This window comes from Mya arenaria, chromosome 16, assembly GCF_026914265.1.
Source record: "Mya arenaria isolate MELC-2E11 chromosome 16, ASM2691426v1".
Taxonomy (NCBI): domain Eukaryota; kingdom Metazoa; phylum Mollusca; class Bivalvia; order Myida; family Myidae; genus Mya; species Mya arenaria.
In genome coordinates this window covers 528,214-663,286 of record NC_069137.1, presented here as the reverse complement: position 1 = coordinate 663,286, position 135,073 = coordinate 528,214, and the positions used below count along the sequence as shown (strand labels likewise).

At 33.9% G+C, this 135,073-nt stretch overlaps 6 protein-coding genes and 1 long non-coding RNA gene across 7 annotated transcripts; 3 read left to right on the top strand and 4 right to left on the bottom strand.

Annotated features, from left to right (window-relative positions):
- Positions 1–4,472: 4,472 nt before the first annotated feature.
- LOC128221361 (zinc finger protein 782-like) lies at positions 4,473–19,266 on the bottom strand. The gene is made up of 2 exons (XM_052929961.1): positions 19,209–19,266; positions 4,473–8,836 (listed from the first exon to the last, which is right to left on the bottom strand). Exon 2 carries the CDS (start codon positions 7,954–7,956, stop codon positions 7,006–7,008), a length of 951 nt encoding a protein of 316 aa, XP_052785921.1. The 5' UTR covers positions 7,957–8,836; positions 19,209–19,266; the 3' UTR covers positions 4,473–7,005.
- A 2,057-nt stretch (positions 19,267–21,323) lies between these two features.
- Positions 21,324–25,578, bottom strand: LOC128221365 (uncharacterized). Its single transcript, XR_008258981.1, has 4 exons — positions 25,242–25,578; positions 23,835–23,913; positions 23,382–23,422; positions 21,324–22,992 (listed from the first exon to the last, which is right to left on the bottom strand). It is a non-coding gene; the product is annotated as an uncharacterized LOC128221365 (long non-coding RNA).
- A 267-nt stretch (positions 25,579–25,845) lies between these two features.
- LOC128221363 (zinc finger protein 83-like) lies at positions 25,846–31,579 on the top strand. The gene is made up of 2 exons (XM_052929962.1): positions 25,846–25,929; positions 28,240–31,579. Exon 2 carries the CDS (start codon positions 28,638–28,640, stop codon positions 29,454–29,456), a length of 819 nt encoding a protein of 272 aa, XP_052785922.1. The 5' UTR covers positions 25,846–25,929; positions 28,240–28,637; the 3' UTR covers positions 29,457–31,579.
- Positions 31,580–58,838: 27,259 nt separating this feature from the next.
- Positions 58,839–64,336, bottom strand: LOC128221223 (fibrinogen-like protein 1). The gene is made up of 4 exons (XM_052929738.1): positions 64,193–64,336; positions 63,293–63,392; positions 60,986–61,150; positions 58,839–59,627 (listed from the first exon to the last, which is right to left on the bottom strand). Exons 1-4 carry the CDS (start codon positions 64,217–64,219, stop codon positions 59,380–59,382), a joined length of 540 nt encoding a protein of 179 aa, XP_052785698.1. The 5' UTR covers positions 64,220–64,336; the 3' UTR covers positions 58,839–59,379.
- Positions 64,337–64,434: 98 nt separating this feature from the next.
- LOC128221224 (uncharacterized) lies at positions 64,435–74,339 on the bottom strand. The gene is made up of 4 exons (XM_052929739.1): positions 74,188–74,339; positions 68,459–68,590; positions 67,628–68,213; positions 64,435–65,102 (listed from the first exon to the last, which is right to left on the bottom strand). The coding sequence occupies exons 2-4, from the start codon at positions 68,588–68,590 to the stop codon at positions 64,924–64,926; spliced, it is 897 nt and encodes a 298-aa protein (XP_052785699.1). The 5' UTR covers positions 74,188–74,339; the 3' UTR covers positions 64,435–64,923.
- Positions 74,340–79,134: 4,795 nt separating this feature from the next.
- On the top strand, positions 79,135–128,088 carry LOC128222254 (fibroleukin-like). The gene is made up of 8 exons (XM_052931212.1): positions 79,135–79,194; positions 118,169–118,300; positions 118,546–119,128; positions 119,773–119,943; positions 120,959–121,083; positions 121,578–121,677; positions 122,757–122,921; positions 125,187–128,088. The coding sequence occupies exons 2-8, from the start codon at positions 118,169–118,171 to the stop codon at positions 125,417–125,419; spliced, it is 1,509 nt and encodes a 502-aa protein (XP_052787172.1). The 5' UTR covers positions 79,135–79,194; the 3' UTR covers positions 125,420–128,088.
- LOC128222253 (uncharacterized) lies at positions 80,436–96,598 on the top strand. The gene is made up of 9 exons (XM_052931211.1): positions 80,436–80,599; positions 87,285–87,395; positions 87,944–88,529; positions 89,302–89,463; positions 90,342–90,503; positions 91,196–91,320; positions 92,178–92,274; positions 94,908–95,078; positions 95,601–96,598. The coding sequence occupies exons 2-9, from the start codon at positions 87,285–87,287 to the stop codon at positions 95,936–95,938; spliced, it is 1,752 nt and encodes a 583-aa protein (XP_052787171.1). The 5' UTR covers positions 80,436–80,599; the 3' UTR covers positions 95,939–96,598.
- Positions 128,089–135,073: the final 6,985 nt, after the last annotated feature.

Here is a 135,073-nt window from a genome sequence, read left to right as displayed (position 1 = left end):
TATCTTTTAAGTTTGGCCGTGGTTCCTGCATTGCCATATCGCCTTTGTGTACCGAACACATGTGACAATTTCTTTAAAATCCCTTATTGCATGACAAGATTATAGCAAAGACACGACCAATTATACTTTATCTATGCATATAATTATAGCATTTCAGATCAAAATGGCATGAAATCATTTAAAACATGTAATTTACGCATTTTTTGACAGAAACAAAAAATATCGGGAAATTGTGATTGAGGGTATAATATTGTTTTAAACAAATATGTGACAGGACAAGGGAATTCTCGTGCACTTGCTGCAAATAAAGCAACTTGAGTTGAACAAAAATGAAGATTTTATCAGATTTTCAATCGAAAAGCATTCCTCGGAAATGTGAGACAAAATTATCGGAACTGCCCAAACTTTAAGAGCTAAGCTTAAACGGCATATAGGGGGCATTACATTCCCTTAATAACTGGACGTAAACGGCATATAGGGGGCATTACATTCCCTTAATAACTGGACGTAAACGGCATATAGGGGGCATTACATTCCCTTAATAACTGGACGTAAACGGCATATAGGGGACATTACATTCCCTTAATAACTGGACGTAAACGGCATATAGGGGGCATTATATTTCCTTAATAACTGGACGTAAACGGCATATAGGGGGCATTACATTTCCTTAATAACTGGACGTAAACGGCATATAGGGGACATTACATTCCCTTAATAACTGGACGTAAACGGCATATAGGGGACATTACATTCCCTTAATAACTGGACGTAAACGGCATATAGGGGGCATTGCATTTCCTTAATAACTGGACGTAAACGGCATATAGGGGGCATTACATTTCCTTAATAACTGGACGTAAACGGCATATAGGGGACTTACATTCCCTTAATAACTGGACGTAAACGGCATATAGGGGGCATTACATTCCCTTAATAACTGGACGTAAACGGCATAAAAGAGGCACTGCATTCCATGATTAAAGCCTTATGGATTGCACTTAAACGGCATTAAAGAGGTATTACATTCCAGAGTTAGTGTCCTGAGGGTCGCACTCAAATGGCATAAAAGAGGCATTACATTCAATGGTTATAGCCCTGAGGGCCGCACTTCAAGGCGTAAAAGAGGCATTACATTCAATGGTTATAGCCCTGAGGGCCGCACTTCAAGGCGTAAAAGGGGCATTAAATTTCAGGGTTATAGCCTCGAGGGCCGCACTTAACGGCATAAATGAGGCATTACATTCAAGGGTTATAGCCCTGAGGGCCGCACTCAAATGGCATAAAAGAGGCATTACATTCAAGGGTTATAGGCCTGAGGGCCGCACTCAAATGGCATAAAAGAGGCATTACATTCAAGGGTTATAGCCCTGAGGGCCGCACTCAAATGGCATAAAAGAGGCATTACATTCAAGGGTTATAGGCCTGAGGGCCGCACTCAAATGCCATTAAAGAGGCATTATATTCAAGGGTAATAGCCCTGAGGGCCGCACTCAAATGGCATAAAAGAGGCATTACATTCACGGGTTATAGCCTTGAGGGCCGCACTCAAATGGCATAAAAGAGGCATTACATTCACGGGTTATAGCCCTGAGGGCCGCACTCAAATGGCATAAAAGAGGCATTACATTCACGGGTTATAGGCCTGAGGGCCGCACTCAAATGGCATATAAGAGGCATTACATTCAAGGGCTATAGCCCTGAGGGCCGCACTCAAATGGCATAAAAGAGGCATTACATTCAAGGGTTATAGCCCTGAGTGCCGCACTCAAATGGCATAAAAGAGGCATTATATTCAAGGGTTATAGCCCTGAGGGCCGCACTCAAATGGCATAAAAGAGGCATTACATTCAAGGGTTATAGCCCTGAGGGCCGCACTCAAATGGCATAAAAGAGGCATTACATTCAAGGGTTATAGCCCTGAGGGCTGCACTTCAATGGCATAAAAGAGGCATTACATTCAAGGGTTATAGCCCTGAGGGCTGCACTTCAATGGCATAAAAGAGGCATTACATTCAAGGGTTATAGCCCTGAGGGCCGCACTCAAATGGCATAAAAGAGGCATTACATTCAAGGGTTATAGCCCTGAGGGCCGCACTCAAATGGCATAAAAGAGGCATTACATTCAAGGGTTATAGCCCTGAGGGCCGCACTCAAATGGCATAAAAGAGGCATTACATTCAAGGGTTATAGCCCTGAGGGCCGCACTCAAATGGCATAAAAGAGGCATTACATTCAAGGGTTATAGCCCTGAGGGCTGCACTTCAATGGCATAAAAGAGGCATTACATTCAAGGGTTATAGCCCTGAGGGCCGCACTCAAATGGCATAAAAGAGGCATTACATTCAAGGGTTATAGCCCTGAAGGCTGCACTTCAATGGCATAAAAGAGGCATTACATTGAAGGCTTATAGCTCTGAGGGCCGCACTTAAATGGCATAAAAGAGGCATTAGATTCCGGGGTTATAGCCTCGAGGGCCACAAATCATTCCGTTACATAGTAGAGCTGATGTCGATAGCATGCTTACGTGATTTGTAATAAGGTTTCCTAATATCATTTTAACTTTAAAACCAACAAGAGGGCCAAATGGCCCTGAATCGCTCACCTGTCATATATTGCACATTGGTTTGATAAGAAATCTGGATGGTTCAAAGTAGTTAAGGTTTTTTAGAAGTCTGGGTCATTTTTTACCCCAATGCCAAAGTTTGGACAATAAAGGTAGAGGTCCACTTAATGATGTATTATGCCAAATAGCTCTAGTCCTTGTGAATTCGGAGATATATTTTTTTTTATGCTTCTATTATATACAAATATTGAAAACCTAAGCCTATGAACACGGGGCGTGGCCAATTTTGACCCCAGGGCTAAAGTTTGAACAATCTAAATAGTGGTCCAATAAACGATGCTTCATACCAAATATCTAAGGCCTTCGCCTTTTGGTTTCGGAGAAGAAGATTTTTTAAGTTTTCATCATATACATATATAAGGAAACCCATGACCGCCCGGGTGGGGCCATTTTTTGACCCCAGGGCCAAAGATTGAACAATATTGGTACAAGTCAACTAGATGATATATCATGCCAAATATCTAAGCTCTTGTCACTACTTGATTTTACGTGTGTATCTATATAGGTATATTTGTTATTAATTGTTGTATGTGGCCCATATTGAAAATTGATATGTGTACTAAATATGTTATCCAGTTTAAATTAAGACGTTACTTGTCTTTGTGAGTTCGGAGAAGATTTTTTAAGTTTTCACTATAACACATATAGAGAAAACCCATCAGCCCCGGGGTGGGGCCAATTTTGACCCCAGGGCCATAATTTGAACAAATTTTGTAGAGGTCCACTAGACGATGAATCATGCCAAATATCTAAGCTCTAAGCCACGTAAGTTCAGAGGAGATGATTTTTGAGGTTTTCACTATAAACATATAGAGAAAACCCATGACCCCCCAAGGGGGCGGGGCCAATTTAGACCCCAAGGCCATAATTTGAACAATCTTTGTAGAGGTCCACTAGACGATGAATCATGCCAAATATCTAAGCTCTAGTCCAAGTAAGTTCAAAGGAGAAGATTTTTGAAGTTTTCACTATAAACATATAGAGAAAACCCATGACCCCCCGGGGCGGGGCCAATTTAGACCCCAAGGCCATAATTTGAACAATCTTTGTAAAGGTCCACTAGACGATGAATCATGCCAAATATATAAGCTCTAGTCTAAGTAAGTTCAGAGGAGAAGATTTTTGAAGTTTTAACTATAAACATATAGAGAATACCCATGACCCCCCGGGGCGGGCCAATTTTGACCCCAGGGCTATAATTTGAACAAACTTTGTAGAGGTCCACTAGACGATGAATCATGCCAAATATCTAAGCTCTAGGCCAAGTAAGTTCAGAGGAGAAGATTTTTTAAGTTTTCACTATAAACATATAGAGAAAACCCATGACCCCCCGGGACGGGGCCAATTTTGACCCAAGGGCCATAATTTGAACAAACTTTGTAGAGGTCCACTAGACGATGAATCATGCCAAATATCTAAGCTCTAGGCCAAGTAAGTTCAGAGGAGAAGATTTTTTGAGGTTTTCACTATAAACATATAGGGGCGTTGCCAATTTTGACCCCAGGGCCATAATTTGAACAATCTTGGTAGAGGACCATTTGGTGATCCTACCTACCATATATCAACGGCCTATTCCTTGTGGTTTGGGAAAAGAAGATTTTTAAAGTTTTTCCTTTTGGTTGCCATGGCAACCAGAGTTCTGCATGGAATTGAATTCTTTGAACAACTTTGATAGAAGACCACCCAAGGAACATCCCTATGAAGTTTTATTAATATTGGCCCAGCGGTTAAGGAGGAGATGTCTTTTAAGTAAATTGTTGACGCACGACGCACGACGGACAAAAGGCGATCACAAAAGCTCACCTTGTCACAAAGTGACAGGTGAGCTAAAAAGTAGAAATACATGAATATCTAAACTAATTTATTAAATTTGCTATGAACTATTTCCGACATAACATAGATTAACCAGTAACAAACAAACAAAATGTATAAAAAAAAAAGAAATAAATGAATTAAAACATGATATGTGACACAGAAGTGCAAGACACATGTGACACAGAAGTGCAAGACACTATCAATGTTCTATAATATACTGATCTTAAGATACGTATGCATGTTTGTAAAATACAAAAGAAAGGGTATACATATCACACAAAGAGTAACCTTATATATAAATGTGCTGCAAACTAAACGGAATGCACACAAATTAACTATTCTAAGCATTCATATCACACATAAACTTAATTAAACTGAAATTAAATGACATTCATAAAGAATATCAAAAAGCTAAGACAAACAAAACTTGTTTACAAATACGAACTATGATAAACAGAACTAACATTTTAAAATCTAAACTATACTAGTAACTAGGCATGCAGATCACAAAGGAAAGACATACACAAGCTAATATAACTACATGCAATTGTAATAAGTCAAACTAAGGGAATAACAGAAACAATGAACAAGGCAAGGAATAAAAATAGGGTGATACGAAACAGAGGTTGAAACTATACACACATAGAACATCTGCATGTGTAGCCACTGCAGGTATTGAACTCTTTGAAATCCGTCGACGTTTTTCGCATCAGTTTTTCACTTCCTTGCACTGTCCGTTCTTTTCGGAAGCCATGAAGTGTGTATATTTAGCATGGGAACGTCATGTGATGACGTCGATAAATATATCGACGCTATTTTAAAGCATACCAAGTAAATTTCGAAATGGGAAAATATGCAATAACTTTGAAAGATAAATGTTTCGTAAGCTTTGAAGTACATCGATGATGGGTACGATTCAATACGTTATACACAACGACGCATTTGATCTCACTTACCGATTTTTCCACGTAAATCAAAGTAAGTTTAAAATAAGCGTCGGTATATTTATCTGTACACACAGAATATGATATAAACTAATAAACCATAAGCAGTATTTCAAAATTGCGGAGAAACACAGATGAGACAGTAACATAATTGTTGTGTGTATTATTTTATGGTAAAAATGTATTATTGGCATCCTTCTAGCTCGCAGTGCCATTCTAGGCTTGCTTTGAGGAATACGGTAATTGACGATTTGGGGCGATCTTACGTTTCGTCCCTTTAAAGTGTGTGTACTACGTGAGCACATGTTCCCGAGTTACATATATTTCATTTACATTCAGTACTGTCTTTTCGAAACTTCGACTTTACGATCTACTCGGTGGATTTTTGGCATCGCAGACATGAAATGTAATGAGTTGACACTCTCTCAGCCTCTTTGGTCGATCAGTTAAATATGATAACTTTGCATGTAATTATTCAATATGAACAGTAGCAATAGTAGCAATGCATAAAACGAGCACTTCCGATTCAAAGTAAATAAATCAATACAATCCGTCAACCACCGACGCCACCATAGTAAAAAAACCTCCGCGGAAAAGGAACAACTCGATGGAACTCGTTTATTCAAGTACTTGTTTAACATGACATTTTAAGGCAAATTCACTCGTTTACCCTTCTGATTGCGGTTATCCTTTCAGCGGGCGTTTGGAAACACTTTGTTACAGAACATCAGCAACTAACTCAACAGTTTTTGGTATCCTTCCTGTTTGAATACCTACGTATATTTACACCTCAACTTCCATTCCCTTAATGAACCACCTTTCAGCAATTGCGTTTATCAATCGATAAATGCAACATCTTCGGATCACAATTTATCGTATAACAATATACATAAATCTGATTATTGTTTGTATTCTATCAGCAGGTGCAGTAAAATATAAATAAATATTTTAAAAAGTGTTAAATTATGTTATGTTAAATGTATCGTTGCCATAAGTGTTTTAATTATACGTTTAAAAGTGATTTCAAGTGGTTGAACTTTCCCGCGTTATCGTGACGTCATTTGATAAAACGTTTCCAATTACTGTCGGTCGTTCTTTTTACAGAATGGGTAAGAAAGGATTACTGAAAGTACTTTTTATCTAATCAAATAAGTATTTTTAATAATTCTTGAATGAAATAATGCACTATTGGTGTAAATATAAGTAATGAATCGCGCTATTGATGTCATTACCGGGGATATGAACGCAAAGTCCGGTTTGTCAAAGTTCACCGGACTCCATACACTTTGACCAGCCCAATTGCGTTCATACCCCGATAATGACATCAATCCTGCAATACATTCCTAAAATAAATCATTATTTCGTAAGAAACGGCATTGCTTGTACCACGTTTGAAAGGTTTCTCGTCGAATGTGGCAAATTATTTTGATGTGTTTAGGGAATTCAATACCACGTCACTCACACTTCTACGCCCCCCCGCCCCCCGAGAATAAATCCGCATGTGTCTTCTAGGACTACGTTTTATGAGAAAAAAGCAGCATCACATGTGTCATGTTCTTACGGTTACTCCGAACGTGTGTCCTAAACTTCGGTTAATTTGAAAATGAAGCCTTACACATTTTACACTTCTGGGTGGTGAATTCGCACGTGTATCTTAACCCGATGTTTATGTGAAAAAGCAGCATCACATATGTCACACTTATATGGTTTCTCTCCTGTGTGAACCCGCATGTGTGTCTTAAGATTATATTTTTGGACAAAAGCAGCGTCACATATATCACACTTGTATGGTTTCTCTCCTGTGTGAATTAGCATATGTTTCCTTAGAGGATTTTTGCATGAAAAAGGCATGCCGCATATGTCACACTTGTAAGGCATATTCTCTAAGTGAATTCGCATGTGTTTCGTTAAAAGAGATTGTCTTGAAAAGCCAGCATCACATTTGTCACACTTGTACTGTTTATTTTCTGAGTGAATTCGCATGTGTACCCTAAGAAGATATCTACGTGAGAAAGCATTTCCGCATATGTCACACGTATACGGTTTCTCTCCTGTGTGAATTCTTAAGTGTGTCGTAAGAGAAGGTTTCTGAGAAAAGTTAGCGGCACAGATTTCACATTTATAGGGTTTTTCTCCTGTGTGGATACGCAAGTGTGCTTTAAGGGTAGGTTGAAGAGGAAACGCAGCATTACATATATCACACTTGTACGGCTTCTCTCCTGTGTGAATTACCAAGTGTCTCCTTAGAGTAGATCTTTGAGAAAAAGTAGCATCACATATGTCACACTTGCACGGTCTTTCCCCTGTGTGAGTACGCATATGGGTTTTAAGATTGGTTTCCTGTGAAAAAGTAGCATCGCAACTTTCACACTTGTACGATTTCTCTCCTGTGTGAATCCGCATGTGCGTTCTAAGATTAGGTTTATGTAAAAAGGCAGCATCACATATTGCACATACAAACGGTTTCTCTCCTGTGTGAGTTCGCATGTGAGCCTTTAGATTTGTTTTTTGTGAAAACCCAGTCTGACATATTCCACAAATATACGGCTTTTCACTTGTATTAATTTGCATGTTGGTATTAACATTAAATTTCAGGGATGAGTGGATGAGCGTGTGGCTCTTTACACAATGCTTTAGTAAAAATAGTTACATTTAAATGGTTATTCTCCAGTGTGTGTTGGCATGCGACTCTTTAAAGTGAATCTACTTAATAGAGCAGCACCTCATATCTCATTTAAATGGTTTCTCTCCCTTTATTGAAAAGTATATCACGCTTTGTTTTGTTTCTCTCCCTTAATTTGAGAGTTTATCACACTTTGTACTGTTTCTCTCCCTTTATTGAAAAATATATCACACTTTGTATCGTTTCTCTCCCTTGTGAATTAGAACGTGTTTTGTTGGATTAGAAGTGTATGAAAATGCTGCTTTACACGACTTGTAAGACTTCCCGTCCGTGTGAATCAGAAAGCGACTATTCAATGACAACTTTGTGAAAACCAAGCTTCTCGTCCATGTGCATCAGAAAGCGACTATTAAATGATACCTTTGTGAAAACGCTTGATAAGTCTTACACATGTGCGGCTTGTCATCGATATTAAACAGCAAGCCAGTATTATGTTGACAACAGGTTAAAAGCAGGTTGATAAGTCTGACACTTGTACGGCTTCTTGTCCGTGTGATGCAAAAAGAGACACTAAAATTGGCAACTTTTTGATTGAAGCAACTTGACAAGTCTCAACACTTAAACGGCCACTCGTCCGTGTGAATCAGAAAACCACTTTTTAATGGACACCTGTTGGAAACACAGGTAGGTAAGTATAACACGTATACGCTTCATTCTCTCATCAGAACAGGACGCTACTCCCACTGTTTTAAGCGGCCCTTTGTGCAAGCAGCGGTGTTCAATCTTTGCTCTTCATATGTTTTGTTGTATGTGCTGGACATTGTATCACTGAAACAATTATGCAATTATGAATATATACGAGTATAGGTGATTCATCAATAAACAAACTTTAAACAAATTTAGCATATCATATCTCCGTTGGATTTTCATAGTCGAGGTAAGGAATTAAACAGTTCAAGGCTCAATATAAAACACTATTTATATGAAAAACTACATTAACAAGCACAGTAGCCTATTAAACAGTTTAAACATTAAAAACCCCGCCGGTTTTATGGCGCAGGGTAAACGCCAAGGACATTAAAGCAAAACTCACCAAGGCGTAATTTCAAATTGAAATCTCAAAAATACAGTTTTGACATGTTTTTTCTTGAATTGGGCCAATGTTTGCGTAATTAATTGTCTTGAAACCAATGATACAAACTTGCTGACAAGAATCAGATCGAATTTTTCATATTCAAAATTGTTTTATGGTTACTAACGCGTTGAAGAAAAATGAAATTATCGATAGTTTTCCATACAATTGAAACCTGTATTGACGGCATTAATACCAAAATCAGCAGATTCTGAGATAACAAGAGGCCCAAAAGGGCCTATGCTCTACTGGCTGAGTTTGTGTGGTCAACATCACTATTTTCGATAAGAACCAACCTCTTATGGATATCTGAATACTGTACAAGTTTCATCGAGATACACTCAAAACTGAAGACTGTATCATGTTCGCAAGCATTTTTTTTACACAATAGCATTTTTTTATACCATCAAGGCCAATAATCTAATCATTTCAAGGCCCATGATCTAGGCATGCATGGGCAGATCTGGCTGTTTTTCGAAAGGAACCAAGCTCTAATGGATATCTAGATACTATACAAGTTTCATCGAGATACAATAACAAGAGGCCCAAAAGGGCCTATGCTCTACTGGCTGGGTTTGTGTGGTACTGACACACGGATTTTTTTATACCATCAAGGCCCATAATCTAGGCATACATGGGCGGATCTGGCTGGTTTTCTAAAGGAACCGAGCTCTTATGGATATGTAGATATTGTACAAGTTTCATCAAGAAACAATCAAAACTGAAGGCTGTATCGTGTTAACGAGCAATTGTTTACATGATTTTTTATACTATCAAGGCCCATAATCTAGGCATGCATGGGCGGATCTGGCTGGTTTTCGAAAGGAACCGAGCTCTAATGAATATGTAGATACTGTACAGGTTTCATCAAAATACAATCAAAACTGAAGGCTGTTTCGTGTTAAAGAGGATTGTTTACAGATGCACAGACGCACATACTACGTACACATTACAATCGCATAAGCTCTTCTGGCATTTGGCCAGTAGAGCTAAAAACTAAAAAAGTGAGTATAAACAGGGTACAACTATCAGGTTTAAGTACAAGACCTGTGGTGAGTTAAAAAAATTGACTTTGAATCGATAATCGCTTTATAAAGTTAAATTATGCATTGTTTTCGCTTCAAAAAGAAAAATAATTCAAGTAAAAAGAGCGTCGCGTTCCCCTTGCCTCCATTTTAAACGATGTGCATAATTTCCATATTATTCCCTGATCATCTGTACACAAAGTGCCATAAACCTCGCTTGCATAAATCTTGATATATCGTTTGACCCATTTCTTCATGATGAATGTTAAATTATTTACACTTTATCTTTTGTCACAGCAGCCTCATGTTTTGTCGACCAATAAAGTTAAATGGCATGCATCATCATAAAATAATCTCCTAACTACAGACTACTTTCAATTAACTTCACGAGCTATTGCAGGCTCCAGTCAAAATGTAATATTTTTATCACCATTTTGACCACCATTTTTGATCGAAAATAGTATATAATTGCACACTATCAAACATACTTCCTTTCATAAATATATTCGTTTATATTCCTATGTTAGGCCAAATTAAGTAAAAACATGAGGGCCAATATGGCCCTATATCGCTCACCTCAGAAAAACCTTTTCCCCATTCACATTCTCACCAAATTTGTGATGGACAAATGCTTAAAAAGTTATTGATAGGACAAGAGCAATTTTAGGTAATTTCTATGATTAGGGCGCAATAACTCTCGGGTGCAATTTTGCTAATTATCAAACATGTTTATAGACATTCAGACCAAATTTGGTCATGATTGGACAAAGGGTTAAACAGTAATTGATCGGACTACATACTGGATGGTACCTGTCTGCCCTTCCATACACCATAGGTGGAACTATTTTAAACATGACAAATATGTATCTGTTTAAAAAGATACAAAGTGCAATAACTCTAATAATATTTTGGTTGGATTTTATATAACTCGTCAAAAATCTCACAATTTACTGTGAATAAGCTCATGAAGTTTGACGTTGAAACTTTCAATGAGTTTAAAACAATAAATAATAATAGGAAACAGATGACCCATATTCGAACTTGACTTGAAAGATTATCAAAACAACCGTTCTGTGACCTAGTTTTTGACCCAAAATGACCCATATTCCAATTTGAGCTAGAAATCATCGACACATTTCTGACAAATGTAAAGACAGCGTGCTCGGCTACGTCGCTTTGTCTGAGAAGCTTATTCAATAATGATCTAATATGTGCCTGGCAAAAGCAATAAAAAATTTAATTGATCAGTTAAACAAGAACCATGATGAGATAAAGCCAGGTTATCAATGGCAGAAGAGATTCAGTTTCATATGCTTTCTTCATTTTTTTGTAACAGTGACCTTGATCCTAGGAGCCCCAATCCCATGGAAGTCCTCCATAAACACTTCCTATATATCAAGTTTGGTAACAGTATGTCAGCCATAATTAAATTTTCAGGACCAAACGGTGAATAATCTATTTTTAGTAACAGTGACCTTGACCCGACACTCGTCCTATATAACAAGTTGGTCACACTATGTCAACCCTTTCTTAAGTTAGTCAGTACAAACTATTTTTTCCTATTTTTAGAAACAGTGACAATGACCTTGACCACTAAAAATCATTTATGACTGTGGTGTTGTGTGATTGGTTGATTGACATCATCACATTATGTTATCAATAACAGGTCAACATATCCACCACTTTTGTTAAAATCTGTTTGATTTCTAGTTTGTTCTTGACGTTACCGGTATTGGTTTGAACCCCTCTAAAACCAAAATGCTATAACTGTACTTTTTTATGCAATATCGATATCATACAGTAAAGTAATGATAAAATAAGTGTTTTCAGATGCATTACCGGAAAAATAATTTTTGGGTCAAAAACATGAGCGAGTCCCTTTAAAGATGTTTCAATTTATTTCATATATTATGATAAAACCAAACTGACACCTATAAATTACAAATTATTTTTGTAGTTTATATATGTATAATTATTCGTTCTTTTGATTTATTTAATTGTAAGCTGCATTCTCACATATATACCATTTATACAACAAACGGTTTAACGGTTTAAGAAAAATGCATAAAACATAAAAAATTAACTTAAATATTAAAATCTGCAATCTGCTTTTTTGTCAGCACAGTCTTATAAAACTGGTTTCCGTTGATTTTCGCAAAAATTGGCTCGTTTCAAGACAAAAAATTACAAGAAACGCCGCAATGCGACGAAACCAGGTTTTTAATGATTGACAGAAGAACTTCAGCCTGTGTCTGTTTTTCTATTTTAGTAACAGTGACCTTGACCCTAGTGACCCCAAATGCAATCGATTGAAAGGTATCCATAAACTCTTTCTTTATACCAAGTTGGGTCAGGATATGTCGACCCTAACTTTAGTTATTCATTTTCAACCATTTTTTTATTTTTAGTAACAGTGACCTTGACCTTGAATCTAGGGACCCCAAACGCAATCCCATGAAAGGTATCCATAAACTCTTCCTTTATACCTGGTTTGGTCAAGATATGTCAACCCTTACTAAAGTTTTTCAGTTTCAACTGTTTTTCTATTTTTAGTAACAGTGACCTTGACCTTGAACCTAGGGACCCCAAATGCAATCCCATGAAAGTATCCATAAACTCTTCATATAGACCAAGTTTGGTCAAGATATTTCAACCCTAACTAAAGATATTCAGTTCCAACCCTTTTTCTATTTTTAATAACAGTGACCTTGACCCTAGGGACCCCAAACGCAATCGCATGAAAGGTACACATTAACTCTTTCTATAGACCAAGTTTGGTCAAGATATGTCAACCCATACTAAAGTTATTCAGTTTCAACTGTTTTTCTATTTTTAGTAACAGTGACCTTGACCTTGAACCTAAGGACCCCAAACGCAATCCCATGAAAGGTCTCCATAAACTCTTCCTATAGACCAAGTTTAGTCAAGATATGTCATCCCTAACTAAAGTTATTCAGCTTCAACCGTTTATCTATTTTTAGTAACAGTGACCTCGACCCTAGGTACCCCAAACGCAATCCCATGAAAGGTCTCCATAAACTCTTCCTATAGACCAAGTTTAGTCAAGATATGTCATCCCCAACTAAAGTTATTCAGTTTCAACTGTTTTTTCTATTTTTAGTAACATGACCTTGATCTTGACCCTAGGGACCCCAAACGCAATCCCATGAAAGGTACCCATAAACTCTTTCTATAGACCAAGTTTGATCAAGATATGTCAACCCTTACTACAGTTATTCAGTTTCATAGGTGATTTTGACGCCGGCTGGACGCCCACCCGCCCAAACAACGACGTTTGTCATTCTAATAACCAGGTTTCACTATGTGAAAACCTGGTTAAAAAAGTTGTCAAAACATTCAATCTGTGAAAGTGCAGCTTTAAGATTAACATAATGTTTGTAACGCATTAAATTTGGAATCCAATGATTTAAGTTTTATGTGAACGAAAGTTTGTAACGCATTAAATTTGGAATCCAATGATTTTTAAGTTTTATGTGAACGGAAAATAAAACAATAACAAACATTCAAATCAATGGAAAAATGTTTTGTTTAAAGGGGCTGTACTCCGTAGGATAAAATAGCGAAAAACAAGAACTGTCACAATATGTGACGAATGCCCCCAAGACATTGACCTATGAACAAGGTCAGTACATGAAAAGTTGATCTTGCCTTTACGTGTCAAATACATATGGCAAGTTATCTTAAATTTCCTCTGAACATAAGAAAATACCATCCATACTTGACAACCTACACTGTTATGTCATTATATTCAGCATTCCATTGTGAATAAACACTAAGTGTATCTTTCAGCTTAAAGGTATGGACATGGGTCTTGTACACGACAAATCGTCTTAGTATGTGGAACAAATGTGGCAAGTTATTTTAAAATCTGTTCATACAAGAGAAAGTTACAGCCCGGACACGACAAACTATACTCTGTGTCCTTATAATGCAGCATTCCATTGTGAATAAACACTAAGAGTGACCTTGAACTAAGAGGTAGGGACATGGGTCTTGTACACGACACCTAGTCTCTGTATGTCAAGTCATTTTAAAATCTGTTCATAGGGGAAAGTTACAGCCCGGACACGACAACCTATACTCTATGTCGTTATATATGGATGCCATTGTGAATAAACACGTAAGTGTGACCTTGGCATATGAGGTAAAGACACAGGTTTTGCACGCGACACATCGTCTTGGTATGTCGAACACATGTGGCAAGTTATTTTAAAATCTGTCTATGTAAGAGAAAGTCCCATACAATGGAAAGTTACAGCCTGGACACGACAACCTATACTCTATGCCATTATATGCAGCACACCATTGTGAATAAAGACCTAAATGTGACCTTGACCTTAGAGGTAGGGACACCGGTCTCTCAAGTGACACGTCATCTTGGTATGTGGAACACATATGGCAAGTTATTTTAAAATCTGTCCACACAAGGGAAAGTTACAGCCCGGACACGACAACCTATACTCTATGTCCTTATATGCAGCACTCCATTGTGAATAAACAATAAGTGTGACCTTGACCTTAGAGGTAGGGACATGGGTCTTGCATGCGACACATCGTCTTGGTATGTCGAACACATGTGGCAAGTTATTTTAAAATCTCTCCATACAAGGGAAACGAGTTATTGAGCCGGACACACGGACGGACGGGCAGATGGTACGATTTTAATATGCCCACCTTTGGGGGCATAAAAAGAAAATTGTCGAAAAATGACTAAACTTGACATCGTTGTGTACAATGCATTGAAACTTAATAACTGAAGTACCACATACTTTACAATTTACAAAGTTTAGCAGTTATTTTGTATTTTTCCATTAAAAAAGATTACTGGGTATGTCTACCAGGTAGAATTCATTCCTTGTGTGTGATTGGCTAGTAGGTGTTATCACGTAATATTACCGAGGTAGGTATATCGCTAAATTATGTCACCCACTTAGAATAAGCCGTCGTAGCTCAGTTGATAAGATGCTGGACTACAATTTTGGTGACACGGGATTGAACCCGGTCTAAGACACATTATTTTTTTTACATTTTGGTACTTTTTTTACATTTTTTATATCAAAGTATAACACATTCTATTAGGTAATTGTCCTGAGATAATTTACAAAAAAAAATATTTTTGGTGCCAATCTGGTGTACAGTCCCTTTAAAGTAAAACCACAATTTCATTTGGTAAATAAAAATTTAAAATTATTCAACTCATAAGTCAACTATGCACATATTAAGTTGTTTTTTTAAATGAATAAAGTTCAATCCAGGCGTGGATAAATCCACTGACCTGCTTGCATTTGCCAGTGAATATCGTGGTCAGACCGGTAAAAATTCAATCAAACTCATCTGCCAAGGGTGAGTGACCCCCAAATATTTTTTCATGGCCTGTCAATCTTTCTTAAATCTAAAAAAAAAGAAATGCTGGGTCAGCTTTTGGCTTACTCTTTATTTGGGTACTGATAAATCGATTTAATGAACACCTTATTCTAGATATGTCCTCAACAAAGCTAGACAACTTTGATTCCTTAGAATAGCCATCAAAATGACATGGCATAATCAGTTAAGATAAATTCAAGAATTGTCAATAAAAGCAGAAATCAAGGTCTAAAATGCATTGGCAAATACAACTGCAATCCATTGTAATTCCTGAGATTGAGAAAACATGTTTTTGAACAGCCGTAAAAATTGGTCAAGTACCCTTTATGTACAATATTATTATAATCTGAGTATTCAAAATAAACAAACCCAGCTATGGCAAGGCCTACAAAAAAAAACATTTGGTTCGGGTAACCTGACCCTACCTACGGAAAAGGCGCCGACCCTACCGTTTTTATAGTCCAAAAAAAAAAATTGCTTTTCAATATGTAGTTTAAAACCTTAAATGCATAAACAGAAGATAACTTTAACAACTTTTCCAATGATGAAAATTACATTCTAATATAAAGCCTTATAAAAAAAAAAAAAAAAAGCCTCCCTACCCTACCTATTTTTGAAAAGGATTTTACCCTAACCAAACAATTTATTTTTTTAGGCCTAAACAGACAAAGCAGCACACTTTTATTGCCGATAAACATTCAATTTTGTTTAAACAAACATGTAAGTGACAATTGATGTGTGTTAATATACTAGCCAGAATCTGTTGAACACATTGAAAATCAGTCATTTTGACACATTTCTGAACCATAACCTGTGACGCCATGGGTGTGTGAAATATTTATATGATATCTATATCTATATCTATAAGCCTTGTTACTGGCTTTCGCGCGTGCCCTCGTGTCGGATTTTTCTATCCGAACCGGAAACACATGATAGATACTTATATTCTACACCTCTGTTATCAGTAGTTTGAATTTATAACTAGTGTGTTGACCCATGTCACTTTCAGTCAAGATTTTCCCAAAATCTTTAAATTATGGTAACAAATTGTCAATTTTTGTGAGAAATATATTCATTGATGTTTATACTTCATAAAAATGAATTTCTTGCAAAGAAAAGGGCAGCAGATAATTATATGTCAATAAATGAACCTTTAAGACAATTGAGAATTTTGGTGCAATCATGCATTGGAAAATAGATAAAGGCTAATTATTGCACAGTTATTCTTTTAACCCTTTAGCACATAGACAAGCGGCCAGATTACACCTCCCAGTCAATAGCCATCTTACTGATAAGCAGTCCTTATCTGCATAGGTACTTTTCTGGATATTTGAAAATGAGAAAATGAATACAGCAGTATGACCTTAAAATCAATGTTACTCCAAATAATTGTGTCCAAATCTTTTTTATGTGAATTCATTTTTTATAGATAATTAAATTATCTAATAAATGGTGTCAATGATGAAATATTAAATTATTTTATTTCAGCTGTGAATGTATTTTCAAGATGGATTTGTAACATTTCTTTGAAATGTCATAATTGCATTAAATCAAAGGGTAATAAAATGCTGGGATCGATCTAATTTTTATTACCCCTATCATAAAAAAGACCCATCTGGATTAAAAAGCCGACAATTTATGTTCTTGTGTATTAATATACAGAAATATGTCAGGAATATCCGGTGTCATCCAGCTGAGAGATCCAGTCCAAGGTGTCTGTTTAACTTTATTACCCCCTCATAAAATTGTTTACAAAAAAAGAAAGCCGATAAATGATTTTCCGGTATGAATAAAAAGATCTAGATCAAACAAAACGCTTGCACATGACCTATTTTACAGCCAAAACTATGATGGACATTATATAAGCTTCACAGAAAATTTACCCATCATTTTCTCATTTACTAATTGTTTCTTTTGTTTGTAAACAAAATATTACCTTTAAGTAAATATAATCTCAATTGATTTTAATGGTAAACTGAACTGACGTAATATATTTAATGATTTACGCATCAATGAATTTGGGGGAAATTCCATACAGTACTTAGCTCGTGGTCTTATTACGTCACAATGGGATATCACACCTTCTCAATTTAGCAGACGATATTTTCAAGGGAAAATCAATACACAAAAGGTTAAACTTTAATTTTATAAACATCCGGGATATTGTTTACAAAAAGAAAGATGCAAAATTGAAATATTGAAATGACCCTATTGAAATATGCGGGCCATGCGTTTACATCCAGTAATGGATACGGTCGGCCAAATGCGTATACATCTGGTAATGAGCTATGTCGGCCTATCTCGTATACATGCGGTAAAGGGTTAAGGGGCTGTACACTGTATGATGAAATAGCGAAAAAAAAATAAAAAAATGACATAAAATTGGTATCGATGTGTACAATGCATTGCAATTTACCGTACTAACTGAAGTACCACATAGTTTACAATTAATTTATTTATCGCATTTTTTAAGTGTTTTTCCATTAAAAAAGATTACTAGGTATGTCTACCTAATAGATTTCATTCCTTATGCGTGATTGGCTAGTGGATGTAATCATGTTGTATAACCAAGTTAGATATATAGCTGAAATATTCCAACTGTTGAAGGCAAGCCTTCGTAGTACAATGGATACGACAGTGAATTGCTATTTTTGCGACCCTCGTTCGAACCTGGTCTCAGACCTGATTTTTTTTTTTAATTTTCGTCTTTTTTTTTTACCTTTATGTTTTCAAAGAGTAAAACTTTTTATTAAACAATTGTCCTTGGATTCGTTACAGAATATTTTTTGGGGTGCCAATCTGGTGTACAGTGAAAAGAAAGATATTTGAATTTTTGAAACCAGGAAGTAAATTAATCCCCTTTTTATTATTTTATTGAATAACTTTGAAAAAAACATATCATCAAGAACGCACAAGACATTGTTGATTAGGTTGTCTGGGGCATTTTGATACAAAAACATTTTATTGTCAACATACTTTTCAAAAAAAATGCAAATGCTTTTTTTATCCAAAATGTGATTAAATCTACTTTCGTTAAATTTGGGCAACTCTTTATTACTCCCAAAACATGATGCTTAGTATTTTTGTTTTACTCCCAAAATAGATTGTTTCTCAAACTAAATAACACATGAACTTTTAAAACATTTCCATTTTTGGCCATCCTCTGCCACTTTTTCACTGTGTGAGACCCTTTAACATGATTTAGATATAAGTCTAAATGCTATTTTGAAATTTGAAACAGACTGAAAGCACAGGGACAGGGTGCGCATTGTTATGTTACACCCCTATTGTAAAGCCCAGCCCCCTTTAAAATTACCAAATAGGAACCAGATGTTTTAGCATCCTTTGTAATGACACCAGCTTACATGGGTCTCATGTGATGCTACATACAAAACAAGAATTATAAACCATTGGCGTCTCAAAACTGACAAATATTAAATATCAAAAATCGCATATTCTTTTTAAATGCAAATAAAGTACTGCACCTTTACAAACTATTAGATATTTTTTCTAGTGAAATATGATATGTCTTTTAAACAATTTAATTGCTTCAAACATTTACCCCATTTAATATCGTAATATTATGCACGTATACGCATAAGTAATTTATTGTATACATTTTAACTATAATTTAGATTTTGAAGGACCTTAGGCTTACCTTACAACAATATTTGTTTTGAACTTTTCTTGACTACCATTTAAAGGGAACAGACAACAGTGCAAAAAAGGCAGACAACATTTAACGACGGAACATTCCGAACTCCACGCAGCAATAGCTTCCCCTTACAGAGTAGTGCTGTCTGGGAAGACATTAAGAAATTTATTTATTTCGAATCGTTTGTTATTTTAATCCAAATGACAAAGTATATTTTTTGCATTTAAAGACTGCTCTTATAGATGTGTAAGGACTTTAAATATGAATGAAATATTTTATTCTCTGAATATCCCAGAGTTTCTGTCAAGTTCGAGGGACTTGTAAATACCATGATCAAATACGGTTTTTAAGAAGAGTTTATACATTTATTTTTTTTAAATATGAAGTGGCAATATATTAAAATACTTAAAGACTTTTAGAACTTCGTTCAGACGTCATCGGTCATCGATAATATATAGATCATTCGGTTCACACAGTGATAAACGTATTGTACCAAATTGATTGCATATTTTATCATTAGTAATTTTGTTAGGTACGTTGTTTGCAAACTGACTACAACCTGCTAAATTATTATTTCGTCCAAAGTGTATTTCCGGAATAAAGTCCGAGCGCTCATTCGTGCGCAAATTTAGGTAACCCTTATTCGGAACCACTCGACCATTTTGCATCGAAAACCTCTGATATGTATATGGACGGTTTAAAATATCAGAAATCTGTACATTTTAACTACGTATACGCGGCAAGCAGCTCGCGTAGTAATTTCAATTAAGTAGTTAAATAGATTAATGATTTTACTATGGAAATCTTTATTATTAATGCAATGATTCACTGGAAATCATTTTAAACTTAGATCTAAAAAATACACGTTAAAGCTGCACTCTCACAGATATACCGTTTTTACAACTTTTTCATTTTTTTGTCTTGGAAAGAGCGATTTTTTTGCGTAAATATCTGCAAACCAATGATAAAAGATTGCTGACAAAAGATCAGATCGAAGATTTCCATATTTCCATTCGAAAACGGTTTAAGAAAAAACGCATAACACATCAATTTTTGAACTTAAAACTCAAAATCTGTGATCTATTTTTTTGTCAGCAGTCTAATATAACTGGTTTCCATGCATTTTCAATGCACTTTGTAGGGACCTACGGAAAAAGTCGAGATAACGCACATTCGACACATCCGAATTACAAAAAATATCACCAATCCCAACTCATTTGAGTTTGATTTATGTTCGATGTCCGACTTCTGCTTATTGAACAGTCTTGTTACATTATCGGTCGTGAAACCAGCACACGTATAAATGAAAAATTGATTTATTTGTGTCAAATTTATTTAATTTAACTCAATTAAATGGTTTAAAAAAGTTTGCTTTCTGCATGCAGTGTAGAGAAATTTCTTCGTCACGTTGTCGAATTTTCCCATGATATCACCGGCGTCCCCGTTCGTTTCAAAAAGGATATTTCCCAAAATATAACGGTTTTAGATACTGATTGTAAATTAGTACTTTGGTTTTCTATAGGTTTTCTTTAGGTAAGGATCTGGTAAAGACATATTCTGACATTTTATGTGGTGTTGTCTACATTGCACCTGAAAATTCGTAATATTCAAATGAAGGTCCCTTCTCGGATATTCAGTGTGATATTGATAAATTTTCTAATCAATATAAATATGTATGCATCTTTGGTGATTTTAATGTACGAACAAAATGTATTGATGATATTATTTTTGTTGATAACGAATTTTCCGAAAGGCAACATTTTGAAACTGTTTACGAAGAGTTCCACTGTGAACTAAATATGTTTGAACAATCCAAGAATGTTTATATTAAAAGAACTTATAGTGACCAATCAAGCAATAATTATGGAAGTAGACTTACCGATTTTCTATTGTTAAATAATATTTATATAACTGAAATAGGAGGTCGACATAGCGAAAAAAATGAGATAGAAAAATCGACACAAGCAGATTTATTTTATATAAAATAAGAAGGAATAAATTCGGGACCGGAGAAAAAAGTCGACACAACCGGAAAGTCGAGATATCCGAGGTCGACATAGCGAGTCTAGACTGCACATAAATATACTTTCACTGAAGCAATAACAACGTAAAAAATTAATTTAATGCGGTATATTAAAGTGATATATCATTTTAAAGGTTACGTCATTACAAACTCAAATATGCACATTTTTTCAAAATCCATCAATTTTTGACAGAATTATGGCCCTTTTAATTTTACATTTTTATCAATTTTTCTGCCAAAATAGGTTAAATTCAAAACTTCGGAATTTAAATGAAATAAATAATGTCAAACAACACATTTTGTTTATTTTCTATAAATTTAATACACATTCCTAAATATCAGAACCTAAACAAAGTTTTAAGCAAATTAATTATACTTTAAAAAAATGATGAAAAAACGTCCATTTTTAAGAAATTTTAAAATTCCTTTATATTTTGAAGAATGAGCTTGAAAAAGGTAAAAGACAAAGAACATTTACATTCTTCCATTCACTGCTTGACTGTTGCATTTTTACAATTAATAGTATTATAAATAGGAAGATTAAAGGCAAACAAAAATTAGTTGCCATGGTAACCATTCAATAAAAATACAAAAAATGCTTTAAACATCGCTTTTTGTTAAAAAGGAGAATTATGTACATCTTGCCATGATTTGCCTGACAGTTGTAATAAAGGTGAACTTCAACCCATCTAGCAATTCTGAATATTTCAATATAAGTATGAGATTGTCAGCAATTTTCAAGGTTAAATTATAAATATAATTGTATACAAAGTATGACCTAATGATTAACAAATAACAGAAATATTTCAATGACTGAAGCGGACATGCTAAAAAGTATCACATTGAAAATACAAAGGTTTTTAGACAACAATTACAGTTCCTTAAGAAAACTAGACTCTATAGTTACCATGGCAACTGTTTAAAGTGACACTCTTATTCAATATCAATGCATACACATGTATAACAAACATATACTTTGACTGTTAACCCTTTAACAACTTATTTATTTTTGGAAAATATTAAGTATTGATAAAAATAAAGTAACCGTGTATTTAAGCTGAAAAAGCAAAGATATTAAATGATTGGTGAATGCATAAAGATTTACTGTGATCTACTATGATCTCAAATGGTAGAAATACTGTCTTTTATGCACATTTCCTTCAAGTAGAAGTAGGCATCCTTCATTAGAACCATTGTTTTCAACATTTATTCATCCTATTTAATAATAAAACAAAAGTATTAATTGTGGTAAATCTTTTGTGGGAGTAAGAGTGCATCTTTAAAAGAACGGACTTTTTTTTAAATTGACATGGAAACTATAAACACGAATAATACCAGATAATGTTTAGAAACAAACATAAGGACAATATTTCTGTTTCAAACCAAATTTAAAATACTTTAATTATTGGAATCAAAATGTGCATAGATTTGGAATCATAATGTCCATGCATGTATTTGTAACCATTCATGACAAATTTTACACATAAAAAGAAAACATTTTATATGGAAACATTTTCACTCTATAATCACTCTATAATCAAATGAAGGAACTGTTCATGCTGTACAGGGGAAGTGCAGATACTTCTTATTGCAAGAAAATTAATCCTCTTTGCACTACACTGTAATCTTGGATATTGCAGGAATTGAGAGAGAATCTGTGAGACACTTCATGGTATGACTGTTGCATGATAGAACCACTGTCAAATACTGAAAAATACTGTCAAATTACACCAAGCTGTTTTGTTCTCAGAAACCATCATGAGCCTGAAAATATAACAAAGGAATGTGTTGATTTCAATTAATACACATGTTCACAAAAGAAACTACATGCATTCAGTTTATATGGCAACATACATATACAGATGTATACATACAGTGTAAAAAGGTTTTATCACATTTAATTAAGAGAATACATTATATTACCAGATATTGTCTTAATATTGTCTTAATAAAGTTGACATACATACAGAGAGAAATAAGGATTTTCTAATTTAAAACTTCATACTGTTCAACATTTTTGTCCACTTTTTGTACATAACAAATTACCTTTTCTCTATAATAATTTATTTTTCCTTTCAAAATTATTCCTCAAAAAAGTCAACATTAAATTTTTAATAGAGCAAATAAATACAATTTGACAAAAAAGTACATACAATTAGGTTACTGAATCTGCATCAGTCAGGTGAGAGTGAAACTGAAAGTAAACAGAAACATAGATAATTATGTATTATTCAGAGAGGGACAACTATGTATATATATATATATATATATATATATATATATATATATATATATATATATATATATATATATATATATATATATATATATATATATATATATATATATATATATATATGTAATGAGGTTTGATGTCTATACACAGTTTGGTATTTACCAGAATCAATTTAAGAATCAATTCAACTTTACAGCTCAAAAAAATGTCAAAAGCATTTATTTTACAAATAATAAAATATGTCATCATACAAAATGTCAAAGTTTATAAAGAGTTCTCAATAACTTCAGGTATGATTTCAAAGAAAATTAAGCAAATGGCATGTTTATGAGATATTCTCTGGTAAATATGCATCATAGTTCTAAGTTACCTCAGTTCTGCAATCCTTCCCATCATTCTGACTGGATGAATTTGAGTGGTATGAATGTATTCTATGGCTTTATTTCTCACTGAAAGGAAGAAAAGATTAAATAAAAAAGGGAAAAAAGACTAATAAATGACAAAACTGACCACCAATGAATTGGCAGACATACTAATGTGTAAAAATACTCAAAATATTTAGTCAAAAAGGAAGAACAGCCATTTATGGAATTTGAAGTTTAAAATAATTTCAAATGAATAATCAAAACATTGAGTTGAAAATTAATGACAGCAACTGAAATCCTATCATAACAGGAATTCCAATAAATCTGAAGACAAATAATGTTTGAAAAGTTGAATAATTTTTACAGAGAGTGATTTTATAATCCAAGTAACTATACAGAACATAAAAATGTTTCCTAAAATTTACACATTAAAACATTGATATGTTGAAATTTGAAACTTTCCAATTATTATTTAAGTATTAGTTACTTGGTGATAATGTATGATCTATAAACAATTAAAATTGGTAGGCATCCAATTAACTGTTTAGAAGATTAAAAAAATGCTTACTTTCTTAGTTTCAATTGTGAAATGCCTATATAAGCCAGCCTGCATTTTTCTTATTAACCAATAAAACACTAAATGGAAACTTGGCGTTGTAATTTGATTAATTGGGTTTTGGTTGTCGAGCTCTTTTAAGTTATTTAATATGAATTTGTCAGTCAATGCCCGTTGCAGAAACATGCGCATAAACAATAACAAACTTCAGCTTGACAGATTCTTAATTAATAATATAGAATGGCTTAATAAAGAATAACTGCCAATTCTCCAATAGTTTATTTACATTCTTTAAAACCGAAAGTGCCCAGATCCTTAAAGAACCCGGTCTGTTTATTCCATTAAAACCAATCACAATATTGCAAATGTCTTATTTATTCAAATTATAAAACATTTGACCAATGTTCATGCAAAAAATTGGCAACCCCTTATAAATAGCATTCTAAATATAATAAAACAATGATATGCATAAACCTACCTCAATGTTTACTCAAAATAAATTACTATTTACAGAGGTTGGCATTTAAAAAGTAAACAAAAATCACTTCCTGGTTAATTCGGATACTCTCGGCTTTTAAGGTTGCATGCCTTATGAGTCATCAAATTGTTCTTGTTTTTGGCCACTCTCAGAAACGATGTGTTTATAAATAGCCCTTGCGGAAAAATGCGACAGATTACTGAATCAAATGGATAGTATCACTGTGTAGATAAATGAATGAATTTTCAGAAATTCGATGATGCATTGTTGTTCTCTTTCGATTTGGACCTATAATTCAGCATGTTTTATCCCCTGTTTCAGTTTTTGTCAAAATAAAAGCAGAAAATATACATAATAATTCATTAAAGTTATACTCACCGATGCAGGAGACGTCAATGTATCCTTGTAAAGTCATTGACAATCAAAACAATTCTTAAAATATCCGAAATCGAAAGTATAAAATGACAGTCAAAACGTCCCAAGACCGGCAGAAAAACGACATATTACAAAAAATGCTTGTGAAACTTTTTGCTCGTTTTATTTTGTTTCACATAATTAGATAAAACCCGTACTACAGTTGATAGATAATTTATTCATGATTATTTTGGTACCATTTTCGGCAGTAAGTATAAATGTTTGCAGGAGTAATATCCATTGGAGTGAGGAGTGGTATTAGCATTGTGCAGAATAGGGAAGTGTAAAAAACGACGTTACGTTGTTATTGCTACTTTCAGAGTAATTGTTTTTTTCTTTATAAACATAATTAACAATTTGAAATGTATGAATTGCTTACAGGTTTCCCAAGGCAAGACTGTAAGTTTACCTCAGTATTGCGCGCTAAAGGAACTTTTTTAACATTAGAACATTCATTTTGCACCCCTAAACATAGAGTCGCCAAAACAAAAATCAATGGACTACATTGTAACTGTAAGGGGAAGTTACTGCGGAGTGGAGTTCGGTATGAGCCGACATGAAATGTTGACTGCTTTATGCGCTAAACATTGTCTGCTACTTATAAATGGTTGACAGTGACGTTTGGAACATTTTCAATCAAAGATATTTAAAGGTAATGTCTATTATATTTAAACAGGTTATTGTTCAATACTTCCTTACGCAGAACATGTTTGACCCAACGAATTTTTTAAAACACACGAACAAAGAGATCTTCATATACAGAACATACGATTTATAGAAGTTCACTTGCTAGCCAAAAAAAATTCTACTCCTAGGTCTAGGAGTTAGTTATTTACATGTTGAACTTTTAATGTTCTCGCTATCATTAAATTTGTCTCTGAGCCATTGTGAGGCGCCAATTATTTTTAATTTTCTTTGCGTCTGAAGCATGATCTATAATCTGGTGTCACAATGTAGGACGCTGACGCATCTGGTTCCACTAGTCTAAAATAATAGACGGGCTATACAGGATTCTTCCAATCCCTAACGTCTAAACTGATTCTTCCAATCCCTAACGTCTAAACGGGTTTGTGCAAAAACCAGGTTGGTTTGAAAAATATTGAAGTTGTATTAAGTGAAGAATTTTATATTTGAAATGGATAATAAAAGTTTAAATTCATATTTTACCATTTAAGTGCAAAGGTATTTTGCACAAAACAAGCATTAAATGCATTGAAAAACATGATTTACCTTTCCAATAAAACAAAACTTGACTGACAAAGACAACAATTATGCCAAGCGGAACAACTCGACCCAATCGTAATAACTTGGCCACCTCCGACAAGCTTCGAGATTGAACTCGTAAATATAATCGTAACAACTCAGCCATGGCCGAAGTTTGCCCATTGTTGTAAAACTGCAAACTGTATCCATGCAGGTGCCCTTCATGTATATAATGTTATGTTTTGACAAAATGAAATGAAGAAAACCCATCAAACTCATAATTAATTGTTGGATATTTATTTTCTTGTGAACGGAACTAATATAAAATAACGTTATCTGATAATATTTCGTGTTCTTATGATATTTTATGGATGCAATATGCTTTTACCCCGAATCCTGGTCGTGAAGGATTTGCCATATCAAAAATTATAAGAAAATCCTTCAAGGTACAATTATTTGGACTACTGGTTTCACTTGCCTTCTTGGCAATTGATAAGGTGGTGGGGGCAGGCTTAAATATGCCAGGGCTATTTCTGCCCATTTTGGGAAAAAGACCGTGGACAATTTGGGAAAATTTGCGATGAGAATTAGTCCAAATAATTGTATGTTGACAATTTTTTTCAGGATTTTTGATAAAGCACACTCCTTCGAATTGTTAAGTATCAAAAGAGGGTTGTGATTCCAATAGGCATCTGGGTAGAAGAATATTGCGTCTATAAAATATCTTAAAAACAAGAAATATTACCAGATAATGTTATTTTATATTAGTTCCATACACATAAAAAAATATCCTACAAATTTTTATCAGTTTGATATGGTTTTTTTTTTCATTTGATTCTTCCAAAACATAACAATATATATATATTAGGGGCACCTGCAAGGCTGGGGTTCACATTTTTACAACAATTCGGACGTTATTAAAACGTTCAATTTCGGAGAGTGCAGCATGAAGTGCGTGTGTTTAACCTAGGGCGGATACAAGTGTTATTGCCCTTTAAAGCTACACTCTCACATATCAGAGGTTTTTTGCCAACTTTTTTTATTTTTTGTCTTGGAACATGCCAATTTTTGCGAAATTCAATGGAAACCTGTTATATAAGATTGCTGACAAAACATTAGATAGCAGATTTCATATTTAAGTTAAAAAATAATGATTTATTCATTTTTCTTAAACCGTTAATAACGGTTTAAATCATAAAATATTTATTTTCAAACAGAAATATGCAAATCTGCTATCTGATCTTTTGTCAGCAGTCTTTTACGGTATCATTGGTTTGCAGATGTTTACGTAAAATGTGCTCTTTCCAAGACATAAGATAAAACAAGTTGTAAAAATGGTATACCTGTGAGAGTGCAGCTTTAATTAAGGAATAAGCTAAGTGGGGTCCATACATAGCCATTCATAAATGACCTTAATGACCTAAATAAATGAAACCTAGGCAAAAAGTGTATTACTGTAGTCAGGCAGTGCAATCGCAAGATTCGACAGTATTGGGTCGATTATTTGCTGCATATCACTTTATAAAGCATATAACAATAAATAATCAATATTTAAGCTCACAACAGCAACTTTTTTATATTGAATTATACATATAATAATTACCTTTTGTTAATTTTGATTTTTTTGGCTATAAATTGTGTCTTCATTTGTTTATTTCTTTGATAATGAAAAACATATTGCATGAAATGTCAGTTGTATAATTTTCTTGTTTGTTATTAATAAAATTAATAAATAAATTTATGTCTGCTTCTTTTTCAGGAAAACGGGTTAAAAAGCAGACTTCAGAGATGACAAGAGGAGTAAAGATTGAACACTGTTACATAAGGCTGCTTTAAATAACCGGGTATCTTGATGGTTGTTAAGGAGAAAAACTGCATATGCCTAAGATTTATCAAGCTGCGTTTTCATCAAATTGACATTTGAGAGTCGCTTGCTGATGTGTGCGTCTGCGTTTTCGTATACGTCTGATCATATAAAACAAATGCTTATACACATGAGGGTAGTAACAATACAAGTGTGACATACATTTAAATTAAATGACTTGACACCATTTAAATGTGACCTATAAGCTAAGTTTCACTTACCCATTTTCTAAAGAGCGACTGGCTAATTAAAACTCAAGAACATTTCTGAGATATGTCATTCTGCCTTTGAACATGGAACATAATTTAACGACGAACACGCTAATTCACACAGGTGAAAAGCCATACATTTGTGGAATATGTAATGCTGTTTTTTCACTTGAATCGTATCTTCAGACCCACATGCGAATTCACACTGGAGAGAAACCGTACAAGTGTGAAATATGTGACGCTAGCTTTTCCCATAAACCTCATCTTAGAACACACGTCCGAATTCATACAGGAGATGAGCCGTACAAGTGTGGCATATGTGTTGCTACTTTTTCTAACAAATTTGCACTTAGGAAACACATGCGGATTCACACAGGAGAAAAACCATTCAAGTGTGAAATATGTAATGATGCTTTTTCACAAAAACCTCATCTAAAGACTCACATGCGAATTCACACAGGAGAGAAGCCATACAACTGTGACATATGTGATGAGGCTTTTTCACAAAGTTCTTATCTGAAGAGACACATCCGAATTCACACAGGAGAGAAGCCATTCAAGTGTGACATATGTGATGATGCTTTTTCAGAAAAATCTTATCTTAGGACACACCTGCGAATTCACACAGGAGAGAAGCCATTCAAGTGTGAAATCTGTGACGCTACTTTTTCACAAAAACCTCATCTAACGACACACATCCGGATTCATACAGGAGAGAAGCCGTTCAAGTGCGAGATCTGTTATGTTGCGTTTTCAATGCAAAGCAACTTAAAAGCCCACATTCGAACTCACACTGGAGAGAAACCGTACAAGTGTGACATATGTGATGATGCTTTTTCACAAAGTTTTAATCTCAAGAGACACATGCGTATTCATACAAGAGAAAGAAACGGACTTGTGTGACATGTGTTGAATTTTTCTCTCACTGAAACCTTGTCCGAGGACATGTTGATACACACACGAGTGGACAATACATGTACAAAAAATGTGACAATTCTTTTTTTTTTTTACAAATAACTTACTTTTTACACATGTACATGTATGTAAGAAATTGCACAGAAAAAAACGTATGCATAATTGTGATATATATGCATTTAATTAGCCAAGGGAGACAATTGTTGTGTGCTTTTTGTCCATTTTACAAAAGCCTTTGACTATGCTGTGGAATACAATTTATGGTGTAAACGTGTAATAAACTTTAACAATCTTCATCACACTTTATATAATATAAAATAAAACCAAGATCTATATGCTTTTACTTAATTATTCTTCAAGTAAAAAGTTGTCTGTAGCTAGGTATTTTTAAATCCATGTTTTCTTCAGTTAATTCAAGAGTAATTTATTGTGCACTAGGTGTTAGACAGAGTGAATGTTTATCGTCTTTCTTGTTTTCAATGTATCTACAGTTTTTTTCTGTGAAAATGGAATGATATGGTGTGAAACGGCTGTAATTGTAAGCAGCATGAAACAACGGATGACCTGCTTAGCTTTTATAAAAGGACATACGTATAGAAGGTATATCTAAAGTACTTACACTGATGATCTATGTATAAAAACTCATTTTACCCTGTAAGCAATAATTAACATGTGTTTGTTATTGTTCTATTCATGTTGTTGCATATCTTGTTACTTGAATTAGTAATATTAAAGCAGAATTTTGAATGTCTACTGAGAACTCCATTTACTTATATATACAATGGACTTTACTAAATAGGTGCTCTGAATTGTTTCCTCCGTCTGCAGATAGAGTTGGGATCTCTAATCATAGAAGTACTTAGGGTTTACCTTTACGTTTATCATTATTTGTTTTATTGATAAGTTTCCTCAAGTGAATGCATACATTTTGATAAGATTTACCTTTTGCTTTTTATCTTTATTAAGGATTGTTGGGATAAGCGTGAGGTTTGTGCACATAAACTGGTTTAAACCCCCAGTAAATGTACATTTTACTGACCGTTCCAAGGCGGTACCTAACAATTCTTGATAAACATACCAATTATCAGTGTTTTTAAACGGAGAATTATTGATTGTTTCAACCAAAACTGGCACGATTCTATTAACAGTTCCAGTCGGTGTTTTCATTATAAAGAATTCAAAACTTTGCTTAATGTGGAACGTTATTTATCTTTAGACATATCTTACAAACACTTACGCTTTTAGCAAATTTAGATGTTCAAATCATAAATTGTTAATTGAATTTGGTAGGCATAATAATATCCCAATAGAAGAACGCGTTTGTCGGTTTTGTCTAGATAATATTAACATTTTTGTTTTAGACTGTGAATACCATGCATTCTTTATATGTTGTAAATATAATGACATACGAACGCAATATTTATTTAGGGTATTCTAATGGTACTGAATTAGAAGAATTTTTATAGGTTAATAAACACAAATCAATCTGAAGATTTACGAAAACTAGCTTATTATGTATACCATCTCCTTCTAAACATAATGTAATAATAATGTTACATTAATGGTTAAGGGAAAATAATCATGATTTTTATTTACAGTTTGCTTGTATCGATTAATTACCCTGACACAACTCATGCCTTTCTTGTATGTTATGTATTTTGGGCCAGTGGCCCTTAATTACTCAATAAACTGTTGACTTGACTTGAAAAAAAAATAAATATATATATATATATTTTAGTATGTATGCACTGTGCTGTTTGTAGATTTTGTGTTCTATGTCTTTGGCGTTTGCCCAGTGCCACTAAACCGGGTTTATGTTTAAACGTTCTGCTACTGAGCTTGTTTCTGTAGCTTTTTGCATAAATATTGATGAGGGTATGATTTGTTTGTGGTGTTTGTATTTGTTTATTCGATGTTTAAATATATGTGTCTAAAGTTCTTTGTCATTTGGACTGTTGCCTTGTGCCCCTAAACAGGGTTTATTTTATTTTTAATTTCCGACTACTGGGCTTGTCCATGTAATTTTGCAAATAATGGTGTAGATGTTAATTGAATGTGCATTTTGGAAATAAGTTGTTTATATTGATAAAACAAAATAATGATGTCATAGACTTTCAACGAATATTTTTTTTAACTTGGACAGTTGTGAAATATTTGGGACATAACATTTATTTTTATTTTAACGGTTGTTAAAAAAGCATTGTTAAAAAGTTGAATTCTCTTATATTTCACACATCGTGGGTCTTTTTCACAAATACAGTTGAAGGTCAAGCCTTTAAGGCAATTTTTAAAATGAATCGGTATAAATTTACCGAAATTACTGTAAAAATTGTTTGATAAGCTTATTTTCCCAATTATACAGAACAGAACAGAACAGAAAATTTATTTTGACTTAAGCATATAAACAGCTCATCGTCACATCACACAACATACACAATACGCATACACATACAAATAAACAATAAATTGATGAATAAATGCATGAATCATTATTCAATTTCTATATATTGTGATAGAGAAAAAACAAAACAAAAAACAACAACAGCTTTCATCTCGCCTATAAATACCTGTGAGATTGTTCACTCTCTACTCTCCATAGAGAAACGTTTAGGCAAATGTTAGGCAATGGTACTTTAAAAGAATACAGTGGTTTGATAACGGTGCTAGATAGTTATACGTGCAAAGTACAAATATAACTAATCTTAAGACATATACAAAACACATGGAATAACATCCAGTACAAGGATATAAATATTTCTAGAAAAAGCATATATGTATTCAAACATAATCATTTCTTTCTTTGAAAGCTTTAAAACAATAAATCGCTAGTTTAACCAGAAGAGATTTATCATTTGTTTGCAGTCGAGTAATAAATTTTTCCATACTAGGGTGTCTTAAATAGTAATTTGGCAAATACCTTTAACAAATATCAGCATATAGTGGACATCTTAAAACAAACTGGTACTCGTCTTCTATATCATTAAGGTTGCAATAGGTACATTTTCTATCATGTCTTGCAATACCATTATGTCGGCCAACTTCAATATTTAACCTATGGGAAGATTATAAATCAAGGCAGTTAAGTATATAAGGATTTGATAAAGGAATTTCTATACATATGCACGATTACAGGGCGTTAAAGAAGTACGAATTTATTGTAGTGAGCTTGGACGTGTTAACTACCAAGCAATTATAGAGCATGAAATTGTTAAAGCCCCAGTACGTGCCACTTAAGATTGAATATAATAAGAGAAAAAAAGTGAGTTTATAATTTTGATTGATGTCTGCTAAAATCCCGGGGTCCACACGATGCTTATGCACCAGTCAATTTTAACCACGCCCCCCGGTCCGGGGAATAGCCGGGACTTTGACTTTCGGTCCAGCTAACCCCGGGTAAAATCCCCGCCCTGCGGGGACGAACTGATGGTTAAACCCCGACCAATACACCCGCAACACAGAGACTCTATATAAGGCCCAATCTCCGCTAAATTTGGCGCTATGACAAACGCACCGTGGTCACCTGGCCCTGCGGGGGCACCTGGAAAGTAAAAACACGGCCCTTTTCCCCGGCTATCCCCGGTATACCCCGGACCTGGGAGGGGGGCGTGGTTACAATTGACTGGTGCATTAACTACAAATAAATTAATGTAAAAACCCAACGAATTCCCGAATTGGATCACTGACTCACTATATGCTTATGAAGTAGATAAGAGAGCGAAGCATAACCCTTTGCAAACAGTACCTGAGCCGTTGCCGGATTAGATTTAAGAAATAACTATAGACATATCACGAACCTATATCCCTGTGGTTTAATAGTTCCGCGGAAATATTCAATGAAATTTCACATAAACAAAAAAGAACATCAAGGTTCAATGTTCAGGTGTTTAATTTTGTTTAAATACTTGATATGTCCGCCTGCTACGCCAATTACACTTTGTCTTCATTGATAAAATGTACATGTATCTGTGAAGATACTGTTATGGAAAGGCTGCTCAAATCTGATGAATAACACGCGTGAGCACCCTGAGATTTGCTTGCAGCGGCTGGGTACGAACATTGCGCTTCAAAAGGTCACACACGAGCTCGATCGGTTTAAATCCTGAGTTTTTTACAGGCCATTGGAGTGTTCGCATGTTGTTTGCTACAATCATGACTTGGGTGCTTTTAGCCGCGCAACATGGTGCGTTATCCTGTTCCAACATCATACCGCGATTTGCATGGATATGAGGTAGAAGAACCGGCCGAATGACGTCATTTTGATACCTGATCGCGTTCATGATTTCTTGAATTGATACTTTTCGTATGCATGGAAACTCCAGCCCACAGCATGATGGAGCAACCCCCGAAGTTATCCAATTCTACCAGACAGTTCTCATTGTTCCGCTCACCCCGACGGCGATATAAGCGAGCACGCCTGTCATTCCCACGTAGTGTGATGCGTATGTCATCAACAAATAAAACATTGATCACATCCGACCTAGTAAATCGCAAATGTCGCCCAACAATAATCTTGCCTGTGTGTGCCTTGCGATAAGAACCGGAACCCGCAGAAGACGACTATACCGCAAGCCGACGGCCTTCAGGCGATTTCATACTGTCTGTGGGTTGATTGTTTGCAGTTGTGTCTGCCCATTGTTAAACATGCCATCGTCGCTGCCGTGGTCAAACGATCATAAAGGTGGTCATTTACAATTTGAATGCCCTGTTAGTGAGTCGTCATTTTTCTTTAGGGGCGTCGTCGGTGATCTGCAACAATTCTAGGTAGTACGAATTTCGTTCAGAGTTTCAATGCTGAAATTTCGTCAAAATGTTGCACTTAATAACAAATAATAACACATATTGCAACTTTTATAACGAGGCGTAGCAAACATCTGTGATTGGGGTGCCGGCACGAATCATTCGGACGGCTTGAGCGCGTTCTGCAATGCTTATTCACGCCATATTGAATGTTTTTCATAAAAGACAATCCGCGGAGAATACATTCGTTCCAAAAACGACAACTTCCCTGCCGTGCACGAGGAACTCGAGCACATAGGCTATTGTCGCACCTCAGCATGAATGATTTTCTACATGAACACACGTTAACCGTATTTTGTGTAAATTTATAGATTGGTGTGTGCATTTTTTTAGATTTATTGATTCAATAAGTTGCAAAGCATCATGCTTTATTTGGTGGCCAATTAGAAATTCGTCCAATATCAGGGGGTCGAACGTATTTTATTTTCTGCGAAAGCTTAAGTGAGGGAACTGTTAGATGCGGATTTAAATGGCGGTCACGTATTTGTGTTTTTGGAGGATATTTTGACCTGGTAAATAAGTTTATATTTCTTTTATCACAATATTAATACGATAACCCGGAGGCCAGTCGTGTAAGCTTCTCTCGGTTTTAACCTATGTTTCTAGAGGCCATAACGAAAAAGTTATTGAATGTGTAAGTTGAACGATTGCTTGTTTACTGAGTAAAAATTGAAAATTGCATGATTTTAAACTATAATTTTAGTTAAAGTGAACCAATCTTGTACCTATTTCAGCCATTTTATATTGAGGTGTTGCATTTTTTTCCGTTCGACGGCTTGTGCACTATACATGGATACTATATATACGGTCATTCTTTTACGTTTTAACACCTTTTATGTCTGGCGAGGAAGTTTTATGCAGTTTTTGTTCGATGCAGAATCAGAATAAGCATAGGCAACAGTGATCAGAACGTGGATGACTTTGTCTATAAAATACATCAAAAGCTACAGAGTAAATACAAGTTTGAAGTTGAATTGTCCATGAATCTTTGTAATGTTAATGACCTATGAAGAGTGTATCCTTAATCCTTATTTAATTTACCATCCAAACGGTCAATTAAGTACCTTTATCGCGCTGGACTGACTTTCTATATACATGTATGCTATAAGCATCAATCTCCTACACTCCATATGCAACGTTGTCACTATTCCATATTTGTACTTCGCCGAACACTTAATAAATTTATGCCAATTTAATGTTGTTATACTAAGCCACACTCAGATATATCACTATCCACCAAGTCTAACTTAAGTTTTGCTGTTTGGCAGAAACCATCTTTTTGTGTCTAAGTAACATTGACAATGACTTTGTCCCTATCCTCTTAAAAGCAAGGTCATTCGTAAGCTACCTACACACCAACTTTCATTACAAAATATCAATTAAAACTTAAATTATTTGGCGGGATTCCTTTTAATTTTTTCAGTAACAGTACCCATAACCTTGACCCCGATCCCCCAAACGCAGACCCAATCTGTTCACATAAGCTACATGTACACCAACCTTCACCACTATACATTAACTCTTACTTAAAATATTTGGTGAAAATCGTTTAAAACCTATACGAGAAGTGAACTGCCACATAAGCTACCAAAACACCAACTTTCATCACTATCCATAAATTATTTCAAAAGCTATTTGGCACAGACCATGTTTACTAGTAACAGTGACCTTCACATAAGCTACATACAACACAACATCCATCTCTCACCATCAAAACGAACGAATCTTGTTGCACAGAGACTATTTCTCCCTTTTAGTAACAATAACCTTGACCACGTCCTACTCAACAGCAATCCCAAGCTTCACGTAAGCTTCATGCACACAAAATTGCATCACCATCTATAGGATCTTACATTTATATAGCCTCCCCCCATTCCTTAATAACCTTAATTTTGTTTTGTCAGTATTCATAAGAAGTTTCCAACAGTCACAATACGATAAAATATTAAGGCTTCCTTGCATTTATTCAGCTTTATTTGCAATCAACTTTATATCATCAGCAAAAAAATAAACAAGAGGGCCATTATATCTCTGAATCGCTCACCTGAGTAAAAGTGTTCAACTTTTGTAATCAATAAATCTTGATTTTTGTTCTCAAAGCTGTACAAATGTTCCAATTTCAAAACTGTAGCTTCAAAAATAAGCAAGTAGGTCAAAAGTTCACCTGACAATGACAACATTGATATATGTTTTCAAAATGTATACATGCTCCAAATAACAGAGCCTCCAAAAATAAGAAAGGTAAAAAGTAACAGATAAGGTCATTCAACCACAGCAATGATATTTGTTTTTTTTTAAACTGCACACATGGTCAAAATGTCATGGATGCAGCTTAAAACACAAGAAACTAAGTCAAAAGTCACTATCATCCGAGAACAATATTGATATGTTCTGATTAACAATGCCACTTCTTCCACCCATCACAACATAGCTTACCTTCTATCTTAAAGAATTAAATGCTTGTGTATACATAGGGTTTATTCACTTACCACGTTTAAGATTAGGTTGAACCTTACAACGGTCTGCATGAAGTTCAACCGAAAAAGTGTGATTTTTAAATTCATAATTGAGTAAAAATGAAATTCTGCTTGAAAATAAAGAGATATTATAATTACTTTAACCTATTCACCTATAAAAAGAACAATTATTACCTTTTAAGTGACTACTTTGAAGATTATAAAATTCAAAATATATTCATTTGTTTTTAAAAATAGTCAACTAAAAATAGACAATAATGCAGTCTCCAACAGAAAAGGGAGACCACATGGCAACATTTGCTGTCCTTCCTTCAAGAGTTAAATTTATATAACTATCAGATTTTAACAAAATGTTTTTACAGTGAACTTGGTACCAAGGGGTAAGGCCAAATTTACCCAAGGGCCATAATTTGAACATACTTGGTAGACAATCCTACACACCAACTGTCTAAGCTTTAGGCCTTATGTTTTTTTGTCAAGATAAGTTGACATGGCTACCAGAGTTCTGCGTGGAATTCATTGAACAATTTTGAAAGAACACCAACCATTCCTACAAAGTTTCATTAAAATTGTCCAAGGGATTTAGGAGAAGATGATATTTATCAGCAATTTGTTGACGCTGGGCGACAGACGCCCGATATAGATCGATCACAATAGCTCACATTGAGCAGTTCGTGCTCAGGTAAGCTATAAAGAGTTGAAATATATCTCGATCAATATCATTTACATCTTTTTCACAGAATGAATACTCAAGTTCATTTAAATACATCAATGACAAAAAAATGGCGAAACAGATTCAGCCTGTCAGGGTTCGAATTTAACTTTGAGGAGCACTCGCAAAATTTTGCGAGTGCTTTTTGAAGCAACTCGCAAAATGAAAAATCAACTTGCAATTTTATTATTTGCTTTATTCCCTTATAATATTGTCTAATTTAAGTAGAAATTTACACCTAAGACATATTATGAATATTAAAACGTATCAATCTTGAGTAACTCGACTACTAGAACTTGTTGATGGCTTATTCTTTTTGGGGAGTACGGAAAGGCTCATCAGATGCTAGCCGCTTTTTGATTACAAAGCTGTCCAATAATTTGACATTGTTCACTTTGTATATTTACCCTCGCCATCGGGTAATATCCATTCGGCAAGCACGGTACAGATTTCATTAAGTCTATAAGTATTAAAAGCAATAACATTATAAATTTAAAAAAAATGAAAGAAACAGTAAAATTAATGTAGGCAGGATGCTCTGGACCATGAAATATATCGATCGACGAAGTCTATTCGCTTTGGCAGTTGGGCGGAAATATATCAAAGGTTGATGGGGTTTACATATAGTGCGCGAACGCGCTAAATTTAGCCAATGATTAAGCTAGGTGATTACGTCATTTGTATTCACTTTGTATTATGCACGCCTCGGAAAGATTCGAGATAAAACTCGGCCTTTTCCGTATTTGTTCTATTTTTGAAAACTTACTAGAGCGTGACTCCGTACTGTCTTTTTTATACTGGTAGTGTAAACATGCCACTTATAGGGTGTTTACACTCGACTACGCAGCGGAGTTAAGTTCATATTTATTCTACTTTCCTTTTAACATTTTGTGGTCTAGAAAAAGCCACTCGCAGAATTTTGCGACCTTGAATAAAAGTCACTCGCAATTTGCAAATGTCGCTCGCATTTTGCGAGTATGCGAGTCTAAATTCGAACCCTGCCCTGTCTCACGCCAAGTATACATCCATGGCTTCCACTTAACTGATAACAATAGTTTACTCAAGGCTTAACTAATTCAGTGCTCCATCCAAGCCTAAACAGCAGGATAAGGAACCCCGCTGCCCTTTTCCACCACCCTTCTGCCTCTTGACTACACCCTTATGTGCCCTTTCGTTTGCCTAAATCAATTTTCAGAACTCATGATATGAAGGGGCTGTCTCACAGATGATAAAATAGCGGAAAAAAAGAAAATTGTCGAAAAATGACATAAACTTGGCATCGATGTGTACAATGCATTGAAACTTACTAACTGAAGTACCACATAGTTTACAATTTATTTAAGTTCAGCAGTTATTTCGTAATTTTCCATTAAAAAATATTACTTGGTATGTCTACCAGTTAAAATTCATTACTTATGCGTGATTGGCTAGTCGGTGTTATCACGTGATATTACCGAAGTAGGTCTATAGCTTAATTATGTCACCCGATTAGAGTACGCCTTAATAGCTCAGTTATTAAGATGTTGGATTTTAATTTTGGTGACGCGGGTTTTAACATTTTGGCATCAAAGCGTAACACATTCTATTAGATACAGAAAAAAAACTTTTTTTGGTGCAAATCTGTGACACAATCCGTTTAACAGCAGGATAAGGAACCCTGCTGCCCTTTTCAGGCACCCTTCTGCCTTTTGACTACAACCTTATGTGCCCTTTCATTTGCCTGAATCAATTTTCAGAACTCAAGACTAAACTCAATAATTTAATATCGATTATATGTTCACTTTAATATTTTATCTATATCTATCAATAAAGAAAAAATATACCAAAGATTAATCAATAAAACTGAAGAAACTTTGATAAATCTTTCTTTTTGCCAACTAACTCACCTGAACTGGTAAAAAGGGCAAAGTAATGAGTATGCCGGTAAAAATGTCATATTCTGAAAGAGTGACTTTCGGTGATTCAAAAACATAAGTTTTTTGGCTATATCTCTACTATAGCAAAGGTTATGTATATGTTTCCATTCATGGTAAAATGCTAAGAATTCCATGTTATTTATTCAGCACTGATAAGCCATATTAGGCATTAATAACATAGCGGCTTAAGGGTTAATACATGTAGTGTCCAACATTTTTAACTTGTAATCCAATCTTGAAAAAATGAGTTTTTACAACATAATCAAAGGCTTTAATAAAATCGAGAAAAACACAGAACAGAACAAAGTTTATTTCGTATAAAACAGTTCACATAATAAAGACAATGATAACAGAACAAAGTTTATTTCGTATAAAACAGTTCACATAATAAAGACAATGATAACAGAACAAAGTTTATTTCGTATAAAACAGTTCACATAATAAAGACAATGATATAAGTCAAAGATAACCATTGATCATTGATAAATTGAATATTCTACATATATATACAAAACAATTGACTCCATTGTTTAATGTCATGTTTACGGGTTTTCACCTTTGTGTGATTTCGTATGTGTGTTTAAAGATGAGGATTCTGTGAAAAAGTAGGGTCACAAATCGAGGAGTGAAAGCGAAAAGGTTCTAAGTGACATTAAATAAAGAAGCAGATAGAACCTTTTCGCTTTCACCCCTCGAAATGTCACACTAATACAGTTTCTCTCCTGTGTGAATACGCATGTGTGTCTTGAGATTAGTTTTTTGTGAAAAACCAACATCACATATGTCACATTTGTATGGCTTCTCTCCTGTGTGTATTCGGATGTGTGTCCTAAGATTAGAACTTTGTGTGAAAGCATCATCACATATGTCACACTTGAACGGCTTCTCTCCTGTGTGAATTCGGATGTGTCTCTTCAGATTACTTTTTTTTGAAAAAGTAGAGTCACATATGTCACACTTGTGCGGTTTCTCTCCTGTGTGAATTCGCATATGGATTTTTAAAGTTTTTTGTATTCTAAAAGCAGCTAAACATGTATCACATTTGTAGGGCTTCTCACCGGTGTGAATTCGTAGGTGTGTCCCAAGATTACCTTTTAGTGAAAAAGTAGCGCCACATATGTCACAAGTGTACGGTTTCTCCCCCAAGTGAATTTGCGTGTGTCTCTTAAGATTCGTTTGAGTCGAAAAAGCAGCCACACAAATGTCACACGTGTACGGTTTCTCTCCAGTGTGAATTCGCATGTGGGTCGTTAGGTTTCTTGTTCTTGAAAAACAAGCATGACATATTCCACACATGTATGGCTTTTTATCGGTGTGAATTCGCATTTTGGTCTCTGAAATTAAAGTGTTAAAAGAGGAGCGTTTTTACACGTATGCGCTATCTATCTATATGCTCTGTGTATAACACTTTCTCTCTTGTATGTATCACTTTTAAAAAGGCGTCTCTCTCATGTGTATCACACTCTGTAAGGCTTCTCTCTCATGTGTATCACACTTTGTGAGGTTTTCTCTCTCATGCATATAACACTCTGTAAGGCTTCTCTCATATGTGTGTCACACTGTGTTAGGCTTCTCTCTGGTGTGTATCACACTCTGTAAGGCTTCTCTCTGGTGTGAATCACACTGTGTTAGGCTTCTCTCTCAAGAGAGTATCACACTCTGTAAGGCTTCTTTATCATGTGTGTCACACTGTGTTAGGCTTCTCTCTCGTGTGTATCACACTCTGTAAGGCTTCTTTATCATGTGTGTCACACTGTGTCAGGCTTCTCTCTCGTGTGTATCACACTCTGTAAGGCTTCTCTATCAAGTGTGTCACACTGTGTTAGGCTTCTCTCTCGTGTGTATCATACTCTGTAAGGCCTCTCCCTCGTGTTTGTCACACTGTGTCAGGCTTCTCTCTCGTGTGTATCACACTCTGTAAGGCTTCTCTATCAAGTGTGTCACACTGTGTTAGGCTTCTCTCTCGTGTGTATCATACTCTGTAAGGCCTCTCCCTCGTGTTTGTCACACTGTGTTAGGCTTCTCTCTCGTGTGTATCACACTCTTTAAGGCTTCTCTCTCATGTGTATCACACTCTGTAAGGCTTCTCCCTCGTGTTTGTCACACTGTGTTAGGCTTCTCTCTTGTGTGTATCACACTCTGTAAGGCTTCACTCTTGTGTGTATCACACTGTGTTAGGCTTCTCTCTCGAGAGAGAGTGTATCACACTCTGCAAGGTTTTCTCTCTCATGTGTATCACACTCTTTAAGGCTCCTCTCTCATGTGTATCACTCTCTGTAAGGCTTCTCTCTCGTGTGTATCACAATCTGTAAGGTTTCTCTCTCGTGTGTATCACACTCTGTAAGGCTTCTCTCTCGTGTGCATCACACTGTGTTAGTCTTCTCTCTTGTGTGTATCACACCTTTAACATTTTTTTCTGTCGTGTGTATCACACCTTGAATGTTTTCCCTGCAATGTGTGTCACACTTTTGTTAGGTTCATCTGCTGTGTGTATCACACCTTGAACATTTTCTTTGCCGTGTGTATTAAACTTTGTGTTATTTCTATATTGTTTGTATCACCGTTTATGTTTCTCTGTCGTACGTATCACACTTTGCCGAGTGATTTTTTTTGTATAAATAACTGTAACTCTTCACGTCTCGTATTTCTTCTCTTCTATGTTAAACAGCAAGCGACTCTTTAACTCTTAAACGCAGCTCGGAAAGTCTAAAGCGAATACAGATTTTATCCAGTGGGATACTCGTGTTGTTAAAATCAGCCCTTTGTGCAAGCATCGGTGTTCAAGCTCTACTCCTCATATCGTGTATACAGTATGTGCAAGTAATGATGTTCATTCTCAGTTCCTCGTATCAATTTTGTGTTCAAGTTGCACCTTGTATTCCTGAAAAATTCAAATATAAGTATTCATTTGTAGGTGATTTATTGGTAAAAAACGATGATCACTTCCCTTTTAGCAAAAAAATAATCGAAACTGTTCAAAGAGTCATTAAAACTAGAGATGGCCATACTTTGGCCGTATTTTGTCAATAAAGAGTAACTCTGAGTTATGTAATGGCCGTGGACAACTGTGTGAATATATAGTCTATTGAATGATTGGTATTTGTGATCTAATTTTAAAAAAAACACTCGATTTCACACAAAAAAGTTTTGGCACAGATTTTTATGTTTAAGTTCAAAAATTGATGTTTTATAAAACATTATTTTCAAACAGAAATATGCAAATCTGTGATCTTATATTTTGTCAGTAGTCTTATATCATTGGTTTGCAGATATTTACGCAAAATTTGCTCATTCCAAGACAAAAAAATAAAAAGTTGTCAAAACGGTTTAAATCTGTAAGAGTGCAGCTTTAACTCGACAACACACTCCTAACCAGACTTTCTAAGTCAAGTAAAACAGGAGCAAAATTTAAATTTTAATATAACGCAAGATGGAGTAATTAGAGTTACCTTACTTGATTAATTAAGAGGGTTGACTGATTGTGAGCTTGTGCATAAAGTTTCAATTGCAATCAACTTTTATCAGTATTTGACATTCAAACAGATTTTGGCAACAAAAAGAAATAAACGTAACATATCTTAAAATAAGCGAAATAAATTGTGTGAAAAAATATTTCAAAATTTCAGCAATATGTTGTTATACAAACAAGTAATAGTAATAACATACTATTTGGCTAAGTTGATTTCATATTCTATTTTGTTGCCATAGCAAAAAGGAGCATGATAAAATACAGCAATTTTGCCCTTTTTCACAAAAAGGTTAAACATGTGAGTATAGCAATTAATGTCATCCCTGCTTATTTTAATCACTAATAAGAATGTTTATACTTATGTTTACCCTCATTTGAATCATGATAACAATATATATTCACACTTAAATATATTCATCCATGTTTTTGTTAAGATATTGACTTAGATGAGTTACATGCAAGACCTTAACCAACATTTCTAAGTTGAATAATACTGTGGGCCATTGTTTGTAAAATACATTAACAGGTAGCAAACTTGAAGTAGGTTGAATGACTGAGTACCATTGTATATAGAGTATCAATGAAATACATCAAGAGGTATTAACCTTAGGCCTAAAAAATAATAATTTTGGTTCGGGTAACCCAACCCTACAATAAGGAATAGGCGCCGACCCTTTCGTTTTTATGGTCAGTTTGAAAAAAAAATGCAAAAACTAAAAAATATTATCTTATTTTTTTTAATAATTGCTTTTCAATATATGTAGTTTAAAACCTTAAATGCTTATACAGAAGATAACTTTAACACCATTCCGCTATGATGAAAATGACATTCTTATATAAACCTAATAACAAAAAAGCCTATCTACCCTACCTATTTTTGAAAAGGATGTTACCCTAAACAAACATTTTTTAGGGCCTTAACCAGGATTTCTATGTCAAAAACTTAAGAGAAATTGAAGGGTGATTATAACATGATAGAGTTTTCAAACTTGATTTATATATAATAAAAGGTAGGATGGTTGGGAGCCCTTGTATAAAATGTCAATGGAATGCATGATATTATTGCTCAAATATTGACTCAGTTATGATAACATGCAAAACCTTTTCCACAATCTCTTGAAAACTTTAAAGTCCAATAATAATGGGCCATTATTTGCAAAATACAGTTATCTCTAATGTTTTTCCCTCTTCCTTTTCTCACTTCGCTTGTATACATAATTACATATACTACCAGTATGCATTTTGTTTTGTTGATTGTATCATAAACTGTTGTGATCCAACATAAATGTATAGTTCTTAAAGATGCACTATTACTCCCGGCAGAGATTGGGCCGTATATAGAGTCTCTGGGGTGCGGGGGCATATGGCCGGGGTTTTACCATCGGTTCGTCCCCGATTTTACCCGGGATTGGCTGGATCAAAAGTCAAAGTCCCCGCTATTCCCCGGCCCTGGGGGGGGGGGGACTGGTGCATGATACATACAGATATTTTTGTTTACTATTAATCAATATTATACTTGAAAAGTATACAAAATTATATGTAACACTCAGTATAATCCTTGTGACTGTATTAATTAACAGTAAATGAGTTTATATAGATAGGAATACATATATTTTTATATATAAGAAAATATTATATTTATTATATTTTTCTCTATAATATTATCATCAAAATCATTAATTATTACATTTACATATAATATAATATTATAACTAAATATTAACAACATTCTTCTTATTTTCATACATATTCTCACAATATTTGTGATAAACATATAATTAATCTTTTAATATAACTTCTATGTTATAATTAATTGTCACAAGCCATGTTTTTTGTTTCTATACATATTGTTGTGACAATGAGCTTTTAATACTTAAAGGGGCTTTACACCATTATGATGAAATAGCAAAAAATAAAAATAAAAATTGTCGAAAACTGACATTAACTTGGTAATTGATGTGTACAATGCATTGAAACTAACTAACTGAAGTACCACATATATAGGATCTGATAAAAGTTAATTATTTTTTTCATTTTTTTCCGTATTTTTCAAAAAAAATAATAATAGGTATGTATACCTAGTAGAATTCATTCTTATGCATGACTGCTTAAATATTCCAAATAAACCTTCATAGCACAGTGGATACTACACTGGACTGCAATTTTGGCGACACCGGTTCGAACCCTTTCTCCGACATGATTTTTTTACATTTTTTTTACAATAATGATATCAAAGAATAAAACATTTTATTAAAAAAGAGATTCATTACAGAAAAAAACTTTTTGGTGCCAATCTGGTGTATAGTCCCTTTAAGTCTAATATTAAAAAGTTCTGTTCTGTTCCTGTTCTGTTCTTAGTTGGTTATCAAAGTACATGTAAGAAGTTTGGTTGAGTAAGTTTGTATAAAGTCTTAATGCAATGCATCAAGTTATTACTGAGAATTAAACCTGTGTGCTAACAAGCAAAACCACGACCATAATTTCTATGTCGAATAATAAAGGGCTATTCAGGGCTTCCATTAGGAATTTAACACTGGAAGTATGAACTTCCTGACCATCAATATTGGAAGTTTTTCACTGAAATTTGGAAGTTTAAGTCTTCTAGAATACAATTTCTTTTTTTTACAGTATTTTTTAAATAGTATGTTAAAAATATCTTCTTTTTTGCTATATCTTGCCAAATTCACAGATTTATGTTATAATAATTCATTTTATTTCAAGACTGATTGCAATTGTGAGCATAAAAGAAATATGTTTTTATACTTTGAACTTCCAAGCTTTTGACTTTAAAAATGGAAGTTTTCTTCAAAATTATGGAAGTTTTTGTACTTCCAAGGAATTAAATGTTGAAGTTTTAACCCATTTTTAGGGAGTAATATACTTCCAAACTTCCTTTAATGGAAGGCCTGGCTATCATTTGCATTATATGCATGATAGAGTTATCTAAATTTATTAAGGACGATTCGGATAGATAGTAAGAATAACATAAATGAAGTTTCAATGCAATACATGAAGTATTTGCTGAGGTAATGACTTAAAGGTGCTTACATGCAAATCTTTAACCAGGGGGTGACACCGAGGCCTACACAAACCCAAGTGTGAGTAGTATAGCTCTCACTATTCTTCGAATAGTCGAGCTGAAAGTGTCCTACCTAAAATATACATATACAATGTATGTGGTTAATAATATTGAATGCATAATAAAATAGATAAAGTAGTTGATAGGATAAAAAACCTTTGTGTGCTTACATGTACATGCAAAACCAGAATGTCACAAATAAAAGGCCCATAATTTGCATTAAGTTAAAAAAATCATCTAAATTTATCAAGTAAGTAAGTTTGACAGTACAGAACACATAGACGTTAGCAAGTTATGTTGTCGCCAAAACGAATGATTTCAGTCATTCAAAAGTCTTTTGGTTTTTTATACATGGTCACTTTTCAAATAAAACGGTTAACCCCCAATTATTAATTACTATGCTTATGTGCATGGTTAAAGTAATAATTTAAAACATGACTGGCCTATCAGTCAAACTAACCAGTCAATACTCGACTGACCACATAGTGTCCAGATTAGGCGGGACTTATCAGTTTACTTGCCCGTTGCATCTGCCATGACCTCTGACAATCTACAATGTAGTGCAGCTACTGTTTTTTCTATATACACAATCAAAACATGTTTCTCATAATTGAGAGATAGGATATTGGAAATACTGACATTTTGCTCAAGTTTATGCATTTTCTTTTGTTTTTGTTTGATACAAATTAGACCTTTGAGTAGACTATTTTATCCCTCCAAATGTCTTAATATAACACTTCACAATAAACTTTTATTTTCTGTTAGTCTTAAAACAATAACTATCAATATTATACACTTTAACTCATAATGATAGTTCTTTTTTTATTATTGAAGATATCCTGTGATTTATTTTTAATTTGAAACTTGTTTCCTTTTTGAGCATAAAATTTTAAATCCAATGCATACATATATTTGCTTTTGACTTTTTTTAGACATAGACTAGGTTGATTTGAGTTACTTATTTTATTCAATTGTGATCAAAGATCTAATATCATAATATTACTAAATGTCACAATATGTGTATACTTAACTTCTAGATAAAACAAGTTCACCTTTGTAAATTACGCAAATGAAAGCATAAACCTGTGCATTTATAATTACTTTTGACATTTCTAATTTCTATGTTGCTTGTTAAAAAAGTTTTGCATTTCATTTAAAATGGATTTTTATTCATTGAGAGAAACATTAAGCTAATTGTATCAATAATAATTTCATCAAACTTGTATATATCCCTGGTGATTCTTAATGGAGAAAGAAAGAAAGACAGCAAAATCCATTGTGTTTAGACATTTGATCTAAACAGACATCCTTTTTTTGCTTTCATAATGAATTTTAAGTGACTCGCTCTTGTTACTGGACCAACAATTAATTTTCCCAGTAATGCAAAACACTTATTTAATCATTACTTATCTCTATAATATCGAAATTGCAAAAAATATACAGTTATAGCATAAAAAGGTATATTGGTTTTAGTAGGATTCGAACCTGTGCCAGTAAAGTCAAGAAAAAATAGAAAACAAACGGCTAGTCCACTCGGCCATTGGGACTTTTACAAAAGTGGTGGATATGTTGACTTGTTAAGGATACATTGCTAACATCATGTGATAAAGTCAATCAACCAATTACCCAACACTGCAGCCTAAATTAATTGTCAATCTTGTTATAACCGCAAATGAAAATTGTCGTATTCAAAGATGATATTTGAGCAAATAGCAACATTCGTTGAAGGGTTTCAGCTTTTAGTATTTTTGTTTTAACACTCCTTTCGACTTCCAACACTTAATTTCGTAATTAAAAAAAAGTGCATTATATGAACTATGAACGAGTCACTTTAATACACGTTTTGTTTCCTTCAATTTGAGGTTTTAACTTTAAAAACTGCCTTTCAACTGAAACAAAATTCCGCTATGATTTTAACTAGAATTATATTATTTCAAATTTAAGACATTGAATTATTTCTACCAGAATCAAACGTTACATTCAATTAATAATAATGAACTAATTTAATGTTATACTTGCTTTATTGCTAAGTTTTACCACGTTCAATGCAGTTTTTATCTGATTGTAAAGTATAACTCCTGTATTATTATTTTTCTGCTTCTTTGTAATTGTTTTAGGGCCCTTACTAAAGGGTCACGGGACACTGTAGGCGTATCCTTATCATGCACAAGTCATTGCCAACACGCCCTCCCCCCAGGTCCTGAGTTGTGGGGGCATTTGGCCGGGATTTTACCGGAAGTTTGTCCCCGCAGGACTGCGATTTTCCCCGGGCTTGGCTGGGCCAAGTCAATAAAGTCCCTGCTTTTCCCCGGACATGGGGGCCGTAGTAAGAATTGACTGGTGCATTAGTAAATGAACTCATATATGGGAACTAACTGAAGGCAAATAAAGAGAGAAAAAAAGAAACATAAAACGGATGAATTGATGATTGATTATGTTGAAATACAATTGAGAGTACTGTTGCTGATTTCGGGCCCTATCAAATATTTCTTTATTGTAAGCGATCATCGGAACATCACTAGTTGTATTCCTTGTAAGACTCTATACAAGGTATATAAAGGGCTGTTTTTTTACTAGTGAAGCCACTGCTGATTTTACATGTACTGGGCAATTCCGGATCAATTTTGAAGTTTTCTTAAAATATTGTCATAATTACTGAACATAAGTGCATGAAATTTTAATAGAGAAATGTTGGGTACTATATCAACCAAAATGGAAAAAGAATAAAAGAAAAAACAATTATAATATAATATTAGTACGAAATAAGGGCATAAACGACGTCCAAAAACCTGCATTCAGTGCCTAAATATTCGGATTTTTTCAAAGAACAAAGTAAACATTATTAAGTCAATACAAATATTTAAATGCTACTTAAATGAACATCATGTATTAAATGTTTAACCTGTACATAAATTTTATACTTCTCTGAAGTATTTGTATGTGTATTTTCGGTGTATCAGAACTACTAATTTGTCCGAATTTGCATAATTTTGAAAGTACGAATCTGCTTCATTTTAGCTTCATTTTCATATCAAATGCTGCACAACACAATACAATGACATCGTCAATTTATTTTCTTTTTAAAATGTATGTAATTGGCATTTTATTTCGTGATTGACAATAAGTCATAAACATTGTATAGTGGGTCTAGTGTTTAAAGATAACCCTGTCGAACCTCAATATAAAAGCTCGTGCTGTGTGACGTCCCCCACGTGACTTAATATTGACATTTAGGAAAGCAAAAGTTTAGAGGTATTTATTTTGGGGTTATACTCGAATAGCTGCACTTTTGTGTTGTTTCTGTTGCTATGGAGGTCAGTTGCGTAGATTGTGATCATTCTATATTGATCACGGTCGCCGAAACGCTTTTTAAACGATTTCCGAATATTTAGGCAAATCCGGAATTAGGCAACTGCCCAGTATATAATTTCTTCTAACAAAATTTAAGCTTTATAAACCTTTGCAATGAACATGAAGGCTCACCAATTCAATAATAGAACATCAATTTGTTTCAACATATATATAAAAAAGTAATCTGAGGTAATCGGATTTTTTTTTACCCATAATGGCCATACACACATTAATTTTTTGTACTTCAAAACAATGTTTATATTTTTTTGCAAAGTTATTTGACCTTAAACCACGTTATTGCGTCAAACTTTAATTGAGAAATATTCTGTATAAGCAGGTATTCGATTATATACTGTTTAAATATATTTCGCATATAAACATTTAATGGACCTTACCTTTCAAATATTTGATTTGAAATGTTCTAAATGTCTTCCATTTAAAAGCAACAGACAACAGTATACGAAGCAGCCAACATTTCATGTCGTGAAAAAAGCAATTTCCACGACGCAGTGACTTCCCTTTGCAATAAGCTAGTTGTATATTTCGAAATGGTTTGTATCATTATCCAAATAACAAAAGCTCGCAATTCATATTATGCAATGAAAAATATACTTCAGTAAATGTTCTCTTTAAATTTGAATGGACTCGCTTGTATCGCTTGCATTATAGTTAGTTGTAGTTTTTTTCAGGAAAAGTATATATATATGTAACAGAAATGGATGTTTCTGAAATTCTGGATTCGGTGGAACTTAGGGATTGTTGGATTATTATGGACTTATTAAATGTTACGAACGATATAAAAGGAGAGGATTATATTTTGAGAATGAAATAGGTTTTGGATTGAGTAAATATACATCATGACACTCTGTTAGGGGATTACCAAATTATCAAATTAAACGTGGTTGAATGTTAGACTGTGTTTCTCTTGTTTATCCTGCCCAGAGAATATATATATATATATATTATATATATATATTACGAATCAGTATGACGAAAATAGACTATTTTTTCGCGGAAATAGCATATTTGAATATGATGCGAATATAAGGTTATTTTTTATGTTAAGTGAGTTATATTGCGAAAATAAGATTTTGATAAAAATCTGAAAATAGGGTTAGTTTTGGCGAAAAGAAAGATATTTTCGCGAAAAGAACATTTTTGACAAAAATGTAGTTAGTTTTTGGCGATAAGGACACTTTTGACAAAAAATTAGCTATTTCGCGAAAATAAGATTATGGTAAAAATCTGGAATTATGGGTAGTTTTGGCAAAATAGTTTTTTTTGCAAAAATAACTGTTTTGATAAAAATATTGTTAGGTCTGGCGAAATAAGATTACGGTTAAAATCTGAAAATAGGGTTGGTTTTGGCGAAAATAATGTTATTTTCGCGAAATAACATTTTTGACAAAAATAAAATTTTTTTTTGGCGAAAATAAGATTTTTAAAGTTCGGAAAAGTGGTTAGTTTAGGCGAAAAAAAACTTAAATTATAACAAAACAAAATTATAGTTAGTTTGGGCGAAAATAAAGTCTTTTTCGCGAAAATAAGATTTTGATAAAGTATGAAAAATTTAATATATACTTACTTTTGTTTTTTCGTAAATGACAATTTTTAATCCCAAAATATTAAAATATTTTTATTTGGTCTACTTAACAATAATGTTTTCGTAAGATTGAGTAAATTTAACAATGATAATTGAAAGTACTTTAACATGTTTCTGTTGATCACACCTTAATCGGAAATGTGAAGCATCAAACGGTTATACACACCTGTTTGTCATTAACCACATTAAGTTGATGATAATGATCCACAATTATAGACCGTTATTGCTACTGAAGCAGGTACAAACAAAGAAATGTCCGACAACTTGAAAGAGATGCCGACATGTCATTTTTTCTCGGCATTATCACATGTTTATGTACAGGCGCCACATACCGGCCCTTCGTTATTGTCAGATGATTTTAATAGCCGTGTAATAAAGGCGATATCATTCATTTGATCGTAATATTGATGTCGTTGACGTAATTGTTTTAAATACTCCCACGCTTCGCACCTCGCGAGATATGATTTCTAATCGTTTCGGCGATATTTTACTTCACCTTTGAAAGGCAACCAATCTGCGAATTGTTAACGGTCGATGGCCTGGAGACCATGGGAATTTATGACCCATGTTGTTGGTTATTTATTCAAGTCAAGTCAACACATTTATTCACTCCAATTCACGCACAACATGAAAAAAATAATGTCATTGATAAAGAAAGTACCATTCTGAGGCACAAATTGAACATTCAAAGATATAACATACATTCAAGTGTATCAAATATTTAAAGACGAGATTTACAGAATAAATATTGCACCTGGATCATTGGATTCAAGCAGTGTTATAGTTTACTTATTATAAAATGAGTTAAATACAATGGAAGAGTCAACTAATATATGCAAAAATGTCTTAGATAAATAAGAACAGTAACAGTGATTTAACGAATTTGTTTAAGAATAGCAGATACCATTTTACACATATCCGAAATTACATTTTATAAGTTGTGCTTACCAACTGTTCAAGTTTATATATGTTTGGATGTCTGTTAATATATGGTTTTATATACTGTTATCAAAAATGTTACACTCGAATAAAAAATGGAATTTAAGTATTTACTAGTGGCGGTTCATTCATTCAAGCTGCAAAAACCCTTGCCGGAAAGGGATTGCGATCACTGCACTTACTTATGGGGCTGGTTCGTAATATTAAAGTTCCCATTAATATCATGTTTAATCTCTTCGACTCATATTTGTTATTTGTTTTAAACTACGGTTATGAAGTGTGAGGTTTTATTAATGCGGAAGTCTCAGAGACAGTGCATAAGAACTTTTGTAAATGGGTTTTAAATGTTAAACAATCCACTAATACTTTGGCCTTGTATGGAGAGTTGGGTAGATTCCCATTGTACATTGTACGCCATATTAGAATAGTGAAAGCTCCATTTAGTAAAGCAAGAAAACTGTATTTTAAATGCTATATTTCTTGATCAATTTTATAATGTAGATATCAACGTGTTCACCAAGAACTGGGTGTCAAGAGTTCGTGAGATCCTTCAATCATCTTGGCTCAATGAAGTATGGCTTTATCCTGGTTCTGTGAAGATTGGATGGTTTGTGCCTGTTCTTCGGAGTAGACTTCGAGATATTTATATCAGTAATTGGACATCTGGTAGATTTATCCTCTGCTCTAGATGTATCCCGTGAAATTAGAACTAGTTTTGAGCAATCAGCGAATCGCAGACTAGAAGAAACTTCAAAATATAGGAATATTCTGGCTAAATTACGTCTGTCGTCGCATAAATTAAATACAGAGATTTGTCGACATAATAAAATTCCTAGACATGAAAGAAAATGCAAAACGTGTATTTTAAATGATATTGAGGACGAATTCCATTTTTTTTAATGCCATGTGTATGCATCCTTAGACGCCAGTATATTCCTAAGTACTTATATACTTATATTAGTTTGATGAAATATATTTCATTGATGCAAAGTAGTAATAAAATACTCATTAGAACAACAGCAATGTATTGTGATAAGGCGTTCAAACTTCGTGATTCGTTGATATGATTTGTATGTGTCATGGATGTTTTCTATCTTATTTTGAGGTAGAAACTCATATTATGTTGGTTGTATTTTCCCTTATTGTTATTATTTGTTTTTGTTATTTTGGTACAGGTTTGCATCATTTTCTTTGTCCTAACAATGTAATATAATGCACTTTCATTACCCATTATACGCAGTCATATGTGGTTATCAGTGGCGGATCGAGGTTTCTCAGTGGGGGGGGGGGCGTAACTTCTAAAATTGACTTCTGTTGGCCGCTAGTGCCCCAATGTGTTTTCATGGTAATTTAGGGGGTCGGAGGCCTTCGCGACGGCCTCAAGCTCTTAAACTATAGCATGTGTTTACTATGGAACGCCGGGGCTCAATGCTTCTTGCGAAATGCGTTATGCAAATGCTATATAGAACAATAGTTTCATTTTCGACCAATCGAATGGCCGGGTACGGAATTACTAGATTACCTTTTTTGTTCAGAATCCGGAGTCCTCCTTGTGAAAAAAAAACTGGTAACTGTTCTTTGCCCTCTTATTTGAAATTTTCCGCGCTTTGGACTTGGAGGATCAGCCATATTTTTTACCATTTGGAACACCTCGGCAAAATAATTTGAACGGGTGGGCAGAAAGTGAATTAAAAGCTCGCAAGGTAATTCATTTTAGCAATTTCTTCATACGGTCGATTGAGTTTTTAACGAGCTACCTCTCACAAAGTAAGTCTGGGCGGTGGCAGTCGGTAAATAAGAAAACACACATGTTATTAAATCATTTAGAAATCCTATATTCATTTAAATAATTATAAAAGGTTGTAGATCCAGATCTACGCTATATTTATAAAGTTTAAAATTTAAAAAACATGTTTTGTAAAGTTTTAGACATCTCGGCAAATATGTTAAGGGTAGTTTGAAACTCTCCTCATTTCAAGTTTCATTTAATGCATTAATTCAAGCAATCCACATAGATTTGCATGAACTGTCGTGGAGGCTTTTATTTATGTCTTATGATCTAAAGACACCTCTGACTTCTGCACTCGGTAAAATTGATATCTTACTTGGCGATTAATGATGATGATGATGATGATGATGATGATGATGTTAGCATTGTACTACAGTAGGACAATGTTTTTGTCCGATTAAGTATTCTACGTTATGTGTCGTCTGATCTGAGCAGGGTCTTAACTTATCAATGTAGACGGCATGTGGTTATTTTGAGTTGTTAACAGTGCAGAGTCAGATCATATGCCGTACATCCAAAACAGCGTCTGATCTTATTCTAAATTTACTGCCATTCATTTCTAGTTTATTTTTTTAAGTCGCTTTATACTGACTTCTGCGAATATATTCAGAGAAGGTGAAATATTAACTCCTTTCCGGCTGATGATATAATTAATATGGAAACAGCTTGGATCCATATAAGATGACAAGCTACTCGGCGTCTGATATGATTCAAAGCTGTTTGACACTCCCGCCATATCAATCTTTCGAACAGATTTGTTTAGCATAAGACAGTCGCTTATAGTAATAAACTTTAAAATACTTCCAAAGTCATAGAAATGTGAAGACAAATAAAAAAAATTGTTTGCACAGAACGTAGTCTGCTGGGTGCTATTCTGTACTTTGTATTTAGTCATTATGACGAACGATCCGAAAAGTGAAACAGACGAGCAAACGTCTGTTTCACTGACTTTTCAGGGTTAATACATTCAACACAATGTCGAATAAAACCAGAACATATTTTATTAAAATAACTGTTGTGTCCGATATTCCCCGCATGTATTTCAGCCGTCCGATATTCACTACAAAACTACCCATGTGTCCGATTGAACGGCGTTTTACTTCCTGCGTATAGCCGTAAAAACGGAGGATAAAATACGTCATAATAGATAATTTAATCGATAAGAGCGTTCCACAACGTCTCGGACCAATTATGTTTCGTAAGAGTCCAATGTGGCCAAACAGATGTTCGATACAACCACGGTAAATCGAGATCTATTTTTTTGTGTGGAGCAAATCATAACCTTAAAAGCTATCTACAATGATGGAACGATATTAATAATTTATACATATACTTGGAAAATTTTAGGGGGGGGGGGCGCCGGGTCCCCCCCTGGATCCGCCTATGGTTATGTACATAACCAATACTTGATTACTGTTTGATCAATCTTTAATAATGTCCGATTGTATGTTATATTCAATAAAAAATATATGATATAATATAAATTTATTCTCACTATTTATATCCGAGAAACAATAAAATAAAATGAATTTATAGTATAATATGTTATGTGTTAAAATTGTTGCATGCCATATATATATGTTTTTCTGAATGTATATGTGTTATAATGACGATAAGCTCTTTATGCTTAAGTCTTATAAATATTCTGTTCTGTTCTGTTATTCAAGGCCTAGTTTAAGCCTTCTATAAGTGACCCCCATCCCAAAACTGTGTACAGTTAACAACCTCTGTTTATTCCTCTTAATCTTACTTGCCTTGATTCCTATTATCAGATCTCTGATCTGAGTATCCTGCTGTGCAGTTTTGGAAGGTTTATTATAGAAAAGGACCATAAATGGCCCTGAGCAAATAAACGAATACACAGGAAATTGACCCCTTCTGTGACACCAGTGCAATAAACAGGAGATGCACAGCAGGGGATTATCATGCAAAGTATTCCTTCAACTAGGCCATTAAATAAAACAAAAACAAAAACCCATTATGCCAACCCCATGGTTAGCTTCAGGTTAAAATTAAAATCCCCGACCAAAAAAAGAAAGAACAAAGAGGGAAAACTATAATTATAGAAGTAATACTGAAACGGGACATCACTATTCATTCCTAACGTGTCGCTGTCATTTTTTTATTCATTTCAACAAAGAAATTGCCATAAAAGTAATGAAGAAGACGACAATAAATAAATCCAGGCAAACGCCTTACTTTATTTTCGCCCAAACTAACCCTATTTTCAGATTGATTGTTATCAAAATATTATTTTCGCCAAATATTAACTACATTTTTGTCATAAAGATTATTTTCACCATAACTAACCCTATTTTCAGATTTTTATCAAAATCCTATTTTCCTAAAGAAAACAACACACAATTTATTTTCATCAAAAATAACCTTATTTTCGTATTTTAGTAAATAACCCCATTTTTGCGAAAATAACCCTTTTTTTGTCATACCCTTTCGAATCGTTTGAAAAAATAGGGGACTCGTTCACACAAACTTAAGTTTTCTTTAAAATATCCCCTTCAAAATCAAGCTTCCCGAAACGTTTGAGATGTAAAAATAAGGTATTTGGCAGCTTGAAACCTTCAAGAAATGTTGAAATATCGGAACGTGATGATACCGGATAATAACCACTTAGGAAAATGTGAGAAATGTGTAAAGTAGTTATATATCTAAGACAATTTCAATATATACTGATATTCACTTAGAATTAAAAAAAAATGGTAAAAGACAATGATTTATCAGATTGGTTCAATGGACTATCAGCATTTCCGTAAACACCTTCCAGCCTTTATTATCGCGTACCATGAGCAACCAGGTCAGATGCACGCAGGCTATTTTTATGTTTCCCTCTGAGCTTTCAGTAAAAAATGTTGGGAAATCAAATTTGGTACCAATATTAACATGCGTTTAAACCAACAAGTAAACGTTGTTAAGACAAACCGTGAACGGACTTGTTCTATTTCTATTTATATGCAGGTATAAAGTGCAATCCATTAAGAGTGTTAAAACTAAAATACTGATATATGAAACTCTTGTGTTGACATTTGCTCATATATTGTCCTTCAAGGCCACAGTCTTTAAAAAACCTTTAACAACGCGATTTACCAAAGTAATTGGTTGATCAAATAAATTCGTGATGTAACCATTGTCTTCGATAATGGTTAAAATCCATATGGGGAATAAAACCGAATAAGTTAATGGTTTGGTCAAAGTTTTCTAAAATGTATATTGATTGGTCAATATTTTTCCAATAACAACTACTTTCCAATCAAATTGTCTTACGGAGTCAACAAGCATAAAGATAACCTGTTGGCAACTTATCAAAGTTTTATACAATTGGCTATAGATGTTGAATCAGTCCATGTAGGTGAGTGGTTCAATCTTCGGGAATATATTTTGTTCTGGAGGGCACTGGCGTGCGTACGTGAAAAAAATGAGCGAGTCTCATTTAAACGACCATGGGTTATTACGTTTGAGAGACTAAAGCACTATTAATAGTACACTTACAACTACAGGAATAAACCAAATATCTGAAATTACAAACATTGTAACCAGTTTTGCTTTACAATGACCTTGCCAAGGTAATAATCGGTGGTAAAGCTATTTTGATGCATGTGGTCTTTGAAATAGTTAGATAATATGAAGTTACATTTAAATAATAATCGTACAGTTGAACACCGTTAATCCGAATGGATCAAAAACGATAATTCGGAATAACGATATTTCACATTAACAATTTTCAGATAATGTCAGTGTTCGCGAATTAAGATGACATGACATATTAAGATTGTAATTGAATTTTTTGCTTATACGAAGTAACAACTATCGGCCAATAAAGCAACTGAGAAAGCAACCTTTAAGTTGAGTTTTATTAACGGAATGGCTAAATCAGTACAGTGTCCCTGTACTTTGGTTGACATGTGTATCGTGCATAATTATGCACGATAGTAGTATTCAGTTAACTGTAACTATTTATATGACTCAAAGTGCTGGAACTACCACCGTTTATCTGTAAAACAAATATTCTGGCAACGACAGTTGTTGAAGGCAAATTTGTATTTTCAGCACATAAAAAAATTCTTTTGTTATTCTATTTTGCCATCTACTTCTCTATATTATATATATACAATAATTGCCTTACACTTGTCCAATAAGTCACATGGGTGATTAACTATTGTAGAATCACGTTCAAATCGCATTCCTGGGTAGAAACTAGTACTTATGTCAATTTTGAGAGGCCATGAGATAGTGCATTTGATCGTAGCCGAAACTTCAACCTCCTAGGTGCCAACTTTTATGTTCTAACAAACATAGAATTGAAGAACTTTAGCATAATATTATAGCAGAAATAACTAGAAACAAATCTGCTTGAATCGTCTAACATTATATCGCCAATTGACATCGATCGTATATTTTGCACTGTTACTGTTAAAGTTAAATATAATATAACTGTTCTTTATTTATTGGGTTTCGATTGATCTACACTTATGTTTTCCCTAAAAGGAGATTATTGAAAAAGAGTCTTTTTCCCCAATAGAGTTTGAGCTCAGAAGCCTGCAGCCCGAAGCGAACGTCACAATCAGTAGTAAGTAACTAGACATATTCTTATACCGGAGTGTTTAGTAGAAAAATGCCTTTTTTAAATTCAATTATTTTATATTCTTTTTTGCTTTTCAATGTTTTAGTACTTTTCACAGATGACAGGAATACAAGCACTCTCAGAAAATCATCGTGCGAAATTGGTTCAACAAAACAATGGTCCTTGTACGCGTGCATAGGGAGTATAGGTCGGTCATGCAGGGAGTAAGATGCACAAACTGTTCAAACCTGAGAGCAGAACACAGAGAATGATCACTTATTGATAACCTAAATGATCGTGTTTTTATATCCAAACTAGTGGACCTTGCATTTTGTTTGGTAAAATGTAACCATGATTACTCAGAGATGCTAATGAATATTAGGCTCCGCCTACTGTCTAATGTTATTCTTATTACTGCTGCAGGTTTTGTACATAGCAGAGTTGTGTTTACTATCATGAGATGTATATCGGTATTAAAGTATAAAGCATTGAATTGTGTTTATATACACTGACCACCCAATTTCATCATACATTTAATATGTATTATTACAGCTAGCTAGTCAATGCAAGCTGTTGAACGTTGGAATCATGGATACAAGACGTTTATCACCAGGTGCGGTTTTAAATTATTTTAGAGTTATAGAAAAACACAAAACTAGACAAAATATTATATTTAGCATTTATAGATATGATATTAGTTTTAAAACATGAATAATAGCTAGTTATTTCGGCATCGGGTCACAGAACATAACCCGAATCATTTCATTCATCATTTCATTCCCTTGGTAAGCCTCCAAATGGCGTCCTATCCCACAAAGAGTCGAATTTAGGAAAATGAATCCGAAGGTATGTCCACTAGATGCAATAAGAAATTTATAAGCTTATATACAATACTATTATACTACCAATGTAACATGTACATATATTAAGCAACTAAAATGATATAGTTTATAACATTTACACTATACACACAATATCAAAATCAACTAAATTTTGTGATACAGTTTTATCGTTAGCGCTATTGATCATTATTAAAATAACTAAAAAAGCATAGTTTGTGATCATTTGAACAAATTTTAGATGTCAAAGTTAAACTATATAGTGCATATTCTAAATTTAGAAAGAAAATTAATTATAATATCTACATTTGCACACATACGTTAAACACCAAATAAACGTAAAGTTGGAATAGATAAGAACATTTCACAGCAAGAAATCCCTTCTTAACATCATTTGAGATGTCTTCAATACAAAAAACCCATAAATCGACGCATAGCAAGGGTGTTGCCATGTATGTAGGTTAGACATATCCGAACATGTATCATGATACCACCAACCACCTCCTCGTTCTTGGGCACAGTTTTCCTTCTCCAGGTTGTCCATGTCCCTGTCATAGGTCGAGAACGGTCGGTTGTCTGAGGCCGTCTGTGATAGGGTATAACTTTTTCGCACTGAAATGAGTTCATGATTTGGTTCATATCCCGGTCAAAGATTAAGAACGGTCGACGGTTTGGGGACCCTGGGTAACCTATTTGTGACAAGCTCTACACACTTCTGACTGAAACTCATTATCAATGATTACATGAGTTGGTTTATATCCTGGAAATAAGTCGAGAACGGTCAGTGGTTTGGAGACCCTGAGTTACCTATTTATTACAAGCTATACACACTTCACACTGAAACTCATCATCACTGATTACATGATTTGGTTTATATCCTGATAATAAGTCGAGAACGGTCACACTGGGGAACAAACGATATACTTTGCGCGCTCCGATATTCTAAATGTTCGTACTATAACATTTTCAATATAAAGACGTATTTTGTGCAAACGGTTATAAATAGCAAAATAAGAAAAACTCAAAGTTACAAAACCAGAACTAAATATTCCTGGCTTGGAAACTCTTAAAGAATAGATAAATCAACAGAAACGCGATTTTTTAACTTTGCTCTGGCTATATCATTATGTTTCAATCATATCACCGCAAACGATGGGACAATTTTTATCTGAATCACGTTGATGTGATGTAATGGATTCCAGACTGCTATATGTAGCGTTTGATAAAATGCACTGATCCGCCCATTAATATAACCTGCTTTTAACTGCATTCGTTCAATTTTTCAAACATTCTTTGCACCATTTGAATTTTTTTATGTTTAATCTCCGCTAAATTCCCGAACAGCAGTCGTTTTATATGTATGTAAAATGTATATTTATCTTCTTTTAATGCTTTATTTTGGTTCCTCTTTGTTAAGTTGGCTTCTGTTCGGCCGTTATTGTTTTCCATTGGTCATCGTTATTACTTTGCTTCAAATTTCTTGAAATTTCATAAACTTAAACAGATTAAGGCGCTTTTATTCCATTAGCCAACTTCTCTATTTTAATGATGTTTTACTGTATAAAATGAGTGTATTGTGATAAAAATTATGATGATTTTACGTTATAGTCCCAGAAAACTTCAAAATTAGAATACTATACAAATTACATGAAAAAAAAGAATAAAATAGCTTTGCTTAATCGTGATATCAGAGACTGAAGATGTTTAGACACATTAGGGCCTGACTGTAAACAATTGTCGTATCACTTGGGTATATTGCAGCTAATAATAATCAAAGGTAAATTCAGTAAGTATATACATATTGGTCAGTGAAATAAAGACGAATTAATAACATGATACTTTTCACTGTTGTAAACAATAAGCCCTTTCTTACGTTTCAACCAAAAGCTCGCGCGTACATGGTTGGAGCAGGAATACCAAAGCGTCGTTACTGTAATATCTTTCAACATCACTATAAGTATTTAACTTACTGTTTAACGAGTCGATTCTCTCAGAGACGTGGAACTCGTAGCGATCTGGAGATGAGATGAAGAAATCAGAGTAAACATCGTACCCAATCGTTCCATCCATGCTTTGTACATCTACACGTAACGTCACATTTTCCTTTCTTGTCATCTCGTGTATTTTTTTTAGTCCTGAAAAGAAAGTGAATAAAGAATATGGTCATTCGTTTGTACAGCTGGAGAATGCATGACATAAGAGTGGTTGCGAGACGCGAGGTATTCTTGTACACGTAGTGTTTCCCGTTCTCTCTATTGATATAGGATTGCCTGTTATAGTATAGTTGTTAATCGATAGATGAAATGGTCGGTCAGTGGTCAATTTGTAAAGGGATTCCGATATACCGCAATCCAAGGCTGATATCAGTTCTAACACAAGAGTAGAAAATAAACTCTTGGTTGGTTACACAAATGAAGGACCAATCACGTCACGTGTTTTGTCGGCGTCACGTACAGTCAACTGCAATGTGTGTGTAAATATAGAGTTATGTCCCTAATTCTTACAATTTAGTTTACAATTTTTAGAGACTCCTTCGCTCAGGAAGACCCAATCGATTCAAAGACTGATTCTCACTGAATAACATCACATTCTTGTATGATTTCTGGACACACTGTTAATTTAGTGTATCTTTTATTAGACGGATAAATATTTCAAATAACAAGTTCGTGCAAAAAACATTTTTATCAATATTAGTTTAAAACCTGTTTTGATTCACAATTTTAACTTTCAGCATATAGTTGGGTAAATATTTCATATCGTCACCTCAGTGCTATTGTACTCGTTGCATCAAAGTTTTCGAAATATGAGATGTGCATAAACCGTTTGCAATATGGGGTTTGGGGGATGTAAGCTTATTTTACGAGGCAAGCTGAGAGTTCCTACATCGGCGTAGGACCCTCGTATAACTTACCGCCGTGAATACGGGTATTATTGTTTATTTTTGCTCCGACAGGGGATCGAACCTTCGATTACTGGATTTACAATCAAATGTTCACCAAGGGTCCAAGAGTTTATACATACCCACAGCTTTTTTTATCTCGATAAGCAGTTCTCATTAACAACGTTTGGCAAATGAAGAATCCTTATTTATATTTGCAATCGAGTGATATAAAAAGCGATTATGTACCTGAGTTGACACTCGTATTACCTCGTGTAACCTTTTCCATTACATTTGAAATCATGCACAATTTCACTTATTGAAAATGTATCTTACTGACATAGGCATTTGGGTCATGAAATAATTGAGATAGAACATGACATGACTATATCGTTCATTCATACATAAATGCCCCTTTCACAATTATAGCAAATACAATTATTACTTTTCCGTCGATAAACTTGTCTACATTGTAGTGACAAATGTTAAATATAGGACAAGGAAGACGTAGTTTGGCACACTGGACAGACAATTTCCAGTTATGATTGACGTGTTTGAAAAGTCTGTCTTCCATTTCCCATGCCAGATAAATCACGCACAACACCAAACCATTAATCATTTATATTAATGTATGATTTATGAACATATCAGTATAATTCTTTAATAATGCGCAATAACTTTTAATAAGATATAACACATAATTAAACCAATTAAGATTGTTTTAAATTATGATTAGAAAGACATGGTATAAGCCGAACAATGATTGAAATAATAAATAAACTGAATCTCATATGTATGAATAATTGGCAGATCGAAACTTTCACCTTAACATATATTATTCCCATGCACTTTTAAACTAAATACGTTTTAAAGCAATACGCGAAAGGTTCAATAATATCCTTGGCTATATATATATATATATATATATTAATGTTAAAACAAGACGCGATTGCCCTCACTCTCCACCTTTGTCACAAAAGAAAGTACAATATTTTCGCCAATGCGATGATTGTGCATCAGATCACCACTTGCACTACGAAGGAGTTTGAAAATGAATGCAATATTAAATATCCTCAAAGATATGCATTCATTTCGTTATATTTTCTTTTTAGTGTCATTGACCTTGATCATGACCTAATCGCACAGACAGACGATCGGAAGGACAATGGCAAATATGTAACCTAGCAATGTGATAGCAGGAACATAAACATAATATGTTACATACAGTCTCATATTTAAGCACTTACTGTATCAACGTAAACTAATACTTCACCCAAACGCCACCTATCATTCGTATTGCTTTGGTAAAAAACTTTGAACAAACATGTGCAAAGTTTTCTCCGGCTTTATTCTTCCAAATCGTATTCACATTTGATTATTGCTACTATATAAACCTTACCTAACCAAAATTCACCATCAAGAGAACCGAACCAATTCTCGTATTCCGCAAAACTCCTGTTAAAATTTTCGTTATTGCCATACCACCGCCTCTGGAAAACCTGAGGATAAAAGCAATGCATGCCTCATTTTTTTTGTACTTACAAACAAATCTAAACAAATAAATTTTGTGGTGAGATTTTGTAAGTATATTATCGTTCAACTGCGATTGTCATATTGCTGTATAGAAGGCACTTGTGCCACGGATATTCCTGATGATGATCAAAGTCATATGACGTCATTCACAAAGTTACGCAATTCATTTAAAATAAAAAAAATAAAATAAATATTACTGTTAATGAGACTTAAATGTATTCGTTAAAAATATAAATCAAACGAAACTTGTATGGAAAATATAATTGGTGTTGTTTCATTTTGGCGACATAAATGTATAACTCGTGTTTGTTGACCCCAATACGCAATCAATGGAGAATGCCAGAGTAAAGGTGTAAGTATGACATTTACACAGAACGGACTTTCGTTTTGTCGTATCGGCGTGTAAGAGTCGAGAGTGTTCTCGTTATTTCTATTTAAACATCATTTTCAAATCAAAACGATATTCTTATTATAAGGTCGCAAAACATTTAAACGAGTGATCAACACAAACTATATCTTACGAATGGCTAAGCCCCGAGTGGTACTTTTACATTGTATAAACGAGGTGAACAGTGGTGCGATTGTATAGCCTTGAAAGAACTTTATTGTCACTTATTGTTTATTGGCACTTTATTGTAGTTTTAAAGAAAGAGACGCGCAAAATTGAACATAAACATAGCGTCGGTGAATGTGTATTCCAACCTTATGTAAGCTGTCGTGTTATGCGGACATGAGAGCACACATAATTCCATTCAAACTGACTCACCGTCCAACCACCACCGCTCGTTTCCATGTCACAGTATACGGATACATTCTCTCCAGTGTCCAAAGTTATATTGTATACACCCGACGGCAAAGTGGCATCTTGTTTTAAAAACCCCTGACAGTCGTCTGAAATTCAAGAAAAGAATTTGTGCTTTTAAGGTAGATGATGTACATATCAAGCACCTTGATCTTTGAATTTTGATGACTGATGCCTGACGACCGTGTACAATTCTATTTTGTATTGTGTTTCTACATTGTTGTATACGTCTAATATGTAAATATAAAACTGACGGCATACAATTCAGATACAGGTATTGCTGATACTATTTTGTTAAAAGTGAAATGTTGGCCAGTTTGTACTCATATAAGGCTTATTGTATTTATATGTTGAAGTTGCAAAGTCATACAATAAGCCTTTTTGTAATAGGTATTTTCATTGTGTAAAAAATAAATATCTCAGTTATTTTATAAAAAAAGCAAATATATTATTATATATATGACTTTTTTTGCGAAAATGAGCCCTGTTGAGGTTTTCACATTGCGATTCAAGCCTTTTAACCACGAGATTGTACTTCAAAACGTATAAGATTGGTTTAAAAAAAAAAACCTTTCGAAATTATGTTTAAATATCTATTATACCTGCTAATAAAGCATGAAACGTCGCAAAAATAAAGAACCCGTCACGTTTTCCTCCACATGACTCATGCTGAAGACGTCACGTGTCTTTTAATATTACTCACACGGGCAATCGTTATCATTGACACATTCTTCTGTCTCCTTGACATTGCCAATGCATATTGCATCAGCTACGGCAGATGGGGCGTTACAGGTTCTGTGCCTAGTTTTAGTGCCCATCTCACAAGTCCTCGAACAATCTGACCAGGATGACCAGTCAGTCCAGGGGCTGTGAACTAAACAAAAAAGTAGGTCATTTATTACATTAATAGAAGATCGATCATTTCAATTGTGTTAATGTCATCGATTAGATCAAGGTCTTTAACAAAAATGAATCAATCAGAAATTGTGTAGTGGTGTTAAATGCGAAATTCAACGCGCAGGTTTATCAATTGACGATGAGTAGATTCGTTGTATGCTTCTTCCAATGGCAATGCTTCAAATGACATTACATTACAACAGATTATTTAAGCATTAAAAAATAAACAATAGGTATAACTTTGTGTTAGATTGCCTTAGCCGGCAGGGTTCTAAGGAAAATTTTAATTCGAGCATGGTTGTTTGTTTTAACTTAAAAAAAGTAATAGACGAACAATAATTTTTGAAAGACCAAACAGATAAAAAGTCAGATCAGTCAAATGGCGCAGTAAGAATAAAAAAGGCACTAAAGCGACGAACTATAAGAACTGTATCTTGGTTATAATTACAATATTGTATCCGAGTTTGAACCATTATGCTAAATTATTGTCTTTACGGACCAATTTATTGTCAGGGGAGGTAATCGAGTACGACAGAAGCCATTTTTCACGAGCTCGTAATTTTTTAAACTGAATTACCACTGAAACATTGAATTTATTTACAGGTAAAAGCAGCCAATATTAATGTGAAAAACTACAAAAACAAGCTCATTAGCCAAACGTTTAAACATTAACCCCGTTTAATCGCACAGGGTTAGTTAACGCCAAAGATATAGAACACCAAAACAAAAAATCACAAACAAGAACCATGGAACAACAGCACAAAACTCTCAAACAACACAGTGCATATATTCTAAATAAACAATATGTATGTTTAGCAAGGATTGTAAGGTACCGCCTTGGAACGTTCAGTCAAATGTAAATTTACCGGTTTAAACCAGTTTAGGTGCACAACCCTCACTCTTATCCCAACAATTATGAATAAAGTAACAAAAAATAAAAGGTAAATCTAATCAAAGTATGCTATAACTCCTCTACACTGGCGACATGCAAATTACTATCTGAATACTATTATCACTCTGTACTTGTATGCTATTAAAAACATTCACATAGACAAACAGAGCATCTGGCATTTGTACCGTTGTTCGTATAACACAGTTTATGCCATTTGATACAAGATTTTATTAAACAAGTTCATGAAATTTGTTAGTAAGCGAGCCTCTGGCGAGCTTATTATTAACTTTCATGGACGAGTTTAATAAAAATCTTGTATAAAATGACAACGAGTGTCAGATCTTTTTTATCACACGGTATTTTTATTACCAATTTAGTTCCACGTTCCACTTTCTTAACCCATTGTTTGACAGCCAAAGTACACTGAGTGGAATGTCAACGATGCGCCATATAAATAGTTCCAAATGAAAATGACAAAAACAGCTAGCAGTTATCAAGTTTTAATTCTGATAAAGCGCTGAACAAGTCACACGTATAAAAATGTGTAGTTAAATATCCAACAACATGAATAACGAACAATTTTAACCATTAAATCACAATAAGTACACAATTTAATGACGTCACACTGAGAGTACATGCTTTACGCGGTTTACGTGACCTACATCGGTGTGTCAAGTTTTACTGTGTGTACGGATTTAAAGCGTTTAAAGACTTTGAAGCGTTTTCTTAGTGTACATGGATTTTCACAACATGCAGATGATTACGGCGAAGCCTTACTCTGCACTGCATGGATGTTGATGTTGAAAAAGTTCCATCAAGAATGTTTCCAGAGAACAAGCTGTTCAAGTTCGAGAATTACGGTCTCGGGACGTACGTGTGATGAGAAACCTGTGCTGCGGAATTCTACTAGTAATCTGCATTATCTGGTCGGCGGAATATTGTTATCAGAAAGTTTTCGAACAAGATGCTTTCTGGCACTATGATTCGTTAGCCATTTGTCTCCCTGAAGTCCTACCGCTTCATTATTGAGGTAAGTATTTGTAGGCGTTTAAACCATTTTGTTTACAAACAATGCGGAGGGATATCTAGGTCGCGTGTGATTAGTCTAGCCAATAGAAATGTCTGATATGTTATCTTACACATGTGTAAGATAAAAATATTCGTAATGGGTATATTACACGGAAAACAAGGGTAAGCATGTGGTAAATGTATATACTGTTATTTTTAACGTACTAACACTGATATCTCAATACTGTCCAATTACAGTTCCTGATTACCAATAATCATCATACATTTTAAATATATTTGTTTCATGTTGTTGCATATCATGTAACCTGAATTAGTAACGAAATGTGTTTTTAGTTGAGTTGATTATATTTTAAGTATAACTTATAACCGATAATACGGAATTTTCGAATCATATTTATTTGTTGTCTACAACATTCCCTGCTCGAACTAAGGAATGTTCTTGTGTAGATCATACAAAACTTATCACCGTGAACCTTCGCGAAGACTGTTTTGTTTGGCATCTTGTGATTTATTTTGAAAATAAATAAAATTAGGTAATATTGATGTTAAGGATCAGTTTGGTTCTATTATGTAAAACATACGTGAACTAATAACGCCAAACATATTATCCTCAATAGTAGATCTCCTTTCGTCAATGATGCCAACAACTTTATTCGCTTTTCCAATCAGCCCCTTCATTGTATTTTTCATTTCAGTTGTTGTCGCTTGTAGTTGTGTGTCCAAGTTCTTCTGAATTTCAGCATTTATGTTTTTTGAATAATTCAACACTTCAGAGCGCAATGTACTCTCACTTTCAGCTGACGAGTTAGATATATTTTCCAAAGTCAGAGCTACATTATCTGAACTATTTTTGACATGTTCATTGACAGTCTTGACTAAATTTGTTATAGTTGTTGATGCATTTTCACGAAATACTACCAAAGTGTCTTTGATTACATTATTTATCGCCAAGAATTTCTTTTTGTGCTTTGCAAAGGAATGTTTGTACATTTTTAGAGTACTTTGGACTTGTTTTAGTTCAGATTGTTTTTCAACATGTTCTGTTTTATGGTCAGTCTTGGGAATATAAGTTCCAGCATTTTCAGATTCTGTGGAATTTTCAAGTAATTCAATCCTTGCTACTTTTGTGGCTAATGTTCCAATATCTATTTCCATTGTATCCATTCTCTGTGAATAGTAATTATGCATTCATTTCAACCTTTTAGAAACTGTATGCTTCCAGACTTATAAAATGGCATATCACTTTTTTCTTGAATTATTTTGATTGGGGCATATTCGAAAAGCTAAAGGAATGTCAATTTTAGCGTTATTTAAAAATCGTTCCCAAGACAATAACATCTGTAAACGAGTTCATTTTAAAGAGCAAAGGACATTGTGCTAAACATAGTAATCATGCTGACATTAATACCTACCGCTATAATAAACGATTGAAATATCTTGATCTGTTTCAGCTCACTCTCAACTCTGCTCAATCGGTCTGCCGTTACATGTACCGCACTGGTCGTCAGCACCAACAATATCACGGGCAAAGTTTGAAGCCACATCTGTAAATCAAAGAAAGACACGAGTTTAAAGTTCATAAGGTAATTGTCGTAAGGTGATTAACTGAACACTCTTCTCACTTTGACATTAGTGTGTGACGAAAATAAATAAAAAGGACTTTCCTTCTACCTAACATTTGGTAACTAATCTTACACATTCATAACTTCACATTTCTTATAGCCTTCTTTGGCATTTTTTGTTTATTTTTTACACAACAGTTGTATCCCGTAAAGGATATTTTTAGTTCAGCAGGTACTTCTGGCATTAAGATATGTCAAAAGATAGTGCAGCTACTTGTAAATGATTGAATGTTTTTAGATGTACTGACGAGATATGTTCGGTAATATTGAGTGGGTATTGAGTGTGATAAAACATTATTTTATTTTAAATCGGTAACACAACATATTTTCATGAACGGATTTAACCTTTTAATGAGAATTAGATAACTTTTGTTGTGGTTAATATTGTTACAAATCGCTCATTAAGCGTTAAACGAGAAACAGCAATGTGAAGGTTACAGTGTAAACGAAAGCTTTGTTTTAAAATCCAGTGGTCCTTCAAGAGAGCGGAAAAAGACAGTCAGTAAACTTTTAAATCAGGCGAATTTTAATGAAATCACATACAATTTATAGTATCTTTTAAACTGATTTTCTTAATTCCCAAGATCTAGACACTTTGAAAGACGAAATGGGAAAAAAGAAACCCTCAAAGAAAGGCCTAATTTACTGCTTCAAAGGAATAATCTAAAGACTTGATAGGTTTGAGGCGAGTTTAGGAGCCATCGAGCTCCTTTACAACCAAGTGCCAAGTTCTAAAAATACTTTCAGCCATTCGAAGAATGTCCTGCGGACAATAGCTGCGTCGAGTGCCTAGTGTCTATAGATTGTCCTCTCAAGTAAGTTGGAGAATACACTCGATTGGTTTCCCACACATTTTTGAGAGAACAATCTTTGGTGAAATCCTTAACTGGTAAGTGTAAGGGGACGGACGGTGGGCCTGTTTAATATTTTTTTTAAAAACCGTTATACAATCTTACAATCACCAAATGAGCCATAAAAGCATACAATTGCAATAGCAATAAAGTGTGTATTTTTAACTACTTCTTTACCGGCGATTTATTACTGGCGGTACTTCGTCCAACTAGTATAAAAGAAGTTGTTGTTTTTTTCGTGTAGGTTATTAGCGATTTGGACATGGAAGGAGTAAAATCCAGAATTCATCACGGATCAGACAGGAAGACTGTATCAACACAGACAAGCGTAGAAGTAACCGCACAGAGATGTTTCCCAATACCGATACGACGAGCATTAGAGAGATTGATACTATCGGGGATAATATATCTCACAAGGAATTTGGCTAAACTAGAAGCTCAAAGGAGACAGTACATCCTAGACCACGGTCAAGAAGCGTACGACAAGGTAATAAAAGATCTTGTACCTAAAACTCAACTTTACGAAGTTTCATACAAACCACAATGTCTAAGCGTCCAAGTTACATCGGCAACGCACTTGAAATCTGGGAGCCTCCAGCCAAAAGATCTAGACGAAGTGTCGAGTTTGGATTCAGCATGGATACATCTCTGTCGGATCTGGAAGACGAAGAAGCAGACATGGACGCAGACAACGAAGAAGAACCAGACGATACCACAAAGGAGACAGAAGACTAAAAGGTTACAGTAAAAATGATCTTGTCCGTAAACATCAGCGGTTCGGAGTAGATGCTATGAAAGTTATTACGATGAAATTCAGCAGAATGGCTTACAGTCACCAGGTGTAAAATAAAACTAATCCGGATACAAATACATATGTCATTCATCCGTTCCTGGTCAGAGAGTCAAAATTCAAGGACTGGCCTGTAATGATGGGATATAACTTGGATGCCTACGAAAAGTATCAGTTCCTGGACATGAAATCTGAGATGAGTAATTTTAATAGAAAATCTACTATCTCTTATGGAGTTATTCCAACAAGAAGCAACATCAGCATCATAAATGTGGAAACAATACAAAGTGAAAAAATAGACATGAACTACATTTGGGACTACAACAATCATTTCAGTGCAGCAAATTCAACATTTCCTACTAGAGACCTGGTTAAATTGTACAAAACCAAAACCATCAGAGCAAAAAGTCAGAGACCGTCATTTGTGTACAGATATAAAGTTAAACCACACGTACCAGACAGGGACTGGATAGACGTGCACGGATCAGATGCTACTCACAACAACATCTACGATCTGCTCAACCACTATCTGTTAGCTAACAATAAAGACATTAAAGTATCTGTCAGAAAAAAGTAGCAGATCCTAAAAGGAAGATATTTTCATCAGACAACTGGTCAATGGTAGATGACTACACACAAACCAACCTCGTCGTTGGAGCAGAAACTCACTATACGCCTGAAGTATACGTGACAACATCAGAAGCACCACTGTCGTCCGGAATCTACGAAGTCAAAACTCACCTCGAATGGTTGGAGACTGTCGAACTCAGGATCCTCGCCAAGATGCCAACTTGTTCAGCTTTGTATTAATTGTTTATATATGTTATGTTTAAATAAAAGTTAAAAAAAGTTTTTCGAAATAATTTTATTCGATCTGTCGCCACTTAATTGCTATTGCAATTGTGTGCTTTTATGGCTCGTTTGGTGAATGTAATTGGATCGGAAAAAGCGCGTCACGGAGATGTTGTTGTAGGTTGAGGACAAGTTGGAGGGCACAGATTTGGTGTTGCGTTTTCTTTCAAGGTCATACAGAAGGAGTGTGAGAGCATCCCAGCCGACATGACTCATGTTAAATCGAGTCAATGCGGAATAGTTGTGTGTCCACTATTTATATGAAAAACTACAGAAACAAACTTAGTAGCCCAAAGATTAAACATAAAACCCATTAAATGGCACAGGGTTAACGCCAAAAACAAAGAACACGACAAAAAATCACAATCAACAAAAAACAGCACAAAACTCCACAAAAAACAACGAGCATACAAACTATAAAAAAATCTGGGTATGTTTATTAAAGGTTGTTAGGTAGCGCCTTGGAATGGTCAGTAAATAGTGATGACCTTCCCGAAAGACGAAATGAGACCACTTACTCTTTGATATCCTGTGTAAGGGGAATTGAGGTAGATTGCTGCAAAGTTTACATACGCTAAAATCCATATATTTATGCATTAACTTTTGCATGAACTTCGGTGAACCAAATGTTCAAGCTGTTCCCTGCAAAGGTTAAATTGTGTTGCTTGTATAGCTTATAAATAACATTTCTTGAGCTTTAAATTGGAATTGAACGGTGAAATGAGAAAAGGATGTCAAACCTTAAAAGAAGTATAGTTAGTATAGAATTGTATAAATATTTCGCATCTCATTTTAAACAGTTGAACCATCACATTACTTATCTTTTATTTTACTCTCAGTTTCACTGTCAACTGACTGTTGCAGATTTAGAAAGAGAGACAAAAATACGCTTGATTTACGGACAAGTAAATCAATTTGATTAAAACAAATCGAAAAATGACTTGTTAAGATATAATCGTTGTTATAAAACAAAATCACAATAGTCATTTGCAATCAATCATATAGCTTGACAAAAAGCAGACAACAATGCTTAAATAAATGCATTTTTTATAAAAGTCTTTCTCCTTGTATATATGTGTGAGTTTTAGAAACATTATTATCTGGATACCATAATGTCTATCATACCATAAGCATTCTAGTCACTGTATATTTCAACATAATGTTTTCCACTGAGATAAATATTTTAGGAGCTTTTAACATTATAAGAATTTATTGTACACATATTTGTCAAATCTACTATGTGCATGTAGTGTATATTTTTGCGTCCATGTGCATATTTTCAGGCTCATTATCTCTTCCAGAATACAACAGCACATGCACTTAAAACAAATTAGTTTGTGTAATTTCACAATCAACTTAGCGACGTCATCATACTTTTAAATGCAACACACCAGTTTATGCAATAAATTTTGTTGTGAATTTATAGTGCGTAAGATCCGGATTGTAATACTCTTAATTTGCTTGTGTGTACAACATCACATCCTATTAACGATTACGAAAATCCAAAGTTTTATTTCAACATGCAAACAAAATAGTTATACCTTTTAGAAATTAAATTGTAATGACTTGATTTAAAAAAAATGAAATAGGAGCATTTAAATTGTCGATCAGCAGTCTCTTCTGCAATATTCGGTATCATTGTAGGTGTGGTGCATTTTGAGTTATAAGTCAATTTGTCAGCAGTTACATAGGTAATAAGGATCTAGTTTTCCAAGAACAAATGTCACTATTGTCTTAACATTTTTTTTGTTCAATGTTATGTTTTCGAGCCTACCGGTTTCAGGCAATGTTGTTTTAAGTTGTTTCTTTTCTTTTATTATTTGCTTTCGATCATACCAAATTTAATATAACTATATTTAAAATCCAACGTCTAATTGTTACAGCAATGTCATACTTCAATTATAAATATAACACATTGCTTGATGTGGAATATATTAATGTTAAAAGCTTGTCTTTCATGGACAACTTTACATATACTATCCGGATAGTCCATTTACAAGTAAGTAATATTTCTTTTCATTCATTGTTTTATTTTATTTAATTGTCGTCAGGGCAACCATTCACATGGCAATAGTTACAGCAATGTAATATTAAACTACAAACCTTTCACTGTACTTGGTGTTGAATGGATTATTGTAAATAACTTGTCGTTCATAGACAACTTTAGACATATTAACCAAAAATTCAATTAACAAAATAATGATTTCACCAACAGTTTTACCATAAACAATGTAACTAAACGGTAACGGTTTTAGCTCTCATATTCAACAATGTATATTAAAAGTGCACACTACAGGTTGATGCCTCGTATCAAAGGCCTTTTACAAACAACAGCTTTAATAAGCATTCGGGGAATTGACATGTACAGGATCTTTACATAGGCGGTGTGATTTCAGTCTGAACCCGCAGAAATGGATCCATCAAATCATGTTCTTGGTTGGTTACGGAAAATCTACAAAATAATGTTTTCTTTTTATAAACATCTAGTTGTGTTTGGTATTTTAAAAAACGTTGACTATGCAGGTAAAAGCTACGATTTGACATAATATCTGACCTTGTAAATATTGAGCCTAACAGCAATGGACCGGTTTATTGTAATTCTGAAAAAGATAATTGCTGTTTCGAAAATGACTGGCAATAACTGGCAAACGTTATCGCCAATGGTACCTATTTACCTTTCTGAATTTAAAGTTCCGGTAACTGTCATTTTTGCACGCTACTGTCTATTAAATATATGGAAAACTTTAAAACATATTAAAGGTTCAAATTCAAAGCAAAACGGTTCTATCTCTATCTAAATTTAGTGTCACTTAGAACAGTGTTGCTTTCATGCCAAAATATATGGTAAGTGAGCGTAATCATTTTAGTACAAGCATAATACTTACATGAGCTGTACGAAAATACCAATTCTGGTCGTCTCAAATCAACAAATAACAAATTCCGAACGTGAATGATAAAACAATGAAAATTATGTTCATCGCAATTGAATCACAAAGACACATGTGCAAAACATCCTTTATAAATACCTTGTCAAAGGTTGAAATAAACACGGCGCTTGTAGCTGAATTTATATCCACTCTGAACTGTTCGCGTGCAAATCGTTTGCGCTTCTTGCAGACAATGATAAGCCACAATGTTTTATATGCAGCTATTTCGAGTCTCAGTGCAAGTATATCTATTTATAAATCATGCTGTCTGAATCCTTCTCGTACAGTGAATACCTTCGTATTACGATCTTATCGACTAGAATTGCATTTTTTTGTGCAGTCTTTCAGCAGGAAATCCAGTGGTATTCAAAAAATATTCGGCAAATTATTGTGCATGAAAAACACTGTTATATTATCTACCAAGTAACCGTACTGCTTTTAACTTTTCTCAGATGTTTTAGGCAGCGGGATGCTACTTTTTCTTCCAAATATAATTTCAAACGTAACCAAAGTATATTAACAACAACAGCAGCAGGATTTCGTCTTCCCCGAAAACAAAACATAAAGCTACCCTAAAGAGTTCATGGCATGCTGTAAACAAAAGAGCGCTGCATTCAGTGTGCTATTTGGACAATTGTCGTTTATGTGGCATGTCTACGTGTACTTAAGCTAGAGCACTCGCCCAATCATTTACGCCGATATGTCGTATTTCTGATAATCGAAGGTGTTCATCCGTCGAACACCAGTTTTGTCAAGGACATTTTGCAAAACCCTCGATTTAATGGAACGTGCACGTGTTTCTCTGTTGAGATATAATATTTGGTACATGTTTTAAAAAGCCTTCGTATCAATTAAACGTACACGTGTTGTTCTGTTTAGCTATACTCTTTGTAACACATCTTTGGCAACGAACTTGTTTTCATGATACGCTCTTGTGTACCTCTGTTGAGCATTAGTAATACCTTTTGCGTTAGTATTTGTCAAATATTTTTGGCGAAAATCTCTAATTTATAAGAATTTTTAAGGGGACCCTTGTGGAGCAATATTATTCGTCAAACACTTTTGACAAAAAAAAAAACTCGTTCTTAATGATACGTCTAAATGAACCTTACTTAGGCTCTAATACTTTTGGGGAAACCATCGTAATCAGTAATCGTATACATATCTTGAGCTATAGAATTTGTCACATAGGTTTCGGAAACCCTTGTATTTTTGGACGTGTACTTTGACTTGTGTCGATCGATAGTATTTGTCACATACACTATGTTAATTCCCTGTATTTTTGGTACGTGTACGTTGAGCTTTGTTGATCTATAGTATTTGTCACATACACTATGTCAATTCCCTGTATTTTTGGTACGTGTACGTTGAGCTTTGTTGATCTATATTATTTGTCACATACTCTATGTCAATTCCCTGTATTTTTGGTACGTGTACGTTGAGCTTTGTTGATCTATAGTATTTGTCACATACACTATGTTAATTCCCTGTATTTTTGGTACGTGTACGTTGAGCTTTGTTGATCTATATTATTTGTCACATACTCTATGTCAATTCCCTGTATTTTTTGGTACGTGTACGTTGAGCTTTGTTGATCTATAGTATTTGTCACATACACTATGTTAATTCCCTGTATTTTTGGTACGTGTACGTTGAGCTTTGTTGATCTATAGTATTTGTCACATACGTTTAGGCAATCCCCTGCATTATTGTGCACGTGTACTCCTGTTTCTTATAATCCAATTTTAAAATATCTATATCAAATTGTACACTTTTTTTATTTATTTTTATTTGTTCACTTGCATGATGTCCGTGTAAATTCAATTAAAATAACTTAAAAGTATAGTAAAAGTATAGTTATCCACAGAGAGTGCAACATATTTAACTATAAAGGGTAAAATTATATGTATCATCAATTCGAGTTTGTGACAATATTCGACGGTTGTCTAACTATCACCCGAAATACAGTTGATAAATTGTTTACAATAGAGCATAAACGTTTTGTAATATAAACACCAGAACGGTTGTGACACACAGGGGTATTCATGTACATGTATATGCAGTCAGTCTTACACGTATACGTTGCAGTTGCGTTAAAACGTCGTTTGCAATTATTCACTATGAAGTTTATCTTTAACTCTCTCTGATTCTCTCTTGAATAAATTTCCTCATGCAATATTGCATGCCGGTCTAAGCATGTATATTGTACAACTGCCTGGATGGCGTACTGCACAAAACGAGCTCTACACCAACTCGTTTCTGTAACAATAAATGTTTCGCCATCTCCAATATAATTCAATGCCAACACATTAGAAATAGCACGTCAGTTATGAAGTTTTGCTCTCGGACCAGTCGTAAACATGTTGTTGTTTTAACGCCTGGGTAGTGTTCAAGTACCTGCAGTATCTTAAAAGAGTGTATAACCACACAGTTTTTTTTTATAAAGTTAAATTAGTTTTTCAAACACTCCTATATACCGTATATCTGTTGGTACATATATGATTACCATGGAATGCCCTGTTGGAATGTTTTATTATATTAAACATTAGATGATAATAGTTTGCTATGACACTGATTTATTTTTCAAAGCAGGTGAATATATTACTATGCCAGTTATGATGGGTTTATCAACAAAGGAATTGATTCTTCGACACATCAATTGGCATGTCATATTTCAGAAAAGCCTTCAGAGGTGAATCCTGCAAAATTGAACGATCGATTTCATTATCATCAGTCTCATTACAGCTATAAATTGTCGGAGTACATTCAGTCAGCGAACATCTTATTCTAAATATATGTTTAATGATTACACCTGAAAGGTTTATTCAAATAGGCGGGTATTTGAATACAATTAAACATATCAAAATAATGGCTTATGTTCAATTGTCATTTTTTGAAATTTATATATTTTGAACTTCTTTCAAATCCAAAGAAATTATTGTTTTTTTTTTTTTGTCGGCCAGTATTTTACAAGTTGTTACTTTCTTGTATATTAAATTAACATTAACACACAGCGGTAGGTGCTGAAATTTTCAGGACGGTGTCCGGGCAGAGATTTGGATGGTTAACTTAAGATAGGGATTGACCCACGCCTTTATAAATAGTTGCCTCCTTACGATAATTCCCTGTCAATAAATTTGTTTCCGGGGTAGAAGTTCCATCGAATTTCATCACAATCATCGCTTTGATTTTGAAATCTGTCATCTGATAAGATGAACGTCGCTATTTTTGTTTTTTTTAAAGAAAACAGCGCTGTCTGATCTCTTACTTATGATTTTCACTTTAAATGTGCGATGGCTATATATTTGCCATCCATATCCGAAATAGTTTGCAGGTCGATGTTTTATACAAAAAAGTATATTTAATTTATCATAAAGTATATTACAATTATCGAAAATACATGTACGTGTACCTCTTTTGTCAAATAGGTTTTGCAATCTCCGTTCATAATCATACAAACTCTATTTAACATGATATCTTGTATTATCCCCGAATGAATATCTTCCCTATTTCCTAGTGGTTTCATATCTTCTACTTACTTCGATAGCTTATCAGCGAAAACATATCTGCGCTTTCAGCTTCTTATCTACATCATAAGAGTATCATCTCATCGATAAACGTTGTAGAAAAAGGGACGTTTTTAGTTTTGCAGTTTTGTTTCGTGCTTTACAAGCAAGCAAGCCTATTTTTTACATATTTTTAGCGGGATTGATTACTGAAAAGTCACACGTTGTTGTAAGTTTATTTAGTAATCCTTGTTATCAGTTTGTTAAAACTGGAAAACCTCAACATGACTTACTAAGAAAACGTCATGTTCATTATGAAGCAGTTCTAAAAATAAATCTAAATCTAAAAATAAAAAAGATTGTTACTACATTGAACCTTAAATATATCCGTTGTATCCTTAATCTTAGTATTCCATGTGTACTTACTAGATCTAGAATTTCGTTATAAATTTCGAAAATAAGAAGAAAAACTGAATATTTCGCAAATTTAAAACTTAAAATGATGAAGACTGTGTTTTGTTTTCTTTTAAAAAAATAAAGCTATTTTCGGTTGTATTAAAACGGACATTATGCAAGTAAACAAATAAAATGTCTGATAATGAATTATAGAATTTATATTATTACATAAATTTGGATTAGCAGAAACAGGGATTTGCAGATTCGTGTCATTAAAACGAAGGCATTTTCAAAACATTTGTACCAAATACTATGTTTCCACAGAGGTACACGTGTACGCCCCTTTACAACGAGGGTAGCGCAAAATAGTCGTGACATAGCTGAAACTCAATGGATGAACACGTACAACCATCAGAAATACGACAGTTTGTCGTAAAGGATGTGACGAGTACTATTGTTGAACAGAGGTACACGTCGATACGCCATAAATACGACAGTTGTCCAAATAACACTCTGACAAAAATGATTTTTTTTGTTTACAGCATACCATAAGCATGTGGTTATAAAAGAATGGAGTTGCGACACACAGCATAACGATTGAAGTTGAGTTTTAATATCCTAGCTAGATGACTAATGCACAAATTGTAGTGAACACGCACATGTTACCTGTTTTGCAACCTCACATTTAAGCGAAAGCCAAGATCAACGGAATCTTCAGTGCAGCTAAATGTTTTGTTTTCGGAGCAGACGAAATCATGCTGTTGCAGTTTTTGAAATTCCCTGATAATCTTTTAACTGGCATTTGGAAGAAATCGCATATTCCCATTGCCTTCAACATTTGGGGAAAGGAATTGGCCACACCTTAAATTGATAAATAATATCATACCTTTTTTATGCACCTTAATACGCCGAGAATATGATCGTACATATATGATTACCATTATATTTCCTACTCGAAGTCTGCACGAAAAAAACAATTTCTAGCCGGTAAACAACGTAATTTGATGGCATGCAATGCAAGTGAAGGATTCAGACTGCAGGAGTTATAAATAGATACACCTGGATTGAGGCTCGTAATAGCTTCATATAAACATCGTGACTTATTAATTTCTGGAAGAAACAATTTTAGTTAACGCAAGCTTTTAGTTCAGACTGGAAATAACCAGAGCTACACGGTGCAGTGTTTATTTCAACATTGTGCAAGGTATGTATACACTGTTTCGCAGATGTTTCCTTGTGACTTTAATGCGAAGAACAGAAATGTTTAATATTCAATAATTCACATTTTAAAATATAAATCTTGTTGATTTGAGAGGACCAATATGTTCGTAAAGCTCATGTATGTTTTATACTTGAACTAAAATTGCTACGCTAAGTGAATCTTATCTTTGCATGAAAGCGACACAGTTCTAAGTGACACTAAATTTAGATATAATTAGAACCGTTTTGCTTTGAATTTGAACCTTTTATATGTTTTGAAGCTATCGATACATTTTCACACACAGTAGGTGCAAAAAGAAGTCGTTATCTTTATATACGAGAGTGGGGTTTGTCTACCTTCCAGCGTTGCGTAAACGATACTTAAATTAGGGGGCAACATTCGATGCCTCGGCAGCGAGTAAATAGGGAGTGGCTTATTGTAATTTCCCTCTGCTATGTACCTGTCTGTTAAACTCAGTGTTCTATCGTTAGCACACCCTGGAGAAATGTTAACACACAGGGCTTATCAGAGCAGACGATGAATTTCCCCACACTACTATCTACTATATGAACTAAAGATGACCAAGCAATGTTTTCCAGGTATTTTCTTTGAAATGATTATTTTCCTGTTCCTAACTGGCATTTTGTAAGTTCGACTAGATCTTTTTTCTGCATCCCTCTGAAATGTTTAGAATCTACATTCTCATTCCAGTCCAAAATAGCAAGATATATTCTCAGTTTGGAATCCAAAACTTATTTTATTGCCAACATACTATAATAATGCTCTCTTGAATGCATCCACAACCCTAGTACAAATTCACCCCATTGTAAACGAGTTAGCCAGGATACAGTTTAGTCTGCAATACCATAATTAAGATAGTGTTGACACCTTTAATTGATAATTACATGTCATTGGTTGTAATCTGGTTTGTGTATTGATAACAGGAAAAGAAATGCACATTTTGAGTAAAAAAGGAGGGAACTCAAACACAGACATACATGAACATTTGCAAGTCATGGAACTAGGCTCTGCCGTCTGTTAAAATAATTACTTTGGGCAGAATAAGAAGACTCAAAATATGGAATAAAATAATCAGCACAAAGATATTAGCAATGAAATTCCTGACTTTTTAAAAAAAGACAAAGTTGTTGTTACAAATGTTATGACTTATGTATCATGTAATTTTCTGCTCGGAACTACGCGTTTCTATTCGGCAAACAGTTAACAAGGTAAGACTGCAGGATTTATAAATAGATATACCTGGACTGAGGCTCGTAATAGCTTCATATGTAAGATCGTGGCTTATCATTTCTTTGCCAGAAGCGGATATGATTTTATTGTGTACAAGCAAGAGGTTCAGACTGGATGCAATTTACGAAGCGCTATATTCACTTTAACATTTGAAAAGGTATTTATGAAGCATGTTTTTCAAAGGTTTGCAATTTGTTCTTTAATATCGAGACGTACGGAAATCTGTATGCTCGAATAATGCATGTAAGATTTCTACTTGAATTGAAATACCTACGCTCAGTTGACTTGTTTCGTGGTGTGAAAGCGCATCCGTTATTATGATACTATTAGGACGCAGATCAAACCTTTTTAATGTTTGAAGCTAAAGACACGTGACATATAATTTCGACATCGTTGAACAAAGTATAGTTATTTCGTGAAAGAAAACACGCAACTGTGACTTTTACCAGTATTGCCAACCTTAAATGAAAATGTGGCATATGTTATTGTAGACTACTGTTTACAATCTATTTCAAAATACTGGACAATCACCCTTAAGTATCATTAACAAATGTATACAATTATTTCATGAGGTATGTCATATTAAACATAATTTAGAATGTTAAGGTACTTGTAAAACGCGAATATGCATATACGATAATCAACCCTGCATATGCAGAGGTATGGACCTTTAAAGTTTTAATTTTTAACTTTCTTTATCAAATTTTCTGTCAAAATATCTCAAAATTGAAACCTGTAAATGAAGATAAAGTAGATAATGTAATACAAATATGTGTTGTTTATTTTCTTATAAAATTAATTCACATTTCAGAATCATATAACTTCTTAAATATGCATTGAACAAATATTCCATATTAGAACATTTGGTAAAAACGTCATGATTTTTTAGAATTTTTAAAAAGTAGGTACATTTGAAGTTTGGTCATGAAGGCAATGGTCACAGAAAATAGGTTATAAAAACAATAAAAATAACTCGTTGTTATACTTAAATAAAACATTTGTGTTAAAACTGCAAATCATTAATATATAAAGCGACGTATAATTTTATTTATTCAGAAAGTCACGTGACAAGCAGACTTTATAATGAATTTCATGCCTTAAGTTTGCATCATTTACATCTTTGCACATGGTACACTATTCCCTGTCAAACACTTATTGATAAAGTGAATAGCCATATGATATTCCTGTAATATTTCGATGTTAAATAATGAAAGGTATCATCTTAATAAAAAATAGACAGTCTCAAAGGAAAAATAAACTATTGTTACCATGGTAATTGACGTTTCATTAACATTTACAAGGTACATACACAATTTAGGTCACAATACATAATATAATTACGAAAAATTTTAACAGAAAAATAAAATACAAAGTTTGTATTGGAATCACACTGTGGCTAAAAGTATTCGTTCATAACATGTGTTTCTTGACAATAATAATGCAGAGAATCTGTGAGACTCTTTATTGTATGACTGCTGCGTGAAAGACTCTATGTCAAATTATATAGTTCATTGCACAAAGCTGAACTTGTAAGGCTCTGTAAGTGAATTATATGGCCTGTTGAAATTGAATATTCATACAAAATACATGCACACATAATCAGCATAATCATAATCAGCTACACGCATTGACAAAAAATCTTTGACAAAACATAGTATTCAAACGTATTATACGGTTTTGATAGGTTATAACAAAACTATTTCAATAAGTCGATAAGTAACTATGTTGAAGTTTTGATATCATCTTATAAAAAAAGATTATGAAGCTCAAAAAAAAAAACAAAGAGAAAATAGAATTTTCTAGATGATTGTCTAACTTCATTCTTCCTAAACATACATGACTGATTATTGTGCTACTTTATCAATAGCAAATCACATCAATGTTTTTATTTAATAACTTGGTTTTTAATATGTCCTCATTATAATGATAGAAGAAAGAAATTGATATGATATACACATACAAGTAGGGAACGAGTTCATTGCCTTCTAAGTCTGCATCAGTTAGATGGCAGTGAAAATAACAGTAAAAACACATTAATGTTGAATAATTACTCAGAATGGCACAAATATTTGTCATGAATTGCAATGACATAACACAGTTGCGTACTAATCAGCATCACTATTAATATCTGTTTCACTTCTGATCGCATGCTTAACCTTTATTTTATCAGCTGTTGAATGTGGAATCACACCAAATGTGTTTTCTACTAATTTACAATAATGTTTATCCACAGAAATTAAGTAAATTACAGAATTGATTATATTTAAAATGACATATGTAGTAATTTTCATTGTATTATTATATGTTCCTAAGAAATTTTGTATAATACATACACACACACACACACGCACGCACGCACGCACGCACGCACGCACGCACGCACGCACGCACGCACGCACACACACACACACACACACACACACACACACACACACACATATATATATATATATATATATATATATATATATATATATATATATTTTTTTTTTTTTTTTTTTTTTAAAGATCAAATAAAGCAAACATAGTAAGTCTTTAAAGCCAATGGAACTTGTTTTTGTTCAATTGAAAATAGCGAGAACAATTTTTTTATTCCAATTGATTTACTATGAACACAGTGTACATGCTTACACTGTCAAAAGGTTCCTACCTTATTAATCCTGATATCCTCGGATTTTATTGTTGCATGCATTATAATGCACCACACCGTTCTAATTTTAGTCCACTTTAAAAAACAGTGTGTTTATTGTAAATAGCTCTTGCAGAAAAATGCACTAGATAAATGAATGAAATGGATGGTATCAGTATGTAGATTATTAAGTAAATTATATGAAATTCAATGAAACATTTGTGTTTTCATCCGATTATGACATTTAATTTATAGAGGATATTTGTTTATTTCAGTGTAAGATTGTATTTTATTTCACGAGTGTCATAGATAAACATATTTTCACGAGGGGCGAAGCCACGAGTGAAAATGTAGTTTTTCATGATCAGGAGTGAAATTAAATACGATCTTACACTGAAATAAACAATTTTTCTGTTTCTTTTATGCTTATTTTCGGAGTTTTATGTTTTTTTTTTATTTATTTCTGAATTACCCCCTTTTTTGAAAAGGGTGGGCTTTATGCCGCTACCCGTTGGGCGCCCCTCATGCATAATTATAGCTGTCAACTTTTCGACTTTCGGTTTGCTGAAAAATAGTTCTCTGCTATTCATTCTTATAGCTGAATATTCGCTCGTTTTTTATTGCAAAGCTTTATGAACAGTAAAAAATGAAGTATTATTAGTGCACAAATGTTCCAAAAAATAATGAAAACACTATTTTAACCAAATTACTACGCCGCTATTTATGGAATGAAAATTTGGAAGGTCAAATGTGTAAGCAAAAAAAATGTGGATACTCATTGGATTTTAACCATTCATCTTAGTTTAAGACTGCATATACGTGTGTTTTTATAGTAAGTTAATATTCAGTCATCTTACAGGCCAGTCTGTTTCGCTTTAAAATGTTTGCTTTCCAGAAGGGTAAATGCCACACTAGTTTGTTGACACGTTTTGAGATGTGGGTGGGGTAAAAAATATCGGATCTATCTGTAAATTGTTGTGTGAATTCTCCAGGAAGCTCATTTTACGTACTACAACGGTTAACAGTTCAAAATACATTTGAACGATGCTATAAAATTTAATTCATGTTCGAACAGTTGTTTTTGTAATTTGTTTGGAATGAAAGCAAATGTTCGAACATTCAGCTTCAAAGATCAGTAAAATGTTTGATAAACGGGATAACCGGTAATAAACGGTAAGTTGTTAATTTCCAATTATATATTTATTTAAATTTATAAAATATTTCTTTATTTTTTTTAAACATTTTTCGACATAATTTACTGAAGTCCAGTGTTCTGTTTTGACCAAGGCAAGTACATGTAACAACAAAGGATTTTAAAAGTAGTTCTGAAAATTGATATTTTCACTCCTTATTTTGCAGTGAAAATATCAAATTGATATTTTCACTGTTGTTATTTCACTGTTAAAACGCCATATTTCATCGTAAAGCATGAAAGAAAACATATTATACCCCTGTTTAAGTTGTTGCATGAAGAAAGCTGCACAATATATCATGAAAGTTATATCGAGCGATGCAGAATTGCTGAAAAAAATCATATTACAAAAATGCCCGGTTTATTTCGTTTCACATGCTAATATAAACCCGTACCAAAACGGATAGAAACGGTATTTATGATTTATTTTTAATACTATTGTCGGCAGTAATATAACGTTACCTTGTTGTTATTGCCGCTTAAATGATATTTTTATAGGGACCAAAACAAATGTTTGCTGTTTTAAAGGAGATAACAAGATACTTTAACATAAAAGGTAAACAGATAAACAGCTATACAATTGCTGAAAGCGGTTCTCTGTAGATTATCATCTAGTTATATATGCCCTGTAGATTGACTGGATTCGATTTAAACCTCTATTGTCTGTGTTATTTAGTGCAAAAGGCAGAACCTGAAGAGTCTGTTGCCTGAAATGTCTGAAATGTCTCTATTGTGCAGATCTTAACAGAACAGAACATACAATTTACTAAGACTTGTACATCGTCTATAATACACGCATCGTTCATTTGTCATGCAAACATGCAAACGTGCTTATTCCAACTTATTCCAACTGTACAAGATAATGGTATGACATCTAATTATAGGTCGAACTTTTACATCTCAACAGTTATGTTGGAATTTTTAATTTTAACAGTTTTGTGGTTGTTGTTTTTAAAAAGTTTGATTATTTCATTATTTTTATAATATATGTATTTTGTTGCAAACATATATATGCGTTTAATAACATCGTCATAACTATTTTGCTGAGATCTATATAACATTCAATTTAAATTTGTCATATATATCAGTATCTTACAAACAATATCTGTCTAGATTTTCCGGGTTAAGAATGGAATATTCATTAGCCAGGGATTCTACATATAATGTCATGGCTACCATTCAGCAGTATACTATATGAATCACTGATATCATGGCACGTTGGGCGCTATTGCATTTTTATATGCATATCTGGATTAGTATGGGTTGTAAGCGATGGTTGGTTCATATAAGGTCTAGTCTACCATTCAGCAATATACTACTATATAAAAGACAATCGTAATGCTCTACAATATAGCTGTTTTAAATCATACTTTTAGATATCAATCGACACATACATCATATCTGAGCGGACGATTCAATCACCACATGTTCTCTCAAAGTGACTGCCAGTTACCTATGCTTTTTACAAACAGTATTGTGTGATACATCATTTAAACCATTCAAGTTTCTAAAAAAGTAAAAACCAACACATCTGCAGTGTTCAGCCTTGAATTGAGCATTTTCGCCTATTTGACAAATGCCAAGGGAGACTAAAACTAAAAATAAATTGTACTCTCTGAAAACAGGTTGTCAATCTTGGACTGTATTTTGTACGTTCTATAAAGTCTGTAAACTTTCAACAATCAACCTCACTTCTACTTACACTTTATATCCAAGATACCTGCAATCTCCTCCGAAGTATTCCATGGCGTTTATTGTTCCGCATTGACTGTAACATTCGATAATTCACTTCGTCTGGGATGCTCTCACATTACATATGTTGTTCTATGACCTTGACCTACAGCAAGACAACCAAAATATCTGTGTTCTCTTCCTTGCCCTTAACATTCAACAACATCTCATTGACGCGCTTGTTCCAGTCTTAGAGTGCAACCCATACATAATTAATTTTGAAGTTTTTTGTTGTTGTTTTTTAAATTGGCACTTCATTGTGAAGATGCTCAATGGCACCTTAATTCGCCTCTAATATATCCAGTCGTATAGTTATATCTTGGAGGTTGTTAATCCGACCCTTGTATCAGGAACTTTAAAATTGACTAAATCTGTTTCAGAAACACTATTGCTTTTATGATTTCATAGTTTTCGTTAAATTACAACGAATTTGCCTGATTTAAGATCTTATTGCCTGTAATATTCAACACCTCTGACGGGTACCTTACATCAAATTGTTTTTGTTTTACACTGTCACCTTCACCACTGCTGTCTCTCCTTTTATGCTTGTATTTGCGGTTGACAAAATTAACTGCAACATAAGTTATTCAATATCCATTTAAAGGTTTAATACTCTCATAAATATCATTTGCTTTTGTTATCAATAAAAAATTGCTAAGTATTTTGCCAATCTCAGTACGGACTGATTAATACTGAAAACATCTCTTAAACACATTTAAAAATCATTTAAGCTATAAAATATAGCTGGGTGTAGCTTAATGGAGCTTAATGGAGTGGTTAAAGGACTCGTTTGACATTATAGTCTGGGCACATGTGAGTTTGGTAGGTGATCGCCAAGCCAGAAAATTGTTTATTTCCGGGTTTTCCGGTTATCCAATAACAAAACACCATAGCATTATGCCAGCGAGAAAGACCTAGTTATATAACTTTCTTCACTTTCGCTTAAAATATATAAAATATAAACTAAATAAAGCTACATTATCTTTTGACAGCAGTTGGAAGCACCTGCCTAATTTTGAACATTTCTTCGTGATAAAACCTTAATTTATGAAGCAAAAAAATAAATACCACATGTTACAATGAACTCAATTTAAATTGCTAACCCATAACTTCGCTTATAAGGAATACATGTTGTAGATTTGTAAGATAATGCCCCATAGTATATAGACGGAACGATACGTGTGTTTCATTTAATTACAAATAACTGGCAAAGTCAGTAGAGAATAAAGTAAATCAATTGACATCAATAATTATATGAACTTTGAATCTCCTTTCTACTTTATGTTTAAGATGTTGTTCCGTGCCTTACCTGTGGTAATGATGGTGCTTACGACCTTTGCAGCGCATGTTACGGCAGGCCGATTGAGCAGAGTAGAGAGCCAACTCATAAAAGTTATGGCGGTAGGTATTAATGTCTGCATGACAACCGTTCCCGCATAAATATCCTAGGATCTTACATGGACTCAATATTAAGGTTCAGACATCGAAACTTTTATGTGCAAATCATCATCTGTTTAGTCTGCTGTTTAGCGTTCTTTAATATCAGTTAGTTAGATCATTCAATTGTAACAGCGATAGAGAAAAAATGTCGCCAACAGAACTCTATTGACGAGTCCATTTCACATGTAATAGCCGCATAATCAGACGTGTAAACCCTGCTATGTCGATTGGTCGCTATTATAACTGATGATGCGATCTAAAATAAAATCTACTAATGACACGTGACATGAAAAGGCAACCAGCAAGTTTTGTTCAGGCTGAACATGCGTGTTATTTTTGAAGTAGTGAACTGTGTTTTAAATAGATACAATAATATTATATTTTAATAATGCCATCGCAGTTGCGTTAATAACACATAAACCGTTTTTTGGGACACCAACATTGAGTTTCAAAGATAATTGTTTCGACAGGATAATTCTAAGCGAAGACCCTTCTATTTGTATTCACAGAAAATGGACACTATGGATGCAGACATCCGATCATTGGTCACTAAGGTAAAAGAGATTGAAGTACAATCAACTTCCAAAGCTTCCGAAAATACTAGAACTTGTATTCACAAGACTGACTATACACCAGGACAAGTTGGAAAACAATATGAACTTAAACAACTTAAAAGTACCCTTGGAATGTACCAACATTCATTTGCCAAACACAAAACGGAATTCTTGGCAATAAATAATGTTATCAAAGACACTTTGGTTGAATTTCGTGAAAATGCATCAACAACTGTAACAAATTTAGTTAAGACTGTCACTGAACATGTCAAAACAAGTTCAGATAATATAGCTATGACTTTGGAAAACATATCTAAATCATCAGCTAATAGTGAGAGTACATTGCGCTCTGAAGTGTTGAATTATTCAAAAAACATAAATGCTGAAATTCAGAAGAACTTGGACAAGCAACTACAAATGACAACAGATGAAATGAACAATACAATGACGGGACTGATTGACAGAGCAAATAAAGTTGTTGACATCATTGACGAAAGGAGATCTACTATTGAGGATAATATATTTGGCGTCATCAGTACACGTAAGTTTAACCTAGGAGAAGCAAACTCATTTATAACCTAACTATACAGTGTACTTATTTTGAAAATACCTCTGAGGATGCCAACACCAGTTTGCACGAAGTTGCAATAAATGCCTCCCTGAATGATCAATGCAATGGCATTCATAAATTTGAGCGGTTGAGTGTTGGAGCCACTAGATGTTGTTATCCTTCGGAAAAACGCTTTTTTATCATAATTTATACACAAAATATAATCAAAACATGGTCGGTATGAAGTACTATAAGTCACCATAAAGGTTAAAACTCGAATTCGATACTTTTATCCTCACTAAGATATAGTAATTATAGTTCGACGCTGTAGTGCCTTATTGTTCTATCTTCGATCTCTGTATTATTTGAATGTTCACATTTTGGTCTTTCGACAAGTATTTGTTCTTCATTGAAATTAAAGTTTAGTTGAAACGTTAACAAAACATGTTCGCAATGAAAGTAATTATGAGAGCGCTACCGGCTAGGGAAACCTTATACATGGTTATCCCTTTTGTCTACATTTCAATACTTGAACAAGCAATTGTCATTTTAAACATTGCCATCTAAAGAAGCCTATTAAGAATCCACTTATCAACAATTGTTTAACCTGCCTTGAATTACGCATTTAACACCACCACCAAATGTCTGAATACACTTCACTTTTGTTTATATATTGTATCTTATCAATGTTATAAATGCACTTGAAATGCTCATTCGTCCAATATTTAGTATATATAAGTGAATGTACTATTTTTCTGTATAGTTCACGACCCCTGGAGTGACTGGTCATCGTGGTCTGATTGTTCGAGGACTTGTGAGTTTGGCACTAGGACAAGGCACAGAACCTGCAATGCCCCACCGGCCGTAGCTGATGCAATATGCATTGGAAACGCTACGGAGACAGAAGAATGTCACATTTGCCCGTGTGAGTAATATCTGATGAACAGTTGTGTAAATGAATCATGCGAGGGTTTATAATTTTTACAACGTGCTTAAAAAGCAGACCATTATATATGGTTAAAATATTTCGAAATAATTCTTTGATTGAATTGTAATAACTTTATACGTTTGTTTTGAAACCCAATCTCATGGTTAAACTGATTTTCTTTGTTAAATGAAAAGAGCTCATTTTCGCCTGTGACATCATAGAGTGAGTATACACTTATTTGATCTTTACATACCTATTACTATTGTCTTAGTTCAACATATTCCTAATGCTAACTATTTGCTTTCGCGCATGTACAACTCGTTTAACTCAAATTTTAGCTCAAAACATAGTCGGTATGAAGTACTATAAGTCACCATAAAGGTTCAAAGTCGAATTCAATACTTTTATCCTCACTAAGATATAGTAATTATAGTTCGACGCTGTAGTGCCTTACTGTTCTATCTTCGATCTCTGTATTATTTGAATGTTCACATTTTGGTCTTTCCACAAGTATTTGTTCTTCATTGAAATTAAAGTTTAGTTGAAACGTTAACAAAACATATTCGCAATGAAAGTAATTATGAGAGCGCTACCAGCTAGGGAAACCTTATACATTGTTATCCCTTTTGTCTACATTTCAATACTTGAACAAGCAATTGTCATTTTAAGCATTGCCATCTAAAGAAGCCTATTACGAATTTACTCATCAACAATTGTTTAACCTGCGTTTAATTACGCATTTAATAACACTACCAAATGTCTGAATACAATTCACTTTTGTTATAAATGGTATCTAATCAATGTTATAAATACACTTGAAATGTTCATTCGTCCAATATTTAGTAATTGTAAGTGAATGTACTAGTTTTATATAGTTCACGACCCCTGGAGTGACTGGTCATCATGGTCTGATTGTTCGAGTATTCGTGAGTTTGGCACTAGAACTAGGCACAGAACCTGCAATGCCCCAACGGCCATAGCTGATGCAATATGCATTGGAAATGCTACGGAGACAGAAGAATGTCACATTTGCCCGTGTGAGTAATATTTGATGAACATTAGTGTAAATGAATCATGCGAGGGTTTATAATTTTTGCAACGTGCTTAAAAAGCAGGCCATTATATATAGTTAAAAATATTTCGAAATAATTATTTGATTGAATTGTAATAACTTTATACGTTTGTTTTGAAACGTAATCTCATTGTTAAAATTCTTGTCTTTGTTATATCAACAGAGCTCATTTTCGCCTGTCATAGATTGAGTATACACTTAATTACCTTTGTCTTAGTTCAACATATTCAACATTCATTCATATTCCTAATGCTAACTATTTGCTTTCGCGCATTTACAACTCGTTTAACTTAAAAGTTTAGCTCACTGTCAGTTCATGACATCCTACAAATTCGTGTAGGTCTTTAATTTCAGAATGTGTTAAATGCAAACCGAAAATGTAAACACATTACCAGTCTTAGAATATTGCCAAAAAAGCTATCTTTTTCAGTTAGAAATTAGAACAAAGTTCGAACTACAATAAATTTGTCTTGATTGTATGTTCAGATATTTACTGATGTAAAATGATTATACGACAGTGTAGAAAGGCAATATAAATGTATGGGATTGTCGAGTATAAGGCATTCAAATTCATTATAAGGCCAATGGCTTGGTACAATCACAACCATTATGTACATCATCTACTTTAAAATCACACGTACTTCTCTTGAATTTCAGCCGACTGTCAAGGCCTTTTAAAGCTAGACGCCACTTTGCCGTCGGGCGCATACGACGTCACATTGGACAGTGGAGAGAAAGTATCCGTATACTGTGACATGGAAACAAGCGGTGGAGGGTGGACGGTGAGGTCAATTTGATATTTTATAATGTCAGCTATCGGTTCCAATTCAGCGCTGGGATAGAATTTTAAAGACGCAATTTCAATTACAAGTTACGTCCATATACGTTATGGTGCGTTTTTTTATAAGAACCACAATTCAACTTTCATTTATTTTTATTTTATTTTTAGAAAATATATTTGATACAGTGTTATGATCCAACTGGTGAACATATAAGTGAATATAAGCTGGTGCTCGCTTGGTAAAAAATGGTGCGATCTAACACCCAAAAATATCTTTTGCTTTGAATATATTGCTAGCGATGACTAATACAACCTCAAATTCCTTATTGAACGGTAGGTATGCATAATAAGGTAAACATACTGAGTAACGTCACCATATTGGACTCATGCTTAAATGAAAATGATTTGCATATCCGTACACAATTTTGAATGATGATTAAAATTTAAAACAAACAAACAACAAAAATAAACAAAACGAAAACACTCTCGTGTTGTATATCCATCAAGCAAAAACAACGAAAGACAATGTGTATATTTGTCTTTCCCTCACATTTCCCTTATGCATTTACTTACTCAATATTCGTTTATCCTTCGAAATGTCAGATGTAAAATACAAAATGTCAAATATGATAACACACTGGAAACCTCGTAATAAGTCCAGTACCAGTAGTCAAATCTTTAAAACACACACTGAAGAGGTACATGATTTACTTGAAAAACAATTATTTACTTAAAATACAAAGATAAACATTATAAGTAATTCACGTTTTAATCGCATTGAAGTTCTCAGCGATCCTATACGAGTTGAATGCATCAGATCGGAGCAATATTGATGCATGCTTTTGTTTTTATCCTTAGGTCTTCCAGCGGCGATACGATGGATCGGTAGATTTTAACAGAAGCTTCGCGGAATACGAGAATGGGTTCGGTTCTTTAGATGCAGAGTTTTGGTTAGGTAAGATGTAACTGTAGTAGAGCGGTTATATAGATCTTGTGTTTCAACAATCAAAATGGAGAGACATCATATGTTTGTTAAAGATTTTGCTGACGCTAAAGACATATCGATGGATGTTGGATCAGAGAGCTTTACTAAATTAGATTCGGTAAGATCAAGAGATAGACGACTAAAGGGTTGCAGATTATTTTATGCCTCTACTAAAAGAGGGTTGAAAAATAATATTGCCCTTATTCGCTAGAACGTCCGTCCTTCCGTCTCCCACAAACTTTATCATCAATAACTTCCAGAAAGATGATAATTTATCGGAATTACACATAACATGTGAAGATGTGCACACAGGTTCCGTGTGTGACTTATTTTAGTTACCTCAATGTTATAGCCCTCGACCTAGAAACAAAGTTGCATCTTTGGTCACATAAATCTAAAAACAAATATTTGCCAGATTGATGAGAATTTGCAGGATTTTTTTATCAGCACCAATAAGTGCTGGTGCATAAAGTTTAAAAATAGTTTATACCGTATGCACGCTTGCGGGGTATATATTTCCATCATTCTTTGAGCTAGACTCCAAACTTTTACAGGGATTTATTCAGCATGTGAACTCGCGCATTCTGGAATTTTGTATTTTTTCCAAGATATTGGCAAAATTACTGCCCTGATAATGTTTGACATAGGGCTTAAAGAGCATGCAACCTCATTTCGTGAATTTATCCAAGGGATTGAGAACTACAGTCATGAAACCATACATGAATGCCTCTGAAGCTATGAATTTCGAATGTCTGCATCCAGTGACAATATCGTTATGCCCCTTGACTTAGTTGAAATGGCATTTAAAGCATGGCAAATATTACAACCCTAATTTTGATAAACAAATGAGTGAATCATGGGTGTTTTTTTAACTGTTCCACTCATTTAGTATAATCAAAATTAGTCATTAAGATCATTGAATTTAGTGTTAAATTTACTAAAAAGTTACAATTATAAACCTCAATAGAGGTGAGTCTTAATATTATTGTCATTGTTTATAGCCAGGTGACGCCTTAAGATATTAGTAAAATCTGCTGATTACTTTCATGCAATAAACGAATGAAAGTACATCATACGCTAAGTTGAGACATATTAGCTCTTTTTTTACATGTAAAATCGGACGTAAATGGTATTTTTATAATCTTTAAAGGTCAACATAACATGATTGTTTTAGAATTTTGGCCATGGGTCTTACCGTTTTTTTTTCACACAAAACTCTCTAAATTGATACAAAAATAATATTGGGTCATCTATCATCTACAAGTCACAATGTTAGAGTTTGAATCCTTAATGCAATTTTAGTCTATATGTGACATTGTCCTCGTACGGTCAAGGTCATGGTCAATAACAACAAATAAAGAAACAATGTTCTCTTCATTTTGGTAGTGTCTTATATGACGCCTGCACACAGGTTTATCCCATGTAAAGACACCGTTTTGGGGCGACATATCATGAAGTATGCGGAACAAAGTCATTCATTCTAGTTTAATCATATCATACCTTTGATTTATTTGATCGTAAAGTTTGTCTTTGTTGAAAGTGTACGGAAACCACTAAATGTTGCTCCAAACATTCCGACGTGTCGATTACACATTATTATACATACCATTCTCAGCAAACTCATATTTAAGTCATTTTTTCATTCATAATAGGGCAATCTAAATAGCTACTTAAGTATTCTTCTATAACTATAGATTTAATAGTGCTTTATTTAAATATCACAGTATATGACTTTATTGAATCATTCAGTAACATAAATAATATGTTGCATGATGATCTGCAAGGCTCATCTGGCTGCGATTTGTCGGACGGATTTTTTCCAGCATGTGCACTTTCACTGGAAACGTGTGCAAGAATTTAAACATATTAGCAGTTTAGTTTAATCGACAGAAATGAGGGCATTTATTCTTACTATTTTTAGTGAATAAACGATATACTTTCGTCTTGCTAAGTGTCCATTTTTTATATGACTTGTATTTATTCACGGACTATGTCAGTTAAATAATAGGATAATGTTTTCAATGAAGGTGAACATTCGTTTGATTAAAACTATAAGTTGAAAATATGACACAATACGAGTCTTAACTCATAGAAATATTTGCTTTTAACATCCATCAACTAACCAGATCGTATTTGGAAACGCTTATTTAGAGCACTTTAAAACCAATTTCTATTCGAATTTCGGAAATGAAACACTGGTCAGGTATAAAAAAAACATGGATAGAATATTTTAACAGATTATGGCGAATTTATGGTTTATAGGTAAATACTTTATTGTTAATCCAGGGTTCGCACGTTCGATCAAAGTCTATACAATTACACACATAATAACAGTATTTAAATTCATAGTGACAAAGGACAAGAAGAGGAAAATGAGTTGTATGCGAATATCAGAGAGCTTACAGATATATGCTTTACGGAAATTTTGCAATAGCCTTTTGAAACTTAACTGTGACATTTACATGTTCGTTTATCTTCACGAACAAGTACAAGGACATATTTTCTTTTCCTTCTCATGTCATGCATTATCTAGAAGAGCAAATAAATGACAATACTACATATTCACGGGTTTCACTTTTAAATATACAGTTGTTGCTTTTCAGGATTAAAATACCTTCACGACATGACAAGAAAAGAAAATATGACGTTACGTGTGGACGTGAGAGGTACAGGATATAGAAGTAATGCTGGTTACGATGTTTACTCTGGTTTCTACATCACATCTCCGGATCGCTACGAGTTCTACGTCTCTGAGAGAATCGAATCGTCAAACAGTATGTTAAAAAATATTTTAAAATGCATAACTCGGAAATGAAATCTTTGTGAAGTTAACCTTTTTATTATATAGCCATAATAGTCATGTTACATTTTAGCGCGTTTTCCGAGCATCCGTCGTACCCAATCTTAAATTTATCCACATATATCTTTTTTTTAAATATACGATCTCTATTTTAGTGTCTGAGTTTGCTTTCATTTCTTTAATTATTTGTAACCGTTAGCATAGTATAATTAACATGTATCTCATTTATGATTTGAAGCATGTTGTAGTACGGAAATGATTTATCAGGTTGGAGCGATCAATGTCAGTGTAATCTACGTAGTCATCAATAATTGATATACTATGTTCTAACCGACTAATATGAGAAAGGGTGGGAAACCAATTGATGATGGAATTTCTGAAATTGGTAAAACTATCAAGCGCAGTATTTATTGAAGGCCGATCGGCGCCTATATTAGCTGTAATCGTTGGTTGTGATGAAACACACGTCCAATCACTGGTTTTAATTGCCTTTCAGTGCAAAGAAGTTATACCCTGTCACAGACAGGCGGAACATCGTTCCCAAACCATCGACCGTTCTCGACCTATGACCGGGATATGGACAATCCGGATATGGACAACGATTATATAAATTACGATGACTGGAGTAACGATTTTAACTGGAATAGGCTCTATGATTATTCGAAGGAGACCAACTGCGCTAAGACTGTAGGAGGTGGTTGGTGGTATAGTTCTTGTAACGGAAACCTGAATGGACGATTCTTTAGTAAGCACTTTACTTATAAACCCCTTCGTGGACCTTCCTATTATTCCTATTTAAGGACATCTAGTATGATGTTTAGACGTAGGTCCTAGTAATCTGAACCTTACTACTCCTACTAAATGCTTTTTTGGTGTTTTCATCTTATGTGATAACCTACGTTATACTAGTTCATAAGAAGTACATATGCTTTCTTGTTTGGATCTAATATTTGCAATGTTAGTTTGCCATTAGTTGTATTCAAACAGAGCAAATGTAGAAGACTATGTGATCTGAGTTTAGTTTGATAATGTAAAAATAGCGTAAATAGTATATCCATTTTATTGCAGTTGATAGTTATATGTTTGTAAATCGTAATCAATAACTATTTTAATTCAGTTGATTATGATATGTTTGTAAAGCGTAAAGAATAAATATTTTATTTCAGTTTATTTTAACATTGTTTGAACTTTGGAAAACGATTTAAAATATGTTAAATTCATTGATCCATGTAGGCAGAGCTATTACTTAAATTGTTATTTTGCTGTGTATAAGCTAATATCATAAGTGAATTAAATGAACTGATACAACTTTTTCCGTTAATCATAGTGTTATTAAAAATTCACCTTTCACAGAAATAACAAAATGCCAATCATGTACGATTTGCCTTTCATTGAAACGTACAAAAGGCTAAATGTTTAGACGGTACAATACGTGTGCTATTTATTTATATTTATCTCACTGATCGAAATTAATAAATGTACGATAAACATGTACTATTTAGTATTCTTAAACGCCAAAAAACAACTGATTCGACCGTTTTTATCCGCCATGCACTTATTTCTCAAAACATCTAACATCCCTGATAACAGGAATAAGCAAAGCTTTTTTTCTGTTTAAGTAATTTGTATAGTACATTTAGAACTTTCCGAACAACCGTCGTATATACCGTGAAATAGCCATAACCATTATGTTAAAGTTACGTTAACTCTACTAATATCCATTGTACGTAATGCGTGTTTCAATTGATTTATCTACAGATAAAAGACCGAATACACATACATGAAACACATAGCATTATCAGTAAATGATGGGATTACCACCATAGAACGGTCAGTATATTAACCGTTCGGTTGTTTAAACTAGTTCAGCTGTACACATCATCCTCTCACTTTCCCCAACATGCATCCCTATACTAACCCTTAATGCCGAATACCAGGCAATCAAGCTACCAGTTCCATATTGTATGGTGTTCTTTAGTATGGCAACATTAGGGTTTAAACCCGGGACATTCCGCGTCCAAAGCATTTTGACTTTCGAAATTAATCTTAATTCTAGGTATTTAATTTTTAGCATTACTTTGTTGAAACTGTTTGTGTTAACTGTATGTAATAAATTGTCCCTGTAAATTGAGAGTTTAAACAACTTTGATATGAAAAACCTACACAAACAAATTCAGTAGCCGAAAGCTTAAACATGAACACCAATAAATTGCACAGAGCCAAAGCCAGAAACACAGAACAACGACAAACCTGTATCCACCTGCAACACACACCATGTATGGTGTATGAATCTATAGGTGTTTATCAAAGATTGTTGGGTATCATCTTTGAACAGCCAACATAATTAGTTTTACTGGCTCGTTAACCTTGTCTCTGTGCACAATCGCATCCTTATCCCAACAATCCGAAATGGCGCAGACAACTCATATTAAAAGGTCCTAGTTTATCTATGTTCTATTAACACAAAAAAAAAAAAAAAAGTTGGTGCCCGGACCTTCCTTCTTGACATAAAAAGTAGATGACAAACAAATCAAGACACTAAACGGGAGACGCATAAAGTAACAAATCCACAATGACGTAATTCTCACAACATCAAAAGAACCAGATCTCTGTATTCGTAATTGTCGCGGCATTTGAACTGTCAGTTTAACTGGAGTTGATGTTTTAATTACTTTCAAGTCGCTCGTGCAGTCGACCTGGGAAGCATCTTATATTCAGAAAGTGTATCTACAAGTCAATATTAATACATTTCTTACGATATTGGCGTAGGCGATGTGCGTCGTTACCTAATTTGATTGATTCAATGATAACCGATAATGACGCACGCAGACAATATAAATTTATCCAGTCATTTTCAATTGACAAATTATACGGTGAATATTTACGTTAGACGGAAATAAAGGTAATCCGGAGGCTAATATGGTGCTCATTTCGTCTTATGTATCACACATAAACTGAGGCCTTTCAAGTCCACTATGTGCATGATCAGTTTAACACATATCAAAATTGATCAAACTTTCATTTCGATTTGGGTTCAATTACATTTTTGAAGGTACAATTATCACGCGTCAATATTTATGCGAAAAACTACAGAAACAAGCTTAGTAGCAACAAGTTTAATCATGAACCCGATTTAATGGCACTGGGTAAACGCCAAAGACATAGAACATAAATACAAGCAATCACAAATAAGAAACATGGAAGAACAGCACAAAACTCAAGTTCCGCAAAAAAGCTTAGCATTTATTTTACCACACTTATTTTTCCTCAAAACAGCCAAGCATTTAACGTGACATACACAGTTGATATGAATGGTAAAATATTATCAATTATAAGTGTTGGGGTAATAACATGTGCCGGTAGGTGAAAACAAATATGATGGGTCCAAACACTTAACACAACATCAGGGAACATCCCCGAAGTCGAAAGACGAAAAACAGCTCCTCAAACTTGTCACTTCGTTATTAAGAACCTTGAAGCTCAACTTCCCTTTTAATTCTATCTACTTATTATAACAGTGAAGTTAAAAGGTTATCAATAACATTGAAACTCCACTTCTCTCTCGTCCTAACGGTAATTGATACCAGTGCAACTCAACTTCCCTCTTGTACTATATAATAGTTATAAATAAAAGTGAAGCCCAAAATCGATATTTTCCTTACGGTTATTAATACCCGTAAGCTCAACTTCCTTTTTTTCCTCACGGTTAATAATAACAGTGAATTCTGACTCTCATCTTGTCCTTACGGTTATTTATAACAGTGAAGAAGCTCAACTAACATCTCTTGTCTGAATGATTATTAATACCATTGAAGCTTTACTTCCCTCTACTTCTATTCTAACGGGTATTATACAACCCCTATTGTCATCATTATATATAAACGTGAATCTCAACTTCCATTTTGTTTTAACAGTCATTGGTAACAGTAAAGCACAACTTCCCTCTTGATGTAACGGTTAATCTTAACAGTTAAACTCAATCCATCGTGTCCTAACAGTTATTAATACAATGAAATCTCATATCTCCTATTGTCCTAACGGTTATAACAATGAATCACAAAATACCTTGTGTCCTATCGGGTATTTATAACATTAAAGAAAGTCAACGTCCGTATTGTCCTAACGGTTGCTAAAAAAAAACGAAGCACAACTTCCATCTAATTGTAACGATTATCAATAACAGTGAAGCTCAACTTCTAACTTGTCCTAACGATACTTAATTCCAATCACGCTCAACCTTGTTCTTGTTCTAACGATTGTCTACAACAGTGAAGCTCAACCTCGTTCTTGTTCTAACGATTGTCTACAACAGTGAAGCTCAACCTCGTTCTTGTTCTAACGGTTGTTAATAACAGTGAAGCTCAACCTCGTACTTGTTCGAACGGTTGTTAATAACAGTAATGCTCAACCTCGTTCTTGTTCGAACGGTTGTTAATAACAGTGAAGCTCAACCTCGTTCTTGTTCGAACGGTTGTTAATAACAGTGAAGCTCAACCTCGTTCTTGTTCGAACGGTTTTTAATAACAGTGAAGCTCAACCTCATTCTTGTTCTAACGGTTGTTAATAACAGTGAAGCTCAACCTCGTTCTTGTTCAAACGGTTGTTAATAACAGTGAAGCTCAACCTCGTTCTTGTTCGAACGGTTGTTAATAACAGTGAAGCTCAACCTCGTTCTTGTTCTAACGGTTGTTAATAACAGTGAAGCTCAACCTCGTTCTTGTTCAAACGGTTGTTAATACCAGTGATGCTCAACCTCGTTCTTGTTCGAACGGTTGTTAATAACACTGAAGCAGAAACACAAACTGTTATCGATAAGAGTAAAGTTCAGCCTCAAACTTGTTCTTACTGTTATCGATAAGAGTAAAGTTCAGCCTCAAACTTGTTCTTACTGTTATCGATAAGAGTAAATTCAGCCTCAAACTTGTTCTTACTGTTATCGATAAGAGTAAATTCAGCCTCAAACTTGTTCTTACTGTTATCGATAAGAGTAAAGTTCAGCCTCAAACTTGTTCTTACTGTTATCGATAAGAGTAAATTCAGCCTCAAACTTGTTCTTACTGTTATCGATAAGAGTAAATTCAGCCTCAAACTTGTTCTTACTGTTATCGATAAGAGTAAAGTTCAGCCTCAAACTTGTTCTTACTGTTATCGATAAGAGTAAATTCAGCCTCAAACTTGTTCTTACTGTTATCGATAAGAGTAAAGTTCAGCCTCAAACTTGTTCTTACTGTTATCGATAAGAGTAAATTCAGCCTCAAACTTGTTCTTACTGTTATCGATAAGAGTAAATTCAGCCTCAAACTTGTTCTTACTGTTATCGATAAGAGTAAAGTTCAGCCTCAAACTTGTTCTTACTGTTATCGATAAGAGTAAAGTTCAGCCTCAAACTTGTTCTTACTGTTATCGATAAGAGTAAATTCAGCCTCAAACTTGTTCTTACTGTTATCGATAAGAGTAAAGTTCAGCCTCAAACTTGTCCTTGCCGTTATCGATAATGGTGCAGCTGGAACTCCAACATGTCCTTACGGTAATTATTTAAAGATAAGTTAACTCAAGATCACACTTGCCCTAACGTCGATCATTAATAGAGATTGATGTCTGAGACACCGACATTTTTTAAAAAAATGATAATTTTAGATTATTAAAAAATGGGAAAACTGTTTTACCACTGAACGTTTTAATGAAAAGAAACACGTTTAATATAATGTAATGTTAATTAAGGTTTTCCTAATTGAAGGAGTATGAGATAATAGTTTGATTTAAGAGTACTTTTTCTCTACCAATCTTTTTTGCATCAAGAATATATCAACATAGCATGTATTTTGATATCATTAACCTTTATACAATATCTTCCCTGGATGCACGAAAGGGGAACGATTTGAAAGGGTAATGATATGTTTGATAAAATATACAAATACATAGCATTGCACTAGATTTAAGTTATTAAACAAAAACACTTCAAATATAAATGGATCACACGATATGAATGTTAATTTGGACGTAGACCTTAACGTGAGGATGTAACCATGAAGGTACGTATTTTATTATTGATAAACTATATAATACGAGTTTTTATAAATTGTTTATCGCACATGGTTTTACAATGTTTGTATCGATCAGATTTCTTATATATACTCGTATAAAATAGGAAGTGATAATAAAGTCGTGCATTATTCAACTGATATTTGTTATGTTATTCAATCAATATTTTGGTGTATGATATACTGTACTAGGCCACAACTGAGAAATAATGTTCATAACAACACACGTATATACATGAATTAAGTTTATGGTTCGACTGATAACTCATTTTGTATTTAACTGTATCATTAAAGTGTGGTATGATCCCTCTTTATCTACCTATTTCAATATCGCTGTAATTGAAAAGAACAACCCTAACCACCGACAAAAAACTACGTTAATTACAAAATGCATATAATATAAACGTTGATATATTCAACAGAGGAGGGTCGTGCGATGGCACTGAATAAATACTAGGTTTTAGAGTTCCTGATGGAACTGTTGTCTGTTGGACTTCTAACCATTGGAGTCGTTGCTGTTATCGAATTCTCGGAGAGCGGATTCGGACCACCATATTACATCGGTTGTTTTTTCATAGGATGTTTGGTAAATTTAAAATGACAAAAAGTTACGTGGTACTTACAACTATTCAAGGCCTGTTTCACGCTTTGATATTTTGATTTATTGCTTTAAAAGGCGGTCAACTCGGAAATGATGAGATCGAAAAAAGAGAAATAGGAAGTGTGGTAAGTTTTGTTAATTTAAACGATTATGTTGTTTGAGGTTGGAAGTATACAAATGAATGATAAAATGGTGATATTGCTTCTAAACGCTGTTATATTATGTTAGCTATTCAACTGTAGCATGAACATTCATAATAGACTGACCTGAAAGGCAATATTTAGATAAAGTGACCTTATGCATCGATCTTAGTTGTGAATAATAAAGTTATAATCACTTTTAAATGCGATTATGTCTTATTCATTCTTTACATAACATAATTCAGTCAAACCCATTTTTTTAAACTCTTGTAGTTGCCCTTGAATAACGACAAATTAATTCAATAACCTCTCGTGTTTATTTAAGATAATGGCTTATACTTGATATCAATATGATGCCTTATAAGTTTGATAGTTAAAAAAACACTATCTTTATTGTTTGTAGGTGTTGTTTCGTGCGTTGTGGGACTCTCATTTTGTCACGTGACTCTCGTTTAGTCACATGACCCTCGTTAAGTCACGTGATTCTCATTTATTCTCATGACCCCCGTTTAGTCACGTGACTCTCGTGTATTCACATGACCCTCGTTTAGTCACGTGACTCTCGTTGAGCGTCCGTTTGATCTTAACAATATACCTTTTTATAGGTTAAACGTATATATTTCAGAATGGGCTTGTTAAATAGCCTTGTCTTCAGTTCAACATTTCAGTTGCATTAGAACTTTGGTTCAACATACACGGCGAAAAAATGTAAATCCCGTTCTTTCAGATCAAAGGAAACTCCTTTCTGTCAATGCTCCTAGTTATGGGATGTTTCGGTGGTACCACTCTTACCGGCATTGGAGGTCTAGGTTGGGATTACTCCAATGACAACCCAACAGGATATGAGGACAAAGTTAAAGCACTATATGGTGTTACAATAGCCGTCTGCGTATTGGCACTAGGTACCAACGTATTCGGCATGTGTATTGTATGTGCATATGGGGGCTATTTTGGTTTTAATATTCTTTATTCTCGAAGAGGTAGAACTGTGAAAACCTATGATACCATTGGTACAGAGACAAACAAAACGTTTGTCAGTAGCTTAAAATACATATGTGCATATGGGGGCTATTTTGGTGATGATATTCTTTATCTTTGAAGAGGTAGAACTGTGAAAACCTATGTTACCATTGGTACAGACAGAAACAAAACGTTTGTCAGTAGCTTAAAATGTATCCGTTTCATACTATTTATCAACAAAAGTATACGTACACAACCATAAATACAGGGGATTGCCCAAACGTATGTGAAAACTACTATAGCTCAACAAAACTTAACGTACTTATACCATTCATTTAGAATTTACCCAAACCTATGTGATAAATACTATAGCTCAAGATAGGTACACGTGAACTAAACATGAGAGTTTTCCCGAAATGGGCCAATTATTAGAGCTTTAGTAAGGTCCCGTTCCACGTATATGTACCATAAGCTAAAAGTTTTTTTTACAAACGTATGTGACAAATACGTTACCTCAACACAGGTCAACGTACACCTACCATAAATGCAAGGGTTTTCCAAAACGTATGTGACAAAAACTATAACTCAAGATACATACGCGTACGAGGGTGTCCCCGAAATGTTCCAATTACTTGAGATTAAGTATGACCCAATCACACGTATCATAAGAATTTGGTGTTTGTCAAAAGAATTTCACAAATACTACATTTTTACTAAGGTTCACTTAAGATTTTCATTAATTTGAAGTGTTCGCAAAGATATATTAGGCAAATACTAACGCTTAACAAAGGAAAACGTGTGCGTTTCATTTAGCTAGTTATTTACCAAAAATGTGTTAAAATATTATTGGTTAGCAGAGAAACACGTTTTATAAAAACGAAGGCTTTTCAAACATTTGTACTAAATACTATATCCCAACAGAGGTACACGTGCACGTTCTATTACATGCAAAATGTTCGTGATAATACGTGACATAAAAACGTAGGATTTTTAAAACATTTGTATTAAATACTACAGCTCATCCGACGAACACGTGCACGTACCATTATATCGATGGTTTCGCAAAATGTTTGTGATAAAATTAGTGCTCAACGGAAGAACACGTACACTCATCAGAAATACGACAAATCGGCATAAATGATGGGACAAGTACTATCGTTCAACAGAGATACACACATATATAACATATATACGACGGTTGTCCAAATAACACACTGAAAACAAAACTTTCTAACAAAATACCATATGCATGTGGTTCTCATAAAACAAGGTTGCGAATCACGGCGTCAATATTGCAATGGAGTTTTAATGTGGTTTGCGAATGTTCATTGTTAACATTGTAAGCTGTCTGAATTTGGAATATATCAATTTCCTAGTGATATCAAACAGGCCGTTCTCAATTTGTTAAACATACACAATCCTGGATGACGTAGTGCACAAATCGTTTTCCCGCAACCCCACGTAAAGGTGAAGGCCCATTATACCGTATTTATTAGGACAGGTATATGTTTTGTTTTCGGAGGAGACAAAATCGTTGGATGAATATGTAACATTGCTGCTGCATGCATGTACTAGGAAATGTGTTTAGCAACTCAACACATTGGTTTTGAAATATGATAAGTGTTTCATGCAGAATAATTTGCGGAATATTTGTTCGTACATATAAGACTACCATGGTATGTTCTGCTCGTCTGCACGAAAAAAACACCCAAATTATAGTCGACAACACCGTAGTGCATACAAAGGTTTGCATTGTAAGTGAAGTATCATCCTGCAGGAGTTATAAATAAATGCACCTGGACTGTTGCTCAAATTAGCGGCATATAAAACATCGCGGCTTAATATTTCTGCAAGAAGCACAAAGGATTTACCCGATGCAAGCAAACAGTTCAGACTGGATATAAAAAAGCTACAGAGCGCCGTGTTTATTTCTACATTGAACAAGGTATCTATAAAGCATGTTTTGCAATTGTTTCATTGTGAATATATTGCGCAGAACATATATTTTAATTGTAATACAATTCACGTTTTGATAGGAGAATCTTGTTGATTTGAGACGACCAGCAATTGGTATGTTTGTAGCTCATGTCAGTTTAGTACCTGAACAGAAATTCCTACGCTGAAGTGCCACTTATCTTGGCGTGAACGCGAAACTTTTCAACGTTACTAGATCAAGATGCAGTTATCACCTTTTTGTTTGAACTTTAAATGATAGCGTCGTGTTAACACTACTTAGATATGTGCTTTAACAGTTAATTAACAGGTTGATTCATTGACATACGGTGACGTCAAATCATACGGTTTTCTCTTTTTATGTAAACATTGGTATATATCAGATAATTTGCAATGTGTAGGTTAGACAATGTCAAAATTGGTTAGACTTTTCAGAAGCCATATGGTACAATTTAATCTGTTTTAAATACATCTAAAAATAATTGATTGAAAAATTTACATCGAATTCGAATACCACACACTGTAAATGGAATAGAGCAAGAAAACATGTCAAATTATAATTTTGGACTGCATTTTTGGCATGCTGAATGTACTCTGGTGACAGATTCAACATATAAAGGCAGAAAAAATGTACAACGGTAAAATTGACGAAAATGTTTGGCCTGTGATTGACCATTTCTTGAACACCAATTATCTATTTCAGGGCTACAATAAATCGGTCACCGCTTTTTTACTCAATATTTACAAGGTCAGATATGATGTTACATCGTAGCTTCTGCCTGCATATTATTCTATTCTTACAGCATCAAACACAACAAGATCTTTATCAAAACAGAAAAAAACAACAAAAAAACAGCTTTCTTTTGTTACCAACAGGGAACAAAATTTGATGGATGCATTTCTGCGGGTTCAGATTTAAATCACACACGCCTACGTTCAGAGCCTTTACATGTCTATTCCTCGAATGCTTATTAAAGTTGAACTTTGTTAAAGGCCTTTGATCAGAGGCATCAACCTATAGTGTACGAGTTAAATACATATTGTTTCGTATGAGAGCTAAACGCGTGGCTTTAATTAAATTGTTCAGGTTTAAACTATTGTTGAAATCATGTTTTTGTTAATGGACTATTTGGCTAGTATATCTAAAGTTGTCTATGGACGACAGGTTTTGAATAACATTCTATTTAACACAAAGCAATGTCAAATATTTACAATATAAATATGGTATTGTTGTTACAATTGCCATGTAAATGGTTGCCATGACAACTGTACAATGACAATAAAAATGCTGAAAATAAATCATTCTTATTTGTTAATATATCTAAAGTTGTCCATGGACGACGAGTTTTTAACAATAATATGTTACACAATAATCAATGTGTAATATTTGTAATAGAAATATAACATTGCTGTAACAATTTAATGTTTAATTTTAAATATATTTAATATTAAATTTGGTATAACCGAAAGCAAATTATCAAAGAAAAGAAGCAGCTTATTGCCTGAAACCGGTAGGCTCGAAAACTATCACATTAAAAAATACCCAAAATGTTAAGAAAATAGTGACATTTTCTGGGATTACTACACCCTTATTACCTACGTGTCTGTTGATGAAATTCACTTATAACTCAAATTGGCACGATACCCACACAGATAACGTATTTTGTGGACAATTTGAAACAATAAGCTGATCGGCAATTAAAATGTTCCTATTCTGTTTCAGTTTTAATCCAAGACATTACAATTTCTAGAACCTGAAACTATGTTTTAATATTGGAATCAAACTTTTGCTTTTTGTTATAACCTTTGCTATTGTACACATAAACAAATCAAGTGTATTTGAATGCGGAAACTAAAACTTTAAAATTCACAACAGATGTCTTTGTAGAAACTTGTGAGCTGCATTTAAGCGTATGATAACTTCGCTAATTACATTAACATGTTTTCTTTGTAGCTCTTTACTGTTCTTGATAGTGCAGGAATTTAGAGAGAGGGAGAGAGAGAGAGTCTGTGAGGCACCCAAGACTCTATGATAGAGACACTGTCTAATTATGAAGTTTATTGTGAAATTCTAAAAAGCAATAAGTTACAACTACACGTGATTTTGTATTCTCGGAAAACGCTGTATATTTGATAATACACATTCTCACATATACAGAGGGACGATTTGTTTTATTTGAAAATTCATTTATGTAATCAGAGTTGCCAGCTTTTGGTCAAGCTGTATTATTGACTACCAATCACTTTTATGATTTTGTTTAAACAAACGATTATACCTTTACAAGTTCTTTTTCAAAATATCCACATAAGCATGATATTTGTTTTAATCAATTTGATTTAAATGTCCATACATAAAGGGTATTTTCGGCTCTCTTTCTAAATCTGCAATAGCCAGTTGACAGTGAAACTGAAAGTAAAATCGAACATATTAAAGATAGATAAGTATTGAGATGGCTCAACTATTTGAAATAAGACGCAATGTCTTTACACGCTCCTGTACTAATCAGCATCATTTCACGGTTCAATTCCAACATAAAACTCATAATAAAACTTCAAATTTACTCCGCTTATTTATAAAGTTGTGAAATGTTTTATCATGCCAATTTTATATCAAACTTTATGAAATAAAGTAATTGTTATTAACAAAAAAGGATTTTTATAAGAAAGCAATTTTTCAGCGGTTCGACCACACGTCCGAGCTGGTAAAAATATTTGCTCAAATTCATTAATTTTTATATTGATAAAATAAACAATTAATTTGGAAACCAAGACCTGCACAGTTTACAATTTTAAAGAGCAAGTAAAACAAACGTAATTTGTTGTTTTCGTTATTTAGTATTTGTAATTGATGGAATTAAGAATAGTTATTTTAACTGTTTGAAAGAAAAAAAAAACAGTCTTAAGCATATTGAGTTGTGAAGTTAAGAAATACTCAATTTTGATATTCAACATTCATTAAGAAATTCAATATCTAGTAAATGCACACGGAATGATAAGAGTAAGTATACAAAAGGATACATTTAAGGTAAAATGTGGGAACAATTTTTCATAGAATCTGTGTAATAATGAAAATGACGTTGTCTTCGAAAGTTTGTCAGGTTGAGGTATTCCAGTTTTATAACAGTGATCAGAATAATTACAAAACAAACTTAAAACAACGTGAGATTTAAGATTTAAGGTAATTAACCCCGCTAAAAGTGTGTAAAAAAGAAACAGGCTTGCTTGCTTAAGAAGCACGAAACAAAACTGCAAAACTGAAAACGTCCCTTTTTCTACAACATTTATCGATGTGATGATTCTCTTATGATGTAGATAAAAAGCCCAAAGCGAAGATATATTTTCGCTGATAACTTATATACAAGATATCGAACTTAGTAGAAGATATGAAACCACTAGGGAATAGGGGAGATATTATAATAAATACCATCGTGTTAAATACATCTTGTATCTTTATCAACGGAGATTACAATACATATTTAACGAAAGAGGTACACGTACAAGTATTTTCAAAATTCATTATATATTTTACGATACATTAAATATACTACTTGGTATACACAATTGAACTGCAAACTATTAAATGTGCGGAAAACAAATATATATATCCATCGCAAATTTAAAGGGATAATCATTAGAATGAAAATACAGAGCAATGCTTTCTTCAAGAAAAAACAAAACATGCGACGTTGATTTCATCAGATGACAGATTTAAAAATCAGAGCGAGGATGGTGACGAAGTTTGAAGGAATATCTCGCGCGGAATTTTTTTTTATTGACAGTGAATTATCGTAAGAAGGCAACTATTTATAACGGCCATAGATGATCATATGCGTGGGCCAATCCATATCTTAAGTTAACCATACAAATTTCTGCCCATTTGAGGTGTAATCATTAAACAAACACTTAGAATAAGATGTGATTTTCTGACTGAATGTACTCCTACAATTTATAGCTGTAATGATACTCTACATACGCAATCTTAAAAAAAAGACAGTATAATTATTAACTGCAGCCACTTTAAATGAACATGAGTTATGTGAATAAGGTAGGATCAATTAACACTAGAATTGAACAATGCAACAACACTACAGGGACAAAATTTAGTAATAAACGCAGGTTCAGAGTGAAGACCCAAAATACAATTAGCGAAATCCTGAACATACCGATTATTTATGTATGTTTATGAGATACCAAATTCTGTTTAAATAACCAGATATTTGTTTCCCATATGTATCGTGTTTTTAGAAAGAATAATCTTCGTAGTGATGAACACATTTGAACGGTGTTGTTTTGTTTTACTTTCCAATGAGGTAACCCTACATGTATTGTTATAAGTGCTGATTCTCGATACATCTTGTATCGGTGTGCTTACAAACAATCGCAACCAAGTCAATTTTTAAAACGCATAGTCCATTAATGTTAAGTTTTAAAGCTTAAAGAAACTATATCAGGAAAGTCTCGGAATGGTCTGCGTTAAAAAAAGAAATGTGACTTCATTGGACATTGCATTATTCAATGTTTCAACAAGAATGAAATATAAATATTTCGTAACATTGTTACGTAGACATGACATGTAGAAGTCGTAATACGAAGGCTGTATATTGTAATTGATATATCGTAATAACAATGAAAATTGCATTGATGATAAGAAAATCGAACATGTGTAGGAATAACTCACTGAAGGCTGTAATACATGGATTTTGAAATTGATTCATCGTCATACCGATATCCAGATGCATTGATGATAAGGATATCGAGCATTAAATTTTGTATGATTCTCTAAAGGCTTTTCTGAAATATGTCATGCGCATTGATGTGTCGAAGAGTCGATTCCTGTGTTGAAAAAACCCATTATAACTGACATAGTAATATGTTCACGTGCTTTGAAAACAAATCGGTGCATAGCAAACTATTGTAATATAATGTTTAATGTAATGTATTTTACCACATTAAACCGATGTTTGCCGAACAGAAACGGTTGGTGTCGAACATACTTCGAACATGGCATTCCATGGTAGTCATATATGTACCAACAGATATTCGGTAAATAAGAGTGTTTGGATAACTCATTTAACTTTATAAAAATAACTGTGGGATTATACACTTGTCTAAGCTGCTGCAGGTAGTTAAAATCTATCCAAGGTTTAAATAAACAACATGTTTTCGTCTGTTTCTTCGAGAGCTAAACATCATAGCCGACGTGATATGTTGTTGGCCTTGAAATATATTGGAGATTGTAAAACATATATTGTGTGGAACGAGCTCATCTGGTCAAATACGTCATGCAGGTATGTGTACAGTATACGAGCAAAGAACGGCATGTACGATGACACGAGGAAATTGATGCAAAAGAGATCAGCGAGAGTGAATATTTTGAAACAACGTTTAAACTTAACTGCAACTTGTACGTATGGATGGCTGCACATAACTAAGCATGAATACGTCGTGTGTCACACCTCTTTAGTATTTAGAGCATGTTTATGCTCTGTTGTGGACAAAAGATGATATGTATTTGTGTTGTAGTAAGACAGCATACTTGAAATATATACGTGTATCCATGTCGAGCTAAATTCTCATGTTAATCTAATTTATCATGTTTTAACGTGAATACCTCAGCACTATGTATGGTACTTATATTTTTGCATACTATTTTTACTATTTTTGGAATGTACATATCCACTCCAAGCAAACATGTCAACATATTCATACAGTTTCATTGACTTATAATGCTGGTTTTGTAAAAAAAAATATACTTCAAATTAGTCTGTGTATTTACTAGATCTAGAATTATGTGATGAAGTTCGAAAATGAAAAAAATGAGTACTTTTCAACTTCCAGATCGTATGTTACTTTAGAAGTATGCTCAAGACTATTTTTCCCTGTAAATAGTGAAGTTGTTTTTAATTATGTTTACACGAACATCGTGTATTTAACCAATACAATTATCTGATAACAGATTGTAGACTTTGACATGAATACTTTAATCTGGATTAGCAGATACAGGGATAAACTGTAGTTTGGCAAAACGTATGTGACAAATTCTAAAGCTCAATAAAGGTAAACATAGACATACCATAAAATCAAAGGTTGCCCGAACGTATGTCACAACTACTATAGCTCAACAAAAGTCAACACACACGTACCTTAAAACATTTTTTTCCGAACGTATGTGACAAGTACTATAGTTCAAGATAGGAATGCGTTTAATAAATACGAGTGTTTCCCCATAATGTGCCAATTACTTGATTCATTTGGTATGGTTTACTTACACATATTATAGTGTTTTGACAAATACTGGTACTATTACGCCAAAGAAGTCTACTTACGAATTCTTATAAACTTGAGGCCTTTCGAAATAAGTATGTGACAAATACCAACGCTAAACAGAGGTACACGCGCGCGTATAAATACGAATTATTTGCCAAACATTTGGTACAAAAATTATAGCTCAAAAGAAAAAAAAACGTGAACGTGTCAAAATGCGAAGGCTGTTCAAAACATTGTACCAAATACTATATTTCAACATATGTTCACGTGCACATATCGTTAAATTTCGTGACATAACTCGTGCCCAATTGATGAACACCTACAAATCGCCAGAAATTCGGCAGTTTCAGTTTGTCTTTAATGATGGAACGAGTACTTCAGCCCAACAGAGGTACACGTATATATACCATATATACCCATATATACAATTGTTGTCCAAATAGCACATTGAAAATAGTGCCATCTTTGTTAACAACATACCTTAAACATATTATATTAAACAAAGCATGTTTGCGTAAGATAGCGTCAAGACTGCAACAAGTTTTAAAATTGTTTCCGAATTTTCAATATAAACGTGTTCTTGTAGGCTCTCTGAAATTGACATATTTCAATTTTCTAGTGCTGTCATACCGTACTGTTGGCCGTTCTTAATATTATTATGTACACAACCCTGGATGACGTATTAAATCTTAGTCAACACGCATTTGTACATGTACAAAAAAGAGTTTAGCAACATCCCGTATAAGCAAAGGCCAAGATACCGTATTTATCAGGGCAGATATATGTTTTGTTTTCGGTGCAGACGAAATCATACTGTTGTTGTTTGTATGCTTTGATACTTTTTTAACTGGCATTTGGAAGAAATTGTAAAATTCCCGTTGCCTACAACATATAAGAATGTAAATAGCCACAACTTAAATTGTTAAATAATATCATATGTTTTTCATGCACATTAATTTGCCGAATATTTGTTCGTAAATATATGATTACCATGAGATTTCCTGCTCAAAGTCTGCACGAAAATACCTATTTCCAGCCGGTTAACATCGTAATTTGATGGCATGGAATGCAAGTGAAGGATTCAGGCTGCATGATTTATAAATAGATACACCTGGACTGAGGCTCGTAATAGCTTGATATAAAACATCGTGGCTTATTAATTTTTGCAAGAGGCGCACACTATTTAAGTAAATGCAAGCGATCATTTCAGACAATAAATAAAGCTACAAATCGCCGTGTTTATTTCAACATTTTGCAAGGTATTTATGCAGCATGTTTTTCAAATGTTTCATTGTGTGAATGTGAAGAACAGAAATTTTCAATGTTTTTCAATTCACATTTTAAAACGTAAATCTTGTTGATTGCAGACGACCAGAAATGATATGTTCGTAAAGCTTGTGTATGTTTTATACTTGAACTTAAATTACTACGCTGAAGTGAACCATATTTTCGCATGAAAGCGACATTCTTCTTAGAGTAACTAAATTTTTATATATATATATAACACCGTTTTGCTTTTAGTTTAAGCTTTTGATATATTTTGAAGCTATCGATACATTTGATATACAGTAGCTTGCAAAAATAAGTCGATGATTTCTCTTTAAATACGACAGAGCGTTTTGTCCACCTTCAAGCGTCGGTATAACAAAATTTAAATATTTGCTTTAACAGTAAATGAGCAGGCGTATTCAATGCAAAAACGTTGACGTCAAATTATACGATTGTTTTATGAAACATTCGTTTGCAGTTTATTTTAAATGTGTAACAAACGCAAAAATGAGTAAGGAGACACAGATATGTTTTGCATTTTTAAGTTAACATTCGCAATGTCAAAACTTGATAAGACATTACAGAAGTTATATTATACAATTTCATCTGTTTTGACGATATTTAAAAATAATTGATCAAACGAAATTTGCATCGATTGCGAAGACTATACACTTTAGCTGGAAAAAAAGTAAATGGGTTTCATTAGCGATTATATTTGGACATAACAACAATTACCTATTTTAGGATTACAATCGGTCAGTCGCTGCTGGGCTCAATATTTACAAGGTCAGAGATAATGTTAAATCGAAGCTTTTGTCTGCACAGACACCGATTTTTACATTATCAATCACAACTAGATGTTTATGAACATATATATTTCTTGCGTAGAATTTCTGTTTTCAACAGCGAATACCATTTGATGGATACATTTCTGCGAGTAAAGACTGAATTCACACACGCGTATATCCAGAGCCTATACATGTCCATTCCTCGAATGGTAATTGAAGTCTTTCTTTGTAAAATACTTTGATCAGTGGCATCAACCTTTAGTGTGCGCTATTAATATACATTGATGAATAAGAGAGCTTAATGCCTGCTTTTAGTTAAAATGTTCAGGTTTAAACTATTGTTGAAATCATTATTTTGTTAATGGACTATTCGGCTAGTACGAGGTGCAGTCAAAAAGTTCCCGGATTACCTTTGTACTGTTGTCAGTTTTTTTATTAGGAAACATTAAATTGCACCGAAATAAAGCAAAACACTTTTCTAGAGGACTGTACATAAATTATATTTTAATCATACATAAAACAATATTTTTTAACACTGCAAATAAACATATCTCACACCGTACGTATCACTTCGTACGAAAATGACTTACTGTTAACGTTCATTAATGTAATTACGTCAACGTAGGCTCTTGTGTGCTAGTTAATGTTATTCAAAGTATTGCCCTTGAAATTCAATACATTTTCTGTGTCGATCTACCCACTTCTCAAAAATATCTGCGTACCACTCCTTTTCGTAGCTTCTTATTGCCGACCTGACGGCAAATTTCATTTCATCTTCACTTTCAAATCTGCGACCTCGTAAGTCGGCCTTTAATCTCGGAAACACACAAAAGTCCCTTGGCGCAAGGTCGGGACTATACGGCGGATGTTGCAGTCTTTCATACCCCAAAAAGTCTATTGTTAGTAACGTGTCTTCAGCCCGATGTGCAGGAGCGTTGTCTTGATGAAAGATCAAATTTTCAATTTCGCAGTCCGGACGTTTCTTTCTCATTGCGTTCGTGAGATGTCTCTGCACGACCTAAAATGTCACAAACATACTCAATATGAATCCAAATCATATTAAACGAAATGCCTGGAATCAATAAAAAATAAACATTAAATTTTATAATAGTATTTTTGATCATAATTAATATGTTGATGTAACTTACTTTTTGATAGTAATCTTGATTGACTGTCTGGTCGCTAGGTACTGCATGTTGCAGGAGCATTCCCTGGCTGTCCATGAAGAAAATATACATTATTTTCTTTGATGATTTGGATCGCCTCGCTTTTTTAGGAGGAGGCGAAGATCGTCTTTTCCATACCATTGACTTCCTCTTCGTTTCAGGGTCATAAAAGTTCACCCAGGTTTCATCCGCGATAATGATACGACTTAAGAATCGACAACCCTCCTTTCTCCAGCGCTGTAGAAATTTATCAGATGCTTCTATCCTGGTTTTCATCATTTCTTCGGTCAAAGGCGTGGCACCCATCTTGCGCATACTTTTTTCATTCCCAAGTCCTTTGTCAAGATGTAATATACATTTCCATGGCTTAATCCGACACTATCTGCTATATCGTTGATTTCCGCCGATCTACGGAAATGACGCGCTGCACTCTGTCGATACCGCCACTATCCTGTTGTCGACAGCTTCTCTTATTGTCACTTACGTCGTCACGACCGTCCCGGAAACGCTTGTGCCAATCAAAAACGAGCGTCCTGGAACATTTCCTTAATCCATCCTCCGGATTCATACATTTATATGTTTCCGTTGGTGTCATTCCCGCTCTCGCACAGTATTTAATGACTGTCCGTTGCTCCATTCGCTCGGATGACGTTGACGTTTCTACACCAGCGATTTCTTCCATTGCCTTAAACAATGCGCATGAATTCAATGATTTTCAAGCGATGATGTTTGTTTTGCACGTGTGTTTGGAAATGACGTTGATGTGACGTCATATAAATTTATCCGAAAAAACAGTGCCAAAATGTTGCATATCTAGCGTTAATAGCAGTGAAGACAATTTGGTAGTCGTTAATAATTCAAAGTGATCCGTAGCGTAGGTTATATGTTATAATAAACATTTTTTTTAAGAATCGTCATAGTCCGACGTCAAAATTGTGCAATATATAACCAGCCCGGGAACTTTTTGACTGCACCTCGTATATCTATTAATGGAGTATTCAGCTAGTATTTGGAAAAACTAGACGACCCTTTTACCTACGTAACTGTTGCTTAAATTGACTTATATCTCCAAGTTGCACGATGCCTACAGATAAAACGTAGCGAGCGACAATTTAAAAAAAAATCATATTTCTGTTTTGAGACGTAGTTTGCGGACATTTTGAAACAGACTGCTGATCGACAATTTAAATATTTATATTTCTGTTTTGAGAGGTAGTTTGCGGACATTTCGAAACAGACTGCTGATCGACAGTTTAAATATTTTTGTTTCTGTTTTGAGAGGTAGTTTGCGGACATTTCGAAACAGACTGCTGATCGACAGTTAAACTATTTATATTTCTGTTTTGAGAGGTAGTTTGCGGACATTTCGAAACAGACTGCTGATCGACAGTTAAAATATTCATATTTCTGTTTTGAGAGGTAGTTTGCGGACATTTCGAAACAGACTGCTGATCGACAGTTAAAATATTTATATTTCTGTTTTGAGAGGTAGTTTGCGGACATTTCGAAACAGACTGCTGATCGACAGTTAAAATATTTATATTTCTGTTTTGAGAGGTAGTTTGCGGACATTTCGAAACAGACTGCTGTTCGACAGTTAAAATATTTATATTTCTGTTTTGAGAGGTAGTTTGCGGACATTTCGAAACAGACTGCTGTTCGACAGTTAAAATATTTATATTTCTGTTTTGAGAGGTAGTTTGCGGACATTTCGAAACAGACTGCTGATCGACAATTTAAATATTTTTATTTCTGTTTTGTGAGGTAGTTTGCGGACATTTCGAAACAGACTGCTGATCGACAGTTAAAATATTTATATTTCTGTTTTGAGAGGTAGTTTGCGGACATTTCGAAACAGACTGCTGATCGACAGTTAAACTATTTATATTTCTGTTTTGAGAGGTAGTTTGCGGACATTTCGAAACAGACTGCTGATCGACAGTTAAACTATTTATATTTCTGTTTTGAGAGGTAGTTTGCGGACATTTCGAAACAGACTGCTGATCGACAGTTAAAATATTTATATGTCTGTTTTAAGAGGTAGTTTGCGGACATTTCGAAACAGACTGCTGATCGACAATTGAGAGATTTATATTTCTGTTTTAATTTTAGACCAAGACATTATAAGTTCTAGAACATAAAATAATTTTTTTGGATATTGGAATCAAACATTGGCTTTACGTAACCGTTAATAAAATGAGCTGTTGTACACATAAGCAAATTAAGAGTATTTCAATCCCAAAACTTTACTGAGAGTATAAAAAAGATATGAAGACAAATAAGTAATGTGATGGTTCAACTGTTTGAAATGAGATGCGAAGTATATAATTCTATACTAACTATACTCTTTTTAAGGTTTTACATATTTCTCTCATTTCTCGGTTCAGTTCCAATTCAAAGCTCAAGAAATGGTATTTATAGGTTACAGAAGCAACACAATTACCCATTGCTGGGAACAGCTTGAACATTTCGTTCCTCGAAGTTAATTCAAATGTTAATGCATGAATTCATGGCATTTAGCGTAAGTTTACTTTGCAGCAATCTACCTCAATTCTCCTGACACAGGATATCAAATAGTAAGCGTATATGCGGTCTCATTCCATCTTTCAGGAAGGTCATGATTGTTTACTGACCATTTCAAGGCGGTACCTCTTTGATAAACATATTCAGTTTTATATAGTATTTATAATCGTTATTATTTGTGGAGTTTTGTGCTGTTGGTTTTTTTTTGTGAAATTTGTTTTCGTGTTCTTTGTCTTTTGCGTTTACTCTGTGCCATTAAACGAGGTTTATGTTTAATCTTTGGGCTACTAAATTTGTTTCTGTAGTTTTTTATATAAATAATGAACACAAAATTATTCCGCATTGACTCGATTTAACATGAGTCACGTCGGCTGGTATGGTCTCACACTCCTTCTGTATAACCTTGACCGAAAACGGAACGCCATATCCGTGCAATCCACCTTGTCCTCAACCTTCAACAACACTTACGTGAAGAGCTTGTCCTGATCATCCAGTACACGTGTTAATTTAGTTGTGTATTTTCAGAACTTTGCACTTTGTTGTAAAGGAGCTCGATGGCTCCTAAATTCGCCTAAAACTCATATAGGCTTTAGATTATTCCTTTGATGCAGTAAATTAGGCCTTTCTTAGAGGGTTTCTTTTTGCCATTTCGTCACTCTAAGTGTCTAGATCTTGGGAATTAAACAACCAGTTTAAATTATATTATAATTGTCGGCGTTTTCATTAAAATTCGCCTGATTTTAAATTTCACTGACTGTATCATTCAGCTCTCTTGACGGACCACTGGCTTTAAAAACAAAGCTTTCGTTTACACTGTAACCTTTACATTGTCGTTTCTCTTTCTACGCTTAGATGAGCGATTTTAACAATATTAACCACAACAAAAGTTATCTAATTTTCATTAAAGGTTAAATCTGTTCATGAAAATCTTTTGTGTTACCGTAATAAAATAATGTAGTGTTTTATCACACTCAATAACGACCCAATATCTCGTAAGAACATCTAAAACCATTCAATCATTTTAAAATAGCAGTACTATCTTTTGATATATCTTAATGCCCGTAAGTATCTGCTGAACTGAAAATAACCGTTGCGGCATAAAACGTTGGTGTATGAAACAAAAAACAACAACAACATACAACAAGAAGGCTATAAAAAATGCCAAAGAAGGCTATAAGAAATGTGAAGTTATGAACGTGTAAGAATAGTTAAAAAATATTAGGTAGAAAGAAAGTTTATTTTTTTTATTTTCGTCGCACACTAATGTCAAAGTGAGTACAGTGTTAAATTAAATACCCAACGACAATGACCTTATGAACTTCAAAGGTGTCACTCTTGTTTTCGTTTGGTTTACAGATGTGGCGTTATACCTTCCCCGTGATAGTGTTGGTGCTGACGACCAGTGCGGTACATGTAACGGCAGATCGATTGAGCAGAGTGGAGAGTCAGCTAAAACAGATCAAGATATTTCAATCGTTTGTTATGGCGGTAGATATTAATGTCAGCATGATTACTATTTTCAACACAATGTCCTTGGCCTTTTAAAAGGAACTCGTTTACAGATGTTATTGTCGTGGAAACGATCTTTTAAATACCGTTAAAACTGACATTCCTTTAGCTTTTCGAATATGCCCCAATCAAAATAACTTTAGAGAAAAGTGATATGCCAATATATAATTCTTAACGCATACAGTTCCTAAAAGATGAAATGAATGCATAATTACTATTTACAGAGAATGGATACAATGGAAATTGATATTGGAACATTAGCCACAAAAGTAGCAAGGATAGAATTTCTTGAAAATTCCACAGAATCTGAAAATACTGGAACTGATAGTCCTAAGACTGACCATACAACCGTGCATGTAAAGCAATCTGAACTAAATCAAGTCCAAAGAACTCTTAAAATGTATAAACATTCCTTTGCCAAACACAAAAAAGAATTCTTGGCGATAAATAATGTAATCGAAGACACTTTGGTGGTGTTTCGAGAAAATGCATCGACAACTGTAAAAAAGTTAGTCAAGACTGTCAATGAACATGTCGAAACTAGTTCAGATAATGTAGCTATGACTTTGGAAAATATATCTAACGCATCAGCTGAAAGTGAAAGTACATTGCGCTCTGATTTGTTGATATATTCAAAAAACATGAACGCCGAAATTCAGAAGAACTTGGACACGCAACTACAAGCGGCAACAGCTGAAATGAACAATACAATGACGGGACTGATTGGCAAAGCTAATAAAGTTGTTGGCATCATTGACGAAAAGGTATCTACTTTTGAGGGAAATATATTTGGCGTCATCAGTTCACGTAAGTTTAACCTAGGGGAAGCAACTTGATCCTTAAGATCTTTTTAATCTAATTATACAGTTTACTTACTTTCAAAATACACCTCAGGATGCCAACACCAGTCTGCGCGAAGATGTAATAAATGCTTCCCTGAATGGTAAATGCAATGAATATCATCGATTCGAGCATGGGAATGTTGGAGCCGCAATAATTTGTTATTCTTCGAAAACACCGTGTTTTAATCAATAGTTATTCTTAAAAAATAATCAAAACATGGTTGCTATGAACTAACATCAGTGACCATTATGGTTTTAATTTGAATACAATACTGTTATCCTAACTAAGACATAGTTATTATAGTTCTTCGCTTAAGTGCTTATTTGACTTTTCACATTGTGATCTTTCGACGATTATTTAAGTTCGCAATGAAAGTGATTATGATAGCGCTTTCCGGCTCATTTTAAGCATTGTCATCAGAAGAAGCCTTTAACAAACTACTCATCAACAATTGTTCAACCTGCCTTGAATTACGAATTAACAACACGAACATATGCCTTAAATTATTCGATATTGTTTAAAGAGCTGGATAATATCGATGGCATTAACATGATTGAAATGCTCATTTGTCTCTTATTATATAATTTATGTTTTCTTTTTACACATAGTTCACGGCCCCTGGACTGACTGGTCGTCGTGGTCTGATTGTTCAAGGTCTTGTGAGACGGGCACTAAAACTAGGCACAGATCCTGTTACGTCCCACCGGCTGTAGCTGATGCAATATGCATTGGCAATGCTACGGAGACAGAAGAATGTGTCATTTATGACGTTTGCCCGTGTGAGTAATATTAAATGACACGTGACGTATTCGGCATGAATGAGTCATTTGGAGGAAAACGTGACGGGTTTTATTTTTGCGACGTTTCATGCTTTATTATCAGGCAATAATATATATTAAATATATTTTCGATTTGTATTTAGAAATTAATCTTACATGTTTCAAAATATAATCTAGTGGTTAAAATTCTTGAATTGTAACATGAATACCTCAGCAGGACTCATTTTCGTAGAGAAAATCATATACATATATATATATGCTTATTTCATAAATTAACATATAATATATTTATATTTTACACATTTAAAATACCTATCCCAAAAGGCTTGTTTTTTGAATTAGCGACTTTCATCCTCGTTAATGCTTAATAGTTTAGCTCACTGGAAATTTGAAGGCATCTTACAAATACATATAGGTCTTTAATTTTAGAATGTGTTAAAGTCTTTCCGAAAATAAAAATATAAAAATATAGCTTTATATAAGCCAACTATTTCTTTGAACAAGATACGCTCTGGAATAACTTTATATGAATTGCATGTTAACAGTTATATATTTACATATTGGAAGTATACACCAGTGTAGAAATACAACACCAATGTAGGACAGTAAAGAAATGCAATACAAATGCAGGACAGTGAAGAAATACAATACCAATGTAGGACAGTGAGGGAATGCAATACCAATGTAGGCCAGTGTAAAAACATAATACCAATGTAGGACAGTGAAGAAATGCAATACCAATGTAAGACAGTAAAGAAAGTCAATACCAATGTAGGACAGTGGAGAAAGGCAATACCAATGTAGGACAGTTAAGAAAGTCAATACCAATGTAGGACAGTGGAGAAAGGCAATACCAATGTAGGACAGTGAAGAAAGTCAATACCAATGTAGGATTGTATGGGGTCGTCAGGCATCAGTCATCCAAATTTAATATATTGGTCACGGGTTTGGTACAATGGCAGCCTTTATGTCTGTCATCTACTTTAAAATCACAAATACTTGTCTTGAATTTCAGACGACTGTGAAGGATTTTTAAAAGAAGACGTCAGTTTGACGTCGGGTGTATACAACATAACTTTGGACAGTGGAGACAAAGTATCCGTATACTGTGACATGAAAACGAAAGGTGGTGGTTGGACGGTGAGTCGATTTGAATGGAATTATGTGTGGTCTCATGTCTTCCTATAACGTCTACTCACCTAGAGTGGGTATACCCTTTCAAAGATGTTACGTTAATATTAAATTTTGCGCGTGCTTTTTTTGTACAACTACATTAAAGTTCCATTGTATATTCTTTAAAGGCATACGGAAAAGGAAACATTCTTATTTTTAGTATACAGTTGCAAAACGTTTCACCACGTTTCGTTTCATATCTATTTTTAACGATTACATGAAAGCTCTATAAACAGTTATATTGTTTTGAAAGTTTATTTTTATTTTCACTTTGTGAGTGACGTTACATGACTTTGATCATCATCACGTTATATCCGTGGCGTAAGTGACTTCTAAACAACAATATGGTCACCGCATAAGAACGATACTATAATGACAAAATATCAATCTTAAATTTTATTGTTTAAGCATTTATTTGTGAGAGCAAAAAATATTGAAGCATGCATTGGTTTGATACTCAGGTTTTCCAGAGGCGGTGGTCCGGCAATAAAGAAAATTTTAACAGGAGTTTTGCGGAATACGAGAATGGGTTCGGTTCTCTGGATGGGGAGTTTTGGTTAGGTAAGACATACCAAAGCAATAAGCCGGATTGGTGGCGTTAGGGTGGTGAATTTTGGCTACGTAGATACAGTAAATCCCTAAATAAGAGACTGTTTGTTACATATAATTTTCAAGCCCCTGCTTAAACAGGGCTTGGTTACAAATTTGCAATTGCAATTTCTGGAAAATGTCTGTCCAGTGTGCAGAACTACTTTTTTTCCTTGTTCTAAATTTCACATTTGTCTTTTACAATGTAGACGTATACGTAGATCAGGTTTATCGATGGAAAGGTAATAATTATATTGGCAATAATTGTGAAGGGGCGTTTATTTAAGGAATGAATTGCGGGCTTGATGTCATTATCGGGGTTTGAACGCAAATGGGCTGGTCAAAGTGTGTGGAGTCCGAAGGACTCCACGCGTACCTTGACCAGCTAAATTGCGTTCATATCCCGATAATGACATCAAGCCCGCAATTCATTACTCATATCTACACCAATAATGCATTACTTCATTCAAGAATTGTTAAAAAATGTTTTATTTCATTTCCAAAAAACTTTCAGTAATCCGTTCTTACCCATTCTGTAAATAGAACGACCCGACTGTAAACGGAAACGTTTTATCAAATGACGTCACGATAACGCGGGAAAAGATCAACTACTTGAACTCACTTTTAAACGTAAAATAGAAACGCTTATGGCAACGATGCATAACACATATCCTAATTTAACACTTTCTAAAATGTTCATTTGTTTTAAACGGCACCTTCTGACACAATACAAACACTAACAATATAAAAAAATCATGTATATTGTTACGCGATGCATTGCGATCCGAACATATCCGAAGATGTTGCGTTCATCGATTGATACACGCAATTGCCGAAAGGCAGTTCATTTAGGGAATCGAAGTTGAGGTGTAAATATTTATAAATAAACGTCATATTCATTCTTTATTTATTATAACCATACATGTAAGGCAACGCGTTTGTCCGGGCCTCACGTACAACAATAAGTACACCCTGTCTCTTGCAACCCCTGTGGTATCATTCTCAAGTTGAGCAAACGACTGGCCAAACTCATTCAGTCACTTACTTTTTAGGACTAAAAATAATTCACGAAATGACAAGAATGAAGAATATGACTTTACGTGTGGACGTAGAAAGTTTTAATGGAATTATTGCCTGGGATGTTTACACTGGTTTTTTCATCTCACCTCCGGATCGCTACGAGTTTCACGTCTCTGAGAGAATTAAAATGTTTTACAGTAAGTTGAATTATTATAGTCTTGCTATAAGAAACATTTCAGAAATGACATATTTGTGTTTGTGGTTAATGCATGTACGGGCAAGGTAAATTAAAATGTAAGATAGGGTTAAATGTAAAACAGTGAAAAAATCATGTAATTAAGTCATACTTTATTCACTGATCGTTATCTATAAACATACGGAAACATGTACTTCCATGCTTTTCAGAGAAATATGGAATTTATTCCCTCCTACGTTCGTGAAAATCAACGTAAAGAACTACTTTTATAATCCATTAGATCTTTATCAAGGTATTTTTGAACTAGGAAATGTTGTCAAAAAGTAATTTGAAAATGAAAAACAGATTGCATGAGTTTAAATAAAGACATATATGAAAATAAACAACTGACCGTAAACTAAATGGTACTTCTGTTTTTCAAACGTTTCTCACCCCTCAGATTAGTAAATCAAAAAATATGGTCGAGCTAAAAATTCTTATTAACCATCGGGGACAGATAAAACAAGTACACATATTCAACTCTTTTTTATTGTCATCACACAATTACCTCCCTTGTTGAAAACCGTCGTGAAAAGCATTTTGTTAACCTTGTCTTGTGGCAATTTTTAAAATCCTAAATATTTTTTCTCACTCCAAATGGTACCATAACTTTTTTACGCTCCATTCAAGAAATAATGTTGCTCTTTTCTCAGAGCTACTTAAAGAACAATTAGACTATATACATAATCTGAATCACTGCGCGCATATCCATGACAACCACGAATTATGACATATCTATATGCACATTATTTTCCTTACGCACGAAACATTCCCAGCGTAAAAAATACATATTATTCTTAATTTTATTTATCTTAGGTGTGAGAAAAAAAGAATCTTCCCTAGCGGCTCATGTAAAATAGGTTCACCCAACCACCACTGTTTTGCGGTAACGAGGTTTAATCCTACTCTCAGGTTAGAATAAACATATCTTACAATCTCGGCCATGGAAGATAGTATTGAACGTTGAAGCTGAATATTCGATCATTTGGTTTCATACAAAACAAATTTTAGTCGAAAACAATTGCTTGAACATGAAAACGATGTTATTTTATCGTTCGAATATCTTTTTTTGAACTGTTTGTCGTAGAATTATGTTAAACGAACCCGGACAATCAACACACACACAAATGCACGGATTAACTGATGGATTTTAAACCCTACCCAATCCACACAAATTGTCACAACCATGGTATTTACCATCTACTTGAAAAACGACTTGTTTACAAGTTAAAAAGACTGGTGTCTGACAGTGAGAAATGACTGAAATCCAAGTAATTAGTATCATGAAACCAACTCTTATACTAAGAAAAATGTTTTAATCTAATGATTATCCGCAATTAATTCGCTAATACGTTCAAACTTTTCAATTTCCTTTCAATAAATGATGGCGTAGTACTTTCGTCATATACTCATGCCCTGTATAATTTAAACATTATTTGGTTCATTTACGGTTATTATTTGGAACATAGATGATTAAATAAAAGTTCATTGATTCATATTCAGAAAATGTTTGCACTAAAACACAAGTAAATAATAAACAATAAAATAAACTATTGGATATTTTTTCCGGAAATCGGAAATAGAAAATTGACAGCTACGTCATCAGCTATAATTTTGTGTTATGGTCATCCTACCTGTAGCGGCGTAGAAAACACAATTTTAAAAAACGATTATTTAGAGAAAAATAATTAAAACTGTAATAAAATTAAAAAACAACAACATATAAGCGACCACACATGATCATAAAATCTATATTCACTCGTAGCTTCGACTCTGGTGAAAATATGATTTTTGTCTATTATACTTCTGAAAATTATACGATCATAACCTTAATATAAATCAATTAATAAATGTTTCTGTTTGTTTTTCTACATATATGAGTAGTTATATTATAGAATATATAGTTCTGTTTCTGTTATGGTTTGGTTTTATCATGTTTTTTTTATTGTTTTCACTCTATAAATGCATCTCATTTTATAATAAAATATGTTATAGTACAAACATGATTTGGAAAGGCGCGCAAAGTCAGCAAACCCCATCTAGCGTTCAGGACCTATGACAGGAATATGAACATGAACCAGTTTTTAAACCATTTACGTTAAGCTTCAGTTGAAAATATGCAACCCCTGTCATAGACAGGTAACCCAATGTCCCTAAACAGACGACCGTTCTTGGCCTATGAACGGAGTATAAAACAAATTATGATTTTATTTCTGTTGAATTTCAGTGAGAAGTATACTTACACTGTCACATACGTCCACAAACCACCGACCGTTCTCGGCCTATGACAGGGATATGGACAATCTGGAGAAGGAAAACTGTGCCCATGAACAAGGAGGTGGTTGGTGGTATTATGATAATTGTTCGGCTAGGTCTAGCCTTCATACACGCTTCCTTTCTTATGGATTGTATGTATTGGACGCATCTCAAATGATGTTTAGAAGGAATGTATTGCTATAAAATCTTCTTATCTACTCCAACTTGACGATAATTTGGTGTTTTACGTATGTGTGCAAACCTAGATATTATAATTAATTTTCGTTTTATATTTAGAATTTGCACATTATATTTTGACTTTAATCATGTTAAATGTGTTCAATGATCAAAACTATGTCATTTTAGGTATTTTCATAATGTTAAATATCGCAATTAATAAAAAAACTATGTCATTTTTGTAATTTTGATAATGTTCAATATAGCAAATGATAAAAAAAACTATGTTGTTTTAGTTATTTTGATAAAGTTCAATAGTCGTAATGATAACATTGTATTATTTTATTTATTTTGATATTGTGTGTAAAGTGTAAATGGTATAAGCTATATTATATTAGTTGACCCTTATATGCACATTTTACATTCGCAGTATAATCGTATTGTTCATAAGCTTATATCATAAAAGTAAATATCTTATTTATCTAGCGGTTATACCGTTGAATTCATGTTCGTAGTTATGTAATACATTGGTACCGGATTCATTTTCGTGTTATCATTTTCGTAGTTATCATTTTCGTAGTTACGGAATACAATGTGTTTCGGCTCTGTTGGATATGACGCCATTTAGAGGCTTACAAAGCATTGTTTGGGGTTATGCTCTGTGACCCGATGCCGAACTAACTAACCATTATCCATGTTTTGAAATAATATTCCTTTTATAAAAGCTAAATATAATATTCTTTCTAGTTATGTGTTTGTCAATAACAATAAGATCATTTAAAGACGGACCTGGAGATTAACGCCTGGTACCCATGATCCCAACGTTCGACTGCTTGCGTTACCTAGCGAGCTCTAAAAGTGCATATTAAGTTTCTAGGTTCTCCTAATTCGGATACAATGAATGACACGCTGATGTAAGGTATCAATAAGTGATCATTCTCTGTTTACCGTTTTTACGTTTGAAAAGTTGTTCTTATCTCACTCCCATCAATGTCCGACCTATCCTCCTTATTAAGGCGTTCCAGAACCACCGTTTTGTTGAAGCGTTTGAGAACGATGATTGTCTGGGGATTTCTTTATTCATGTTAACTGTGAAAAGTACTAAGACGTTGAAAAGGAACAAAGAAAATAAAAAAAAATAGAATTTAAAAAACAAACCATTTCTTCTAATCACTCCGGTATACGAATGTAGTTCGGGTATATTTCATCACACTAGATCTATAACAAACTAAACACGGTGGAGAAACCACGTGACTTATTGGTCAAGTGTAAGGCAAATATTATATATTTATACTGTACATAAAAGTAGATGGCAAACTAGAATAACAAAAGCATGTTATGTGCTGGAAATACATATTTGTTTTACACAAAAGGTCGTTGGCAGAATTAAATTTCTATAGAAAAACAACGATGGTAGCTCCAGGATTTTGAGTCATGAAGAGGTCTTTAACCAACTTTATACTTTTATCGTGCATAATGCACGATACAAATACCTACTATAATACAGGGACATTATTACACAGACGCAAAAAGTCTACGAGTAATACGTCTTATAGATATCAATACCTCCTGGCAATTTTGATCTTTAACAAAATCGATTTTTAAAATTAGTTTGTCCGTTGTCAATCATATGCATTTTCAGTTTTCATCTCTACGGGTTTTATTTGCATATCAGTAATGACAAAATCACTTAAGAAAAAAAACGCCAGTAGTTAACTATGCATTTTGAAACAAAAATCCTCAACAATATGGCTACACACTTATTTTTTGTTTTTGTTTCTATTGATGATGTCTTTTTGATTGTTTAATTGTCATGTTTATGTAAACCGGTCTCTTTTATTTAATATGACGTAACATATAGTTTTCTATATATGACGTCATAGTTTTCTGTTACTCAAAATAGAAATGTGGTTCAAATAATTGTAAGGTTTTTTCTATAATTGTTTGCAAAAAAACATTGATTACCAAGGACACATTGTTATAAAAAACATCATGAACTTAGCTTTAAAACGCCATCACACAGTTTAATCTTCATATGTTGTTTTATGTGCCCTATATCCAATGAGGATCAGAAATTTCATGTTTGCCAATCCGCTATTGATCATTTTATTTAATTAACTAATTATCTTGTTGTTTTCTTAATAACAAGGCAAACATATTCAAACTGTTAATAATGAGGAAAGTAAGATAGGTATGTATTTCAACTCTTTTTTTGGTAAGTGTTGCTGTTTTAAGCAAAGCTCTGTGAATTACGTGTGTTGAAATGAAATGCGAATCTTCCAATGCTGTTTTATGTGCCATATATCAAATGAGGATCAGAAATTTGATGTTTGCCAATACGTTATTGTTCATTTTATTTAATTAACTATTATAATTAGATCTGCTGTAGTTTCGAAGTTGTTTTGTGAATACCTAGTCAAACATATTCGAACTGATGTTATTGTGGAAAGTAAGATATGTATGTATTTCAACTCTTGTTTGGTAATATTACTTTCATATTCGTTGCATAGTTAACGCAGTCAGATTGCTATACATATAATCTGGGAGTAGGACTTTGTTATTGGTCCCAGGTATGATTGATGAATTGTATTGTGTGTATGTTTTGTCTTAATTTGTGTCAATCGAGCTTTTAATTTGCTAGGGTAATGTCAAGCGGATTTGCGTGTACATATTTTTAATAAAGTTTCTTTTTTGGATCTTTGTGTTTTGTAATATTTTCATTTTGGCTTTAATGTTGGACATTCTCAGGCGAAATACTTAGGCAGTTTAACTGAGTGTCCAGTTTCTTCATACCCTCGATATAAAGCGCGTGACTTTCTTGACCAAAGTGTGTAGTATTATAGGTTGGTGCCATGAAAGTCGGTATCATATAAGTTGTTATTTCTGTTTAGATAAGTTTTATCTTGAAATTATTATATATCTATTTGAAACGCGACAGCATTTTAAACTCAGTTAATAATTCCTTTTTGAAAACTTTAAACTGATTGCATAAGTTCTTTTAAAATTTTATTCATTATTTGCCTATTACTTGTATAGACCAGTTGATCGTAGAGTGTCACTCGATGCTGCTGCATTGATAATTTACTGATCAGAGTCTTAGCTCACCAGTTAAACATCAAGCAAAACTCAACTCTGTTACATTGAGACTTAAATGACCATTGTCTTAGCTGACCAGTTAAACACAAAGCAAAACTCGCCTCTGTTACATTGAGACTTAACTGACCATTGCCTTAGCTGACCAGTTAAACACAATGCAAAACTCGACTCTGTTACATTGAGACTTAACTGACCATTGTCTTAGCTGACCAGTTAAACATCAAACAAAACTCGCCTCTGTTACATTGAGACTTACCTGACCAATGTCTTAGCTGACCAGTTAAACACAATGCAAAACTCGACTCTGTTACATTGAGACTTAAATGACCAATGTCTTAGCTGACCAGTTAAACACAAAGCAAAACTCGACTCTGTTACATTGAGACTTAAATGACCAATGCCTTAGCTGACCAGTTAAACACAAAGCAAAACTCGACTCTGTTACATTGAGACTTAACTGACCAATGTCTTAGCTGACCAGTTAAACACAATGCAAAACTCGACTCTGTTACATTGAGCCATAACTAACTATTGTCACAGCTGACCAGTTAAACATCAAACAAAACTCGACTCTGTTACATTGAGACTTGAATGACCATTGTCTTAGCTGACCAGTTACACACAAAGCAAAACTCTAATCTGTTACATTGAGACTTAACTGACCATTGTCTTAGCTGACCAGTTAAACACAAAGCAAAACTTGACGCTGTTACATTGAGACTTAACTGACTATTTTCTTAACTGACCAGTTAAACACAAAGCAAAACTCGACTCTGGTACATTTAGACTTAACTGACCAATGTCTTAGCTGACCAGTTAAACACAAAGCAAAAATCGACTATGTTACATTGAGACTTAAATGACCAATGTCTTAGCTGACCAGTTAATCACAAAGCAAAACTCGACTCTGTTACATTGAGACTTAAATGACCATTGTCTTAGCTGACCAGTTAAACACAATGCAAAACTCGCCTCTGTTACATTGAGACTTAACTGACCATTGTCTTAGCTGACCAGTTAAACACAAAGCAAAACTCGCCTCTGTTACATTGAGACTTAACTGACCATTGTCTTAGCTGACCAGTTAAACACAAAGCAAAACTCGCCTCTGTTACATTGAGACTTAACTAACCATTGTCTTAGCTGAACAGTTAAACACAAAGCAAAACTCGCCTCTGTTACATTGAGACTTAACTAACCATTGTCTCAGCTGACCAGTTAATTACATAGTGTTTTAGCCGTTCATTTAATGTAACTGAACATACTGTTTGTTCGCATAGTTTCCTTATTTATTGATGGTTGATAGAGAATGTATTTGAAGCTTATAGGTAATATGAAGTCGCATATTATATTATTTATTGACCATTGTCTTTGCTAGCCGATTAATTTCATAATGATTTAGCCACTCTGTTAATAAAACATAATATAAAGTTTGATTTCTCAGTTGCTTTATTGGCCGATAATTTTTACTAAATATTAGAAAAAAATACAATTCTATCTAATAAGAAATATTTGTTCTGTTTCTATATAGTCAGTAGAAGTTATGATCAAGTGCATATAGCTTATCAGTAGAACAAAGAGTGAAACTCGACACTGTTACAATGATACTTTGCTGACCAATTCATTTTCTCTGTATGGTCAGTATATTTCACTTTAACATGACCATGAAAACACATGGAGACTTGCTTTTTCGTAAGCAATTAAGAACTACTACTGGTAACAGTTTCTCTATATCAATTTTAATACACGACTGAGCGTCTAACAACATACCAAGTATTCTCATAGGATTAACTAGACAATAAATTTTTAGAGCGGGCTTTTTTGGCTACTGGGCCGCTTGGACCCGATACTGTAGTTTAACGCGTGGAGTTGAAAAATACTGGATATGCAATTTTTTCTTTCCAATTTCAATCCAGTCGAAGGTTTTATCAAAACTACTTCTATGAAAAAGCTCGTAATATTATCAAATACATAGTTACCACTTATACATGGTGAATGACGGGTAGCCGAGAAAACAACAGACTCGAATCGAATAATAATCGGGAAACCTTGATTACAACAATAAAGCTTAATAGAAATGTTTGGATGTCATCTAATGACGGTGGGGTGAAAGTAAGGCAAACTAAGGTAACAATTATTCAGCTGAGCGTCAGGTTCTAATTTGTGTCCATCACCATCTTTTAAACAGAAACAAAAATAACAAAAACAACGACAACATCAAAAATAACACTTCCCTACGCCATAATATACTTATGCATATATTTAAGGATTAAAATTCGACATGTTGCATTTTATTGGGGTATGGTATGCAATGGGGCATTGTCGAATTTTAATACTTATATTTACATTCATTTAAATCTATATTTCTGCTAAAATAAATTGATTATTCAAGAGCATTTTCTCTTTTTTCTTTCTCTCGTTGTTCTCAACGGTGGGTAAATTAGAACAGCTATCGCAACCTAATTTTATACCACAATGAATGCACAGATAAAATAGTTCCTTATTTATATGATTACTTTCTATCTTTTAAGGTCAAGAATATTATAAATACGTATTATTGCTTAAAATGTGTGTTTTCGGTCCATTATCGTGGTGTATTAAAACGGAAAAACCCGGGCGTTATCGGTAGAAAACGTGCATTATTCAGTAAATTCACGTGCCGTTAATGCCCGGTTTTTTGCTTTACATATGCGCTATCAGGGCCCGCATCATAACAATGAAGGCTGAGCGACCAGGTTTTTGACCGAAAGTTGGTCAACGATGCTAACTTTTGCACAAAAACATATTTTAGCATATATAACGTAGCTGCATACAAATACCAAAACATGAAATAAACCACATATAACTTACATATTTTCTACTGAGTTGTCTTTTCCTGGCAAGCTGATGTGTTTACTAAATAGTTTTTTTTCTGCAATTGTTTTGACTATTAAAAGCACTAAATTATGTCTAAAACGACTAACTCCTCCGAACTGTAGTTATTTCTGTCGATTTTATTCAGAACATACAACTTATATGGACATGATTCCATTACGTCGTATGCAATGAACAAAGAAATTTCAAATATGTTTTCTCTGATGCTGAAGATGCTGTTCATTTTATCAAGAACATGTTTACCAAATTTTCAGGCTTAAATTAGTTATCAAAACAAACAATGGTTAAAGTATGACTGAATAGGTAATTAATTGATTACCCAATAGGTATTGTGTGTAAATAAACCCAGTAATCCAGTCAATTTTCGAAAAAACAACACTTTCAAAACGAATGAACACTGCAAAAAATGGCGTCGAAACAAAATGCAGCTGCCGAGTTATGTTGCGGCCCGAATCGAGCTTAATGTAAAACTTTTTCAATGACATCACTCATGACGTCATACAAGCACCCGTCATAGAGGTTATTTTGAACTAACTGTTTTTGCATTTTCGTGACATTAAACAGCCGTTTTAAACACCAACGTTTCTTCAACTGTTCAATCCATCATGAAACCATCTACATTAAAATCAATCAAATTATCGTTGCTTATCTTTTTTTAACTGCTTTACTGCAGATTACAGTTTTGCATGTTGCCAATATTGGCAAAAATTTTACTACGATTTCATTGAAAAAAATAGTTCCGTAGTAAATATGCCCCGCCCCTTGGTATTATTGCGCCCAATGACAGGACAGAAGTATCGAACAAACGCACGCGATATCGATGGGAAATGCCATTGCACTTTATACAGAAATAAAGTGCAATTGATAAACAACAACCATCGTTTAGGAATGAAGTGTGAATGTAAATATTGTCGTAATGGTCACTGTACAGGCTCTTGATAATAAATAAGGCAAACATTACGTTAGAAAGTAGAACTGTTTTAAGAAGAATCGTGTTAAAAAAGACAGTTATGATCAAAGCTGTCCATGCATTCTGAATGAGTATTGCGATTCAACAAGGCTGTTTACAATAAAGATACTATTTACGCAAATGTCCATTTTCTCGTATCGCAAACGAACATCAAAATCAATCAGGACTCCTAGTAAAACTAACAAAACACACGAGAGAACACATATTAAAACAGATATTTTCTGATAACGGGCATCGTTATGCATAAAACATATAAAGACTCATTATTTCACATGTTTACTACGACCAAATAATCCGCATTTTTGAAGATTAATATTAGCGATGGTATATCTTTATCTAAAATTAATTCAATCGACTCATTAGAACACTTTTGTTGTTGATGTAAACGTATCAACATGCATTATTTTCTTAATTGCATTGCCAGCGCTTTACGGTGAAGATATTTTGAAATAAATAGGCAGTTTCTTGTATAATGTTCATTAAATTTACGTTAAAAACAGCACAATTTCAATTATCTTTAAGGCTTTCAAGAATTCCAAACCTAGCCTAAGACTTTTTGGCGGGTAACAGCAAGCACAAATGAAACAACTCAACTGTACCTTAAGGTAAGCCATCCATACATTAGGATACAAATAGTTTATAGCTCAGTTTTAACAGGATGTTGATGTACCAGTTTTGATAATTTGTTTCTTAAAAACCATAACGCTTATATATTTGTTTTCGTTGGCAAATTAAAAAAAACTCTTCAAACTTACCATTTGTAACTTTAACATAAACTTTTACCAGTGGCATGTTTGATATTTATGATAGATGAATTACTTATACAACACAATTACAAGTACCCATAACGCCTAGCAATCTCGTGATTGTAAACCACAGAACAAAATACATTAAAATCCAGTTCGTCCAAGTATATTTTCATTTCATTCACTTCACATGCCAAGCGTTTTAAAAATAGTGTTGCATGTCATATTTTTTGTTATTGGGGCGTTATGTTGTTTCTGCTGTTAAAAATAACTTTATGAGCAATTACGTAAACTTTAGCCTTAAAACAAAAGCTCCTGTCTTTCAAATTAAATTACGACACCACAGACTTATGCATAAACATACTTTAAGTGTATGTTAAGGTTCTATATTCTAGAATGATTTCCTACTTGTATGTGTATAAGTTTTCAAACTTTTATGATGTGAACATCTTTTACGTAATGTAAACAAGTTATTTTAGAATAAACACAGACCAGTGCACAGGGTAAACGGCAAATACATAGTACACACAAGAAAATCACAAACAAGAAACACAAAACAACATCAGAAATCTCCACAAAAAAACACAGTGCAGATAAACAATATAAAAATTAGGTATGTTTATCAAGAAATGAAAGAATAAACGCCAAGTGTTTGAAGCAATTTGTAAGACGCAATCACGATGGAAAACTGTTCAGATATTTTTTTGCAGAATAAAAAAACAACACAATTTGCATAATTGCTGTAAGGCTTGAATTAAATTACAACAACCGTCAATTGGCGAAGGCGATGTGCTTCGTAACCTAAATTTTGATTAATCCAATGATAACCGATAATGACGCACGCAGACAATATAAATTTATCCAGTAGTTTTCAATTGGCAATTTGTACGGTAATATTTACGTTAGACGGAAATAAAGGTAATCCTGAGGCTAATATGGTGCTCATTTCGTCTTATGCATCACACATAAACTGAGGCCTTTATAGCGCAGTTGCCTCACTTCTAGGGCATTCGTCTCTCCGGTATTTCAACATCTGTGTTTTATTAGAATTTTATTTCGTGAGAAGTGTTTAACTATGTGCACGATCAATTTAACACATATCAAAATTTATCAAACTTTCAATTCGATTTGGGTTCAATTACATTTTTGAAGGTACAATTATCACGCGTCAATATTTATGCAAAAAAACTACAGAAACAAGCTTAGTAGCAAAAAGTTTAAAAATAAACCCGATGTAATGGCACTGGCACGCCAAAGACATAGAACATAAATACAAGCAATCACAAACACAAAACATGGAAGAGGAAGAACAGCACAAAACTCAAGATCCGCAAAAAAACTTCGCATTTATTATACCACACTTATTTTTCTTCTCAAAACAGCCAAGCATTTAAAGTGACATACACGGTTAATATGAATGGTAACATATTATCAATTATAAGTGTTGGGGTGATAACATGTGCCGAGCGGTGAAAACAAATATGATGGGTCCAAACAGTTAACACAACATCAGGGAACACCCCCGAAGTCGAAAGTCGTAAAACCGCTCCTCGTACTTGTCCCTGCTTTATTAAGAATATTGAAGCTCAACTTCCCCTTTATTTTAACTTCTTAATATAACAGTGGATTTAAAATGTTATCAATAACATTGAAACTCTACTTCTCTCTCGTCCTAACGATAAATTATACCAGTGCAGCTCAAATTCCCTCTTGTCCTAACTGTATCAATAACAGTGAAGCTCAATATCGATATTGGTTCTTACGGTAATTAATACCCGTAAGCTCAACTTCCTTCTTGTCCCCACGGTTATAAATAACAGTGAAGCTCAATATCGATATTGCCCTTGCGTTAATTAATACCCGTAAGCTAATTTCCCTTTTGTCCTATCGGTTATAAATAACAGTGATGCCCAAAATCGATATTGTCCTTACGGTAATTAATACCCGTAAGCTCAACTTCCTTCTTGTCCTTACGGTAAATAATAACAGTAAATT

Coding starts and splice junctions, on each gene's coding strand:
- LOC128221361 (XM_052929961.1), bottom strand. CDS start 7,956: ATGCAAATTAATACAAGTGAAAAGCCGTATATTTGTGGAATATGTCAG.
- LOC128221363 (XM_052929962.1), top strand. CDS start 28,638: ATGGAACATAATTTAACGACGAACACGCTAATTCACACAGGTGAAAAG.
- LOC128221223 (XM_052929738.1), bottom strand. CDS start 64,219: ATGGAAACGAGCGGTGGTGGTTGGACG. Junction 61,151..63,292: donor TGATGGTGAATTTTGGTTAG/GTAAGGTTTATA, acceptor CTTTCTTTTCAG/GACTAAAAAAAATACACGAG. Junction 59,628..60,985: donor GAGAATCGACTCGTTAAACA/GTAAGTTAAATA, acceptor AACTCATTTCAG/TGCGAAAAAGTTATACCCTA.
- LOC128221224 (XM_052929739.1), bottom strand. CDS start 68,590: ATGTGGCTTCAAACTTTGCCCGTGATATTGTTGGTGCTGACGACCAGT. Junction 68,214..68,458: donor TTCAATCGTTTATTATAGCG/GTAGGTATTAAT, acceptor TACTATTCACAG/AGAATGGATACAATGGAAAT. Junction 65,103..67,627: donor GTTTGGCGTTATTAGTTCAC/GTATGTTTTACA, acceptor TTTTTTGTTTAG/TTCACAGCCCCTGGACTGAC.
- LOC128222253 (XM_052931211.1), top strand. CDS start 87,285: ATGTTGTTCCGTGCCTTACCTGTGGTAATGATGGTGCTTACGACCTTT. Junction 87,396..87,943: donor AACTCATAAAAGTTATGGCG/GTAGGTATTAAT, acceptor TTGTATTCACAG/AAAATGGACACTATGGATGC. Junction 90,504..91,195: donor AGAATGTCACATTTGCCCGT/GTGAGTAATATT, acceptor CTTGAATTTCAG/CCGACTGTCAAGGCCTTTTA.
- LOC128222254 (XM_052931212.1), top strand. CDS start 118,169: ATGTGGCGTTATACCTTCCCCGTGATAGTGTTGGTGCTGACGACCAGT. Junction 121,084..121,577: donor CGAAAGGTGGTGGTTGGACG/GTGAGTCGATTT, acceptor TTTGATACTCAG/GTTTTCCAGAGGCGGTGGTC. Junction 122,922..125,186: donor GAGAATTAAAATGTTTTACA/GTAAGTTGAATT, acceptor GTTGAATTTCAG/TGAGAAGTATACTTACACTG.